This window comes from Haliotis rubra, unplaced genomic scaffold, assembly GCF_003918875.1.
Source record: "Haliotis rubra isolate DU_JTF1 unplaced genomic scaffold, ASM391887v1 Scf479, whole genome shotgun sequence".
NCBI lineage: Eukaryota > Metazoa > Mollusca > Gastropoda > Lepetellida > Haliotidae > Haliotis > Haliotis rubra.
Window position 1 is genome coordinate 506,204 of NW_025767167.1, and position 144,179 is coordinate 650,382.

Consider the following 144,179-nt stretch of genomic DNA (forward strand, 5'->3'; position numbering starts at 1 on the left):
GTCGCCTTTTGTGGCAAGCATGGGTTGCTGAAGATCTACCCCGGATCTTCACGGGTCACTATACACTATGTAAGAGATGGAGACCTTGCCAGTGGATAGATGGATCAGACCGATATATTTGTCTCATCCTAATCACAAAGATCCTGTGCCAAAGTAAATATGTGTATCTAGATTTATGTCGATGTTCGTCTGAAGGAAATCCTGGTGCCATAATATTATGAATACCATCAATATGTTATCTTGCCCCACCTTAATCTCAATTAACCTTGCCAAGTCATATATGTGTCTCTAGACTTTGATACTTCCTCGTTCTAGTCTCGCCATATCAACTTGAAATAGACTGTTTATTTTAAGGAATCGTTCATGTAGTTTGGCTCACTCTTGAACACAGGACACACTGATCCGGCTTAGCGTGGAACTGCAGATAACAAAAAATAAACGGTGATTCTGATTGTTTAACTGTACATTTTTCACTGTTCAGTAAAGTGTAATATTGAAGACGTGGGTGACATTTCAAATTTTAACCCATCAGTGGCAGAAATAATTAAAATTCCAAATGAACAGTTAGGGGACTATATATATATATATATATATATATATATGTGTGTGTGTGTGTGTGTGTGTGTGTGTGTGTGTGTTTATATCATAGATTTCAAATAGTACCTTGGTATAGGTAGTAATTAGTTGAATACTTACACACCGTCTTCGCAGCTTTGATATTGTTTAGTGTGGCAGGGCGGTGGGGTAGCCTAGTGGTTAAAGCGTTGGCTCGTCACGCCGAAGACCCGGGTTCGATTCCCCACATGGGCACAATGTGTTAAGCCCATTTCTGGTGTCCCCCGCCGTGATATTGCTGGAATATTGCTAAAAGCGGTGTAAAACTAAACTCAGTCAGTCAGTCAGTTTAGTGTGGCGTTAATAAAAGAAACCACATTATCATTATGTTTTACATCATGTGTAGATTTCTGAGGATACAGAACAGTTTTCCACTTCTTATTTGAAACCCAAATCCCTACAAATAGTAAGTAAATGCGTTTGAAGGCTGATAAAAATTGTATTTGTTCTTGAATTAGGAGAAAACCGTTAACAACTTTTTCTGACATTTCTGGAAATATTAGATCTGATTGGAAGTGTAAGTAAATGTGCTTATATAAATTAACACACAGCACAAGCTATTTTGAGAATGTTTCTGTAATTTATGTCTTAATGAAATCAATAAGAAATGTAAAACTGTATAACTTGATGAAAAAGGTGTTGCATTAAATGTGGATCACAGTCTTGTGTCAGATTATGTTTCATGCATGTAGGAATGTCATCAAATAAGCCGAAGTTAATGGAAGCAAGACATTCAGACATACAGGCTCTGACATTTAACACAGTGAAGAAGACGATCACATTTTCTTGTACAATTCTGTCGTGCATCTTTGTACGCTACATGATTTTCGACCTGACAGTGAGTAGGTCGTTTCCTTCAAGTCCAGCAATGGTACTGGCACCGAGTGACAAGGTAGTATCTCTCAAAATTATCGCTTTTTCGACTACTTCACTTTTGTAACATGTTGACTTTCTTCCCTTTAGGGTAATTTAGACTACTTCACCTTGTTCCACAACAATCTCTATTATGACATTTATAACCTCAATTGGTTATCATTTCGACCGTGGCTGCCATCACATTAATTAGTCCAAGGCAATGTTATTGGTTCATTATCTATTTGTTGTCTCTTCGTCCTGCCCACTGTTGTCTATAACTATATCTATAATTATTCAACATATAATTCCTAGTTCCCCTGTCGACATATATGCGTTGATAGTTCTATAGAAACGGGCTTCACACAACTCGGGAATCGAACCCGCATGCTTTTAACCTTCAACAAGATTGCATGCGCTTCGGTCACCTACAACTTTGAAGATAAGGTAATGAGGCGATACTTTCCTATGACAAAGTGCTTTATTGACCACAATATTTGAAATGCATTCATCGTCCATGTCTCCAACGTGTTTGAATACACTGGTTAAACGTGACACGTCTTGTATACCTGGTGTCTTTACACGTAAAATATCATTGGATATTAGTTGTTATGCAAAGGAGTCCAGCATATATATACTCTTCAAAAAAAGAAACTTGACATGATGTTTTGGAATTTATGTACTGAGTGCATAAAACTTATTCAAACATGACATCATTGCTCAATTACAGTAAAATCATCACTTTACACATTTCCAAAAAAAGATTATCCAGAAAGTGTTTGGTAAAAACACAGAGGGTCATTAAAGCCACTTGGTAAGAGTAAAATGTCAGTATCTGGTGTGACCACCATGAGCATCGATAACAGCTTGGCAGCGGCGGCCCATGGAAAAAGAGATGCCGAATGCTCTCTTGAGGAATGTTTTGATACACTTGTTGAAGTGCTGCATGCGGTTCTTGTAGTCTCTGAGGTGGCGGATTACGCTGGCGCAAGTGTCGATCAAGAGTACCCCATAGACGTTCAGTGGGGTGCAAATCGGGTGATCGGGAAGGCCATGGTAACACCTGAATGTTGTTTTGCTGGAGGAAGTCCTGGTGAACACGTGCAACGTGAGGTCGAGCATTGTTATGCTGGAAAGAGTGAGTGAGTGAGTTTAGTTTTACGCCGCACTCAGCGATATCCCAGCTATATCCCAGCTATATGGCGGCGGTCTGTAAATAATCGAGTCTGGACCAGGCAATCCAGTGATCAACAGCATGAGCAATTGGGAACCGATGACATGTGTTATGCTGGTGCTGGAATGACCCACCGTTGACGTTGATGAAGGGAACGCCGTGACGTTGCAAAACCTCGTCTCTATATCGAACCCCATTCAATGCACCTGCCACGTGCACAAGAGCTGTTCGGCCATTATGATGTATAATTAACTGCCCACACTATGACACTTCCACCACCAAATCTATCGACCTGCTGTACACAGTTATCGGCGTAACGTTCGTTCCGACGTCTGTATACACGGGAACGTCCATCAGCACTTCTGAGAAGAAACCAAGACTCAACTGAGAACAAAATTGTCCTCCATCTTGCCCGCGACCATCTCATTCGTTGTCTGCACCATTTTAGACATGCAACCCGGTGGCGTTGTGTCAAGACGTTACGTCGAACTGGTCTTCGGGCAAAAAGTCCGGCTTCCCGTCGCCGATTGCATGCTGTCTGGCCGGAGATTCGGCGCATGCCAGGGATTTGTTGTGGATGTTGCGGTCGGTGTGCGTGAACGAAGATGTCTCAACCGGATGTGGCGATCCTGGGGGGCGGTGGTAACTCTAGGTCGACCTGACCTGGGCCTGTCATTAACACTCCCAGTATTGTTGTATCGGGTCCATACGTTTCATGCTGGTCTCATGCTGCGATGCCTCTCCTGATACTGATAGTCTATTACGACCACACACAGAATTAGCTAATAATCAGTTTTCATAAAAACCTTCATTACATTTTGCGTCAGATATGGATGTGGTCACTTGAATATGCTGGTATATTCGTATACTGTCTGAGAGTTGAATTATACACTTTGTCATCAACAAGTACCTTCACATGTAACCACCAACCCCTTCTGTCTCCATTGTCATCATGCAATAATTCATCTTCAGGTACTGAGGAAGTGAATGTTTATTAACGCCGCTGTTAGAGCTACTTCAGTTACAGTCTCAGGGGTGGAAATAACTTTAAAATTGCTAGTGTACTCCGCTACAGTGGTACATGTAAAATCACTTGCCCTGATAATTTTTTCACTATACCGGCCATTAACATTGGAATATCAACTGGACACCAGTACAGTGTGATATACAAATTTGCTTGCCCGACAGAAAAAAAACACTGGACTCGGGCGTCGGGCAATGCTTTATTTCCACCCCTGTTACAGGCTGGCGAGATTAAAAAACCTTTGATGAAGGCAAACCAGTGGTTAAGAGGGTCATCATCTCGAAGCATGATGACAATCATCAAAGCCAGTTTTTGTACAGTGTCATTTGTCACTCTCTGGCATCTAAGGGGACAGTGGGTAGCCTAGTGATTAAAACGTTCGCTCGTCACGCCGAAGACCCGGGTTGAATTCCCCACATGGATACAATGTGTGAAGTCCATTTCCGGTGTCCATCGCCGTGATATTGCTGGAATATTGCTAAAAGCGGCGTAAAACTAAACTCACAACTCTAAGAAGCTCATAAACCTGGAGGGGCGGTGGGGTAGTCTAGTGGTTAAAGCGTTGGCTCGTCACGCCGAAGACCCGGGTTCGAATCCCCACATGGGTACAATGAGTGAAGCCAATTTCTGGTGTCCCCCGCCGTGATATTGCTGGAATATTGCTAAAAGCGGCGTAAAACTAAACTCACAACTCTAAGAAGCTCATAAACCTGGAGGGGCGGTGGGGTAGTCTAGTGGTTAAAGCGTTGGCTCGTCACGCCGAAGACCCGGGTTCGAATCCCCACATGGGTACAATGAGTGAAGTCAATTTCTGGTGTCCCCCGCCGTGATATTGCTGGAATATTGCTAAAAGCGGCATAAAACCAAACTCAGTCAGTCAGTCACAAACCCGGACTGGGGGTTGCATGCACACTCTTCCTCTTCCACTATGACTGCATCTGGCGAAAGCGACGGCCAGAGAGTGGGAAGTCTGTGGTTGGATGCCCGCGTGACAAGATTGCACTTGTCACGAACTCACCGAGTCGAAAACATAAAAGAAGTGCATTTCTCTGCTCAAAAATATGCAAAATATCAAGCAAACCCACTTTCATTTTCTTTCAACATAAAAAAGTGTTTAAATACTATCATTTAAACCTAATGAAAAATTATCTTAAACGTCATAGCTTCTTATCGGGTTAAGAAATTAGTTTAGCAGTTAACACCATTGAGGCAATCGAAACTGACGCACTTGTACTTTACTTGATTCTAATGGCAATATAAATCGACTTGTCTCACAAGCATAGCAAACTTTGGTTCTTGAATGATATAAGTACATCTATCCCTGGTAATTACATCTATCCCTGGTAATTACATCTATCCCTGGTGAGTACATCTATCCCTGTTAAGTACATCTATCCCTGGTAAGTGCATCTATCCCTGGTAATTACATCTATCCCTGGTAAGTACATATATCCCTGTTAAGTACATCTATCCCTGGTGAGTACATCTATCCCTGGTAAGTACATCTATCCCTGTTAAGTACATCTATCCCTGGTAAGTACATCTATCCCTGGTAAGTACATCTATCCCTGGTGAGTACATCTATCCCTGGTGAGTACATCTATCCCTGGTGAGTACATCTATCCCTGGTGAGTACATCTATCCCTGGTAAGAACATCTATCCCTGGTAAGTACATATATCCCTGTTAAGTACATCTATCCCTGGTGAGTACATCTATCCCTGGTAAGAACATCTATTCCTGGTAAGTACATATATCCCTGGTAATTACATCTATCCCTGGTGAGTACATCTATCCCTGGTGAGTACATCTATCCCTGGTAAGTACATCTATCCCTGGTGAGTACATTTATCCCTGGTGAGTACATCTATCCCTGGTGAGTACATCTATCCCTGGTAAGTACATCTATCCCTGGTGAGTACATCTATCCCTGGTAAGTACATCTATCCCTGGTGAGTACATCTATCCCTGGTAAGTACATATATCCCTGGTGAGTACATCTATCCCTGGTGAGTACATCTATCCCTGGTAAGTACATCTATCCCTGTTAAGTACATCTATCCCTGGTAAGTACATATATCCCTGTTAAGTACATCTATCCCTGGTGAGTACATCTATCCCTGGTAAGTACATCTATCCCTGGTGAGTACATCTATCCCTGGTGAGTACAACTATCCCTGGTGAGTACATCTATCCCTGGTGAGTACATCTATCCCTGGTAAGTACATCTATCCCTGGTAAGTACATCTATCCCTGGTAAGTACATCTATCCCTGGTGAGTACATCTATCCCTGGTAAGTACATCTATCCCTGGTAAGTACATCTATCCCTGTTAAGTACATCTATCCCTGGTAAGTACATCTATCCCTGGTAAGTACATCTATCCTGGTGAGTACATCCCTGGTGAGTACATCTATCCCTGGTAAGTACATCTATCCCTGGTAAGTACATCTATCCCCTGTAAGTACATCTATCCCTGGTGAGTACATCTATCCCTGGTGAGTACATCTATCCCTGGTAAGTACATCTATCCCTGGTAAGTACATCTATCCCTGGTTGCCTGTCTGTCCCACGTCGTCTGTCTCTGTCTAAGGTCGCCTCCAATGTTTACTTTAGTATGCTGCAGAATCTGACGCGACTGAAATACTTTATATTTCCATTTCAGAAGAACTGCAAAATGAAAATGCCACTGCTATATTTAGTTATGAGACAGTAAATGTCCACCAATACAAATCAGATTACATTTGATCTGACTTATAGCAGAGTAATTCCAGGCGAATGCTTTTAGTTACTCGTATATCTTAAAGCTTGAAAATGCAATGCTTATGGAGGTGTAAGGACCCACCTTACACATGTTAACAATATGCACATGTCGCTATTTCGTGGTATTTTTTCAAGATGAAGAAATGGATGGACTTCGGGGATTAAAACGAAACCTAAATGAGGGAGTGGTGTCTTGCTGAATCCCATGCTTATGTCGTGAGTTAGAATATTTATTAAATGTCAAACTCCATCCAGGAAGCGCTCAATATTAAATACCAGTTTATCTCCCTTCGTACAACAATTGTCAACTTATCTTTATTTTAACCTTCTCAAAAATGCTGCGGGGAATCCTAAGACTCAAGAAGCAACAAAGCTTGGATTGAGGAAAGGTCAGAAGAAAGCCATGGAGAACCTGCAACAGACAATATGCCAATCGATTTCTTCAGAAGGCTTAAAGAAGTAAAAACGTTCCAGTTTCAGTTTCAGAAGATTACAGCTGTTAGGCTGTTTTTAATGTTGAACGTCGATGTTTCATTCTGTCAACGTACCTCAAACTCTAATGATTAGGAGTATTTTACAAATGTACCCACAAGGAGCAAGTAAAACAGGTAAACAAGCCCTCTTCACCAAACCTATTGTAACAAACCCTTCGCTGTCTTGATCGCCAATTGTTCAGAAACATCTTCACTTTGAGGAAGAGAGTTTTTATGGATGTCAACGTCTTTATTATGAGGACCACAAAGTTTCGGAGTATATCCTTACTCCTTCATCAGGAAATACGCTGAAACGTTGTGTTCCTCATAAGAAAGATTCAACTTTGGTTTTAGGAACTAATTAACCGATGTATCTATGGGCCGTTGTCGTGACTCACAAGTTCAAGATTTACATGCATTTTGGCAGAAAAACAAAACACGTTGGATACTATCAGTTGTGTTCGTTTGCTGTTTTTATGTTATGTAATTGTCAGCTATAAATGGAAACATGTAAACTTTAACATTAACAAAAACATAAAACAGACCATGCTTATGTATTATGGATGGGTGTGTGGTACAACGTGATCAATCATATTTTCTTTTAAGAAGTCGATTTCCGAAGACTTTAATAAAATAACTGTCTTGCGTTAGCTAATGCTTTCGGCAGGCGATTTATCTTGGCAACAAAATCTTTATCGAATATGTCCACATGTGGACGCTAAGTCTTTTTTCTCTAAGGTTACCTTGCCTTTGAATAATTGCACAGAAATGTAGAAGTTATAAAAACGAAACAATCCGACACATGTTTTTCTACTCAGCAGAATGAGTGAGTGAGTTTAGTTTTACTCGTGATGATAGTTTTACGCCGCTTTTAGCTATATTTCAGCAATATCACGGTTGAGGACACCAGAAATGGGCTTCACACATTGTACCCATGTGCAACAGAATGAACATATTTGGCAAGAACTATGATGATTATATGACTATGTTGGATTGGGGTCTTGCTGGACTTAAGGTCCCAACTACAACGATGACGCGCGTGTCAAATAACATTCGAAGAACTTGGTCTGGACCAGATAAACCAGTGATCAACAATATGATCAACCCACGCTTGTCGTAGGAGGCGACTAACGGGATCGGGTGGTAAGGCTCGCTGACCTAGTTGACACATGTCATCGTATCCCAGTTGCGTAGATCGATGCACATGCTGTTGATCATTGGATTGCCTGGTGCAGACTCGATTATTTACAGACCGCCGCCATGTAGCTGGAATATTGCTGAGTGCGGCGTAAAACTGAACACTCATCCATTGCGTAGAACCATGCTCATGCTATTGATCACTATTTTTCACACAATATCTCAAAAACTGCGGATCGTATGTTCACGAGCTAAGCACATTGTGGAATACAATGTCATAATTATAGCATATGCTTTACAGTTTTAAATATTAACAATATTAAAATCAACTTTTACATGGCAATATATAAACTTTCAGAAAATACACGATGGCATGTTATTGGCCTGAATGATGTCGACCAAGATACAACATCGGATACAACTTTAACATTAGCCTCTTGGTCATAAGTGAAAGAGTGAGTTTAGTTTTACGCCGCATTCAGCAATGTTTCAGCCATATGGCGGCGGTCTGGTAATAAGTCGACTTGTGAGGAAGCACGTAGTCATCGCTGAAGTAAAGGATCGTCCAAGACCAAGAAGACTGGGGAAGACATGTGTCGGCGGTGAAGGTGAGGTGAAATTGGGTTTAACGTCGTGCTTGAGAATATTTCGCTCATATGACGACGTGCATGCGTGTGTATGTGTATGTGCGGATGCTTGTACTAGCCCAGACTTAAGCTGGTTTTATAGTGCTAGCCCACTGAGATACCATGCCGCAGTGAAGCATGAATACCCCACTCAGACACATTATACTGACTCCGAGCCAACCAGTCCTTGTTGTACCCATTATTGCCGAGCCCCAGGCAGGGTCCAACAAGTACCATATTTTAACGTCTTTTGGTATGACGCGGTCGGGGATCGAACCCGCGACCTTCCGCTCTCCGGGCGGACGCTCTAACCACTACACCACGGAGGCGGTCGGTTGGCGGTGGAGAGTAGAGTCCGATTGCTGGCTGCTTGTCTGAAGGCTTCTCCGATCAGGCAGGAATGTCTTGCGTGGCGCAGGCCCCGGGTACGTTGGTTCGATGAGTGTTGCTATCTTCTACACGTTACCGCCGGCCATAGTCGCACATTGAGACGTTGTAGGTGATGCGCAACGCAGCTGAACCCTTTGGAGGTGGCTCAGTGATCATGTGGTGTTGCTTATCATATGGCTGCAAGTCGGATCTCATTGCAGTACCTGGAACACTCAGTGGTCAACGTTGTCAAGGGGCGGTGGGGTAGCCTAGTGGTTAGAGCGTTGACTCGTCACGCCGAAGGCCCGGGTTCGATTCCTCACATGGGTACAATATGTAAAAGCTCATATCTGGTGTCCCCCGCCGTCATATTGCTGGAATATTGCTAAAAGCGGCGTAAAACCCAACTCACTCACTCATTCACTCAACGTTGTCAACAGTCGTTCATTGATACCATCATGTCACATTTTGTTTACCATTCCCACACCAGTCGTCCGGTATTCGTGACAGTGCTCGACCTCACAGTTCTCGAGCCATCATCGTCCATTGGCAGAGCCAAGCCATCAGAAAATTAACCTTGGAGCTGCGATAGGAGTTTACGAAAATATTATTTGCAAAGACATCTCTAGACATAGTAAATTTATCAAAATATATCATACATCTATCATGTCTTGTCAGAAAAAAATGTTAATACATGTATGTTGTTTTCTTTTATTTGTCTGCCATCTTGAATTTGAATTTGTATTTGTATATATGTTTACGATGTATGTTCTTGTACACGAAGGTGGTTTATGAAAATATAGAATTGAATTGAATTGATAAGAACTATCTTTGGGACTATCTTGACGCTAAGAATTCGATGCTTGATTGCCAGTATGAGACCAGCAGATGTTATCCGTGCTATGGGTTAAGTTTCATTGCTTTTATGTGTTTATACTACTAGTATAATAGGGGCAGCGGGGTTCACTCGTCACGCCTAAGGCCCGGGTTCGATTCCCCATATGGGTACAATGTATGAAACTGGTGCCCCCCGCCGTGATATTGCTGGAATATTGCTAAAAGCGGCGTAAAAACACACTCACCCACCAGCATAATGAACTACCATGTGTATCATTGATGCCCTAATCAGACAAAGTATACTAACTCTCAGCTGTCCAATCTTTAATTCCGCCCCAGCCAAGCGTCAGGCAGAGTAAAACAAGCATAATATTTTAACGTCTTTTGGTACAGAGACGGGCATCAAACATCACACCTTCCGCTCTAAGGGCGGGAACTGTATCCACAGGACCACGGAGGCGGTTCATTATCTTTGGGGAGGGGTCTGTTAACTTCGTTTGAGTGAGTGAGTGAGGTTTTACGCCGCTTTTGGCAATGTTCCAGCAATATCGCGTCTGGGGACACCAGAAATGGGCTTCACACAGTGTACCCATGTGGGGAATCGAAGCCGGGTCTTCGGCGTGATGAGCGAACGCTTTAACCACTAGGCTACCCCACTGCCCCCTAATTTCGTTTCAAACAGAATATTTTTCAGTCATAGATAAATGGATAGCGCTTACACACATTTTGGAAATCAGAGGTTTATATAAATGCTTTGCTTTGCAAATTGAGCCAATTAGACTTTGTGATCACAACTTGTTTTTATATTTTTTATGTTCATATTTTTGTGAAATAATATTCAGTACTCACAAATACTGAAAAAACGATGTCCAGTATGCTGAAATGAGACCAACAAACAAAGTGTTAAAAGATTTGTCGCCTCCAGACGGATCCGGATGAAAAAGTGTGCTTCCACAAAAGATTAAATAGATATGCTGTCGTAAGCAAATATCATTGAAATATTATTTTGAAAGACCTTACCGACATCCAATTTCTTTCATATCCGTAATACCAGCATTGCGGATGTTTTGTTTTCGTTTCGCTAACTTCCGGGACTTCAAGGACACAGAACAAAGAAGGAGGTCAGCAGTTATGCGGACCTATGAAGAGTATCTTGCGAGCAAACATGTTTTTGTGTGAGTTATTCTGTTTCAAACATATACTTCGCTTACAGGTACATGACTTAAGACTAATAAAAAGATTGCAAGATTTCATCTTAAGTACATATCTTCATTGATTCAGGAGCTCTCTGTTAGTTCTTTGAAATTCTCCACAAATAGTAATATCAATCTTAGTTAAGGTTGAAGTTTTTAGGTCATTGTGAAAAATATTTAGGCAGTCAGTTCCCCGAGAATATATGTTATTTTTCATATTTTCAGATTACAGTATTATTAGAAAGAGAAGTTTAATGTTAAAAAGAAGAAAACCGGTCGGATGTCAACAAATTACTGCTTTGAACAAGTGGCTTTTGTGTTAACAATGCAGGAGTCATTATAGGTTCTCTTATGTATGCATAGTTTGAAACATTGCATGATGTGATGGTTGATTGGTGGTTGTTCAACGCCGCACTCAGCAAAATTCCATCTTTATGGCGGCGGTCTGTAAATAATCGAGTCATAATCGATATGATATTGAACAGCATGATCATCGATCTACGCAATTGGGATACGATGACATGTGTCAACCAAATCAGTGATCACCCGTCGCCTCTTACGACAGCATGGGTTACTGAAGACCAATTCGAACATCTGCTAGACGGATGTTCTTATACAATTTCGCATGGACCTCCAGTACTGGGCAACGTTTAACAAAGCGGTCGTATTTGTAAGGCTATAGTTAGTCCAGGCTGTGGGATTGAAGTAGGGACAGACGTGAAACTACGGGTGACGGGTGACGGGTGACGTCCCAGACTAGCTAAGAATGTATGTCTAAAGCAATTGGGGTTTTGTTATAGTGAGGTATAACTTCCTCTCAAAACGAACGGGACGGTGGGGTAGCCTAGAGGCTAAAACGATCGTTCGTCACGCCGAAGACCCGAGTTCGATTCCCCACGTGGGTACAATGTGTTAAGCCCATTTCTGGTGTCCCGCCGGGATATTGCTGGAATATTGCTCAAAGCGCTGTAAAACCCAACTCACTCCCTACTTTCGCTATCAACATCAATAAGTGTTCAAAATACTATAATTTGAACGTAAAACATTTTATCTTAAACGCTATAGCACGCGCTTCCTATCGGGTTAAAGAGTGAACACATTTGCGGTTTATCAAAACTGACGATCTTGCACATTATTTGATTCTAATGTCAAAAGAAACCAGGGGCGTAGCTACCATTATACAAAAAGCCGTGATTGTTGCTAAAAAGGTTGGGCAAGTCCTCAATACTATCTAAATATCTAATTGGCTTGCTGCGCGCCTGGAAACCTACTTATCTCACTACCATTTCTGGTGTCCCTCCGTGATATTGCTGGAATATTGCTAAAAGCAGCGCAAAACCAAACTTACTCACTCGCTGAAAACACCCCATATCTGTCTGAAAAGTTTGGAAAGTTTAAATGTTTTAATACCTTGTCTGCAGACTTGTACAGATATAGGAATGTGTGGTTGAGGTGAAACAGGTAGTTAGGTAACATTTTCGCTCTGTCCATTGTTCTGTTTGCAATGTTACAGCTCTATGACTTAGGTCTGTAAAGACAAGTAATTGAATATGGACAATCTAACAATCCAGTCAATAACATCATGATCAAGTAAATATTCACGTCGTCGGGGTACACTGGCATGCAATCAGCTAAGACTTTAGTTGGACCACCCGATCCGTCTCTTACAAGCAAAGATTGACACAGACCAGTTGTAACTCAGAATACTCAATTAACGTATGCTTGCTTGATTGAGAAGAAGGAACATCATCCGCCTCTTTTACAATTGTATACGTCTGAGAGGTATGAGTATGGTGCGAACGTTTTGACGACGTAAACTAGACTAACTGAAACTGGTCCATCCTGCGTAATCGAATGAAAGAATGTTGATATGAACGAGTGGACTTACTACCACCTGTGGTGGGATCTACTCTGGCAGCTCATTAGGAGTGAGAAGGATTATACCTGACAAGATGAATCAAATATTCCAGGTAACCTTAATCATAAAAACGTCAAAAAAGAGGAAACACCAGGAAAACAGGAATAAAATAATATAACGTCAATGAAAACGTTTGAAGTGTAGTTTGCAATTGCTGAGAATTCTTCGCTAGACATGCTGATGCGGCGATAGAGTATATTGCATTGTCAGCAAGTTTTAAATGTAGACACCGATGTTTGGAGCTGCGCGAATAATGCTTGAGATGAAAGAAAGTTGAAGTAACGCCTCTTTTTCATTTCGCCATGTAGTGTGTATGCTTCTCTCTCTTTATCTGTGTGCATATATCTAAATATGTTACTTAACATTCATCTTAAAATGAACATGTTTTGACAGGTTTGAACTGTTTTCTGAGATTGCAAAAGGTCAACCACATTGATGAGGCTTTGAAAATCCACATGGGAGTAGTTCTAGGTGTCTCAGGTATTTCCTGTAAAATATGAAGAGACCGTGGAACATATCTTCATGCGCACAACACATATCCTGCTGCGATAGTTAACAGTTTATCATTTTTGTCCCTATACCTACAATAAAAAAAGGAGTATACGAGACTCAGTTGTCACAAAGAGTTATTTCAGAATAATATAAGCTTGGCTGATTACCTCAGATCAAGAGAGATACCAGATATTAATCTAATAACAATGTCCGCGTTACTGCTGATTTTAGGAGATACTTTCTCATTACATTGTCCACGAAGGACGTAAACACTTCCTTATTGATGTAAATCCTGGAAACCTTGCCAGTGGCTTTATCGACTAGACGTTTTGTACTTTTAATACCGCTACGTTTGCCCCACCTTAATCTCAATGAACCTATACTAAAATATATATGTCTCTCTAGACGCAATGAAATGGTGGTGCCATTTGAACACAAAGATTCTTGGGCAACGCGTTTCCGTTCTTTCTAAAAGAGACTTAACTTACTTGAATTCCCTTTAATTACGACAGCGGAAATGTTTATTTCCTGAAGTACAATGACTTTAACGTTCTCGATCTATTATCACAATAAAAGTTTGAAATGAACTGACTAATTTAAGAAATCCTCGGCTCCCTCTCGAACACTAGACATGCCGGCCTGGTTTGTCTTGGAACTGTCGATAACATTCAAATAAAGGTGAATGTCATTTCAAAATTTGACACATCACTGACACAAATGATACATTTTCCCTATTGACTTCCCTTTGTTTTTAATTGACTACTTGAATTGACTATGCATGCGTTGGTGACGGGTGGCAGACAATCCAGTGATTGACAATATGAGCATCGATCCACGCAATTTGGATACTATGAAACTGAAAGTGACAAGACCCTTTACATAATCATGAGTGAGTTAGTGAGTTTAGTTTTACGCCGCACTCAGCAACATTCCAGCTATATGGCAGTCTGTTACTAATCGAGTCTGGACCAGACAATCCAGTGATCTTACGACAAGAATCGGTTGCTGAAGATCAATTCTAACCCGGATCTTCACGGGTTGCATAATCATGAGAAATCTCCGATATAAGCTCCTTTTATAAAGGGAATAAAATAAACTGAGGTGAGGTGAGGTGAAATTGGGTTTAACGTCGTGCTTGAGAATATTTCGCTCATATGACGACGTGCATGCGTGTGTATGTGTATGTGCGGCTGCTTGTACTAGCCCAAACTGAAGCTGGTTTTATAGTGCTAGCCCACTGAGATACCATGCCGCAGTGAAGCATGAATACCCCACTCAGACACATTATACTGACTCCGAGCCGACCAGTCCTTGTTGTACCCATTAATGCCGAGCGCCAGGCAGGGACCTAAAATATATGAATGAAAGAAGCAGACGTCTTATTGAACTCAGCATACATTGGTGCACGGGTGTCTGAAAGGCAGTAGCAAGCTATGCGAAGTACCATCCCTTACGCCCTGAAGTTCGGGTTTGAATCCCAGTTCACTCAGATTATGTTTCTAGGATTATCAGCACCATTTCATCATGGAGAGCACAGGCTAAAGACATCAGATAAACGTCATCATTTTCCACAGCAAGGGTAATTTATCGAAAACGGGAACGGCGCTAGCCATCGTATTTGACACTGACCTGTCAACAATGGACATGATCACAGACGCTTTTATATGTTTTTGGTGTTGTTTATCAAACTTTCTCCCAATAACTTTACTTGGACAGGTGTGGGCGACTGACATGGAACGCTGAAGTCATACATCTTGTTATTATCTTGTCCGTAGAACGCAACGGCAATTTCAATTTGGGAATTTTGCAATTTCATGGCATGCAGGAGGGGGTCACTTACTTTGTACATGAATGTAAGGGGGGGAGGGACATTCACAATCTACATCTTTCTCCTTTCTCTCTCCCCCCTCCTCCCACCCTCAAGCCATGAACTAATTTTTCTGTTCAATAGCTCGATACTGCTATGCGACCTGATACGATACATTATACTCCTGAAGCGCTTACCGCAATCATGTTCACATACTCTTTTAAATAGATGACATCGTATGTGGTGAAGCCAGTAAAAGCAGCATTAAAACGTATTGATTCTGTCCACCATCAAGGTCAAAGGCTTAGTCTTGGATCATTCGGGCAGTCGTAGAAAAGTATCCTTGCAATAAAAACTATATCAAAATGAGTCCAACCCTGCATACAAGCTTGTGTTTAATCCTCTTTATGAGATCTGTACAATGAAAGGTCTTCGTTTAATCCGCCTCTGGGATTACGAATTAAACCATTGATTCTATCGCTAATATTGAATCCGAAAATATATCTCCTTCCGGTCTGTTTTCTTCTCCTCATTGGTAACTGGTAAAACCACAGGAGGTTCTTACCATGTCTAACTTGAAGGACTCAGAAACAAACATCACGTTATGAACAAAAATATTATCAGTTTAGAAGCAAATATTAATTATATTTACAAATTTACAGATGAATCCATTCAAAACAGGGATGGTGACGTTGTGGCCAGCCAGCTGTCACTGGACCCGAAACTTTATCCATCAGATTACCATACAACTCTTCCATTGTCAAAAGCCATCTTAACAGCTCTAGGCATCCTTTCACAAAGCACTACGGTGATCGTAAGTCACTAAGGTAACCTTATTGCAGTGTGAAAGAAGGTTTAAGGTTACCCTCAGTTAAGGTTGCTTCGTGAAAGGAGCCCCTGGAATATAAACAGTCTAGACATAATGAATTCACTGGGTTTTTTAATACTCACTATCTTGTCTTCAGGTAATCAAACCTTATAAACATAAGCTTTTACTTGAAATTATTGAATTAGATGTTCTGGCTTGTGGCCAATACGTTTTTTGTTGGTTATCCAGCCAGGTGTGAACCATCGATTACACAGTGACTGCTGCTGCTTCTGCAAAGGCAGCCCTCAACACATCACTGACACACTTCTTCTGCCACAGGCTGACTATAAACCAGTGATTCGATCTTATATCCGTGATTTACCGCAAAAGATGGTGGACACGCTAGTAGACCAAATTTTATTACTTAAACTAACTATCGGTTACACCAACTTGTCAGTCCAAATTTGACTAGACCACGATGTCGGATTGGTCACGATATACACATGAATACTTTAGTTAATCATTAAAGTATTTTCTATTTTCGTCGAAATTACCCACGATTTAGCTTCAGGTGAGCTTCAATGTGTGTGTGTGCGTGCGTGCGTGTGTGCGCGCGCTCTACAAACTTTGTTGACATGTTTTAGCTTCTTGAATACTCTTCTCACATACAAGAAAAAACACGTTTGGTCATCATCACAAGCACAACCTGTTTTCTTCTGTAACATGCATCCTGGTTCCACCATTATGTTCAATTTCACCATCGGGAACCTGAGTGTCCAAGTCTGGCGTAAGTAGACCCAATCTTCTTTTAAGGCATCTTGTTTCCCAGGCAAACACCGGCTGGCATTATCTTTCTCGAGGAAGCAGACAACTCTAATCTCGTTTAGTAATTGCAGTGGCCTTGGTTGCAACATTGGTCAGTCAACAGTCGGCACAAGAACGTGAATGAAAACAATTATAGTTCAGCACAGACAGAGTTTATAAAGGAAACCTCTTGATGTAACATTTGTACACTGAATGAATAATTAGTGCTTTGCGGAGCATCAGAAACTGTTTACAAGTACACATAACTTACATCGTATCCGTTGGTAACGTATCTGTTTGTCAAAATCGGTTCAGGGTACTTTTTGGACAGGTGTGAACTGAAGACAGCAATTGTCAGGGTGTGTGAACTTAGAGGTTGAGTGTGTTGCATGTGTGTATGTTATAAGTTCCGTTTCGATACATTCGAGATTCTCTGGTAGCCTATATGTTCATAATCTCGCATACCTTTAATACCCACGTGAAAACACGAGAATTGTTTTGTGTGGGTAAAGCAAAACTTGATGTTATGCTTCTCTGCATACTGTCAGCGTTTTCTTTAACAATATGCAATTACACCTGAACATTTGTAATTAGACAGTATCGTTTGCTGTCATTGGCAGAAGTTCTTTGGAAGAAAGATCCAGGTTAGAATTGGTCTTCAGCAACCCATGCTTGTCGTAAGAGGAGACTAACGGGATCGGGTGGTCAGGCTCGCTGACTTGGTTGACATCCTATCCCAATTGCGTAGATCGATGCTCATGATGTTGATCACTGGATTGTCGGGTCCAGACTCGATTAGTAACAGACCTCCATATAGCTGAAATATTGCTGAGTGTGGCGTAAAATTAAACTCACTCACTCACTAAAAACCTTGATATAAATTCCAGGCGAATGTAAAATCGTTGTCACCGAATAAAGCTCCCACGGGAAATGTAAAAGTACTAAAATTTGTAAAATATAAACGACAAATTGAATATAAACTCACTCACTAAGTCTCTGAGTGGCGGACGTTGCCACTGGAGGATAGTATTAACCCCTGTTCGCTGACACAGATTCACAGTGATCACTCAGACAACGTTCTTAACTTTCTTTCTTCTACGCCAAATGGAATCTGTTTATGTACATAATCAGTCGTGACTGTCCTATGCGAGGACAGATTATTATATTTGAATGTTCCCCTTTCCCCGAGTGAATGACCTTACTTATCTAATATACTACCCTATTTTTTTAATTCAGGAGACCTGTAGGCGGCTGTACATGTAAATAATCTTGTCATTCCAGCATATGCCCGATTTAATGTATTTGTAGTAATAATACCTTTCAAATTCGATAAAACTTTAATGTCACTTGTGAGAAGGACGCGTCTTGCATCAGTTTTTTTTTATGTACGGTTTGCATGGCCAAATTCGATTGTATTGTCAAAGACCCACAAAGCCCAGGTGTCTGTTAAAACTTTCATTTCCGATGTATATGGGCTATTGATAAATTAGTGGGTTCACTCCCTTTCGAACAGTTTTTTGTTATATCACAGTGGGTAAACTGCACGTTGCGATGAAAGTCAGAAATGATGCAGACCTAAGAAGTTTAGATCATAATACTAATAAACCTGTTTGTGCTACGTCCTAGAACCAGCAAACTGAACCATGAAGTTTGAGTGAGTGAGTTTAGTATGGGGCGGGTTTGAATCACAGCCCAATTAATAAAATGATTTTTGGTTTTGTTTGGTATATTTTGTTGTTTAACGCCGCAGTCAGCAATTTTCCAGCTATATGGCGGCGGTCTGTAAATAAGCCAGTCGAGACCAGACACTCCAGTGATAAACGCACGAGCATCGAACCACGCAATTGGGATACGATGACGTTTGTCAAGCGAACCTGATCACCTGACCCCGGTAGTCGCCTCTTAAGACACGCATGGGTCGTAAAGAGATAAATTGATGACCGACAAAGCGTCCGACGAATCTTGGATTCGCCCCCAGCTGTGTATTGCAGCTCGGAGAGGAAACTTCTTGAAGTGCAGCGCTTATGTTACCCTTAACCACAGAACCTGGAAGTACGTTCACATAAAAAATAATGAACCTGCCAATAACAAATATACAGTTTTATTTTACTTATCTTTACTTTCATGCGTACCGTAGCATCCTGTTTTCCTCATCTCGTCACACACTTGTCCGTCTCCCAACAGGCACTGTGCCGAAGAAAACCAGCCATACTTCCGGACTGAGATTTGATGTTTCACGATCTTGACAATGTTTGTTACATCAATGATATTCACTTAAATGGCAGTGTTCATGAAGGCTTGCTACAACCTTAACAGACTGATTACAAGTTCCTGTATATTTATTCCCTCATCCTAATTTCTCTTTATGATCATCGTTTTGTGGAGTCGATGAAACTTAGTAATAAGCGTCGTTAAAAGATAATGTCAAAAGGTTCTGTAGATCACCTCCATTCGTAACTACTCGTGTCATTCCGGCAAGCCGGATGGCGTCTCGTACCCCTCTCGTGGCCATGTTTACGACTTGGCCTTGTCTAAGCGCAAACGGGCATGGAGATGAAAATAGTCTTGTACATTTACCAAGGAAAGATACCTCTGAATTTCCAAACATGGCTTCGAGAATATCCTATATCCCGTGGGCAAAACAGCAATACAGTCATTCCCTTCGTAAATATGTTTGAGTGTTTAAAGTTGCTGATCCTTTAGCTCAAAGTTTATGTTTAAATTGTGCTTTACATAGTTTAGCGAAGTTTCAAAGTTCAATGGTGCCGCCATTTTCATGCTTAGAAATGCGTTTTACTAAGCGCGATTTGATTGGTTTGCCACGATTCTTGGCAATAATGGCGTACGATAGGGGTACGAGTCTTCTTGTAGGTCACGGAAAGAGGCGAGTAGTTACGAATGGCTCACCTCATCATTTCAGGCAACAAGTTTAATGAAGAGGAGTCAACAGATATAACACCTCAACAGTCTCTACACAAAAGTCAATCTTAACCGTATAATGTTTTACTGTTAACTCGTCAAACCTGTATGACTGGGGTCTGGAAATAATCGAGTCTGGACCAGACAGTCCAGTGAATGATATCATGTGCATAGATCTAATTGGGATACCATGACATGAACCAAAGAGGTCAGCGAGGTCCCGTTTGCTGTACAAACCGAAACGTGAATCTCATTAACCAATTCAGACAATGACCTACTTTTCAGCCGATCCGAATTTTCTCGTGTGAAAGTGAAAAGAGACACTACAAACTACTATAGTTACACTAAATTCCAATTCCTTGTTACATAAGAAAATGGTATTTACACATCAATTTTAATTTCCAAGCGTAAAAAAATCGTATTTCTATATTTTATGTCGAGGTGTAGGCAGCATGTCGTTAACAAGACGTCACAGACTGCCCCTGTTTGAAGAGGTCGTACAATGATTCACCATTCATCTGACTCACTGGTTACGTGTTCTTTTGCGCTTATTAAGAGTATTTTTTGTAACGTACGATGTGATTGATATAATATCAAGTTCGTACCAGATCGCCAAACGTTTCTCGCGACCAAGCCTCGTTTTGAGATTTCCACGATTTCCAGGTTTCTGTTTGTCAGAGCACGCTGTACGACAGAGCATGCTGCACGACGTGTTTGCAAAGAAGGAGAGTAGTGTTGCGATATACAAGTGATTAGATTATCAAATAATACTGATTAATATTTATATATCCAGCTGAATAAGTTGGTCTCAAAATTCTGGACTGGTTGTTGTACTAAGTTGCGCAATAGGACGGAACCCAGTCAGCAGGAAACGAGACTGCTGTGTAATCAATGTTTTGACTTGTACCAATTCTATCCAGGATCGTCAAGGGTCTTTATGCATAGATCTAGTTTCGAGGTAATAGTTCGTGTCAGTTTGCTATTGTTGCCTGTATCGTTCACCTTATACATGGAATTGAACAACCACAACGCCTATTACATGTAATGATGTTCAATGGCCGGATCAGAAATTGGTTTTGATATTTGGCCTCTGGATTTTATTCATATGAAAAGCCATTTAGATATTTGAATAAACTGAATCGTCATTGAAACAATGTAATTCAGGATATGGTAATATTGTTTAACAACATATCACACGTACGTACGTACGATTGTAGACACAGGGTATACAAGGAATACACTCAACACGACATCGACAGGGTAAGATTTCCCAGCGTCTGAGTGAGTGGAAATATGGTCATGACATTACCATGAATATGCTACCGTCCAGTCTGTGAGATGGCATTAGATGATACGGTTCAACCACACCACGTGTTAATGTTTTAAATGAAACTTAACTGAAACAGTTTCAACCACACAAGCCAGTTAAAGTTGTTTTTAATGCAGCTTGACACATACATATAAGAAAACTGTTTCGTCGAGACAGCAGCGACCTAAAGACTGATAAATGCCAATAGTTCTACTTTGTTACCTCGGCATAACGTGGTTTTGTTTTCAGTATCAAAGTTTGGCCGTGTTAAGCTGTGAACTGTGAAGTTAACATCAACTGTCTCCAGTCACTGGGTGTATTAGTGGCCCAGTAGTCTAAGGCGCCTTTGCTCGTGGGTTTGAAGTTAAGGATAACACCCTCACCCTCGGGCGTTCCAGCAAAGCGAGGCCTTTGACCTTGGGAACACCCGAGGATGCGTTAGCTGATGATGCCTTCGTTGATGATTTTTGTTTTAAAATTGTCTTTCGCTCGACCCTGTTCAGTCTCGTCTGAAATCCACACCCCTCCTTTGAAATGAACATGACAGGTTGCATGTGCACGTGCAGTCCGTGCATGCATTGCTGACGAGTACGTGCGGTCCGTGAAGGCGGTGAATCCAAACATATCAAGTACAGCAGGGTAAAACGCACACTCCGGCGCAGTAATGACTTAACATAACATCACTGCCACAGGATAATTTGCATATCACGTGACTGGACTACTCACATTGGCGCATTTGTTGATGGAGGTCATTCATGTGTAATTTGCATATCACGTTACCAAAGACGGACTACTTTCCTTGAATGTAAACAAAACAACGCGCAGACACATACAAGGAAATGGATAGCTTTCAATCCGTTATAGATAACATGTTGCAATTGTATGGTGATTCTGCTATATTGAAACCATATCAGAGGGAAGCTCTTCGGTATGTTTACACGGAAGAAAGTGATTGTATAGTTTGTCTTCCGACCGGTTACGGCAAGTCTTTAATATTGCACCAGCTTGGTCCGCTTCTTCGCCAAAAGAAAGGTTATGATTCAGGATCTATCCTGGTAATATCTCCCCTGAATATTATACAGAGGGATCAGGTGATAAGCATAACTAAGCGTGGCCTTAAGGCATGAAGGCTCAGTGTGAGCGGTAAAGGGACCACCATTCGAGATGATTATGACTTCACTGAATATTGTATGGTAAGTATTTACAATGATTATTATCAGCCAAAATTAAACGTAAGAGCAAGTAAAAGTTTACAATACTTCAAAAACTTTGTTTATGTGTATTAAGGAAACAGATAGCAGTATCGCAATATTAATTTGCCCATATCCTTGTCAAAATGTCTATAAAGAGTTCCGGTAAAAACCCATTCACCCAAGAATAATTTAAATTGGTTTTCCATATCTATGTATAACTCAAGTTACGCCTTCCGAAAAAAGAATCATTCATGTTTACTTGATGTATATTACTTATAAATTTGACCCTAGGCATGACAAATCCATGAAACCGCCACCGCTTCATCCATAAGTTTTTATTTTGACTGTTGTTGCCTTGTCAACCTACAAATACAATTTTTGTTATAATGTCTTGTAATGTGTCAAAAGTTCAAATATGTTTTATAATGTCTGAAGGATTTGATTTGTTCAAGAAAAGTAATATAGCGTGAAGGTATTTTCAAATATATAAATATGATTAAGAATATGAAATATGGTTAAAGTAATTAGGTAAATGATGAATTGTGTCATCTGTTTATTCTAGGAATGTGAGACTGATGAATCTGGACTCTATGATGTGATCTTATGACATCCAGAGGCTTTGTTTTCAACATCACAAGGAGATGCTCTAGTATGGTGACGGCAAAATACAGGATTGGCATCTAGGAACATCCTTCCAACAGTTGCCTTTGGTGGTGGTTTGATAATGATCTAGGGTTGCTTGTCAAACTTGATTTGGTGACAATTTGTGGTAACTTAAAGGCTGGGGTGCAAACCTCCAAAACCCCTCAGCAGTGAAGATGTTATCAGCCCGTGAGTGACAAGGCTGTAATGGCTATGGGTGCCTGGCAAGAGCCTGGCGATGTCAAAGGTTAACCTTGGAATTTACTACTAGAATAAAAATGTGCCTTATAGTAAATGCCCAACAACACTTTCAATTCATATTCAATTCTGAAAAAATACTGGGGATGCTTAATTCTTTTCCTTATGTATATGTCATATATTAATTCCTTAAGTACATGATTATGACATACAGAACTTCACATGTTTGGTGAGGCATATAGGTTAAACTACATGAATTTGTTTCCAAAATTCAGAGACATGAATGTATTACTTGTAAGAAATATGCAGATTAAGATATTTAAATGTGTAAGTGAGTTTAGATTTACGTACAGCAATGAAAACACCTTCAGGCCAATGAGGATCATGAAGGCATGGCATACAATTTGAATGTCATTACATACAGTGTCAAATAGATGGCAAACCATCATTCTCTTCATATTCATCATCAGGATCCACTTCTACCATTTGTCCTCTACACAATCTGGTGATGACACGTTCCATGTCTGTTCTCATTGCCTGAAGATTGATGCCATGAAAATTTGAGCTGTGCTGATAATTTTCCTCCGCCAAACCTCCTACCAGCCATGAATTTAAATGGACGCAGTTCACGGAAAACATCTTGAACTTTTTTCCTGTCAACTTCTGAATCCCGTTTTGTGTGACGAGATGATTTTGACCTGGTGCCAATGCTTTGGTTGATCGATGATGTAAGCTTAGCCACTGTGTCAGCTGCCAAAGATGCTCGTTGTATGGCCTTTTCTGTTTTATTGGCCCCAAGTTGACGAATGAGATCTTTTTTGTTTCTTACTGAATGCTCCATGACAAGGTCAGTCTCAACATTGTTGCCTAAACCGCCCGTGGGTTGACAAAGCTTCCTTCCAAAAGTCGTAGCTGCATTTGTGGCGATGTTAGGAATTGAGTCTTCAGCAAAATATCAATGTTCTCAACAAAATATTTTGAAAGTTTACTGTGTGAGTAAAAAAATGGTATGTTGGCTTTACAGCCAAGCACCATTCTGTCAATATCTCCTTCCTTGGCAGTGTCATTCATATGCATAAGCTGCATTGCCCATTGGGCAAGATTGTTGCAATAGCTGAGGACTTCGTCCTCCTGTACCGGAACATCCTGTTGGCTGAAAATTATTTCACCATCAGGAGTGAGGCCATTTACTACATGCACAGTCTGTATCTTGTTGTGTATAGGTGGATTAATAGAACTCTCCTGATGTTGTGCCAAGCTAAAATTCCCATAGTCATAGGTATTCAGTATCCCAATGAGGACTTTGTCCGCCAGATCAGCTCTTGTGTGTCGTGGTAATCTCATGATGTTGTCCGGAATAATGATCTGAAGATATCAAAATAAGATCCATTTAAATGTTTCAACAGCATTCCACTTAGTAACTGCAGTCAAATTATTACAAAATATTGAGATGGGGTGGGGTACAAAATATCTCATGCCGATCTTAAGAATACCCATTAATAAATTGATTGTATCAATAAAAATATAAATTCTAAAACCAAGCCATTTTCAGGAACATGACCAATCAATGGGATTGTCCATGTAAGTAGTATGACGAGGGAGGTTTTGGCTCACCCCATCTCGTCATCCTACTTTTTTGGCTATTTAATCTCCCAGCGCCTACTAAAAATGGTGGTGGATGAGCAAGGGACATATTTTGACGTCATACGATTGTTAGTGATACAGCTTCTTGGCTGAGAGTTTGCCGGTTACTGTGGCAGCGGTTCATATTTTACCAGTTGTCATCCTCCTTGGAGGGGTGACACGGAGACTTGTTAAAGCGTCATTCTACCATGGCTACGTGAAATGCTCGAATTTGATTGGTCAATCACTAAAATCAGACGGTATCAATTTTGGATTGACAATGCGTCTGATTTCACGGCGCTTCACTGCGCACGTATACATCACTACTTCAGCATGGCCACTAACATGACTAATATCAACACAACAGACATGATGGAAATGCTGATAAAACATTTATTAAAACTCGAAAAATACAATTTTACAATTTTTCCTCTACAATTATTAGGGAACCTCACTATCATAATTATGACCTTCTATTCTAAAAATATTCAAACTCAATTACAATACACAGTCCCAAACATAAACAAACAATATCTAACATATAATTTACAAATCAGAAAACCTTGTAAAAATACATCCCTATCTATCCCTATTTGTGCAGCAAAACGTTCGTAAACCTTTACCTACCTGGTAAATGGTATATTTGTTTCCGTTTAGAATGGGAAATTCGCAAGATAACGGCCAGGCGAAACACAAAATATATGCCACTCATACTCCATATCCCTTTGCATCGTTCAAAATGTCAAAAATTGAACCACGAGAATTCCGCCCTCTGCCACCTTCCCCGCAAGGCTGTCACTGCTATGACGTACACTTTCCCGAAAAAGGCTTGGTCACAGTCCAGTCCCAAATGATGAGAACAATATAATGTTCCAAGGAATCCCAAGTTAGTCGCATGTACACAAAGCAGCACTGTCACTCTTTCGTCGCATGCCGGGGTGGAGGCACGTACGTGAAATCATGATCGACACCCGCCGGTCATAAAAATCAACAGTCTTTGATGAGTAACAGGTCGTGGGTCGATCAGAAAAGGATCCATTCTTCGATTCTGCAGGGTTCAGATTCGACAGGCAGTCAAGTATTTTCCACTGTCACTTCGAATTTCAACCTCTCGCAAAGGTAAACATCTTCCGTCCGCAATTTCAAACTGTTGCGTAACTGTCTACTTCCAAGAAAAATAAGTAGGTCAGACGATTCCATTATAGGTCAGGGGGGTACAGTAACACGGCACACAAAACAATAGGCTGGTTTCGGTCGTGTGGAGTTATGATTATAAAAACCAAGCTCTTAGGTGTTACATTATTGCATTGAATAAACAGAAGTTTGTTTTCTTTGGACAGAATAATTTTTATGTTGCAATGTTAAAAAAAGCATTGACCATTTAAATTAAAGTATTTTGCATGAAGGTAAGATAATGTCTGTTGTCATATTAATTTACCTTTGTTGGTTGAGAGTCATATGTTTCCATACCCAGGTATTCCAGAGCCTGTTCCACCATTAACATGTCGCCAATAAGGAGAAACAGTTCTTCATGGCCAGTATAGTTGTTTTTCACCTGGCCGTCTACGCTTGTTCGGCGCAGAAACACCTTGAAGTGAAACAGACTTCCTCTATCTCGCCCGGAATTCTTGTTATAGAAGCGTCTGTAGGCTTTCTGAAATTAAAAGAAGAAATCTTGTTTTCGTAACAAATGATCACAGATGATTTCATTAACAAATCTTTATGACATACAAGTATTCTTCTTATAATTTCACATACATCATATGATCAGGCACAGTTTTATCAAATGAATTATCTGTCCTCCATCCATCCATCCATAAATATAGATAGATTCAGAGTGGATGTTCATGATTACATGAATTTAATTACACAGGCTTTATTACATTAACTTACAATTAAATGACCATGTTGAAATAATATTGACATACATGCAAGAAATCCTGCTTGTTGTGCCACATTGTACACATGAAAGGGCCAACATCTTCAAATCTCTTGATGGGATTTGGTGCATGTGCCCGTAAAGGCTTGGCATACTGTAAGCGTATCCGTGTTAGTTGATCACCCCAGAATGGCACTTTTAGTTTCTCAAGCTCAGCTGATGAACCTGCATTGAAACATATACACAACACTATTTGTGAACAATGATCATCAAGTTACCAAGACTATTTAGGACCACATTGAAGTTAATGTTTTGCATTGGTGGATTCAGGAGGGAGGTGGGGTGTCAAGGTTGAAACCCAACCCCCACCCCACCCACATTTAAAAAAATTCCTGGATCCACCTAAGTGTATCTTCCATTACCTATAATTGCTGCACCTATGCATATACATAATGTTATGCCAAGAGATAACACATTATGGTATGGTGTCCGTGCTGGTAAGTTGCACCCAAAATACTGTTTACAAGAACTTATTTGTATTTTTCTTCTTGTGATTACAATTATTTTATGTAATAATCTCTTAACTCTTAACTTACCTAATGCTTCAGAAAAAGATTCCCTCAAAATGTCCTCTGTATTGTCCAGGATCTGTACGCAGTCTTCATACTTTGCCTCGTTCAGTATCATCAGTCTTGATGGCACTATGATGGACTTCTTTGCCATTGTGTCAGAGAATCTGTTTTGTTCAAAAGTAAAGACAACATAGTTTCAAATGTGCACACATTAAATAATGTCATATCTGCAATGGCATTATAATGGTCCCCTTCTCATAGTGAGTGTTATAAAAGTAGGCTTACAATTGAGTTATGTAAGATGTAACCATTACTGATTTCAGAAATATAAAACTGAACAGATTTTAAATAACAACTTTGACTGAAGTACCTGTGAGGAATATGATCTGGCAAAACAGATGCCATCCACTCCAGGGCAGGGATGTATTTGGCTAACCGTCGTCCCATTAATACTTTGTAAGACTGCAGCAGTAGCATCCTCTCTCTGGCAGAAGAAATTTTTCTGGTGTTAGATCTGTGGGACTGGTGAAGGGTTTCCTCAATGACTGGTTCAAGGCTGTTTCTGCAAGCCTTGAAAAAAAGAGCAGGATGGCAAAGTAATGGCAGTCTTGGACTTGGTGATCTGATGCCTGATGTCTAGTACGGATCCCTATATCACAGTTGTCACCAACCAGGTTGCATAAGGGACATGTCTGGAGTGCTTTGATGATGGTCTGCATGTTCTGTATGGCACATTCATCAAGTAGAGTGATCTTGGAGGTTGGAGACAGTGTAACTCCAAGCTTGTTCAGTGATATCAGGCACTAGAAATATAGAACATATGTATGTCATTTCCTATCAATCAATCAATCAATCGAGTCAGCCAACCTGTATGTATGTTTGTTTGTCTGTCTGTATCTATCTATCTATCCATCATTTGTGAATATATATATATATATATATAAAGCCCATGATTGTTTTTTTTTTTTGTGTTTCTGTATGCTTCACTGTTATCATTCGGGGGTCCTAATTTAATGAAATAATGAACATGCCTGATTCTTAGTATCTTTTTTTCTAATTCACAATTTATTCGATGCATTTTTATGTTAGAGATATTTTTATTATACTGTGAAATGTTACAAAATACATCAAATACAGATACAATTAATTTTTCACATTATTGATTGAATCAATCATAAAATCATATTTTCTCCTGACATTAATTAAGGGGAAATCACTCTATCCTGCAATTAGAGACAATGGATGACAGACATAGCACATCTGTGAATGTAAGATCATATCCCAGAGTTCTATGAACAAAGTAAATTGCTTACAGAAGCAAAGAATCAGCTACATGTCACTGGATCTAGCATAGACACAGGGGCAAGAACAGAAGGTAAGAATCAGCTACAGATATGTAAATGTTTATACAGGCTACATGTTTGGTATATTACATGGCATAACTTATATAAAGCACAAATCACATGACAGCATGTTGATCATTTATACTTGAAAAGATGATAAAATTAATGTATTGAAATACTTTGTTTCCCAAGTTGCCTTCATTTCTGTTAAATCTTCCATCAGTTTTATGGGTTTTTTCCAAATTGAGTGCCTCCAAACTGATCCACAGGATATAATTTTTTACAGCTGATCTCACCAGCAAATGACAGAAAGCAGTTGGTGCTTTTTTGTTGATAGGGAGCTTTTCAGAAATTTATGAAAGAACAGTTTTTATAGCATACAAACGAAACAACTCATTCAGGAACTTGAGAAGGAAACCATAGATCTAACCTGTACAGGTAATAACATGTACATAGTACATTCATCTTCACAATAATTCTTTGATTACACAATGCATTTATCTCCTCTAATTTACTTCCTCAGTCTGAATTCATATGGAATAGAGTTTTCTGGAACTGTTTAGTGAAATATGAAAAATGTCTTATTTGCATAAATGACATTTGAAATGCTGATAGCTGCTCATTCCTCATGTACATGAGGATGCTGTACACCAGTGATATGGCTCCATGGTGTCGACTAGAGGCATGCTCGAATGTGGGTGTAGCCACAGTAACCAACATGTCAAGAAGGAAGGGGGATCTGAAATGATACAAATTTGAATCTGAAATGGGAGCCCTGAAATGATAACAAATATTGTCCCTTTAGCAAGATCCTTTAAGAAAAAAAAAGGTTTTCAGCACAGTGAACTTGAATGGCCAAAATTACATTGTTATATAAATATTTTCATAACTACACTTTATTTCACAATGGTTAGTTACCTTGACCAGCTATCAAGTGCTTGGTTTCATTCAAGAGCGACAACTCCGTTAATCCTTTTTCATTAGATTGTGAAGAGTTTTCCCCCTTCTTTACTTGCTAGCAGACGACATTTTCAGTGATCCTCAGTATGGATGATTTAGAGAAGAGGAAGTTGATTTTAGAGTATTGTAACAAGGACATCAGATCAGCTAAAGTGATTTCAAGTAGAACAGGCATCCCTTTGTCCACTGTTTATCATGTTTTGAAAAATATTGCAAAGGGATATGGCATTTAGCACCAGGGAGGCGCAGGTAGGCCCAGAAAGTTGACTGTCGGTGACGGGAGGCGGCTTGGTATTCTTGTTTCTAAAAACAAACGTAGGCGTTTAGAAAGATTAAGGCTGGATAAGATTGATAGAGGAACTGTGGCTGTCTGTAAGGAGACAATTAGAACTGAGCTGCATGCAATGGGTTGGCAGAAAAGTCGAGGAATTCCATCACCGATCATGAAACCTGAACAAAAAGGAGCGAAGGTTGAAGTGGTGCTTACAGCATAGAAATTTTAACTGGGACAATGTGATTTTCTCAGATGAAAGTTCAGTGTGGCTGTTTCCTAATACACTGAAATTCTGGACCAAACAAACTGAAAAACCTTTGTATCAGCGCCCAAAGTACAGTCCGAAATTTAACGTGTGGGGTGGCATATCTGTGTTAGGGGCAACGCCCCTCTGTGTATTTGAAGGGAATATGAACAGTGAGCGGTACAGAGATATTCTCGAGGGACATTTACTTCCATCTGCTCACGTGTTCTATGGAAATGTTTGGATTTTCCAGCAGGACAACGACCCAAAACATCGTTCAAAGCATTCACAGGCCTGGTTTCGGACCCAAAATATGACATTATTAGATTGGCCAAGCTATAGCCCTGACCTAAATCCAATAGAAAATGTTTGGGGACTTAAAAAGGAAAGTGTCAATAAAAACAATCTGACAATTATTGCTGAAATGAAAGAAGAGGTGGTCCGATATTGGGACAGCATGGACCACGACTTTCTAACTTCTTTGATCAGTAGTATGCCCCGCCGCATTGAAGCCTGCATTGCTGCCCATGGTGACCGGGCAAAATACTAACTGTTCACCTGTCTTTGAATCTGGAGTTATGTTCTGCTAATATTCACATTAATACGTGAGTAATGAGTGAAAAAAGTAAAAAAACATAACAATCTTTAAATTCTCAATAATTTCTTGTTGTACTGTACATGTAATTCAAATGTTATTCAAATAAATCCACATATATTACTAAATAACTTCAACTGAAATTCAAATAATGACCTAATTGATTTACAGATCAATTTTTTGATATTAACAAATTTAATTACTTGCATTCTTACCTCTGGCACATTTCATCTAAACACGTGTCGGGTAAATCTCAATCTAACAAGTCCTTCACTGGTCGGTTTGTTCTGAGGACTGATTGGTTCTTTGTTGAGTTAAGTGTTTGCAAGAATTATCAACCTCTTCTTAAATCTTCCTTTTCATGCAAAATTCAATTTGGAGAATGCTGCACAATGTTATCACAATATTTTCAACGTTACAACTGTCTGCAGCATCTTTTATATTGCAAACTTGACCTTCACTGATTTCCTTAATATCATGGTAGAGTGAATTCCAGATAACTCCCTTGTCTCGGAGAGGACTAGAACATTCAGATTCAGAATATGAAGTACTTTTTCCAGGTATATCTGAATTGCCACTGGCGTAAGTTTGGAACTGAACCTATTGGTACTCACATGATTTCAAAATAACATTGTCAGGCACACCTTCAGATGGACAAGGCACATGACTATCAGAGACAGACTGAAATAACTTTCGACAAGGGTGACTCCTTGATGTTTTACGTTTTTTAGTGGCCCTCTTTTCTTCCGGTGTCTTCCCTTCCCTCTTGCCATGTCCAGAAGTAATCCTGGATACATTGTCCTTAATGGCTTTTATAAGGTCCCAACATTTATTTACCGAAAGTTCACAGCTGTGACAAATTCCCACTCCTTCGCAGTGCTCCAACTCGCTGTCGTATATTTTCTTTTTGTAAACCATCCCACTTCCACTTCCCTCCCCCAACAACATACAGTCTCCGCGGATTGGAATCCAACAGCATTTCTCTCTTTTCAAAGGCGTTTCATTCCCCAAACCCATTCCCAGTTGTACATCGTAATCAGCTGTAGTAGATGCCAAAGTAGTAGCGTTAGGTGGGGGGGGGGTGGGGTGTATGTTTCCTGTGAATGTTCATGTTTGATGTGGTAAATGATGTTAACCGTACTTGAGGGAATTTCCTATCTGTATATTTATTTGTTTGAATGGACTGTGTAAAATGTGACGAATCGTCACGTTATATTTTTCTGGCCTGTGGCAGAGGTCCTATGCTGGCTTGCCGCATGGAACTCTGGGTAGAAGAGTGGGTAAAACGAGCTATTTAAATTCGTCGGTTCCAGTAGCACAGAAGTACAGTGTAGAATTTGCAATAAGAATACAGGAATTTAGTGGTTCGACCCCAGCATTCGACATAAAAAACTTTTCAGTTGATAATTAAGTAATACAGATATTTTTCAGTCGGGCTTCTAAACTTACAACTTTGAAATGTATCGAGTTAGTGGAAAAGTTAATTAAACAGCTGAAACCAGGCAGGGCCTTCCAACACCCTGCTGGGATAGTATTAAAAAGTATGTAAGGCCCTGCTAGGAGCTGAGGGTGTTATCTAGGTGTATAAGGCCCTGCTATCTCTCGCCAGGATGTTCCTTCGGGAAAACAACTCGATTGAAAGAGCGATATTTGGGCATTGAGGTATATAATACCGGTTCTCACTGCTTGTGTTCATATTCTTTGTTTGTCATCAGTACACGATTTTCACACCCGCGGTAAACTTCTGCATCCTCTGTATAACATGCAACGTCTACATCATCTGCATCAGCTCCCTCACTTAAGTGAAATGTCAACCGGCGTTTAAACCAGCACAGATTACAGAACTTTCCGGCATGACGTTTTTCTGTAATTTTCTGGCTTTTTCTTGATTCTACTTTCAGTCAGAAGTCATTTCTTGATGTCAACAACAGGACACATGCCAGCCTTAATTTCCAAGGCTATCAGATAGCAGTATATCCATGATGTTTCCGCGTTTATTGAGACGACCATGTTGGTCGTAAATGACGTAGTGGTTTGGGTGGTCAGGTCTTGCTGACTTTGTTGACTACGTGTCCTTCGTGACCAAAAGACGTTACCATGTATTTTCCATCTCGCAACGACACAACCACAAATATTGGCACCTTGTAACGTTTTATATTAGGGAACATCTTTTTAAAATATAGTTGTGAACAGACACAAAACGAACAGGCTTGAATATACAGTTATGGAGACTCGTTTGTGACAGTGGGCTTGAGTGTCCAGTATTCGAGCATAAAAGGACATGACAAATCAGACCACTGAATCATTCATTTTAACAGAAGTGCCTTAATCTCGGGCGTAACCATCTCGAGCGTCGATACACGCCATGGCATGACGTCGAACGGAAGAGTACATGTGAGTCTTCTGACGCCATTCCTCCTGCATTGTCAGTGCCAACCTCATTCCTGACCAAAGGAGGCAGTTCACGTTGTCACACTCGATATCACAGATGATCACAGATGATCTGTCGGTGAGATGTCAGGAGATCTAAATTATGACTTGCCGGCCACGGTAGGACGTTCACACTGTTACTTTGATACAATGTGCGTGGAGGTTGTCAGAGGAATGACAGTACCACAGGTCGCAAAAACTTATCACTATAAGCGACAAGGAGTGCGATTTCCATCTGTAACAACCAGATCGCTCTTCATGTCCAAATAAATACTCCCCCAAACCATCACGCACCTCCGTCGATAGGCTCTGAGACCATGATGATAGAATCGTCTGGACAATGTCCTTTTGCTGATTGCATGACTAAATCTGTTTGTGGCGGATGACGTCATAGAGAACAATCTGTTCATCACGTGAAGCACTCGGAAATGACGATCTTGCCGCCGGGTTGCGTCTTTTGGTCCTTAGCCTTGCTGCTGTTCGGCCAGTTTATCGATGGCGTCTGACCAGTTTGGCAATTGTGAACTTCGCATATTCCATAATTCGTGCAATATGGTCATGTGTTGCACAAGTCTGCAACGTCAGATTCGTTATTTCTCTCTACTCTGTGGTGAGTCGAGGCATGTCTGTTGTATCCCACAGATGGCAGTAAAGAAAAAGTACAGTTCCGCAAATATTTTATACTTCATTCACACACAGGTAGTTTTCTGCACACCTGTAAGTTTTATTAGATATAAACGTGTGACATATGGTTTTCTTCTCTGCCGTTGTGCATATGGCGTTCGTCAGATGTGTTGCAAGCTCATATAGGGTTTATGACCACATGGTGGTGAATGAATACGTTCATACTTTTGATGGTGTTTCTTTTGCTGGATTATTGCGGAGTTTCGCCATAAAGAACAAAGTGTGACCATGCCTTAAGAATTGAAATAATTATTTTGTCGCAGGGTCAAAAACTTTTCAGCGTGAATTTCGAATGTATGACTCCGCTCGAGGAAAGCTAAGTTAGTGGGCTCCAAAAGCTGAGAACATTAATTAGTCGGTGGTAATTCTGTGTCAGTATTGCCAACCAGCAATCTATGCCTGTAAAAGTAGATGAACAATGCATAAACACTGGTTAGGGTTGAATTGCCGTATTTAGTCCAACATCATATTAGTCTGTCACATCCCCTAAGTCAGTTACATCCGCTCAATTGGATGAATCTCCCATATTAGATTTATCCTCACTGTCAATATTTTATCCTCATGTTACGTGTCTACAATCAGCTACTCAATCAGTTGCCTGCCTCCAGTCCGTTACATTCTACAAACTGTTACATCCCCTAACACAGGTGTATATATATCGAAGTCGACCAAGATAGAGTTAACTACGGTTATAACGAACTCCCGAGTTCGGGTTATGGGTTATTACGGGTTATGGGAGCCAGTAATCTAATAACCGTAGTCCGTTATACGCATTTGGCCTGAAAAACACAGCATGTGGCCGAGACACAAAAAATAGTTTGTTTTATCTGTCAGTTCGTAGTTTACTGTTTTGATAATTGGTTCTCCCACGCCCAGAATTATTTGGCCACATCCACTGGGAGAGAGTGATGGGTCCCGATCAACCTTGTCGCAAGAAGAGGCTAAATGGAACAGTTGTCAAGTTTGGTTGCGCGTCATCCACGACTTTGTGAAGCCCATTTCTGGTGTCCCCCGCCGTGATATTGCTGGAATATTGCTAAAAAAGGCTTAAAACCATACTCACTCACTCACTCACTCACTCATTCACGGCGTAGGACATTGCTCGTGATGTCAATCACCGGTTAAGTTGATCATTTACAGGTCGCCGTCATAGCGCCGCACCATTGTATTATACAGAAAACTTATTTGGATATGCAAGATCATTTATTGTTAAGTTCTATGTAACTGTCTTCGCCACAAGGCTTCACAATGCCAGTCGGACCAGTTACCACCTGTATAGTTCTTGTGATGTGCCTAACACAGAGGAAATGCCACTACCCTTGGTCGACATGATTAAGCTGCCAACAAATAGGTGACACTGTCGTGTTTTGTTCAGGGTGTAGAATAGTGAGTGAGTGAGTGAGTTGGGTTTTACGCCGCTTTAGCGATAGTCCAGCGGGGGACACCGGAAATTAAACCAATGTGGGGAATCGAACCTGGACCTTCGCGTCACGAGCGAATGCTTTAACCACAAGACTACCCCCAGGGTGTAGACCTGCACATACCGCTCAGCACATATATTTAATTAAGATGATGATCTATTACGCTTTGTGACGACTTCATGAAAATATCAATGATATTCAACAATTCCTATATATAACATTAGTTGTAACTGACCACTTTCGAAATGACATTGTAGTTTTCGTGGTTACACCATGGTAGATTAATGATACTGTTTTGTCCAGAATCTCCATCCATTTTAGCTATAATAGGGATAACGCTGTTTTTCAGGGCATTATCATTTGCAGAAGCCCTTTTCAACTGACCTCCTTCGTCGGGCAGTAATTTATGACCTAGGACTTCTGCAAATGATAATAGGCCAGTAGAAACTGCACTGAACCTAGAAATTTGGCCTGATAACATATTTTTTGTGCATGAATTTAGGGGTTGGGTCTGTTGTCTTTTCACCCATATTTCAGCAGGAATGCACTCGTCATGGCTACATAGTTCATAACAAACTTCTGGTTTATTTCATACTGTTTTGTATTTTCATTTATAAAGAAGCCTATTTTTAATCAAAATTTAAAATATTTAAATTATTCACTTATGTCGGCCATCTTGAATTCAAATTCAAGAGGATCAGCTTCTATTGACTCTGCTGTATATAATGAGGTCATGAATCTCAAGGTTTATGGTTTCATTTTTTTTCTATTATACTTCATTAACTTGCTCTTTATATTGCCTCACTTCAATAAGAAACATTCGCTGTCTTTTGCAATGTTTGAATGAGTTTTGGATCAAAACTTTATTTGAAGGAAATGGAACGAGGAGCAAAAACTGTTTTCTTTTCTTGAAATCAGTTTGCCTCTAGTTAAACCTGTCTCAATACAATGGTATGCCTGACTGATGCTATAGGCAGTACCATAATACACTGAATTTATTTAGCCATTATCATTCCACATAATAACTAACTAACCTCTTTTTCATAGCATACAGTAAATCTTTAGTCATCAGAACATGCATACTAGCAATTGAAGATATACAGAGATGAAATAACAAAACAGCAATGCAAAATCTATACAAGTATCCAAGGCAGTCCACATTAATCTCAACACAAGGCAGTGGTGTTGGGTTAATTAGCAGTAACCCTTACACTTGCAATGAACGCTACAGGGAGTCCCCTTCTTACAACAACTGAAGTTGGTACATAGTCTTGAAGTTGAGCAATCACAACTAATGTCCTTGAGAAGATTGTCAGGAGCAGCAGGCTTATCTGTGATAGTAGCAACGATGGTGCCATCCACAGTTTGGAATCCATATTCATGCATGTCCAACACACTTTTGAGGTGAAACCATGTAGACACTTGGTGATGAACATGAAGGGAGTGGAGGTATGCTCTGCCCATTGGTGGCATTCTCTCCGCAGGTACACGTTTTGTGAATACAGCAAACAATACCTCAGTACATCAAGGCTGCGTCCCTCATCAACTGTGTTGTATAGAGCACTGACAAATGTTCACCTGCTAAACGGATGTATGTTGAGGCTGACACATTTCCGAAAATTGATGCTAGATGTTTAAGTGAGTCCTTGATTGGAGCAGCTTCAAGTGCTTCACCTTCACCTTTCCAAGGCTGAACATAGCGGAAGTGGTATCGCACCCTGACATGGCATGAACGAAAGGCAGAAATTTGCACATGTCATTACATAATTACATAGATTTATAGATATAAAATGTATAGATTGGTTGAAGGTTTGCTGTGAAAGATCAGTAACACCAAGACATCTGTGTCATCCACATTAACAACAACTTCATCTGTGCTTTGGGCCAGCTTTGCAGCAACATCATCATCGCCCGCCTCACATGCATGTTCAACGGGTATTCCTTCTGCTGACAGATGTTCTGAGATTAAAGCCTGCTTATTCTGCTTGTTTGACAGGAAACTTGTTTTATCTTGAGGGACTGGAGTTCTTCACTATTATGTCTGGTGAAGGTATCTCTTTCATTTTTCTCCTCATCTGCTCAGACTCAAACACTGCACAACATGGGCGATTCTGCTATGTCCTATGTATGACACTTGTACCAATCTTTGGCCATGGTATATGTTGGGAAGTGCACATCCATCAATGACTATGTCTGATGCTGTTGTATACTTCTCCTTTGTGGTAATGTGTAAGCAGATATTTGGCTAGTGCAGACTTTGGGCTTTTTCTCATGGATCTAACATTATGCAAGAGAGCCGGTGACACTGCTGCAAGTTCAAATGAGAAGACATCATGAGATGGAGGACCACTCTGAAGAGTTATTGATAGTAATCGCTGATACAGCTCCATTGATGACATCCAGGCTGTGCTCCGTCTGATAGGCGGGCACACTTCTTCATGGTGGCAAATGTGACTACTTGTGATGCCTTCTTTCCAAATGTCATCACTGTCATATTTGAATCTTTTTCAATCTGAAATGCTTCATCAACATTCACTCTGTCTGCTGCAACAAATTTACTGGCAATATGTCTAAGCTGATGTTTTGGAGCTGCCTCAAAGGGTTGTGACTCCTCAGAAATGAAAAAAATGTCTGCACATCATCAAAATGTTGTCTTATCCGGCCTGGGTTCATCTCTGTGGTGGTCAGCAATCAGCGAGGAAGTGTTGGTCATCAGTCGCAGAGTTTCTTATAATGTGCCACAATATGGGCACAGAGCAGCCATTGGTTCATGCTAAATCCTTGTGGATAATGTTGATTAAGCTTCCTTGGTTTTGCCTGCTCTCATTAGACTTGATGACCATGTCACTGCAAGTGGCACTAGATAATTGCTTGGGGTTTCATGTTTGAGATCGGAACATAACTGTAAAGAATAAAATATCTATTAAACTTATGATTTAAAATAGGCATATTCAGACATGGCAAGACATATTTTGTGGCCAATTTTTATTTAGAAAAAAAAGATTACATTTTGTTTTAAGTTTAAATATTATATTAGATTTAGTAATTTGTTTATCCTGGTTGTTATGTTTTGCACGACGGCCAGCTTGATATATATATGAGTGAGTGAGGGAGCGAGTATATATTTGTATGGGGCGAGTGAGTACATATGCAAAGGAGTAAAAAAAATCCTAATAAGCATATTTTGACATGGTAAATTACAAGCAACACTCTGTCTGAATTGTCAACAAATAGAAGGTAATTATGTATATTCACTTCAAGAACAGTGGAAATACAATGATATTTAATGTAAACTTCAAATATGAAACTTTACTAGTTAATTTACATGTAAGTTTGTTGTACATGTTTTGTAGTTTAGCCAAATTATCTCAAACTATCTGCTTTGATATACTGGGTTTCGAGGGAGAATACAATTCTAACACTTGAAATATGTTATTGAAATATCACCTAATAATTAAAATATTCCAGAATTATATAGTTCCATTAGTGATAACACTATCAAAAGTATTTTAGCAGTTGATACTCTAAGTAAAACGATATGTTTACATCTGAAGGGTTTTGACATACACATATATATAATATGTTGTCAAGAAAGTATTATCTGCAGTGTTTGACCTTGACCTAGGCATCAATACAGGCTTTTGTTTTTACTTGAAAAATACTTACATTTGGGGGCTAATGTTAATTAATTAGGCAAACATAATTGATGTACAATATTCATAAGTGCTATACACCTTGTAGTGAGGTTATATAGTATGACCAGAAATAATTGAGAATTTTAGGAATATGTTTTAGGATTTCTAGTATAAACAACCTTGACCAGCTATCAAGTGCTTGGTTTCATTCAAGAGAGACAACTCTATACTATATACAACTGCTATACAGCTTGTAGTGAGGTTATATAGTATGACAAGAAATTATTGAGAATTTTAGGAATATGTTTAATTGGATTTCTAGTATAAACAACCTTGACCAGCTATCAGGTGCTGGGTTTCATTCAAGAGAGACAACTCCGTTAATCCTTTTTCATTAGTTTGTGAAGAGTTACTCCCCTTTGTTTACTTGCTAGCAGACATTTACTCAGTGATCCTCAGTATGGATGATTTAGAGAAGAGGAAGAACATCAGATCAGCTAATGTGATTTCAAGTAGAACAGGCATCCCTTTGTCCACTGTTTATCGTGTTTTGCAAAATATTGCAAATGGATATGGCATTGAGCACCAGGGAGGCGCAGGTAGGCCCAGAAAATTGACTGTTTGTGACAGGAGGCGGCTTGGTATTCTTGTTTCTAAAAACAAACGAAGGAGTTTAGAAAACTTAAGGCTGGATATGATTGATAGAGGAACTGTGGCTGTCTGTAAGGAGACAATATGAACTGAGCTAAATGCAATGGGTTGGCAGAAAAGTCGAGGAATTCCATCACCGATCATGAAACCTGAACAAAAGGAGCGAAGGTTGAACTGGTGCTTACAGCATGGAAATTTTAACTGGGACAATGTGATTTTCTCAGATGAAAGTTCCGTGTGCCTGTTTCTTAAAACACTGAAATTCTGGACCAAACAAAGTACAGTCCGAAATTTAACTGACTGAGTTTGGTTTTACGCCACTTTTAGCAATATTCCAGCAACATCACGGCGGGGGACACCAGAAATGGGCTTCACAAATTGTACACATGTGGGGATTCGAACCCGGGTCTTCGGCGTGACGAGCCAACGCTTTAACCACTAGGCTACCCCACCGCCCCCCGAAATTTAACGTGTGCGGTGATATATCTTTGTTAGGGGCAACGCCCCTGTGTGTATTTGAAGGGAATATGAACAGTGAGCGGTACGCAGATATTCTCGAGGGACATTTACTTCCATCTGCTCACGTGTTCTATGGAAAGTTTTTGATTTTCCAGCAGGACAACGACCCAAAGCATCGTTCAAAGCATTCACAGGCCTGGTTTCGGACCCAAAATATGACATTATTAGATTGGCCAATCTATAGCCCTGACCTAAATCCAATAGAAAATGTTTGGGGACTTATGAAGGAAAGTGTCAATAAGAAAAATCTGACAATTATTGCTGAATTAATAGACGAGGTGGTCCGATATTGGGACAGCATGGACCACGACTTTCTAACTTCTTTGATCAGTAGTGTGCCCCGCCGCATTGAAGCCTGCATTGCTGCCCATGGTGACTTGACAAAATACTAACTGTTCACCTGTCTTTGAATCTGGAGTAATGTTCTGCTAATATTCACATTTAATACGTGAGTAATGAGTGAAAAATATATAACAAATTACAATCTTTAAATTCTCAATAATTTCTGGTTGAACTGAAACTTATATTTCTCCAAGAATTGTAAAAACAGAAATATAAACCATGCCATGTCTTTCTTTGGCAAAACCTTACAGCATTATTATGATAGTTCCACACTTAGAGAGCTAGTTTTTGCATCTTTTATTGCATGTTGAAGAGAAACAGCCATTTAATCATGAACAAAGAAAAGTTGTATCCTAAAACTTGTATTTTTTTCATTTACGTTATTTCGATCCCAAACAGGCGCGCGTGTTGTGCACGTGAATATACACTGTCAAACTGTCTAATTGTTGTCCAAGATATTTTTATGGATTAAACTTCTTTTTTAATTTCTCTCACAACGTTTCGAGACCATTCCAGGTCCCTTCATCAGGTGAACTGATATATATTGGCGAGATATAGCTGTCGACACAAGGAACTTCTTAACCGTCAACAGTATTGGCGTCTTTCATTGGCCAGCAAAATCTCCCGACGTGTCTCCTATAGAGCACCCGTGGGACTGTCTCGGACGTCGCATCCGAAAGCGTTTACCGCCTCCGTTGGCCAGGAATGTTTCTTAATCGAACTTGGCACATAGATAGGTCTGGTATTTTTGGCGTGTCCATGGCAACAAGTTTCACTTTGACTGAAATTGGTGGTTGTGCTCTTTTCCGGAGCAGAACTTAAAAACTGTTCACTGTTTCATCACCAAATTTCATACATAGGTAGGTCTAGTGGTGAACTGGTGCCTTTTGGTAGTTTTGGATTTCTGAATAAAATATTTATGGCGTTTCCATTGCAACAAGTTTCACTTTGACTGAAATTGGTGGTAGTGCTCTTTTCCTGAGCAGAACTTAAAAACTGTTCAGTTTCATCGCCAAATTTCATGCATAGGTAGGTCTAATTGGTGAACTGGTGCCTTTTGGTAGTTTTGGATTTCTGCATAAAATTTCCATGGCAACAATTTTGGCTTCAACTGAATTTGGTGGTAGTGCTCCTTTCTGGAGCAGATCTTAAAACCTTTCAGTACTCTCCTTCAACTTAGCTATATACACACCAAAACATTTGATATTTGACAATCATAACTCGTAGACATATTCATGAAGAATATTTTGCCATTGCTGGGGATATTGATGACTTTGTCTTCTTGTTTGTTTATTGATATGAAACCTTAAACATACATATTGTGTTTGTCATTGTTGTTTGAGAGACGATAAAATACATGGGGACGTTTCTTTTGCACGTGAGTGTATAGCTTTACAAAACACTGGGCATCAATTGCTGAAAAGTTAGTTGAACTAGGGATTTTATGAATCTTGATATAAATTCCAGTTGAATGTAAAATCGTTGTTACCGGAAATGTAAAACTATTAAAATTTGTAAAATAAAAATGACGCATGGAATAGAAACAATATATGGTAATGTAATTTTTAGACTATAGTGTAAATACAACATGCGCAACAGCAAGCATCGCAGAAGAAGTGACGAAGAAGTGACAAGATGATTTGCTTCATTACTTCATACAATTTCATCAGTTTATTTAGCTGCTTGATAATGTAAGAATAATGTTCAGCATGATAATTTGAATTGCATAATACTGAAATAGTTCTCTTATGGCATTTTCCTGCAACACAAATGTATGTAGTCCGTTACAGGTAGTTTTTCGTAGTGGAGCATTCAATCCCGAAGGTTGAAAAAGTAATGTTACACAGGTGAAAGAAAGCCCAGTGACACAAGGAAGACACATCCACAGATACTGCTATGTCACTGCTATAATCATGAAACTTAAGTGTTTTGATCAGTTTCATATGACGTTTCAAGGTGACGCCGTGTGTGGACATGAACTCGCAGGGAATGGAAGTATCAGGCTCTTGATGTCAGTGGCATGCGTTCAGAGTGTATCTGGTAGATAGCTGATGTTCCAGGTACCACAGGTCATATAAATATATTACATACTTTCCACCAGTATAAAGGCAATGTTTCCAAGCTGTGAATCTTCACAACCTTGAAATGGGTCGTGGGTACTGAAATAACCAAGGATAGTCTCTATATCACTGAAGTCTTAGTAGATTCGCCCAACATTCATGTCATGATGCTGTGTTGACCATAATCGTTGGTGATTTTCGTCAAGGCTCTCACTGTCATCTATATGTGTGGAATTTTGCAGAATTGGTGCTGCTTTGTCGGCAAAAGTAATCACATTTGCTCTTCTTTATCAACCTCTGCTATAGTCACCTCTGACCCGTGAAGATCCGGGGTAGAATAGGTCTTCAGCAACCCATTCTTGTCATAAAAGGCGACTGCTTGTCGTAAAAGGCGACTAACGGGATCGGGTGGTCAGGCTCGCTGACTTGGTTGACACATGTCATCGCTCCCAATTGCGCAGATCGATGCTCATGCTGTTGATCACTGGATTGTCTGGTCCAGACTCGATTATTTCAAGACCGCCGCCATATAGCTGGAATATTACTGAGTGCGGCGTAAAACTCAACTCACTCACTCACTATAGTCACCTCTGCAGCCAAGTGTTCCAGGACACGTTGCTTCTGATGTTCGATGCTGTAAGGTTTCACATATTCTGCAAATACTCTTTAGTGAATGGACTATTCCTTTGAAATGATAACTATCTGCATAATGATGAGAGAGCAATACTGTTTACCGTGTCCACATGTCTTGTATTGCTGTCGCTTTCACAACGTCCTGAGTGAGTGAGTATAGTTTTACACAGTTAGTATCAATATTCCACTATATCACGGCGGGGGACACCAGAAATGGGCTTCACACATTGTACCCATGTAGGAAATCGAACACAGGTCTTCGGCGTAACGAGCGAAAACTTATCCACTAGGCTACACCACCGCTCCTCCTGAAAGGAACTTCTGCAAAAGCCGTCAAGAACGATAATGGTGTACAGTATCTGGATTTCATCTTTCAAATGTGTTGGGGATTGTGCACATACCATGTAAACACATAGTTATTATGCCAAAAGCACTTTTTTAAAAATGGGCATAGCATTGGCGTGCCTGGCTAACTGCTCGGTCTAGTGATGAGATATGGAACTAGTTGTTATGGTAATAGCATACAATCAATAGCTATCTGCTAAAATGCAAGTTCCGTAAAACATATTTACCAATATTCTAACGTATGTGCAGGGTGATTGAAAGATAAGAAAAACATCCGTGTTTCGTACACTGTTTAAAGTATTTTCTCAAACATATAAAATACCATTACAATGCTATCTTGCAACATTTTCAGAACTGTGAAGGAACAAACTTGAAGAGTACAGCAAATACTTAAATTAAATTGGTACTGCCGGTAAGTGATTTTCAGTCTGCATGTAGAATAGTTTAAAGCTGCTGTATATTTTTGATGACACAGAGGCGATGGGGTAGCCCAGTGGTTAAAGCGTTCGCTCGTCACGCCGAAGACCCTGGTTCGATTCCCCACATGGGTAAAATGTGTGTCCCCCGTCGGGATATTGATGGAAAATTCCTAATTGATAATGGTGATGCAAATACCTAAGATGCAAAGTGTGCCATTCAGCAAATTTGACTCAACAACCTTTCCAGAGTTTGATTTTGGTTGGTGTGTTATTGTCGAGCAAGAGAATACTTTTGGCACAAATCTTTCACGGTGTGTCAACAATGCCAGAGTGCCAAAATATTAGCATTGAGCGGGACTTTGAGGCAAGTAAGTATGTGTCACATTTACAGCAATGATATGGTCAATCAATGTTTGTCACAAAAAGTCATCAATGGCTATGTCGTACTATCTGAAGAGTGTACCTAAGTTTCTTTCACTAATATCAGTTTGTATTTTGTCTCTTGCCCTAAGTATAAAAAGAAACATGAAAGGTGGATTCCAGAACAAAATTTATTATATCTGTTTACATAATTTTTACAGTGGAGGAAACAGGGCCGAAAAAATTCTGTCAGAATCAGAAACATCAGTATATTTCTAACCAAAAGTGATCAGTCGAGGTGGCTAACAGGATCGGGTAGTCAGGCTCTCTGACTTGGAAGACACATGTCATCGTATCCCGTTTGCGTAGATCGATGCACATGATGTTAATCACTGGATTGTCTGGTCCAGATTACTTACAGTCCGCATTCATACAGCTAGAATTGTGCTGAGTGCGATCCGAAATTACGACCACCTAAGGGGGTTCTGTAACTCGAACATGCCTCCAAAACTGAAGATACTGGAAATTAGACACGCATCTTTCTGGGTTCTGTGCAAGCTGTGTCTGCGAAGATTATGGTGCCATTTGGGCTTGTGTTTCGAAAACTGGAAACGTGGACACGTGAAATTGTTTGTGTATCGTCAATATCACAGAGACGAGCAACACTGTTCACCCCGCGCTGTACTAATGTGGGGAATCAGACCGAGCTGCTTCAAACACGAGTGGTAATGTCGAAGCTCACAACCTGATGCTGTGCAAGAAATATGTTGGGATAATAATGATATTACAATTTCAAAGTCTTTTATTATACTTCTGCTGACTTATATGTAATTATCTCCTTTTAATTCTGTTTCTGACACTTACCCTTTCAGCAAACAGCTCGTGATCATATATTCACTACCATAAGACGGATGAGGTGATCTCGAAGATCAAGTAGTTAGATGGATTTGATTGGTTGATTAGACTCATCTCTAGCAAGATTACACAGAACGTAATGCTTCTTTTCAATCATTTTCCATTTCATTGTATGGAACAGAATTGATGATGACAAACCAAGCGCAGGAAAACCCAGGCAATACTCATCGTAGATAAATGTGGTCAGAAAAAGAAATGTAGTTACATAAAACAAGGCATACATGTATAACATATTAGGAAAGCTACCAGAGAGTTGTGTTTGGCGCCTGTTCTTCCTCATGATTCTTGGAACCCGTGATGATCCGGCTTAGAATTATTCTTTAACAACCCATGTCGTAGGAGGCAACTAACCGGATCGGATGGTCAGGCTCACTCATTTGGTTGACACGGCTGTGTAGATTAATGTTCGTGATGTATTGCCTGGTGTCGACCGGATTATTTACAGACCGCCGCCACATAGATGGAATATTGGTGAGTGTGGCGTTAAACAACAAAAAGAACAGAACATGACTCTTGAAACATCTCAGTTTGTAGCTCATCTGGCTGGCGGGTAAGTGATGTCACGATTTTGTGAGTATGTGATGAAGATAGTTTATTGTTTCTTGTTCTTTAACAGCGCACTGAATACATGCAGCAGCATGATACCTTAATAATGGAATCTGGACATTACAAATGCAGGGATGGACATCATGAGTATCGATCAGGACAACTGGCATACCATGGCATTCACAGACCTCGTAAGCTATCATACGATTTCATTAGTTGCCATGGCCACTCAACAGGATTCCTGAAGAATTATAACCCTGATCCTCGTATTTGATGGAGGGACAGCGTCTGTTATTTTATTTGCAAACACCCTAGTTTGAGCACACACTTTTACCTTTTCGCGAACACCTGGTGTCATGACTACCGTTTATTTGAGTGATTTTGGTAAAGATCTCTTATCATAATTGAAACGGTTTGGGCCGCTTTTCAATAAAGTGAGAAATCAGTTTAATTTCTAGTTCATAATGCAAGGCTAGAAACAGTACTTCACAGATTTCAAAGCCATTCATGAACGTCAATTCTATTTAGTAAGACCAACCTGACGAGCGGCCAGCGACAAGTAAAGTGTCTCTCAAGGGGGCTCCTGATTTCAAATATCATCAGAAAAGCAAATTGATCTAAATATCTCCTTACATGTCCAAAGTTCACTGCCCTGTAAACTCAAATCCCAAAGTAAGAAAATTAATACGCTGATCAGATAGATCGTTCAAGGTTCAAGGGGCCGGTCGATCTGTAGCAGGTGCAACTGATTTGACCAACTTAATTATACATGTATATGATTTTCATTTATCCTTATAATTTTGACCGCTATTTCTTCATTTGCACCTGATTGAGATTGGGTATTCTCAGTCGTTGACATGTTATACGGATCACAATTATGGAAATTGTTTTGTCGCATATTCATGAACATCAACGACCTCGGCTGCTACGACTTCATTGCTCAGTTAATAACATGGAAAGAGGCAATGCATGCAACTGTAATCTCTACTATTGTTAAACACGCGATAACTCGTGTTGTTTCACGCCCATCCTGAATGTCTAATTTGTACTAAATATAATACTTGTATGCCGATCGATGTTTGCCTGACAACTACGAATTCATTTATTCACACTACTGTTAATTTAGTTTCACTCAATAACATTTGAAAATATAAAACGTCAACTCTTGAGAATAAACATCTCAATTATCTGCCGTGACAGATACCTTTGGGCGTGAAAGAAAAATATGAATGGATCGCTGAAAACAAGTAATGAGATCAACTTGGGTTAGCATGTCCTGCCCTGGCGGTAGCAACCTTAATTTGCGTAAAGACGTGAGTGAAACCACAGAGATAGCTGATTTGGTGTCGGAATTAGCAACAGAGGTGCGATGTTCTTTGGCTCGGGTGTTGATGGGTCGGGATGGGTCTCTGACCACATCAAAGCCAACCCCAATCATCAAATAGAGTGGTCCGACATCACCATTCTCGCCAACAACCAAACGGACTTCACTAAACGCAAGCTCACAGAAGCCATTCACATCAAACGCCACAAGCCTACCATCAACCGTGACCAAGGATACTTCATTCCATCTGCTTATGATCCACTCCTCCACCAAGCCCAGTCTATTGTATAAACATCGCATCCATTGTATAAACATCTCATTGTAACTACATCTCTGGCTTCCATTCACTATCCTGTATGTACTTACTGGCTTCATCAGCTTACTGCTTAGCCAATCATGGCAATTATGTTGTTTCCTTTGTCTATTATCTTGTTTCATTGTTATATACAGTATATATATGCAGCTCCTACACTTCATGTATCACTCTTGCTTGACAACGGTACAAGAATCTGTATCGAAACGTCGCACTCACGAAAATAAAGAAGTTGTTATCCATAAAACTTGTTATATATTGTACGTCTCAACTTCTAAAATGCCACTCAAACAAGTCACATGGATACAGGTAATAAATATAATGTATTATATTATTATTATATTTATATTGTAACATTGTTTCTGCCTGTTTTGACCTTGTAGTTATCAGCGACAATGTGTTGCTGCTTTCAAAATCTACTAATACGGGCCATATTTTTGACTTCCTATACTGTAACTTCCATTCTAACCGTTGTTGTGTAGTAGATATGTGATACCCGTGAATCTTCACTGTGTTGCAGATCCAACCTCTAACATCATTTCATTATTTAGGATATGAACGTTATTACTACCAGTGTCTATGCCTACACAGTGTCGAACTTCCAGTATCAATTGTCGCACAAGACCGGGAAGATCCAGGTTAGAACTGATCTTCAGTAACCCATGCTTGTCGTAAGCGGCGACTAACGGGATCGGGTGGTCAGGCTCGCTGACTGGGTTGACACATGTCATCGTATTTCAGTTGCGTAGATTGATGCTCATGATGCTGATCACTGACTTGTCTGGTCCAGACTTGATAATTACAGACCGCCGCCATATAGCTGGAATATTGCTGAGTGCGGCGTAAAACTAAACTCACTCAGCCGGAATGATGCGCCGTAAAACAACATCGATGTAAGCCCTTGCCTAGTGGGAACAACGAGCCCAAAGTCCCACTCACTCAACCATACATCTGATGACTGGTTTCCACCCAACATGAAGCTAACTCTAGGGATAATACTCGACCTCGGTGTAGAAAAAGCCAGTAACTAATGGACATGTTGAACTCGCAGTAACATAGGCATGTGTTATGCGAGGAGACCAGTGACATATCTTGAGACCACTTTGTACACTGGACGTGTTTGATGCTTCACGAGGTTGAACACCACTACTAAAGCTACCTCCCCATTCATTGGGGATTAGAGACAAAACGTAGGAGGGGACTAACGGGATCGGGTGGTCAGGCTCGCTGAATGGGCCCCGTTTCACAAAGCTATCGTAGCGCTACGACTGTCGTAAGTCTATGTTACAGTATAAGAGGTACGACAGCCCTTGGTGCCGTTCCACTAACCGATCTTAGTCCTACGCCAATCGTAAACCCGTAAAATCCCAATCTTAGCATGACGTTATGATCGGCATACCGTTCCACTAACAAATCTTACCCATGTCAATCGTAAAGTTAAGATCCAAAGTCTAAGTTGCTCATGATCAGCTTAGAATCGTTAAAATCAATCGTAGAGAAACCAAAATGGTGGCTTTCATATTCTATGTGAGGAAGAAGTGTGAGCATTTACTGCTTAAGATGTCACTTAGTGACAAAACATTATGACATTAGCAGCATTCTGTGTTTTTGTACATTGACATTAAATATTGTGTTCTTTTACTCATTTTTAATAATTCTGTACTACCCAGTGATAGAACCAGACCAGTCGAACCATTATAGAGTTTCAAGTGGGATTACACGTGACGATAAGGTAGTTTGTAATCAAATATGTTTGAGTGTCGGTTGCCGTTGTGTGCAATGTGTGTTTGTTGTTTAACCCCACAGTCAGCATATTCCAGCTATATGGGGGCGATCTGTAAATAATCGAGTCTGGACCAGACAATCCAGTGATCAACAGAATAAGCAACTGGGATACGATGACATGTGTAAATATCAACGTCTTAAATAAACAAGTAAATCACAGTAACAATAACTTGTACAATGAACCCGAAATGTGAATGTTTATATGCAATATGCATGTATCGTAATAAGTTAAACACATCCCGAAGAACTAAATCAGAACTGGAACTATTTTATGGATAACCACTTCCGGCAGATTTTGATCTAGACTCTTCCAGTGTGATCAAGCTGTCGTGAAAACAACCAAACTAAAATTCGTAGTGATATAAATCTGAAATTGGAACGTATTTTCCCAATTAAATTATTGATTTCGTGACATTTCGTGAATATTTGAAATTCATAGCAAACTTAAGTGTAAAAAATAAGTTTGCTGACTAAAATTATTATCAGTTTTCGTTCCGTTTCGGTTTCAACATTTTACTGTTCCAGTCTCATCACGCGACGAGGTATTTTTCAATGTAAGTCAGCTGCTGGAGTCTTAAAGTATACTGTGCGAGCAGAAGTTGCCTAACAGCATACGTAGTGCGCAATAGAGCTATCAGATAGAGAATTAATCACCAGCTTACGGTTTGAATAAGATACAACATCCTATCATTCCAATGGCTAATACGCCATTACAGTATCGGGATATTTGACAGCTAAAGGGGTTAATCAATCAATGTCGAATACTTAGTAAATTCAGCAACTGGATATTTTAACGAAACATTTGAATTTCATAAAATATAATTTAATAACGAAACATGTCTACGTTTCATAAAATAAACATAAAATACCGGGCAAAAGAAAGTTATCACCGAATTCATTTGATAAAAAATCGAAACAAAGACGTATGTGAGATTTATGATGATTATCTCACAAACAGAAATCATTTTCCAATACTTTGACAGAAAATTCATTGTAATGAAAGTCTTGCATTTGCAAGTCAAGGGGTCAAAATTAAAAATTATACAAATCAGAGTTCATTCAAAAAATGCATAAAGAGTTCCATGATGAGACATGACTCAGGCGACACATCATCAATAGCGAGTGTGACCACCCTGAAACAATCTTGAAACAGATTGGGTTTATCAGGCTTACGTCAGTATCAAGCTTGAGGTCATTGCCTTAGTCGAGGACAGACAGTACAGTAAATCAGTCACATACTGGTAATTATACTACGGTCATACATGTTCACTCATATATCAAGAACGAGTTCCCGTGGTCCACGTGATATGTCACTGGACAACTAGACATGAAACCATTCAACCCTTCAGTTCTGTCTGGAGTCGGATACGCCTACTACATATTGTCAGGAAGAACATAAATCATACATTTACATGGCTTAAAAACAACTGATTTATGTCGATATAAAGTACGCCATTACGGGTTTTGTATAAAACGAAGAAGATATTGTTAAAGTTTGAGTAAATGACACATCAATACTTTGAGATACCCAAATGCTTACAATATTCTTATAGGGTTATGAAGATAACAATCTCCCCACATACCGTCGAAACTAGTGTTGGGAATTGGTTGAAATCTCACAATTGATGATTGCTTCATTACCAACGAACAATCATCGACAAAAATTGGTTAGCGTCATTTTTCAGATTTTCCTATCCAGGTTGTTATTGCAGATATGTATAACATGATGCAACTTGCTACTTTAAAGTGATGACTAATATATCATGAACATAAACTTCCCGGAGTGTTCAAGAAATATTCAGTCATGGTTTTTCAGATAGTGAAGTGAGTTTTCTAAGAATTAAACACGTTTTCAGGCCGTGACAACGTCAACGATATGTTCCATTTTGTCAAGTATTTCAAAGACTAAAACAGTAGTTCCAAAATCGTCTATGTTCGATTATGAGAAATGTGATCGATTGCTTGGTCGTTTGGTCACTGCGACCAATCTTCGATTATTTAAATCAATCGGAACACCACTAGTCGAAACTCATTCTTCATAAGCAATTCTCCCTCCGTCTAGAATATATGTATGTCATGAGTTCAAGAGTATATGCAAAAGGTTGCAATGCCAACTTTTCACTTTGGTCTTTGTGCCCATGTAATAATGTCTACGATGTGCGCATAGTTTGCCCTTAACGCCACTGAGCATATTTGAGATGGATATTAAACGCTCTATAAATGTATTATATTATTATTATTATATTTATATCCTTATACCTTTGTTTCTGCCTGTACGTTTTCACCATGTTTTGGCTTTGTATGTACCAGCGACTAATTCCTATCCGTCATTATCGTCCATTATACAAGTCTAACTGTATCATGAACATATGTTTTTTAATCTCCAGACACATTTCCTGATATTTCTAAATTATGATCGATTGTCTCTAGTATAGACAGTAATCCCTCTCCTGTATCCGCCGTGTGAGTGCGAAGAACTCATCTTGGTTGTCAGAATGAGGTGAAGTAGTATGACAGACAAGCTTTTATCGGACATGGAACTGACAGACCTGGACACCATCACGTGTAAGTGAAGGTAAAGGTCATCTTAATCATAATTTAGGTTTTCATCAATCAACAAGTTGTTTTGGCAAATACACCATCTCAAGGTTTGACAAAATTCAGGTTGACTGAATTAATTTGACAAGCTCTGCTACTTCATGGATTAGGGGCGGTGGGGTAGCCCTGTGGTTAATGGGGATGGGTATTGCAGAGAATTTTCATATTGCGAAAGCATGTATTGCGATATGTATTGCAATATATTGCATGAAGTATTTTTAAACAAAAAACTACTTATAATCGAGGTAATGCTTGATTTATAGAGCAAATACACAGCAAAATCACTATGCTTCATTAAGCTTTAATAGCAACTTTTACTTATGATTAAAAATAAACTTGTGAATAATATTTGGCACAAATGAAAAAAGGAAATATCCGAAGATTTCCGAGTGTTACGAAGTTTTCCGAATGCAAGTCAAAATACCGGTTTTCGATCAGCGTATCGCAATACGTATCATTTTCATGTCTGAACCGGTAAATACCGGTAAACCGGTTATATTGCGCAGCCCTAGTGGTTAAAGCGTTCGTTCGTCAAGCTGAAGGCCCGGGTTCGTTCCCCGTATGGGTACATGTGTGAAGCCCATTTATGGTGTCCGCGTCCATATTGCTGAAATATTGCTAAAAGCGGCGTAAAATCCAACTCACTCACTCACTTGTTGGATTACGTGTCATCTTACCCGATCATTGACAGACGCTTCTCATGTAGCATGTTTCATTTGAGATTACACTTTCTCAGTAAGAAACAGGTTCTAGTACCGATCCGATAGTTTTGTTCAACTGGACATGATTTATATGTGCTCATTGTCATATCACATATCACTGGGGTGGCGATATTTCCGATGCAAACACCCCTGCTAAAACGCACATGTCTACGCACGCGTGACACTGTAACTGCCAACTGTTACTACAACACTGTATAGCTGGCAATATAACGTTAAGCACGTGAAAGCACCATGTGACAAACCTGTGAAAGATTGGTCTTCAGTAGCCCATGCTTGTCGTAAGAGACCGCCTCCGTGGTGTAGTGGTTAGAGCGTCCACCCGGAGAGCGGAGGGTCGCGGGTTCGATCCCCGACCGCGTCATACCAAAAGACGTTAAAATATGGTACTTGTTGGTCCCTGCCTGGCGCTAGGCATTAATGGGTACAACAAGGACTGGTCGGCTCGGAGTCAGTATAATGTGTCTGAGTGGGGTATTCATGCTTCACTGCGGCATGGTATCTCAGTGGGCTAGCACTATAAAACCAGCTTCAGTCTGGGCTAGTACAAGCAGCCGCACATACACATACACACGCATGCACGTCGTCATATGAGCGAAATATTCTCAAGCACGACGTTAAACCCAATTTCACCTCACCTTGTCGTAAGAGGTGACTGACAGGATCGGGTGGTCAGGCTCGCTGACTTGCATAGATCAATGTTCGTGATACTGATCATTAGATTGTCTGGTGCAGGTTTATTTTCACAGACAGCCGCAATATAGCTGAAATATTGCTGAGTGCGACGTTAACAACAAACAAACAACCAACCAACCATGTGACAAAACATCTCAGCACATTATTGGTTACAATCGAGCGCTGGTGTGAGTCATGTTTCTGTAAGTGTGTCCATGAGGTTGATTTTACGCCGCTTATACCAATATTCCAGCAATATCAGAAATGGGCTTCACACATTGTACCCATGTGGGGAGTCGATGTTGAAAATAGTTGGATGGAGGAGTCAGCACTAACTAATAACAGTAATGCTCCCACTCACGGCTTTATTCTGTGCATTACTGTGTTTGTTTTTTGACGGGATTGGCATTATTATGTTAATTGTAGCATAAAACGACATGTCGCTATTATACGTGAACAGTTATTACAGTGAAAGAATAAGTTTATTCAGTGTTTTGTATGCAGGTATTCAGTTTTAAAGTGGACATACATTGAACAATTCACAGATATATATTTGATATATGATTTGTTTTATCATTACAAGATTTTTCAACATTCTGCAATACAACAATCTATATTTAATAAATGTGTTGAACTTAAGGTTTAACACAATTTCTTCACCTGACAAACTGCTGTTTTCCTGGCAAATAAGAGGAGTAACAGTGTGACATAAAAATCTCCGTTGAAAAAAACATTGTGTTTTGTCATATTTTTGCTCGGAAATATATACCGTTGCCACCTAGACGTGTGCAAGTAGAGAATAAACACGGATCTTATCTCCTTCAACGTGCACAATGCTCATGTTGACAAATGGTATGAAAAAGAGTTTTGTTTCCAATGCCAGTACACAAAGGACGGTTGAGGATAAACACTGATGTTTGATGTCTACATTTCTGACTTTCCATACCAGGCAATTTCCCTGGTCACCAATCTCTTAAAAGTATTTACTGCTTGATTCGTATTAGATGAGCCTGCGCAGAACACGCGTTTGTGACAAGTAGACGGGGCAGGGAATCTAGACGAATACACTTGGTTGCTACAGGTAGATTGGCGATTAAGCACGCGCAATACATGCTGACCGTGGCGTGAACTCAATACCGCTTCTGTTTAACACGTGTCTCGTAGAGCGATTTAGTTCAGCAAGACACCATCTCGACACGAGTCAATTTTTGAATGTTTGCAGATTTTAATTAATTTAACATGTCCAAGTTAGGGAAGCATGCGCAAATTGTACACATAATTAATATGATATAACAATCAAAACATGATTCGCACGAGGAAATTGAACTTTTCACGTTTTAAACGACAACCTGTTTCCCTCATTTTTCAAATGGAATGTTTTGTAGAGCGTTCCCATATCTGCAAATAGGGGTCATTTGTCAGGTCGTGGCTCATCTAAGAGTAGTACATCAGTACAGCTTGACCGTCTCCTAAATAGGTACATGCTGTAGGCCTCTGGCATTTTTCGACCACATGACCACTCATGTCATTGACGGCCCATAGCCAATAAAGTTCAGTTCAAATTGGTCATATCTACAGATTACCCCAGGGAGAACTAATCCGTGGTCTTTGATTTCCTCCTGGATGAACTATACAGCTACCTTGACCTTCAACATGCCAATTGCTATCTGATCGAGATTACACCGGAGATGTTTCTGATGAATCGTTCATGTTATTGTAATCTATTTCAGGTGTGTCGGAAACGCAAATAAAATTCACTTATAGAATGATTAGTTAAAAACAAACGAGTATGTAGAATGTACACAAACGTCTTTCCAGTACTAAATTAATAACTTTCTTTGAACGATTCCAATTTCAGTGAGTATCTCGGCCTCCTCTTTCAGTCTGAAATTTAAAGAAAATATCCATATCAATTGTCATGAGAAGATGAATGCAGAGGAACTCACAATGATGGCAACCTTTACCAAGCTGTATGACTCCAGGGATCATCTGGAGTTTCCTGTCGTTAATTCCCCCTGCATGCCGATCAATATACCATCTGCTCCAGCTCAGCCGTTCATTGACAAGTACCTAAGAGCATGTACATTGCATTCTAAGAACGATGTGGGATAAGGGCCATTATATCAAAAACATGGGCTGTATTTTCTTAAATTTGCCGCAGTTGGACGGTTTCGAAAAAAGTAACAATTTGAAGAAGTATTGCCAATAATTTGGCGCTGTGAGGTCTTCTTACATAAAAAAATTAATTCTGTCTTAGTTGTCAACGACGTACGGAGGAACATTTTACTGCAAACTATTCTGATTGATTTGTCTCATCATAGTGGAAATTAATATGTTTAAAGGAAAGCACTTCCTCTTCATTCACTAGAATATTCAAAGAATGTGTTGCAAGGGAAGGAGACTGTATTTATTTCAAGTCTTAGGGTTTACACAGATCTTGAACAATGTGGAGAGAATCGAAAAACATGTATACTTGAACTTTGAAAAATCACATAAGGACGACGTTTTGGAAAAAAATAGTATATCTGTATTGTTTTTGCCGCCGTTACATGAGTCAGACTCGTCTATTTAAAGACCATCGCCATATACCTAGACTTTTGCTGAGTGACGCGCAAAACAACAAACAAACAAACCTAAAGTCAAACCTGCAGTCAATCTGAAGACGTAGGATACGAAAGACTACTCTGTGAGAAACGTCTTGGCTGACAGTTTCAAAGAATATATGTCATCTCCAGCTACTCAAACTCTCCACCGAATCTGTTGACCTGTCTTCCATCTTGCCGGTGAAGACGAAATCGTGATTCATCACTGAACCAGACTCTCCTCCAGTTTCCAAGGTTCCAGTTCCGTACTCTACGACACCACCACAAGCGATTGCGCCGATGGAAGTCTCTCAAAGCAGGGGCGACAACTGTCCTTCTTGGTCGAATCTCCACTTCACGCAATCGATTCCTAACAGTTTGGTCGGAATTGTTTTTCAAAATACTGATGCGTTGTGCAGTCTCCACGGCTGTGGCAAGACAGTGACGCAAGTGAGCAACTCGGATGTAGCAGTCCTGGGCTTGAGTAATAACTCTTGGACGGTCGCTTCTCGGGCGATCTTGGGCGGAATTGGTCTGCAGGAAACGACCACAAGGGAGAGATATGGTGCTCTGATGAACATTGAGTTCAGACTGCGACTCCCCAGCTTCAAGACGACCTATGACTATGTTCCGAATGGCGGCACTCAGACATGACATTATCATTTCCTCTTTTGCAGACAAAAACAAGGACAAAAATAAACACGTTTGCCTTTTTATAGTGACGATACCGCATGCTTTTCCGCTTACTTGCAGGTGTATTTTGCTTTCCATGTTTTCTTGGTGAAGTTTTGACAAATATTTCTTCAAACGCTTCTAAAACAAGAGGAAAAGTTAAAATTGCCGCGGGTTTTTTTTTTTTTTTTTTTTAGCTGAAACATGTTTACAATCACACGAAGATGACGTTTTTGAAAGAAATAGTATATCTTGATTGTTTTTTGCCGCTGCTACATGAGTCCAATATTCTCAAAATCACCTATGCCTTTCTTTTTTTAAAGAGTGTGTACGTATGTCCAAGGACAAGGAAGTTAATCGTTAATGTCAGACTTAGAGCTGTGACTGCAAACTATACATTTGTAAAATCGATGACAGCTTGTATGTGTCTCGATTAAAAGAGACAAAGACATTCTGAAAATGAAATGGTGTGAGTGAGGATATTTATTGTAAAATTACATGGAAGGATACGTGTAAGGATGTCTGTTGATGGAAGGATATGAATAAGGATGTCTGTTGATGGAATGATATCCATATGGCTCTCTGTCGCTGAAAGGTTATGGGTTACGTTGTCTGTTTATAGAAGGCTGTGTAAAATGGTTATTTTCTGACGTTGACGTCTTGGCACATACGATGGTGATAATGTTCAATGTTAATGACATGTGATGTTTAAGTTCAGCAAAATCAAAGTTATCCAGTTACTCAAAGACTTGACCATGTCGGAATTGACCAGAATTTTATCATGATTGGATGCCATGATGCCGACGGTTTGTGACATTGTGTTTGGTTCTTTTAATCCCAGATCACTCAAATGCCTGTTTTGTCAAACTGAAGGATAAAAATGTTTTTTTACAAGCCGTACCAAATAGTTTGCACAAGACCGCACGTGAAGGTTGCTGAGGCATTTGCTTCATCCTCTCCCAAATTGTTGGACATAAAAGTTCAAGTCAATAACTCATGGTATACATGTCAAATTCAAGTGTGGAGAAACACAAGGAATGGGATGTTTACGAGGATAGGTATGGTCTTGCAGGGAATAAACCTAGTATGAAACTGGTTAATGAAGACAGCGATATATGGTTTGCCTCTTTAATTGTCTTGTTTAATGGTTATCCGTATCTCATTTAACTGTGGATCAAGGATTTACCACAGAGAGTCACTTAGCTTTTGTTTTCAAATATTCCCTGAGTGAATTGACTTGTGAATTGAATCTGTTGTATGCTATATCTCTATTGCACGCTAACTATAAACTGTATCATGGCTTTGCGTCCTCGTTATTTGTGATCAAATCCAAACTTGACAAGAGCTAAAGTCAATAGAGCCGTCTCCTTTTTGGCATGTACTTATTGTCACGAAATGGCTGAAATATTGCCGATTGCACATTAACTTGGAACTCACTCACTCGTGTTCTTGAATCCACATTCAGTACCTCCTCAAACCGCAATCATAATTGAGCCGCTGCAACGTATTCGGATCACGGTTTTAGAAGATTACCAGTTGTTGTAAGATACGAAATGTATATCAGATTGCATACATTTAAGTAAGTATGATTTAACGCAAATCTAGCAATGTCACCGTGGGGATACTGGAAATGGGCTTAACACAATAAACTAATGTGGGGAATCGAACTCGGATTTTCATTTTGACGAACAAACGCTTTAAACGCATCACCGCACCGCATCGCACCGCACCGCACCACCCACACCGCACCGCACTGCACTACACCACACCACCAACTGAAAAATGTTGTTGGACAGGACGAAAATCAGTATGGCTCTCCTGTGAAAAACAGAACTGTGTGTAATGCTCTCCCATTATTGAAACACAAACCAAATGTGCGTTTTATCGATATTTTAAAAACATGAATATCTTGATTAACAGGGGACAAAGTTCTGTCATAGACCTTTAATGTTTAAAGCAGTAGTTTTACTGGAAACAATATGCAATGTAGCATGCGGATGAACGGCTGTTCCACAGATTGGAATGATGTTAAATGTGGCCTGAAACAGGGTTGGTTTTTGTCTCCTTTGTAACTCAATTTGTTTGTATAAGTTATCTTTTGTGCTCGAAGGTCTCTCTCAGCGGTAAGGATGATGATGATGTTATCGGAGTACTTGCTCATGCAGGTGATATTACACTGTTAGCTGAGACAGAAGCTCATCTAAGTGTTAAAAGAGTAATGTGTTTTAAACAAGCTAATGCCAAATATACCAGTACGTTCTCGAATGGAGAGTTTACTTATATGTGATGCAAGTAATTTTGTGCCTAGCTATAAAACGAAACATTTAAGCTACATCCTTGCGACTGTGACCTCCCCTAATTTTGGCAAAGAAAAAGGAAAAGGAGTCAATTTATCACATGTTGTGACACAGAGTACACATCATACAAATAGCTCAGAATATTACAGTATGGATGTTTACAGGACAGCATCGAAGTATATACGAATGTCGAATGTATATACAATTTCATTTATAAACTTTCCTAGATATGGTTTGCTAAGTTTCAAGTAAGTGGTTCACAACTCAAATTTCAAAACTGAGGTAATCCTATCTGATGAGGGATATACTAAGGTATCACTCACCATTTTGCCTTTGTCTAGCCGGCATTCCGCTCAATGTGTACTTGCATTTTTGTGCGTGTTGACTCCCAGGTTGAAACTAAAAGATTACCAGCAATCAGTCCGTAAACAACTGAGTTCGAAACCAACACACAACACAGAATTGTGACGTATACAATAAACAATTGTATTCTAAAACTGACCAAGTTAACAAATCAATCCATGTCAATACTAAGGTATTCTTATGGCGGCACAACATGGAATAGCAATACAAATTTAGAGGCAGTATGACAGGAAGAGCAGTGATTATTGAAATGATGGCAATATGACAGGAAGAACAGTTGTTATTGGAATGATGGCAATATGACAGGAAGAGTAGTGACTATTGGAATGATGGCAATATGACAGGAAGAGCATTGATTATTGGAATGATGGCAATATGACAGGAAGAGCAGTTATTATTGGAATGATGGCAATATGACAGGAAGAGCAGTGATTATTGGAATGATGGCAATATGACAGGAAGAGCAGTGATTATTGAAATGATGGCAATATGACAGGAAGAGCAGTGATTATTGGAATGATGGCAATATGACAGGAAGAGAGCATTGGTGGAATGATGGCAATATGACAGGAAGAGCAGTGATTTGAAATGATGGCAATATGACAGGAAGAACAGTGATTATTGGAATGATGGATATGACAGTTGTTATTGGAATGATGGCAATATGACAGGAAGAGCAGTGACTATTGGAATGATGGCAATATGACAGGAAGAGCAGTGATTATTGGAATGATGGCAATATGACAGGAAGAGCAGTGATTATTGGAATGATGGCAATATGACAGGAAGAGCAGTGATTATTGGAATGATGGCAATATGACAGGAAGAGCATTGATTATTGAAATGATGGCAATATGACAGGAAGAGCAGTGATTATTGGAATGATGGCAATATGACAGGAGGAGCAGTGTTTATTGGAATGATGGCAATATGACAGGAAGAGCAGTGACTATTGAAATAATGGCAGTATGACAGGAAGAGCAGTGAATATTGGAATGATGGCAATATGACAGGAAGAGCAGTGTTTATTGGAATGATGGCAATATGACAGGAAGAGCTGTGATCATTGGAATGATGTCGATATGACAGGAAGAGCAGTGACTATTGAAATGATGGCAATATGACAGGAAGAGCAGTGATTATTGAAATGATGGCAATATGACAGGAAGAGCAGTGACTATTGAAATGATGGCAATATGACAGGAAGAGCAGTGATTATTGAATGATGGCAATATGACAGGAAGAGCAGTGATTATTGAAATGATGGCAATATGACAGGAAGAGCAGAATGTTTATTGAGCAATGATGGCAATATGACAGGAAGAGCAGTGATTATTGAAATGATGGCAATATGACAGGAAGAGCAGTGACTATTGAAATGATGGCAATATGACAGGAAGAGCAGTGACTATTGGAATGATGGCAATATGACAGGAAGAGCAGTGACTATTGGAATGATGGCAATATGACAGGAAGAGCAGTGATTATTGGAATGATGGCAATATGACAGGAAGAGCAGTGTTTATTGGAATGATGGCAATATGACAGGAAGAGCAGTGACTATTGAAATGATGGCAATATGACAGGAAGAGCAGTGATTATTGAATGATGGCAATATGACAGGAAGAGCAGTGACTATTGGAATGATGGCAATATGACAGGAAGAGCAGTGACTATTGAAATGATGGCAATATGACAGGAAGAGCAGTGACTATTGAAATGATGGCAATATGACAGGAAGAGCAGTGACTATTGGAATGATGGCAATATGACAGGAAGAGTAGTGACTATTGGAATGATGGCAATATGACAGGAAGAGCAGTGAGTGAATGATATTGAATGATGGCAATATGACAGGAAGAGCAGTGACTATTGGAATGATGGCAATATGACAGGAAGAGCAGTGATTATTGGAATGATGGCAATATGACAGGAAGAGAGCAGTGATTATGGGAATGATGGCAATATGACAGGAAGAGAGTGATTATTGGAATGATGGATTATTGAAATGATATATGACAGGAAGAGCAGTGACTATTGAAATGATGGCAATATGACAGGAAGAGACAGGAAGAAGAGCAGCAGTGATTATTGGAATGATGGCAATATGACAGGAAGAGCAGTGATTATTGGAAATGATGGATATGACAGGAAGAGCAGTGATTATTGGAATGATGGCAATATGACAGGAAGAGCAGTGATTATTGGAATGATGGCAATATGACAGGAAGAGCAGTGACTATTGGAATGATGGCAATATGACAGGAAGAGCAGTGACTATTGAAATGACAGGAAGAGGCAGTGACTATTGGAATGATGGCAATATGACAGGAAGAGCAGTGATTATTGGAATGATGGCAATATGACAGGAAGAGCAGGACAGAAAGCAGTGATTATGGGAATGATGGCAATATGAGAATGATTGAAATGATGGCAATATGACAGGAAGAGCAGTGATTATTGGAATGATGGCAATATGACAGGAAGAGATGGCAATATGACAGGAAGAGCAGTGACTATTGAATGATGGCAATATGACAGGAAAAGCAGTGATATTGAACATGGCAATATGAAGAGCAGTGGTTATTGGAATGATGGCAATATGACAGGAAGAGCAGTGATTATTGAATGATGGCAATATGACAGGAAGAGCAGTGACTAGAATGATGGCAATATGACAGGAAGAGCATATTGGAATGATGGCAATATGACAGGAAGAGCACAATATGACAGGAAGAACAGTGACTATTGGAATGATGGCAATATGACAGGAGGAGCAGTGATTATTGGAATGATGGCAATATGACAGGAAGAGCAGTGATTATTGGAATGATGGCAATATGACAGGGAAGAACAGTGGTTATTGAAATGATGGCAATATGACAGGAAGAGCAGTGATTATTGGAATGATGGCAATATGACAGGAAGAGCAGTATTATGGAAATGACAATATGACAGGAAAGAAGCAGTGTTTATTGAAATGATGGCAATATGACAGGAAGAGCAGTGACTATTGGAATGATGGCAATATGAGGAAGAGCATGATTGGAAATGATGGCATTATTGGAATGATGGCAATATGGAAAGAGCAGTGTTTATTGAATGATGGCAATATGACAGGAAGAGCAGTGATTATTGGAATGATGGCAATATGACAGGAAGAGCAGTGACTATTGGAATGATGGCAATATGACAGGAAGAGCAGTGATTATTGGAATGATGGCAATATGACAGGAAGAGCAGTGTTTATTGGAATGATGGCAATATGACAGGAAGAGCAGTGACTATTGAAATGATGGCAATATGACAGGAAGAGCAGTGTTTATTGGAATGATGGCAATATGACAGGAAGAGACAGTGTTTATTGGAATGATGGCAATATAGATGGCAATATGACAGGAAGAGCAGTGTTTATTGGAATTGATGGCAATATGACAGGAAGAGCAGTGATTATTGGAATGATGGCAATATGACAGGAAGAGCAGTGACTATTGGAATGATGGCAATATGACAGGAAGAGCAGTGACTATTGTAATGATGGCAATATGACAGGAAGAGCAGTGACGATTGGAATGATGGCAATAGTCGCCTCTCAGCAACAGTAACCCAACCTGCAGCTAGGGCCAGGCAGGGTATATGATGATCATACACAATACTGGTCTTCCAGTGACTTGAAATGTAATGTGAGATTAGAGGCAATAGCTATCTTCACAAATTGCTAGAACATTCTACGCTTAGGCACGTCTTTCTCCTCTGCATCAGAGTAAGTCTCTGCTACATTTTAGCCCTCTGACTAAATATAGTACAAGTCTTAATATATCACAGTACAGGTGAAACGTTGTTGCACAGCGTAGAACACTGCCTCTTAACAATTGTTTAAACGTTCGATTTTCCTTAAAAATGACGTAAATTTTGTTATGGGTAATTCTGTGAGAAAATGTCAGGAACTGTTACAGAAAGAAAAGTGTACATAGATGACGTAAATGTGTGTATTGGTGCGAGAGCTATCATGTACAAGTTAGCCAAAAGAGTTCTCGATTTGTCTCGGTAAATTGTATAATCAAGACATAGTTTGCTTTTGAAAGGTGTCAAACCAAAGCTACCTATGTCATATATCCATAAATGTGATGTCTTTGTTACCAAGACCTGTTTTAGGTATTGCAACACAAAAACTATTTATCATATGCAAAATTATTTTCATGGTATAGCTAATTTCGTTTGGTCGTCTCCCATATCTGTGTAACATCATAATATTACAACCTAACTATTTATTTATAGTAGTATATACATACTACCAGTGTCTGAACGTTATTGATCTACAACGTTATGTCGTATAACACGTATTATATGTCCCTCTGCGATCACCTTAGCGTGAGGATTACTTTGTGGAAAAGAGAAACAGGATTGAAAATCAGCTTCCTAAACTATCGAGAAACGGTGTCAATGTCTCGTAGCTTTAAGACCGATAACGTTATTGAGCTGCTTAACTTTTACTTCCTTGTAAGACAGCACTTGTCCCACAGCTCCTGTAATTTCAACAGATGATATCAATGCAAGACATTTAAAGGGATTTTAGGTGAACACAGCAGGATGTTAAGCTCTTTGGATTGGATTACCTTAGGGGTGTGTGGTTTTGTTTAGTTGTTGGGTTTTTTTTTTTTTTTTTTTTTTTAGGGGTGTGAGGTGGGGATTGGTGGTGGGGCTGCCCAGGGATTTGCTTGGACTAGGAATGGAATTTCAGACAGTTATTCTCAGGAGTCAATTGTATTTTAAACGATATATTTAGAAAAGAGGTGATGACATATATATTATCTGGTATTGCACATGTTGCCGAATTTCAGATTGTCGGTCGCTAATTAAGAAACAGTCATAAATTTTCATCTCTTATATCGACTATATTCATGCTGTTATGGTTACCAGCTCACGAGAATATAGAGTTCCTGAAAATACTCAGGGTTGTTCCACTGTACTTGTCTAGTGCCGCCGTGATGTTGCTGGAATATTGCTAAAAGCGGCGTAAAACCAAACTCACTCACTCACTCACTCACTTGTCTAGTGAATGACATGGTCTGACATGTTACGATCATCCAGAGTAAGTATAAAGAGCAATTTTGTCATGTGTAGTCCCTGCAATACGCCAATGCTGCTGATGATAACTGATGAAGAGTAGCAGCTGCATCCGCTACGTATATGGCCCAGTAATGCTCCTGTACACTGTAGTCATAGACGGAAGGGAGAGTTGAGCCAATAAAAGGATGGATCGACAGGCAAACCATATAGAGATGTACGTTTCACCCTTGACGTCACCGCAAAGGACGATTCAGTAATTGTCGATGGAATGTTCTGCTTATCAATGGTACAACTCACAGATTGACAACACTTACGAGTTCTGCAATTGCTCATTCATGTCTGTGTCAGCTCCAGATGGGTCAGTTTCAAGCAGGTATTCATGGGTTGGTCATTTCGATGATAACCAAGTATTTTGAAGGTTGCTGCAAAATGGATCGACAAAAATAATTGGGTGAGTGTGGATTTAAGGATTGTTGCTGGACTACCATGGCAGGTGAACAATGAGCTGGTAAGAACTTCCAACGGTGAATCCATGTAAGGAATCGATAACCAGGCTACTAGACGCCACAGGCGAACACTGTGACCAGTGGCCTTCCCATCTGAGATATGGCTCGCTAAATAAAGTAAAGAATCATGTCATCAGGTACCATTGTTCGATTTTATCCCTTGTTATTTTTGTTTTGATTTGTTTTGTTATAATGTGTGCGTGCGTGCGTCTCTGTGTCTGTCTGTGTCTGTCTGTCTTATCTTGGTGTTTGTGCCTGCAGTTGCTTTATGTTTTGGTTTGGGTTTCTATTTCAGGTCAACACTTGACTCGCCTTGGCATGTGTTTGTGTAGGCTGCCACCGTAATGGCATGACTATTTGAACTCTTTTCTCTAACACCTATTTGATAGTGTTTAATACATACATGCGCACGATATCAGAAACGTACACTCGACTCATTTTAATGAGGGAATTTCGTTTAGATATAAAAAACGTTTTTCCATGTTATTTACAGGTCTTCCGTCGAATGGTTGAGGAAATGTCCGACAGCGTCACAGCAATGTTTCAGTTTTACCAATAATTTTATTGTCTTGTGAAGTCACTGAGACATGATGCAGGTAGTAAACTGGTCACTTTAAGCCGTGTGGGGCGGTGGGGTAGCCTAGTAGTTACTTACTCACTCACTCACTCACTCACTCAGCCATCATATATACAATATTTAGTCAGTCGGTTGAAAGAATCGACATATATGCCAGTTTGTAAAATGACTGACACTTTTTGTCAATTGCCTCAGCGAATACCATTTTGAACAATGACTATGACGTGAATTGGTCGTCGATACAAACCTCCAAATTGTATACTCTTAAAAATGTCCACAAATTACATCGTATGTCTATTTTCCGTAATAGCAGAGGTTTGTTATATCCTGGTATTACCAGGGGACAAATGCAAAAAGGTGGCACACACAGTGAAAGACTGATATTTGCTACTTCTCTAAGTGGATCTTATTCCCTTAACTTACAATTACTGTCGCCAATGTCACAAGCTGTACAACATTTACTCCAACAAATGAACTCGTTAGCGTTATTTATTTGTCTGATGTTTTCTATCTATTTATTTTTTTTGTGCATGGCGAAATTGATATCAGCTCATTAAAGACATGTCTGGAGACCTTTGTTGTCACTATTAAAGTCACTATACTGACTATAGACAATTATCAGCATGGGTCATATACACAACCGACTGGAGGTGTATTGTCCTCACACGTGTAGGAACCGCGTGACTCCTCAGTGAATGCAGCTCGCTGGGGACTTGTGTTGAACAGACCCATGACGATCCGGGTTAGAATTGGTCTTCGTTACATCGCGATCGTTTCAAATCAACTTCTTCATGGGAAAAAAATGACCTTAATGAAAAGGTTTAACCTTTTCTAATTTTCGGAGATTTTTTTAGGATTTGAGACATTTCTATGTAAGGGTAAAACATGTACATCAGGGTGTCATGTTATTGTCATCATGTCAGATATAACAGACTATCTGGGAGAGACAGAACAAGCGGAAACATCGTGTGACGGGAAGTCGTATCGCCAAGACAATCACCACTCGTTGTCACCTACACGAAACGATTTGAAGTCTGGTTTCAAATTAGGTTCAGATATCCTAACCAAGAACGTATACATCATTGTGGATAATGTGTCCAAGAGATTAGAATTCAGCAACTCCGTATCGTGTGAAACGTCATGGTGTGACGGGAAGTGTAATCGCCAAGACGATCATTACTCATTTTCACCTACGCTAAACTATTTGAAGTCTGGGTTTCAAATTAGGTTCATAAATTCTGACCAGGCATGCATACATCATTGTGGATAGTGTGTACATGAGTGTAGAACTTAGCAGCGCCTTATTTTTAGATTTAAATTTTTAAGTTCGCCTCAATAACAGAATGTTTGATTTAATCTTCAGACACTATGTCGCAGACTCTGTGTTTTATTGTTCTCTACATTTTATGTCTCAATACAAAGGCCAGGTCCTATTTGTTAGACGGGGTTTACACCTCTTTGACAATCATCGCAGTGGTCTGATTGCGCGTCATCGTACGGCATTGAACGTTGCCTGTGAACGCGGCCCGTTTTAATCTTAATGTTGCTGAGTGCGAACTGAAGAGATACCAGTATACTGGTAGAGATTTTGGTCATGCGTGTGGTATTATTAGCCTCGAGCACAGTGATCGCGATTGATCAAATAGGTCGTATCTACATGGATTGATTCAGAATTCGAACGATGCATGGCAGGAAATAGCTTCCAGTTTATGTAAGAACATGTGATGCAACATTCGATTTCCTACAAATCATCGTTTTCTATAAAACGGCCACAAAAAGGAAGCAATGATGTGACTGATTCTTGTATTGTTGTCAAGTAGGTCCCTTTGCGTGGCATGTTTGTGCCTGCTTGACTACGATACAAGACTCTGCATCGAAACGTCACACCACCTAAATATAAGTTGTTTATCCATAAAGTTTGTTCTTATCTGACTCTCCAACTTCTAAAAATGCCACTCAAAGAAGAGATCGTGAGTGTTATTTGGTTTTCAGCTAATGTTTTAACTGTGCCAGGAAATTGTCATAGCATATCATTTTTCTTTTTTCACTTTTGTATGCCCTAAGATGCCTTTTATGAATTTTCATGTCGTGAGGCTTTCATGGCGACATTCACAAATATGATGCATCAGTGACGAAACTGATGTTCGATGCAATTCACTATTTCAGCTTGTCTCATATGTTCCCTTGGCTTTTAAAAAACGTGAATAGATTACTTGCCTGCAAATGCGTTTGTGACGGGTGACACGAATGTGTCAGTGTACACCCACCTTTTCACGAACATCGGGTATCATCCTTATATGATAGGTATTCAGAAAGATTTTCTAATGATATTGTGATAATCGTACCGTGGACTCATATGATACATGGTTCTTGATACTTTTATTTGCATAACATTTCACAATATATTTTTGTCAATAAATGTTTTAATTTAAATAGTTATATATAAAAAAAACTACGAGGGGGTAATGCAGCATAAGTAATTAAGTACATTATCAAGTACATTATCAATATGTCCATTATGTGAGGATAAATACCATGGACCTTTTATCCACAACTACGTCTTTTGCAACCGCATTGGAATCACATGTCGCATCGGTTTAATCCTTTGCTTGCAAAATGGTCCAGTGTATCTGCCATATTACGGTGGAAATATAAATTAAGTACACGGGCTAATTGGGAAGTATAGCTAAACATTAAATTCAAATATTATGAATAATGGTGTGAGCTTCATCCGTCAGGATGCTCCTTCTGATATTAGATGGTTGTCCACACACTCATCCCAAGCCAAGTCATCTTGATCTTTCTTCATCTACATTTATAACATAATAATTTTCTGTAGTGAAAAAGAGGTTAATATATTTTAATTATCTAAATGTTTCGTCCGCCCGCTCTCTAGCTATTGATGGACACAGGAAACAGAAGATGGATGGCCTTACTAGTACTGTTAGTATGAGCCCAGCCCAAAGGCAACTTCACGATTATTCGTTGTTCAGTTTGCAAAACAACACTAACAAATAATAAGCAGTGACGTGAAATAACACAAAGAAAATATATAAATAACTTCGAAGGCCATGCAAGGATCTTGATAGTCCAACTCAACTAAACTTGATTGTCATCTGCAGCCGAGATTCTTTATTCATAACCGGAAACAGTACGAAACGAGTTTCCTCAGCTTAGCTCTTGACATTTGATAGGTCTTTTCTTATGTAAGTTGTCATCAAGCATATGATCATCTTGACGTTTACAGAGATAATAATGTTTTCAAACAGAAATCCCTCTGTGCCTGAGTTCGGTCTGGAACAACATTCACAAGGTAGGACAAGAGGATATTACACCAACTCCAGCACACGAACACTTAAATGAGCACTTCTAAGGTGTTTCCTCACAAGGCTCAATGGTCATTGGCGTTCGTGGCCACCTCCCTTTGATGTTTCAGTTTGAATGTGTGTGTTACAGAAGTCTACTTGGATGAATTTGCCGCCTGTGTAGTTTTACAGTGAGGGTTGTCAAGATCTACTATTTCAACAATTCAAAGATAATAGTAAAAACATCACTGGTTGCAAGTTGTTTTGTTTTATAAACGACGATCTCTGGACAATTTTATAAACACAGATGAGCCATAAATCTTGTTAGAGGGTGTTGTTTGTTGTTTAAGGTCTAATCAGCAATAATTCAGTTTTATGCCTGTAAATGATTGTGTCTGGACAGATAATCCAGTAATTCATGCGCAACAACAAGAAGTCAATGTGCACCTACGCGCAATGAATCATAGTACCGAGCCTTAACTCCCGACAGATTAAACTTAGGTTGCTGGGTTCCATGTGTGCGTCTTTGATTTATTGCATCAAGTGCATTAGAAGTATGAGTGGACCCTTTTTTGCAACAAACCAAGTCCATCAGTACTCTACAGCAGTGCTCTGAAGTAAATGAACCTCTCTGTGGAGCTACATTCTAGATAAAGGACCAAGCAAAATACAAATACCAGCGCTTTGAGCATGCACTAGTGCGTGGATATGTGAGCTATATAAATATCCAATAATAATAGTAATAATAATTTAATAATATACAAAAATACATGGGCCTGATGATGTACGCCTCTCCGTAGATAGGGGAATTTTATTCCCTGAACCAAACGTGCATCACCCAGTTAGGGCTGACCCCCCGACGCTCGTTTTTCACTGGGTTATAGACAGCCAACAGGAAAGTTTTAATTCACTTCCGCAGCCCAGTCAGCCTTCCTCCGGTAATGAGACAAACCATACTGGAGATGGGACTTGAATTGCCCCAGGGGGAAGGCACAGCACCCGATCAAGATTATCTTGGTCAAACCATATGAAAACCACACTACTTGAGTGTGGGAATGCGACAGGATGGGCTGCAAATCCACGCACCAATGGGAAGTCGCTTAAGCTGCATTGGGACAATGCCATGCCCATGTATGCTTTCCTGACGGAGCAAAATCTCCGAAATCAATTCCGGCGGCTTAAAAATCTCTTGCCCCGTGAGCCAGTTCAACCCACAACTGGTGCCCGTCAGGAACCTTTGCATGAGTAGAATGCTCAAACGGCAGAAGACCCCAAACTTCTGATGGACGTCCGTGTTAACCTCTCTCCTCTTCCTGGTGGAAACTCTTCCGGCACATAGCCAATTGGGCCCGAAATTTCGAATCCTCACTCTTCCTCTTCCTCTTCCTCAGTTGGAGATTTTTCCGAAAATCCTGTGTATATTTTGTTTCAGTCTATTTATGATGAAATATCTGATTTACCTTTAGAAAAACGGAGGCCAATTAAACAAACAACTGAATCTTTTCCCAAAAATGAAATTGATTTATTAAATGATATTATTTCTATGAAACTTTCCCCGGACTTAATTGTTGCATCTATGCTGCCGCTCGAACCTTGGAGGAACTTCACACAGTTTCCAAAGAAAACACATCCAATACTAAGAACAATACACCAAAGAAAAACCGGTTTCAACTGAAACTAACTGAAACTAGAAAATACATTTCCTGGATAGAGCTGTGTCTGAAGTTAAGATCATCAGGGAGTCCAATGTCAAAACGACAAAAGGCAATTTGGAGAAAATGAAAACTAAAATACAAAACAACGAAAGAAAATATATTTCTCCAAATTCTCGATTCCCTTAAGGCAAAAGTAAAGGTCTGGACCGAAAGAAGGCAAAAATGGGAAAAGAAAAAGAAATTCATCAAACATAATAAACTTTTTAGAAATAATGAAAAACAATTCTACAGGCAACTTAAAACAAACGGTGATGGTGAGAATGATAAGGGGCCTCCCATGGATGCCAATGAATGGTTCTGGAAACAGTTGTGGTCTGTACCCGGCGACTGTAACCTGGAGGCACCATGGGTCTGTGATTATGACCATGCAATGCATGAGAAAGTAACTAGGTCGTTTGTCTGCTACATCTCACCAGACTGCCTGAAAAAAGTTATCAAATAGTCCAAATCTAATACAGCTCCAGGGCCTGATGGCATCCGAAACCGGTACTGGAAACTATTCCCCTGTGTCCAAACACCATTACTTCATTGTTTTAATTCTCCTGTGGACACAGGGGATGTTCCTCCATGGTTCTGCAAAGGTCGCACAATACTCCTTCCGAAGAAAGGAGTGAGTGAGTTAATACTTAACGTCACATCGGCAATATTTCAGCCATATCGTGACGAGAACATTTGATATTGAAATGAAACACATGTACATTATAAAAACCTGTCGACGAAGGACAGTAAAACAACTAGATTATCACAATTAGAATTAAAACTAGCGTGGAAAGTTTAAAACTAATAGCACTATTGGGACAATACAATATAAAATCAGGCTATAGATCGCCGACAACAGAAGGTAGATCACCATACTAGGGTCCATGGGGACTTACAGTACCTTTGCTACCTGCATGGACCCTAGTTGGATTTACACCATCCCTTCAGCTGCTGGCGATTGTAAGAAATGTTAGCCAAAATTAAAATGACAAAAATGCTACGTTTAAAAATCCTGGCAAGTTTAAATGGACTTTAAACATTTTGGGACTTACGTACCCTCTCAGGAGGACAATAATTTTACACTACTTCAACCCCCTTTGAGGGTACAGCCACTAACAATCTCAGTTACTAATCTAAACTAATCTTGCTATTTACAAATCAGTTAGCAAGTCTGATTTTTTAAAAATATTTAAACGAGAACTTATATTACTAAAAAGATCCTTCATAGTTTTTACTTACTGAAATAAATATCCCTTGTGATGGAATATTCAACACAGTCAAGCAGGACATGCTTGACCGTGATTCTTTCATCACAAGGGATAGAAATCTGGACTGACAACCCAAGTAAGTGTAACCGATATAGGGTTTTATTTCATGTAATTTATTGATACCTACTTGGGTGTCCACTTCTTCTGCATCAGATCACGGATGTAAGTTCTAATGCAATCTTTGTAATCAGAGTAAGGAATAAGAAGTGGTGTCACAGATTTGTTGAGTGCTGCCTTGGCAGCAAGATCGGCCATTTTATTCCCAGAAATGCTACCGTGGCTGGGTAACCAACAGAAGACGATGTCGCATTGGCCAGTAGCAAGATCATTATATAATTCGATTATTTCAATTAAAAGTGGATGTTTGCAAGATAGATTTTTAATAGCCTGAAGGCAAGAAAGAGAGTCAGAAAATATTATATATTGTTTATGTTTGGGATGTCTTTGAATATATTTAAGAGCTGTTAAGATGGCGTTTGCTTCTCCTGTAAATATAGAGCTGTTATCAGGTATTCTAGAAGATATTGTTCTGGATCCAATGACAGTGGCACATGCCACTGCGCCACCGTCCTTGGACCTATCTGTAAATAAGGATTTGTATGTATTATATTTGATTTTTAATTGATTATATTCTTGTTTATACTGTAATTTATTAGTTTCAGATTTCTTAAACTTTGTCAGAGTTAGGTCAACTTCAGGCCTCACCAGTTGCCAAGGAGGAGAAGAAAGAAGACGGGAAGGAGATATATTTTCCAGCTCAATGCCGGCAGCAGAAAGAAATGGTTTAATTCTGTGCCCAAGAGGCGGAACAAGAGAAGGCTTTTTGTTGTACAACTCCTCATAAGAAGGATTAAAACACAGTTAAATGCAGGATTAGACTCGTTAGAATAGAGTTTTGTTATATACTGTAAAGATAGTTTGATACGACGTTGGGTAAGGGATGGCTCATCAGCCTCAACATAGAGACTATCAATAGGAGAGGTTTTAAAAGACCCAAGACAAATTCTCAGACCTTGGTGGTGGACAGAATCTAAAAGTTTTAAGTTGCTTTTGCAGGGTCCACCGTATACGATGGAGCCATAATCAAGTTTCGAGCGGACCAATGAACGGTATATGTGGAGGAGGGTAGTTTGGTCCCCTCCCCACTTTGAATTAGAAACCACTTTCAATAAATCGAGTGCCTTCAGGCATTTAGTTTTTAGGGATTTAATATGCGGAAGAAAGGTTAAATGGGAGTCGAAAATTAGAATTTCGCTTCCTTTACAACTTTGATGGGGGTTCCATTTAGAAATAATTCTGGGTCTTTATGTGGTTTATATTTACGGCAGAAATGTATGCAATTAGTCGTTTTCAAGACACCATTTATATATTTTGTTTAAACACAGCTGCAATTGCCGTTCAATAGTATGCATATTTTTACGACAAGAAATATTAAAATCATCCACAAAAAGTGATCCATCAATGGAGTCGTTTAAAACTTTAGCTCAACTGTTAATCGTTATGCTAAATAAAGTGACAGACAAAATACTGCCTTGTGGGACACCCTGACCCTGATTGTAATGATCAGACAGGGTTGAACCCACGCGGACTTGAAATTGCCTGTCAGATAAAAACTCGGCTATAAACTGAGGCAAACGGCCCCGTAAACCAAAATCATGTAAATCTTTTAAGATGCCGTACTTCCATGTCGTGTCATAAGCTTTTTCTAGGTCGAAAAAGATTGACACTGCATGTTGCTTGTTAATAATGGCATTCTTAACAAATGATTCCAGTCGAACTAAATGGTCAATGGTACTGCGATTTTTACGAAAACCACATTGAATATTTGTGATTAAATTATTAGATTCTAGGTACCAAGTTAATCTGTTATTGATCATGCGTTCCATGGTCTTGCAAACGCAGCTAGTCAAAGAAATGGGCCTATAATTAGATGGATCGGTATGATCACGTCCAGGTTTGGGTATGGGTACAACGATTGCATCACGCCAGGATGAAGGAAAGTTACCAGTTGTCCAAATTTCGTCAAAAATATTCAAAAGTGTCTCTAGACATGATTCAGGTAGATGTTTTAGGAGTTGATAATGTATACCATCAGCTCCTGTAGCAGTATTATGAGCTTGTTCAAGAGCATTATGAAGCTCATGAATAGAAAAGATTTCGTTGTAATCTTCCCCGTTATCTGAATGAAAATTTATATTTTTCTTCTCCTGCTGTTGTTGGTATTTTTGAAAGTTAGGAACATAGTAGGACGAGGATGAATGTTTCACAAGTGTTTCACCCAGTTTATTTGCAATATCAGATTTATTAGTTACCAATTGATCTCCAGATTTAAGATGGTGTATGCTGGATTTGGTACCCTTACCTTTAATTTTCTGGATCATGTTCCAAACCTTTGACATCGGCGTTCGTGAATTAATCTTTGAAACATAATTTCGCCAAGATTGGCGTTTATTTTGTTTAAAAGTACTCCGGGCTTTAGCATTTACTATTTTAGACTTATTTAAAATATAGACCATTGGATGGCGACGGAAATACTGTTCAGCTTTCTTCCGTGCCTTCCTAGCTTGTTTGCAATCAGCTGTAAACCATGGTTTATGTATGTGAGGATTTGCAGAGGACTTCGGAATACACTCATCCGCTATCTCATGAAGGTAGTCGGAGAAACGTTTAATAGGGTCGGGGACATCAATAAACATATCAGGATTTAGTTGATTACTGCGATGAGTTTCATAGAGAACCCAGTCAGCTTTAGCAAAATTCCATCTTGCTGACGGCGGAACATCAGATGGTGTCACAGATGTTAATATGGTAGGAAAATGGTCACTACCGCATAGGTCATCATGAACTGACCATTCGAATTCACTCAGCAGATTAGAGTCAACCACCGACAAATCTAGGCAAGAGTAAGATCCTGTCGCAGGATGTAGATATGTATGAGAACCATCATTTAAAAGGCATAAATCATTATTAAGGAACATTTCCTCAAGCAATTTTCCTCTGGTATTGATGGCAGTACTACCCCAGAGACGGTTATGGCCATTTAAATCTCCCGTGATAACACAGGGCTTAGGGAGCTGGTCATAAAGTGCCTGAAGATCAGACTGTTGAAGAGAATAAGATGGTGGTATATATAAAGAACATAATGTGAAAACAATATTTAATGTTATGCGTATAGCAACAGCCTGGAGAGGAGTATTCAGAGGAACAGGACTGTGAATGACACCCTGCCTCACCATAACAGAAGATCCTCCAGAGGACTTGGCCCCCGGAGGAGAAAAACAATGATAGGAATCAGATTGTCGTAGGTCAAATTTATCATTGTGTTTAAGGAAGGTTTCCTGTAAACAAAATACTGATGGTTTAAAATCCTGAATTAATAGTTGGAGATCAGTAATGTTTTTCCGAAGTCCTCTACAATTCCATTGTATTATATTAGCAGAGTAGCTCATGGAGGTTCAACTGGAGGTCGTGAGCCGTGTGAATGTCCTTTACGCTGCACTGTTAGCGATTGGGAGACGTCCATAGCAAGAGGTTCAAAGGTGTTGTGAACCTCCGGAGGAACTGACAATGGGGAAGGCACCTCAATATGTTTAAGGGCCCTGGATTCTTTTTTTCTTTGTTTTTTCTCTTTTCTCGTAGGTGAAACGTTGGTTTTCAATCCACTTACAGGTTCAAGTCGTGATTCCAATACGGGCAAAGTGACTGAAAGAGCTGTATTTTGCAGCTGAGTTTCAGTTTGCGAAGCTGATGAAACGAATTTAGATGGTGTGTTGTTATCTTCAGTGTAAACTGGATACAGGTATGTCTGTCCATTTGACAGCCAGCTATCAGGTGTTTGACATCCTGCATCAACTTTTGTAATAGATGAGACAGCGGCAGAGTACGTCAGTGTAGAAGTGGATGGAGACGACTCGCTTGCAACCAATCTCTTTGCTTCAGTGAATGATATATCATTACTATATTTCAGTTTGAGAATTTTAGTCTGCGTAAGAAAAGCAGGACATGACTTTGAAGAGGACATGTGTTCACCACTGCAGTTAGCACATTTGATGGTATCAATGCAGTCAGTGCTGACATGCTTCTTACTGCAGCGGGCGCAAACTGGTGAGTTACGACAGGATTTATCCCCATGGCCAAACTGCTGACAGTGAAAACAACGTAGTGGATGAGGTATATAAACATCTACCCCTAACTTGAAGTATCCAGCTTTGATCGAAGATGGAATCTTTGAAAGCCCAAAAGTGAAAAGATACGTGTTGGTCTGAATAATATTGTCACCATCTTTCCTACTAAACCGTTTCACAGATGTGACACATTGTGACTTCAGTTCAGATAGGATCTCATCTTCAGACATATCGGAGAGGCATTTCGCACGATCACGTACGATGCCTCTACACGAATTGAGCGTTTTGTGGATCGAGACAGAAATCTCGGTATTAGCAAAGTGATGAGCTTTAAGAAGATTCAGAGACTGCTGTCTCTTTGCACATTCCACAAGCAGGGAACCAGAGCGGAGACGAGTTACATTTTTTACTGTTCCACATATGCCTTCGATGGATTTTGAAATAACGAATGGATTAAGTTTGAGGGGCGCACCCTCCATTCCATTCACGACCAGAAATCGTGGCCAAGAGTCAACAGTGTACAAAGATTCTTCATCAGAAGACGTTCCAGCGTCAGTGTCAATGTGCCGTCTTTTAGTTTTGGATCGTGAACCAGTGAGTAATTGGGTAGCCATGATAAAAAAGGAAATTAAACACCCCTGCTCCCCACCCTCCATGGAGTGTCAACAAGGACGGAGTTGCAGTGGAAAGCGACTGCAACACCAGGGCTACAAGGATGTTATACTCCAGCAAAAAGGACACAGGTAGCTATAATAGTCAAACAGTGTAAAAGGTCAGGCTGGTCCGGCCCTAGACAATTACCTGATGACAAATAGAACCCGGAGGTCATTAAAGCCAGATTGGCCCATGAGCCACCGCCTTCTGGCATAGGACTCTAGGCAAAGATGTAATAAATAGTCAAAATTTCTTGATGTCAATATTATCCACATGAGTGAGTGAATATATACATAGATTATCATTAACCATGCTCAGGGGCACGGCGTGACCAGCCGATTGATAGAACCGGGCCAGTTCTACCACCCGTCCAGGTGAATCCCAAGAAAGGAGACTTGACTGATCCCAAAAACGTCCTTAAGACTCAGTATAATATAATGACTAAAACCTCAGTTGGAATTATAACACTGATTTTATCTATAAGAAAGTCGTTTCAAACATGTTAAATTACTGAAAAAAAGAAACCTTGAATAATGTTCAGAACTATTATAAGAGATACCATTAACTTCAAAGCTTTACTGAGGCCTTGAGTGTCGTAACATTGATCGAGCAACTTCTGAGCAAGCGCCGTATGACGCTCTGTGAAATCTTGGTAAAAGGAACAAGAGGCGGTCTCACTTCTCTCCTTAATTTCTCAGGTGGGTAAATAACTGGAATCGAATTGGCTATATGATGGTTATTGCACGATATCAGATCATAGGTATAACTGAAGCTTAAGTTAGACACAATTGCTGCCCATGGGGATGCCTACTTCTGGTCTCAATGTTTTACCCCCATTTTTACACAGATTTTAACAAATCCAGTAAACTTCGAATGAAATTTGCTTTCATTTTTGACAAACTGTCCTGAAGATAGATATCTAGTTATATCTTTGTTCGCCACGTTTATTTACAAATGTCCCATGGATCAAGAAAGGTTTTCCTTAAATTTGTCCTGTGGGATAGTGGTGTACGACGTTGAAAAATCAAATGTTTTGACAGATGTGAACTCGTGAGATCGTAAAAATTCAAGCAAACCATTTGAGCTCTAAGAATCCTTGGTATTAATTCCGCTTGTCTAAAATACTTTCGACCCGAGATGGTCCGGGTTAGAATTGATCTTCAGCAACCCATGCTTGTCGTAAGAAGCCACTAACGGGATCGGGTGGTCAGGCTCACACATGTTTTCCTATGCCAGTTGAGTAGATCGATGCTCACGCTGTTCATGACTGGATTGTCTGGTCCAGACTCGTTTATTTACGTACCGACGTCATATAGCTGGACTATTGCTGAATGCGGCGTAAAACTAAACGCGCTCACTCACTTACTTTCTGTGAATAAAGAAAATGGCCTTGCATGATAGTATTAAGTATTGTGGTTAATCTTTGAGACAGGCATTTTGTGGTACATTTAAATTAAAGCTATTTAAGAAATATGAATCGAATATTTTTGACGACCTTGGAATAGCGATTAAAGTGACCCATTTCCACTTGTATCATGGGTTCCCTTTTTCTCTTTGTGTGAACCATATGTTCTCGATTTCTGTCCGTTGTTTGGTATGGTAGTATGGGGCAGACTTTGGTCGTGTTTTCGCAAACACCTATTACCATGGCTATTTCACAGCAATTCATATGTAAGCAGATTTGTATAGTTGCCAATAACATTTGCTGAGATTACATATAGTCATTGAAGACATTTTTATCGCACTGCTTAACGCAACGTAAATCATGTGTTGTATCACAGATACATTGCAAAAGGCATACGTGGAATTATAACATATTTTATGTTTGCTCTGTATACATTCAACACATCTATTTCTAAGAAGTGACAGAGTGATTATTGTGTAACGGTGCATCAGCAGTCGTGCATCTGCTAGCGGATGTTGTTCCCCAGAAATAGTGGTTCCCAGTTTTGATGAATAAAATAAAGACGGGTGTCACGTTATTTTGCAAATGGTCCTCTTTACTGGTGAAATTTTACACACCTAAATCCTAATCTCTTCATTTAATCATGGTTAAAATTATATTATGTTTGCACTGTAATCTGATCAACGTGTATTTATGATATTTAATAACTGTTTGAGTTTATGGAGTGTGGAAAGGCTACGGTAATGCTTTGCTATAACATGTATGTGAGCGTACGTCTACACATTACTTGGAGCAACTTTTAGCAAGTATTTTACTGAGGTTTATTTTTAGTGAGAGTCTGCTGTATTGTATAATACACGGGTGCACGTCATTGTGCTTATTGTAACGTTGTCGTGGGTTAAAAAAAACAGTAAACCGTAAAAAGAGGCACAATATACTGCATAACCTTAAATCTGTCAAGCCCAAATGTAAATGGCAACATTGAGGCAAACTCTTAACGGCTCAAAATCTGTATCTAGCCCCTTGCTCTCACTCATATTTGTCTAATAAAGAACTGAGAACGTTTGAAGGAACGTAATTAAGCTGGTGACCCAATGGAAACGTGTCGGCGTTCACAACACTGTTTTGCTTTGCCAGATCCTGATTGGTAGAGGCATAATGAGGTCATATGAACCTTCATGTCAAATGCTGCAGCATCTGTAAAAATAAAATAATGTCAACCCAGTATTTCGCACAATGGGACATTCTGTGATCATCTTATGTTAGTACCGTTAATATGAACGCACACATTTTTTTCAAATACCATGCTATCTGGAATGATACAAAGGTTCCTATGGCATGACAACATTTGAAAATTTAATTTTTTACCAATGTTTCTCCCACCTTAGGAAATACTCATACTTCCAACTCTAGTAAACTTAGAAAAATATTCGGAAATTTTTGCACCTATTACTGTATTACAATTAAAAGGAATGTAGTGGAAGTACTTGATGATCATGCATTTCCTGAGGTATTAAAGGTTCAGTTCATGTGGAAATGTCTGCAAATCCGGCCATAGCATTTATGAAAAAGATTAGGGTGCATACGGCAATATACGATCATCATATGTTTCAAAGGTGCAGCTTCATATGAAATAAGCGCCCTTAAGTTAGGAACTAATGGGAAACGTAGGCAAAACAACTCCTTGCAATATTTCCTACTGTTTTTACGATTATTTCATTGGCGTACTATCTGGTTTTTGGTCCCGTGTATGGACATTGCACAGCACCTGTTCAGTCTTGACACTCTACACTAAGGCATTCAGCACATCAGTGATCTAGTGTACACTTACAACCCTATCGTTGATTAAATAATTACTCCAGAGAATGGAAAACTACAAATGAATGCTAATTGCAATATACTCCAGATGCCATTGTCAGAACATGCACATTAGCAGGGGCAGAGGGGTGGTACCACTAATTGCACCATAAAGCAACATACTGTTGATGAGGGAATGAGGACAACCACAGGTGGTGTGGAAAACTGCATAAAGATGTTAAATAATGAATTGATGCATAAATAGGATCGTTGAATAAAAAGGGCCCAGTGCACACGAACTTAACAAGGAGTATTTATTTGCTTTATTAGACACACCAACATTTACTTTGAAACGTTTTTGGGGTGATGTTTTAAGTTGGTATGTCCTTTTAGTTTATTTTTAATTATTTATTTTAATAACCAAGTGCCTACTATATCTACGTGACAGATTAATGACTTACCTCAACCTTCTAACATCCACATCCACACCCACACCAACACCCGTCGTTCTAACTAGTCTCTGAAATGAACATATTTTATTGAAAAATGTTCATAATAAAGAAAAATATAATATAATGAAAAGGAGCCCTGAGACTTTCTTCATTTTCAGAGACTAAACAAATCTGCAGAGGGATAATTTCTTGGAATTTCACAACATGTACAAAGGTTCTTATCACCCATTACTGCTTTAATTGTGTGTGACAGGAATATTTACTGCCCCCACAGCCTCCAGGTCCTACTGCCAGTGGTGTGGGCCGATTTGGGGTAATGAGTATCAAGTGTCGCCAAATCTATTTTGAGAGCAAGCAGGGATACCAGCTAAGGGTAGCATCTCTTGATATTCCCATGGCTGGACAACTGGATCTCATCCCAAAAAAATTCCAAATTTATTGATATTCTCCAAAATCCAAAGGTTGTGTCTGCACTATATGTGGAAGTTTAATTGATGTCGCATATATATAATGTAACAAGGAGAAAAAGTCATCAATATCCCCCGCAATGGCAAAATACTCTTCATGTGTATGTCAGTTAGTTACGACTATGTCAAATGTTTTGGTGTGTATATGGCAGTGAGTGAGTGAGTTTAGTTTTATGTCACTCTCAGCAATATTCCAGCTGTCTGTAAATAATAGAATCTGGACTAGATAATCCAGTGATCAACAGTATGAGCATCAATCTTCACAAATGGGATGCAATGATATGTGTCAACCAAGTCTGTGACTATATTACAAAGTGGAAGGAGAGTATTGAAAGGTTTTTTAAGTTCTGCTCCGGAAAAGAGCACTACCACCAATTTCAGTCAAAGTCAAACTTGTTGCCATGGAAACGCAAAATATGTTTTATTCAGAAATCCAAAACTGCCAAAAGGCACCAGTATATCGCCAGACCTATCTATGTGCCAAGTTTGGTGAAGAAATATTCAACGGTTTTAAAGTTCTGTTCTGGACAATATGACATCCTCAAAATAAAAATCATATCTGGGTCTAACCCCCAAAAGGCACATCTAGGGATCATGGTTGACATGTGTACCAAGTTTGGTTAAGCTATCACGAATAGTTTAGGAGATATGCTTTGGACAAAGCGTGACGGATGCACGGACGGACGGAACACGATTCTATATTCCCCGCAACTTCGTTGTTGCGGGGGATAACAATATGCCATCAGATCCCCATGACAATGTCTTTTCAAAGTTTATGGATAAAGTCACAAATGCCTACATCGTTGAGGTACACTGCTTTGAGCCTAATGATTTATATTTCTCTGTTTGTCTCTTCATCATGCAAATCAAGGATGACACAACAATAACAGTAGCATGGCTTGTATTTTCTACTGACTTGTCTGAATAGGGAGAATTTCGAATGTCAGTGATTTTCCACTCCTGGATGGAGAACAATGCAAGACATCTTCACCACTTAAGTACTTTTCAATCACTGTATTCTGATTTGGACAAATGCTATGTATATTTGCTTTCATCCTCATCAAAGTTCCAATTCATTTTTTACCCTGAGATGGAAAACTTTTCGAAATGATCCCCTCTCCTCGCCAGTGTAAAATGAAACAGTTAAGAAAAATACTCAGATTTTATAAGTCATCAGGTCTTTAGTGTAATCACACATGTTGTTTGTCTGGAGTGAGAGGACAGGCAGAAGCAGGAGGTCTTGGCTCAGTGTGGGGTCTTGGGGAGTGGTGAGGGAGGCTCCCCATGAGTTAATATTAAACACTAGTGACAGCTAGAGATCAACTGATAATTACAAGCCATATTCTGGCTTGTGAATTCAGCAGATTGGTACAGACCCTGAAGCTGAGGAAATCTAGACTTGCCACATCTTCTAGACTTGCGTGGGCTTTCTTGGATATATTTGCTTCAGGGTCTGTACGAGAGACTATATGTATCCATGTATGTATGTATGTGTGTGTGTGTGTGTGTGTGTGTGTGTGTGTGTTGTGTGTGCGTGCTTGCGTGCGTGCGTGCGTGTACGTACGTATGTATGTATGTGGAATTGATATTTTAGCGAATTGTGTGTCATAGGGCAACTATGACATGTATTTATCATGTTTCTAACTGTTCACTTGTACAATTGTACAATGTGTCACCCATTAATAGAATATTTCTTCTTCTTCTACTTCTTCTTCTTTAACCGAGTCTGAGATGCAGCGTACAAATACGAGATCCGAAATTTAGGGAAAAATATATGTTGTTGTCTTGTTTTCAGCTGTATATTCAGAGAGTGTACAGGGCTATTTGTTAACTATTAGGTAGGGCATTCCATAAATTAATTGTCAGGTAGGAAGTATTTGGAATAACCAGAAAGCAGCATTATATTACTATATACTGCGTCTTTATACACACACAAACAAAAACACACACACACACACACACACAAAAACAAACCCATATATACACCAACAAAAATCATAAAAACAAACAAAACAAAGTCAAATACCAACCAAACCATCCCGTTGTTTAGCACCCACAATCTGTATAATAATTTACCATATCGTGTAAGTCATTTTTATACAAAGGCATGGAATATATATGACAAATTTTATCTTCAGATATCACGAAATGTTAACTGATATTGCAAAACTGATCCTAAGATATCACGAAATATACGGCAAGGTCTTGTTAATCGCAAACAGCGACCTTTCGATGTAAATTTTTACACAGTTATCAAGCTAAAGGTCTCTACAACCAGGAGATAAGAAGCACGATAAACACTACATGTAACAGAAACGAATAATAGATAACATGTAGCACACACAAATAGCACAAATCGTGAAGCCATCGTGCAATATATACAGACAGGGTTAAACATGTTGACTGAATGCTCATTCATTAGGTAATTGACAAGAGTCTATATAGCTTGATCAACTCTTCGTAGGCCGATGGTATGTAATCCCCTTGATTTCTGTTCGTGGACACGAGGCAGTTATTGTCTAAGCAATAAATAAGACTTATATTGGAAGTAGGTTCATATTGTATCATGTGGTTTACGATAATCACAGATGTAATGGAAATAATAAAGAGAAGACGTTTAATCTGAACGGGGAGTTTTTATCATTTGTTTTGTTGGTAGCCTGTATCTTAACGTAGGGAGGGAGCAGACACATCAACAGAACAACATGTCAGATAACCCTGAACGATAATTGTTAATTTACATCGCCGATAATATTTGGTTTGTGCCTTAGGGTAATCGTCGGTAATATTAAATGTTTCATATTCGAAAGAAATACAGTACGATCTACCAAGTAGTGCAATACAGTTTGGCCCTGTACTTTTATAACATTAAAGCGTGAGGGCCTTGTGCCCGAGTGGTTTATAACAGTTCAGGGCCATATATACTCATGCCAATAATGGTTGTCACCCCCCTCCCCACCCCCACCCCACCTCTCCAATAAAAAAAATTGAAGGGGATGACAACCATTATTAGCATGAGTATAGTTCATGGTACTTTATTACACTATACATGGGGATAGAACAACTGTATTTCTTAAATCTAATGTTTTGTTTATCACTGGATGTTTGATGTAGACCGAGCTAATTGGTTCAGATAATATTCTGTCCAGGAAACGATAGTAAAATAAAGGAACCTAAACATTAAATGATCAGCCTGTGTTATTATCAAATCTGAAAATCAGAAATTGCAATGATTGATAATCTGAAAAACGATCCTCACCGTAGAAAAGCCTAAACATCCAATCCTAGTACTATCAGCATAGATTGTTAAGGACTAGTTCTAATACTACGATGCGCAGCTAAGAACAAGAGAAGTCTTAAGACCATATTAAGACCTTGAGACCATGTTAAGACCATATCCATATAAGCAATATAAGGAGGGAAAGATTTCTATGGATGTGTTTGCCTCTATTATGCGGTCGGCTGATTGTATTGATTGTAATAAACCAGTTGACAACACAAATCAATGCTCAACAAACGGTGTTTGTTGGTGATCCACTTGTACCTATTTGCAAGATATAACTTGCCCTTCTGTTGGTTCGTCACCCGAGTAATAGATTCCACTTAATCTCTGATCAAACATAAGACACTTTGATGTAGAATTGCACAAACATGAGTCACATTGACTTCTCCCTTTATGTAATACTAGATTCCCTTGAAGTATGATACCTCTTCTGGACAACTGCACACCAATGATTGATTTTGTATTCTTTCGCGTGAAAAATCGGACAAAAGGTTAAATAGACAAGATGTAAGTGTTTTGCACTGAAACGCATGCAAAGTGCAAATATGTTTCTTGATCAATATTCCGTAATATCGTAACGTCGTCTCTCGCGTTAGTCTCTCCTCAGCGTCTTTATACTTTAGAGTGAGTGAGTGAGTGAGTTTAGTTTTACGCCGCACTCAGCAATATTCCAGCAATATAGCGGAAGTCTATAAATACCCGAGTCTGAACCAGACAATCCAGTGATCAACAGCATGAGCACCAATCTACGCAATTTGGTTACGATGACATGTTCCAACCAAGTCAACGAGTCTGACAACCAGATCCCGTTAGTCGCCTCTTATGACAAGCATGAGTTACTGAAGATCAATTCTAACCCGGATCTTCATAGGTAGCTCATTAGACTGAGTTTGGTTTTACGCCGCTTTTAGCAATATTCCAGCAACATCACGGCGGGGGACACCAGAAATGGGCTTCACACATTGTACCTATGTGGGGATTCGAACCCGGGTCTTCGGCGTGACGAGCTGACGCTTTAACCATTAGGCTACCCCACCGCCCCGGTAGCCCATTAGAACCATGAAGCATTATGCATGACTGTCATGAACAGAAGAAATATGTGTTCAATGATTGTGCGAAATCTTGTGTTTGACAGTTGAAATATCATTTCACAATTTATCTCATTAATGTTACGCTGCTGTGCATTTCACGTATTTGCTGCAAGTAGACTGGGTGTTTTTGTAGAGAAAGATTTCATTTACTCTTACTTATGTTGGTAAATGATCCTGTTCAGTCATTCTGTTAACAACGCAGTAACCGAATTTTCCAGCTACATATGTAATTTGTGGTGGCACGTAACCTACGTAAAAGATTATCAATTGTTTTCTCAGGAATTGGCAGTTGTTTCCGATTTCTTAGGTCCTACTTTGTCTTGAACCCTTATTTCAAATAATGCACACTTGAATGATGTGAAATATTTTAATTTTTTTTTACAGCCAGCAGTGTTAGTTTGCGAATATATGTTAGACGAGCTAGTTGGCTTTGGCGGCCATTACAATAACTTACACGCGCACGCGAACGCACACGCACACGCACACACACAAACACGCACACTTTTACATATTTATATAATTATGTATAAATCCGTGAAGATTATGACATGTAAAATGACATGTTTCGTTATGTTACTTAGTGTGATGTTCATGTTCCAGTGTTCTGCTCCCTTTATTTCTTCTTTCGCTTACTGCCCCTTTTACATGCTACTCACAGTTTGCTAAGGGCCAACACTTTATAGGGTCGTATCTTAATCGTTTCCATATGTTGCAATTGCTAAAGACAATGTTATCTCAAGACAAAGAACCTAAAAGCAAGATTGTGACACTCTTCGGAAAGAGCATTACCGAGTTCCTGTAGAGTTGCTGGAAGGATAGGGCATCGTGGGAGGGCTCTCTGCACCTCGTTTCATGTGTCTTTGAAAGGGTGTAAGTGAGTGAGTGTATTTCTACGCCGCTTTTAGCAATATTCCAGCAATATCACGGTGGGGCTTCACACTTTGTACCCAGGACTCGAACCGGAGTCTTCGTCGTGACGGGCGAACGCTTTAACCATTGGGCTATTTTTGAAGGAGTTTTTTTTTTTTTTTTTTTTTATTCCACTTTTTTTGTTGTAGAGCAAATCATACATGTCATACATAATATGTCATTTAACACATACTTCATTGAAAACAAACTGTTTATGGCAGCACGAGCATTTTCATCTATCGAGAAGCCGTTTCATCAAAGGACTAATTGGATAAAATGGTTCAAACAACCTGCTTATGGTAACTGGACCAATGCTATACATCGAGAAACAAAGTTTCAGCAAAAAGAGTAATTAAATAGAGTGGTTCAAACATACCACTTATGGCGGCTGAACCAATGTCATACATCGATAACAAAGTTTCGTTGAAAAGGGTAATTGAATAAATTGGTATAACCAATGTCATACATCGATACACAAAGATTCATTGAAAAGGGTAATTAAATGGAGTAGTTAAGGAACATACTACGTATGGCAACTAGACCATACATCGAGAAACCAGGTTTCATCGAAAAGGGTAATTGAATAGAGTGGTTAAGAAACAAACTGCTTTATGGCAACTGGACCGTACATCAATAAACAAGTTTCATTGATAGTAGTAATTGAATAAAGTTGTTCAAAACATACCACTTATAGCAGATGGACTAATGTCATACAACCATAAACAAAGTTTCATCGAAAAGGTAATTGAATAAAGTGGTTCAAACAACCAAGTTATGGCAACTGGATCAATATTGTGCATCGATAGAACGAAGTTTCATCGAAAAGAGTAGTTGAATATATTGGTCAAACAAACAACTTATGGCAACTGGACCAAAATTTAACAAATTTGTTGTAATCACAGTTAGAGTAAGCTATGGCTTTTGTTATGTTATAGTAACTTGTCAACTCCCTCTGGATCGAAGCAAAGGAAAGTGTTCCTCGTTTAACATAAACTTTGAAAATTGTGTTTTTTATTACGAGACAGATTACGTTTAAAGGGTCATTTCTTTTAGAAGGAAAGCCCAACAAAATTGTTTCTTTAGTAAACTGTACATTAATTTCCGCCTTACTGTTTACCCAGTTTTGGACTTCAATCCAGATTGAGTTGACAATTTCACAATTCCATAAAACATGACAGATATCTGCTATGAACTTGTGGGCACCCATGAAAGGCCACCTCCTCGTGGTGGGTGCTGGGTCACGCTAACCCCCCGTTGTGGACCCGGGGGGGATATTTTGGTCCACCAACCTGTTTGCCGTGGGTTGCGCCCCTGTGTCGGTGGAGGACGGGATTCTGGTGGTTGAGGGCACTGGTTCCAGGAACAGTGTTCCTTTGCCCAACACACCACTTCGGCCCTGACTTCACCTAGACGGGTGGTAGAACTGGCCCGGTTCTATCAATCGGCTGGTCATGCCAAGCCCTGTGTATGTATATTTTGATACACACGTTTTAGACACTATGCAAAATATTTCTGAAATGACTTGGCTTCATGTTTCTGTTTTTGAATTTGAACATATTTCACTTTTGTAATTTGCCTAGAGTACTATACCCAGAAGGCGGTGGCTCATGGGCCAATCTGGTGGAAAAATTAATCTTTTAGTTTTTCTGCTTGAGTATATCATCCGAGTATCCTTGGTGCTACAAGTTGGAGACCCACTTGTATTTAGCATTGTTCTTGTGATACTCCGTGGTGGGTGGGGAGCTCGGATGATGAACCCAAAAAAACTAACCATGGCATACGAAACCCCCCTTAAAAAAACAAAACGTCCACTTGACACGGATCCAAATGATAACGAACAACGACTGTCCACATCCATTGATTACTGGCCACGTTTTCTCGTGATTGAGACTCGAGATAGCACAAGATTAAAATTGAACCCTTTTGCAATACAGAAAGGCATACAAGGCATTGCCGGTGACGTAAAAAATATCAAACGTTTACGTTCAGGTGCATTACTCGTTGAGTGCAGCAAAAGATCGCAGGCTAATAACCTGATGTCAACTGAAACATTCGTCGGCATTCCAGTGTCAGTCTCTCCTCATAGAACACTGAACACCAGCAAAGGAATCATCAGAGATAGAGATCGATTGTTTGCTGACATGTCTGAACTTGATATTGTTTCCGAAATGAAAGATCAAGGGGTCACATACGTTAAGCGGTTTACAACACGTAAAAACCAGGAAACCATTCAGACTAATACGTACCTGTTTTCGTTTTCCTCTCCAAATGCTCCCAGATCAGTAAAGGCAGGATATTGTCACATTAATGTCGACACCTACATACCTAATCCTTTAAGGTGTTTTAAATGCCAGAAGTTTGGTCATGGGGTTAGTACTTGCACATTGTCTGTTGTGTGTGCTCACTGTGGTGAGAAGACACATACAACAGAAGATTGTGACAGTGACTTTAAGAAATGTACCAACTGTGCAGGAAATCACTCATCATTCTCAAAAGATTGTCCGATCTGGAAACAGCAGATGGAGATCAATAAGATCAAGTTCACCCAAAACATTAGTTTTACTGATGCCAAAAAGCTTGTCTTACGATCTGAAATTAAGGAATCCTATGCATCCATAGCCAAAACATCGTCTGATTCAACTCCTCCACTAACCAAATCGTCTGTGAGCTGTCAGACGAATTTAACCTGGCTCACAACCGATTCTCCTCAGATTTTGTCACCTGCAATATCTACACAAACTGCAGAACCACTTCCTGGTACGTCCCAAGTCCAATCAGAACCATCTCGTGACCGTGGCGCCTCTTCTCAGTCAACTCAACAGTCTCAATCAACGTCAAACGTTCAACCAATTGTTAAGACCAAAGGCAAACCGAAGCCAGATTCAAAGAAACAAAGTGGCAGAGCCCCCAAGGGGTCAGATGATAAAATCAAGTTATTTAATAAATACGGATCACTTGAGGACATGGACGTGTCAGAAAACGTCCACTCTAGGGCACATAGCTTGTCGCCCTCGAAAACGGTGCGGGGTAGATCCCCAATTAATCCGCCTAAAAGATAGGTCTATCTACCAACATCGTGCAGTGGAACTGTAGAGGACTCCGGACAAATTTTAATGAAATACAGCTATTACTCAGGATTTAACGCCATCAGCGTTCTGTCTGCAAGAGACATATCTGAAACAGACAGATAATTTTAACTTACGTCAGTTTGAAGCCTATAGTTATTTTTCCCCTCCAGGTGATAGAGCCACTGGAGGTTCTACTATCCTTATACGACAGGATGTAATTCACAGCCCTGTTACTCTTAACACTAATCTCCAAGCTGTTGCAGTGCGACTTACTCTGGGTGTAGCATTTACATTGTGCTCTCTGTATATCCCACCTTCATCGACACTTCAGCTAACTGATCTTCAATCACTGTACGATCAACTCCCAAAGCCATGTGTTATCATGGGTGACCTAAACGGTCACAACCCACTCTGGGGCAGTACTACCACTAATACTAAAGGTAAAATAATTGAAGACTTCATTTCCAATAATGACCTGTGCATATTTAATGATGATTCAAGCACCTATCTTCATCCTGCAACTGGCACTTATTCTTCTTTGGATTTATCTCTTGCAGATTCACACCTGAATGAATTTGATTGGTCTGTTCATAATGACCTTTGTGGAAGTGACCACTTCCCAACTATACTTTCAGAAATAACTCCATCTGATTCTCCATCGTATACAAGATGGAACTTTTCGAAGGCGAACTGGTCTTTATATCAAACTTTATGTCAATCTAAATTACGACCTGAATGTTTCAGTGATATAACTGATCCCATTCAAACCTTTTCTGATGTTTTAAATGAAATAGCTGATGAGTGTATACCCAAGTCCTCTACGACTCCACATGTACGAAAACCATGGTTTAATACTGATTGTAGACAAGCCAGAAAAGCGAGGAAAAAGGCCGAGCATTATTTCCGCCATCATCCAACTGTCCATAACTTAAATAAATTTAAAATACTCAATGCAAAGGCGCGTCGTACCTTTAAACAAAACAAACGACAATCTTGGAGAAATTATGTCTCCAAAATTAATTCGCGCACGCCAATGTCTAAGGTTTGGAACATGGTTCAGCGAATAAAAGGCAAAGGTTCAAAATCAGCTGTACACCATCTTAAAGATGGTGATAACTTGATAACTGATAAATCTGACATTGCAAATAAAATTGGCGAAACCCTTGCCAAAAATTCATCATCGGCAAATTATGTCCCTGAGTTTCAGAGATATCAGAAACAACAGGAAAAGACAAAACTTAATTTCGAATCAAATAACGGTGAAGATTATAATGAAGTGTTTTCATTACATGAGCTACATACTGCTCTTGAGCAAGCTCATGACACTGCAGCGGGTGATGACAACATACATTACCAGCTACTGAAACACTTACCGGAACCATGTCTGATGACTCTTTTAGATATATTTGACCAAATATGGACGTCTGGAGAATTTCCTCCTTCATGGCGTAATGCCATTGTAGTCCCAATACCAAAACCTGGCAAGGATCATACAGATCCGTCTAATTACAGACCAATCTCTCTAACTAGCTGTGTCTGTAAAACCATGGAACGTATGGTGAATAATAGATTAACTTGGTATCTTGAAACCAATAACCTTATAACCAATATTCAATGTGGTTTCAGGAAAATCGAAGTACCATTGATCATTTGGTACGATTAGAATCCTTTGTTAAAAATGCAATCGTAAATAAACAACATGCCGTATCGATATTCTTTGATCTCGAGAAAGCTTATGATACGACCTGGAAGCATGGCATTTTGAGGGATTTACATGACTTTGGTTTGCGAGGCCGTTTGCCTCTTTTTATATCACGGTTTTTGAAAGACAGACAATTTCAAGTCCGAGTGGGTTCAACCCTGTCTGATCATTACAATCAGGATCAGGGTGTCCCTCAAGGCAGTATTTTGTCTGTCACTTTATTTAGTATCAAGATTAACAGTTTATCCAAGGTTTTAAACGATTCAATTGATGGATCACTTTTTGTGGATGATTTTAACATTTCTTGTCGTGGTAGGAATATGTATACTATTGAACGGCAATTGCAGTTGTGTTTAAATAAAATAAATAAATGGTGTCTTGAAAACGGTTTTAAATTTTCGAAATCCAAAACTAATTGTCTACACTTTTGTAGAAAATATAAACCGCATAAAGATCCAGAACTATCTTTAAATGGCACTCCCATCAAAGTTGTTAAGGAGGCCAAATTCTTGGGTCTAATTTTCGACTCCCATTTAACTTTTTTGCCACATGTTAAATCACTGAAAGCCAAATGCCTGAAGGCACTCGATTTGTTGAAAGTTGTTTCCAACTCAAAGTGGGGAGGGGATCAAGCTACCCTCCTCCACCTGTATCGATCATTGGTCCGCTCGAAACTTGATTATGGCTCCATCGTATATGGTGGGGCCTGTAAAAGCAACCTCAAACTACTTGATTCTATCCATCACCAGGGTCTCAGACTTTGTCTTGGGTCTTTCAGAACCTCTCCAATTGACAGTCTCTACGTTGAGGCCGATGAGCCATCTTTAAAACTTCGCCGTATCAAATTGTCCCTACAATATATCACAAAGTTATATTCTAATGAATCAATCCTGCTCACACTTGCGTTTTAATCCTCTGTATGAGGACTTGTATAATAAAAACCTTCACTTGTTCCACCTCTTGGGATAAGAATCCAACAATATATTTCTGCTGCTGGCATTGAGTTGGAGAATATATCTCCTTCCCGTCTTCTTTCTTCTCCTCCTTGGCAATTGGTTAGGCCACAAGTTGACCTAACACTGACAAAATTTAAAAAATCCGAAACTAACGAATTACAGTATAAACAAGAATATAATCAATTAAAGAATAACTATAATACATACAAATCCTTATTTACAGATGGGTCCAAGGATGGTGGCGCAGTGGCATGTGCCACTGTCATTGGATCCAGAACAATATCTTCTAGAATACCAGATAACAGCTCTATATTTACAGCAGAAGCAAATGCCATCTTAACAGCTCTTAAATATATTGAAAGACATCCCAAACATAAACAATATATAATATTTTCTGACTCTCTTTCTTGCCTTCAGGCGATTAAAAATGTCTCTTGCAAACATCCACTTTTAATTGAAATAATCGAATTATATAATGATCTTGCTACTGGCCAATGCGACATCGTCTTTTGTTGGTTACCCAGCCACGTTGGCATTTCTGGGAACACAATGGCCGATCTTGCTGCCAAGGCAGCACTCAACAAATCTGTGACACCACTTCTTATTCCATATTCTGATTATAAAGCCAGCATTAGAACATACATCCGCGATCTAATGCAGAAGAAGTGGGACACCCAAGTAGGTATTAATAAATTACATGCAATAAAACCCTACATTGGTTACACCTACTTGGGTTGTCAGTCCAGATTTGAAGAGGTCATTATGCGACGATGTCGCATTGGCCACACAAGATATACTCATGAATATTTACTGAAAGGCGAAGATCCTCCGTTTTGCATCCCTTTTGATGAACGAATCACGGTCAAGCATGTCCTGCTTGACTGTGTTGAATATTCCATCACAAGGGATAAGTATTTTAATGTCACAACATTGAAGGATCTCTTTTATAATGTTAGTACTCATTTAATTATTGCATTTTTAAAAGAATTAGATTTGTTAACTGATTTGTAAATAGATAAATATTTTATTATTGGTAATTTAAATTAGTAACTGAGATTGTTAGTGGCTGTACCCTCAAAGGGGGTTGAAGTAGCGTAAAATTATTGTCCTCCTGAGAGGGTGCGTAAGTCCCAAAACATTTCAAGTCAGTTTAAGTGTACCAGGTTTTTAATCGTAGTATATTTGTGTTTTTAATGTATGGCTAGATTTCTCTTCTGTCGCCAATGGCTGAAGGGATGGTGTAAATCCATCTAGGGTCCATGCAGGTAGCAAAAGTAATGTAAGTCCCCATGGTTCCTAGTATGGTGATCTACCTTCATTTGTTGGCGATCTATAGCCTGTTTTTATATTGTATTGTCATTTAAAAGTCCCCTATTTTAGTTTACTTACTAGTTTTACATACATATCTGTGATATTCTAGTTGTTTTACTGTCCTTCGTTGGCAGGTTTTTATAACATACATATATTTCATTTCATTATCGAATGTTATCGTCACAATATGGCTGAAATATTGCCGATGTGACGTTAAATAATAACTCACTCACTCACTCACTATGAACTTGTGACAAGTTGTACAGATAGGAGAGTTTTGGTATCCAATCTTAAACAAATATTTTCCAACTGGAAGAATTCGGTTAATAATTTTATATTGAAACCACCGTAATTGAACACTATCAGTTGATCGAAATGGAATTTCATTGATATTCTTCCATTCCCTATCTGTATATTGTTTTACTAATTCTTTCTCCCATTGTTGATTGGCTGAAGTTTTCTGGAACTTGGATCCTAATAACACATTATAGTAATATTTTGAGCCCTTCTTGGTATTCAGGAGCAAACGAATGTTAAATGGTAGTAATGGTGCTGTTAATGGTGTATTATCGTCATAATCCAGCTCGTTCAAATATTTATTCAAAGACGTTTTTACCCCGTGGAATGTTAAATAATTGGAGGAAATATTGTACTTATTTTTGAAATCTAGGTATGAAAGAGTTTGACCATCCTGATCTATCAAATCATTGATATATTTTACTCCGGCTTCCTCCCATTGTTTAATAAATATGCATTTTTTATCAATCTTAACATTATCATTATACCATATATACTGTGAGTACGCATCCTTTCGTGTTTTCTTATGCTTATTCAGGAATAGAGCCCAGGATGATAAAACATCTCGCCAGAAGGGGTTTCTTATGTTGTTAATGATATTATCTCTTATATAGATTGCATCCATTTCTAGAATATTACTTGGAATAGTATTTGATTCGTAAAGAAATAATTGATGTATTGTGTTCGAGAAGGTAAATCGTCTAAGACATGAAATCTTTTGAGAAGCAATTACATCCCTTACAAATGGAGTATTGAACCCCCCCGTCCGGAATATTGCATATTACCCTGTTCCTTTTAATCTTATCTGGTTTTTCGTTCCAAATAAATCGAAAGCATTTTGCTTGGAAATTTTGTATTACAGTTTCTGATGGTGTAGGAACGGTAGAAAATAAGAGATTAAGTTTTGGTAACATTAAGGATTTTAGCAGTGTGTTACGTCCAAACGGCGTTAACGTTCTACATTTCCACATTTTCATTAAATTTTCAATTTCTTTAAATTTTTCGTTGTAATTAGCATCTACCATATTCTCAAGATCAATATCAAATTTGATACCCAGTAACTTAAATGTTTCAGTCCAGTCCATTTTACAGTTCTTCAATAGTTTCATTCGGCTACGTTTTTTGGAACCGATCCAAATCAACTTTGTTTTATCAATGTTAATTTTTAAACCAGAAAAACGTGCAAAAAAAGGTTAATGTATTCACGACTGCTTGCAAGCACCTTTCAGTACCATCTAACATTAAGGAAGTATCATCTGCGAACTGCGCTAATAATTGTTCAATAGATCCAATCTTTAATCCTCTGCTAGATTTATTTCTTTTAAGTAATCTGGTTAATATTTCAGTGCATACTATGAAAATATATGGAGAGATTGGGTCTCCTTGGCGACAACCTCGACTTAGTTTGAAGAAGGGACTAGCAAAACCATTTACTAATACACAAGATTCAGAATTTTTATAGAGCAGTTTTATCCATTTTCGAATAGAAGGGCCGAAATTAAAAAAAGCGAAAACGTTTTGAATAAATCGCCAGTCTAAAGAATCGAAAGCCTTTTCGAAATCAATAAGCATTAACAAGCCTGGAATCTGATAGGTATCTACATATTCCATAACGTCATACACTTGTCTTGTAACCTCTCCCATATATCTACCCTTTATGAAGCCTTTTTGTTCCTCACTGATAAATGTGGTTAAAGTTGGTTTTATTCTCTCTGCTATAGCTTCCGAGGCAAGTTTGTACACAATATTGAGTAATGAAATGGGTCTCCAGTTCTTTAGAAACTTTTTAGGTTTGCCTTCTTTCGGAATACAAGTGATGATACCCTGAACTTGTGTATCTGATAGAGCTCCGTTTCTGTAAGCATAATTTAGCGATTTTATAAGATACACATTTAAATCCCGCCAAAAGAATTTGAAGAATTCTGCAGTGAAACCATCAGGGCCCGGGCTTTTTTCATTTTTCATACGCTTCAAAGCACTAAGAACTTCACCGTATGTTAATTCGCCTTCTAGTGTTTCTGCCACTTCATCACTAACCTTGTGGCTATTCGGAAATAAATCTTCGAGATCTATTTGAGAAGTTTCCTTTTCACAGTAGAGATTTTGATAAAACGTTTTAGTCTCATTTAAAATGTCTGAAATATTAGAGATTATTTCTCCGGATTTTGTTTCAAGTTCAGCAATAGATTTATTTAAAAAATTCCTCGATTCCAACTTTAAGAAAATTTTTGTTGGCTTTTCACCTTTTTCTATCCATTTAGACTTTGCCCTTATAAAACTACCTTTTGCTTTTATTTCGCTAATTTCTTCTAATTCGGAGTTTATTTTTGAAGGAGTTGGGGATGACGTCCGCACCGGTTGCCCCAGCATACGGACACATTCAGACTGCTTTCCTGGTTGCACACAGATGCACCGCTAAGTGCACGAAAACTGGTTCTTCCAGCTCCACTGATCCCATACCAAGTCATTCCACAGCGATCTTGTTCGGCTACCATGGGATCCTGTAATCTTTCCCACTTGGGCTTGACCATCTCTGGCGCCTTGACAGTATCTTCAAAAGTACTTGAGACTAGTCCTGATCTGTCTTAAACTGACGTGATCTTCAACCCAATCCAACGTGCTTGATTGTGATATCGGGTCACTGAGATGCAAATACATGCCTTCCTGACTCGTCCTGATGTCCGATAATAATGTGCCACGATCCTGTCCCGATAAATCCAAACACTGGTTTTCAAGCAACTTGTGCGCACGGAGCCCATGCCTCTCTGCATTCTGCATCAAACTGAAGTCCTTTAGGGGTTACCCATTGTGTGCCGTTATATCTCAAACTCTATTTTGTTGGACCAATTTTTTGTATTGTCCAATTTGAGTGAAATATACATGATTTGTGTTGCGCATTGAGCATGACGCTTAATGCTGATGTATACTAAAGTAGACCAGGCAATTAGATTTTGGTTTAAAAAAAAATTACAATGACAAAAAGAGAAATTAAGAATGTAGTGAGTGAGTGAGTTAAGCTTACGCCGCACTCAGCAATATTACAGCTATATGGCGGCGGTCTGTAATTAAGAATGTAAGGTCAACGCAGACACATTCCCAAGTGAGATGTTTTGCTGTTTGATGTCAGCCATCTCAGGCGAGGCTGCCTATTCCTAGCGTACACATTGTTTCAGTGTCTCTTATTAATGTGACTCATGTTATGTGAGGGTATTTTCACTACTTAACCCCCGGACGTTTGATGGAGACCTTAAGACAGTATACACTTACATAAAGACTCAGTACTATTGTCCTTCAGATGTTCCATAGCCGTAAAGACGCGGATTAGAATGGTCTCCTCCTGCAACCCATCTTTATCATCAGAGACGACCAACGGGATTCGGTGGTCAGACTCGATGACTTGGTTGGCACATGTCATAGTATCCAAATTACGTAGGTCGATGCTCATGCAGTTGATCACTTGATTGTTTGGTCCAGACTCGATTATTTACAGACCGCGGCCATATGGCTGGAATATTCCGTTAAACAAACATACGCGGTTACATCATCTACTGAGGTAAGAAAAAGCAGTACCACAGGAAACCGTCAGTGTGTGATTTTGCATCAAAATGTAAATTCGAAATGTAGATAATGCAAGGGATTTTAAAAGACGGTACAACACTTTGTCAGTGGATACCTAGCTTTGGCATAAATACAGCATCGTAAGCGACACGATAGCGCAGCTGGGTCGATCTTTGATTACTGTCCCCGCCATGACTGAAGTTTAAAACAGAGGTCCATCGTTGAACCTTATTGGCTCACTTACTAAAACTTAATCGTTCATATGTTATATGCATGCTGATAACATAAATGCATACTAATTCACCTCTGGTTAAGTACAAGCAGTAATAAAATGATGACGTCTTCGGGAGTGTGACACATGCTGTGCTTCAAATGAATCATTATATAATTTATGCAAATTCCTATATACTGCTTATAAAAAGAGACAGACTTTGCTAAACCCCTAATTGTTTTACATCATGTTTCCAATATATTTTGACTGCATATATGTTATATGTATATGGGCCGGTGGCCTTCATGCATAATAAAGATCTTTGACTTTTGACTTTGACCAAATTTCAAGTTAGTCTAGTTTCTAATGGTCAGTTTTAACCCGGGTAAGAAATGGTCTTCAGTCACCCATGCTTGTCGTCCTGTCATTCTGTCATTCACACATACCTGTATGTTGGACAGGTGTGAACATGATGGATGAGTGTTGGTGGGTCGTATCTGTATCTACAGCTGCCAAGGCACTCAACAGTTCTCTAGTTGTATGTTACAAATAATCAACCCGTGAAGATCTGGGTTAGAATTGATCTTCAGCAACCCATGTTTGTGGTAAGAGGCGACTATCGGGATCGGGTGGTAAGGCTCGCTGATTTGGTTAACACATGTCATCGTATTCACATTGTGTAGATCGATGCTCATGCTGTTGATCACTGGATTGTCTGGTCCAGACTCGACTATTTACAAACCACCATATAGCTGGAATATTGCTGGGTGCGGCGTTAAAACATGAACAGATGGTCATTGTCTGACCACCTTTATTCGGAATGTATTCTCTTGTCAGCTGGGAATATGAAATTAAAACCTGTGGGTATACACATCCTGGCCATCTTAACAACACCTAATTGTGACAACAGGAAGCCGTGTTAATCAACAATTATTTGCATAAGTGTGCATTCTAGGAACTGATTCGAAATTTATTTAGTCCTTAACATTTCATCATTTAGCTATTGGCATTTTACCACTTAGTCATGGTTTCATTGGCATTAAGTGGAGTTCCGTGTGAGTGAGTAAGTTAAGATTTTAAAGTTACATCGGCAATACTTCAGCCATATCGTGACTACAATAAGTCATATGTTGATAATAAGCAATGTTATGTGATAAAGTCTGTAGCAGCAACTATATATAAGAACTAGCATATCACAGTTAGAGATTTTACTTTAAAAGAATATCACAATAGAGGACAATACAATACGAAAACGTGCTTACGATCGCCAACAACTGAAGGTAGATCACCATACGAGGGACCATTAGTACACCATCTCTTCAGATGTTAGCGAATGTCAACAAGTCTAGCCATGAATTAAAAGAACACATATTCTACGATGAAAGTCGCGTTTAAATGAATTATACTTTCAAGAGGACAGTAGTTTCACAATACTTTACCCTCTTTGTGGATACAGCCACTAACAATCTCAGTAATGAATTTACTCTACCAATTTTAAAATAACATACACGTACATCTATCTACAAATTATATCCGATTTTTTCAAACAACTATAATTCTAAACAAAACTATAATTAAATAAAAATCAATAGTAGTAAAAACATTAACCTTTTTACATTGACATACTTATCGCTTGTGATGGAAAAGAGGAAATCTGAATGTAAGTATGACATGCCTAGTTATCTACATTGCTCAAAGTGTGCTGCAGTCATCGAATAGAAACCTGTTCCGGATGAATAATGGCAGGGATCAGTTGCCATTGACTTCCATAGCTTTCGTTTCATTTTTCCTCTAAATCACTTTTTGTTGAATGCATCCTTATTAACTCAAGTTGTGCCACCGGAAACCATTTGTAATTTATGTTTCGTTGTAACATAGTAAATATTTGGGGGGAGGGGTAGCTTAGTGGATTTAGCATTCGCTCATGGGTACAATGTGTGAAATGTATTTCTGGTGTCCCCCACCATGCTATTCCTGGAATATTGTTAAAAGCGGCCACAAAATATACTCACTCACAAGTAAATAGTGAATGATGTGGTTCACCTGACCTGTTTGACTGGACCTGCCGTTTTTGCTCAGTAACAATGAGATACACATTTAATCCGAAAACCCATTTTAACAATGGTCATGTGAAATTAACCCTTGGTATTTATTGACGGTTTGGACTGGTGTTCAGCCGTCCGTCATGATGTACGGTTCAAACAAATCTACATCGAAGCGTTATCGTCCAGAAAGCGCTGCGTCAAATGCCTGTTGAGTTAATGATGTGTGTAACAAACAGAATCCTGAGATGTTTCCGATTAAGGAGTATGGACATGTTTGAACCAATTACTGGACGAGATAACATAGCCTCTCATCTGGATCTCTTCAAACGAGATCGAATGGGAAGCAGCAATTACTGTTGTGATGGGCATGCTGGTCCAAATGACTCCATTTATTGAGTGAAATTTACCACACCAGCTAACATCTGGAACCTTCCAACACACGTAGAGATAATGATAATTGAACATGGAGTACACCATAGACTCCCTTGACACCATCAACTGCTTGTTCATTGGCTGTTTAATAGTTGACCATCTGCGGTATTCGTTCCACGAAGACACATAAGCCAGCAGTAAAAATAGTCAGAACCTGCTGTGTGCAGGACGGCCAAACCTGTCTTAAATATAATCACACACACTCACAACAGACTCTTCAGAATATATGTGATCATCAAATTGTTTAACAAATACTCTGCAGTCTTTCTTCGTTGTTAAAGGGCGACTGTTTTCAGTAAATATCAAATGAACGAGACACTGATAATATGATTTAAAGAATGTTGTACCATACACAAAACATAATGTGAAATGACTCTCATGTATAACGATACGTTTTCTGAAATTGGTTTCCCAAAAATGAATATGAATTTATAGTTGGGCGGACATCTGACATGCTTGCATACTCTGTTCATGATCGAGAAATATAAGGTAATCCACGAGAAAGAAAACACATTCCCGCGAAGGTGATTCCCTGTTGGCGCCCTGAAATACCTTCTTTTAGTTTTTAACTTCAAGAAATATTGAAGGGGCAGTTCGGGTTTAAATGGGAACTTGACAGATAGCAGTTTTTTCCCCGCGAAAACCTTTTATTTTCTTCCTTTTCAGAATGCCTAGATTTCAACGCTTCTTATCAGCATGTCATACTGCATTATTACCATGGCCAGTTGTGCTGAAGGACCAAGACATGTGATGTTTCCCGGATCTACGTATACAGGATATACGTTCTCTTCGATTAATATAAAAACATACTTGAAGAACAAATTTACAGTCAGAAACGATTTCAGAAAATCAATTTCACTGAACGTTGAGCGTTAAGGTTTTGTGTATATTACTTAAGTGGAACTATTGTCAAATTTAATACCCCAAACTACGCCAGTTTGACACTTGCATTGGTACATCAGATTGATTGATTTTGTTGAAGTTGTATTACTTGTTGAATGAGTGAGTGAGTTTAGTTTTACGCCGAACTCAGCAATATTCCAGGTATATGGCGGCGATCTGTCAATAACCAGACAATCCAGTTATTAATAGCATCGATCTACGCAATTGGGATACGATGACATGTGTCAACCAAGTCAGCGAGCCTGACCACCCGATCCCGTTAGTCGCCTCTTACGACAAGCAGGAGTTGCTGAGGATCAATTCTGACCCGGATCTTCATGGTTCTGAAACATCTGAAGGACAATAGTACTGAGTCTTTATGTAAGAGCTTATTGCGTTTTATCTATACTGTCTAAAGGTCTCCAGCAAATGTCCGGGTCCTTAGTAGTGTTGGTACCGTCACAAAACTGGTGAAATAAGGTTCTACAGTCACTGTGAAGGTATCGCATCCGACAGCACCATTGGTTAATTCGGAAATCCTGCATGGTTGTCCGTATCGTTTTCTGTATTTCCCATCTTCCATCCGCCGTGCATTTTCATACCGACTTAACAAAACGTTTCTTATCTCCATTTTCCCCGCCACTGTTAAAATATATGCCCTTATGTTATAAAAATAATACCCTTATTTTTGCACACTCGTTAGAAAACATATCAGCTTGATTTTTCTTCATCAGTAATTTATGTTTTGTTTCCGAAACAAATCTACAGGTACTTGATCTACACGATTGATAGACTGTAGTCGTGTGGCTGTAATATTCCAGTAAACAATAAACAAAGGCCCGATTATGAAAATAGTTTGCTTCACTCGTTCTACTCATTAACACAAACTTAAATTTCAGGTGGAACAGATAATTTGCGAATTAGTTCAATATTGTTCTCTGATTTCCATATTTAATGCCCGTTTACCAATCCTATTCCGTGTGTTAAGGACGCCTCCTTGTGCTATGTTCCTGAAAGACTATTATCATTATGATTTACAGATTAAAAAATGCGGAGGTGGTCCTGGAACAGTCAGGTTGGTAAGGCTCATCATCAGCTGATGCCCAATCTACACTTGCCCCATCTACACGCAGCCCAGACAGTGAATAGTACTTCTCGCTGGTCGAACCTACCAAAAACCTTCCGGAGAATAAGGAGAGTAATCAATACTGCAGATTTCTTTTTATTACACAGAGTGTTAGAATGGTTGTGCTTCCGGTGGAGAACCTGGACACTCTCCTGATCTGTACTAAGAGATCAGGAGGTACCAAACCAAGGGTACCGAGAACAATGGGGAGTCTGACTATAGTGTACTTTGATTGTAAGCGAGACATTTCAAAGGCGAGGTCCGCATATTTGCCCTGTTTTTCCTGAATCTTGTCAATCACATTGCTGTCAAAGGGACAGAAAATGAAATGACATATATAATTCATAAGTGTTATCAAATGGAAAAGATCAGGTTTGTTGGCATGAATTTATCTTTGGTTGTATATGAGCCTATTTCATAGAAGTTTAAAAGCATTGTTTCCCATGACGCCCTGTGTTCCGTTGTTCAAAACAACCTTATCTCTTAAGGTCAACCTTATCTAGAAGATTACAACCTTAGACCTTTACTAAGGTTAGCCTCCCGTTGCACGAAACAACCTTACGTAAGGTTAACCTTAAGTTAATGTTGATAACTAAGGTTGGTCCGACCCAACCTGCTTTTATTTTATACAACGAGATTACGAGCAGAGAGTCTACAGAGACAGGACGAGTCAACTCGAATGATTTCGAACTTATTTCTCGCTACCGTTTGTCACGTAAAGCTATTATAGCTCTTGTAGAAAAAGTTGAGCCAATAATCGGAAGGGGTAAACAGCGTTCATACGCCATTTCTGTAGAGTCACAGGTGCTCTTGACTTTACGCTATCTCTGCAAAGGTGGCTTCCTGTCCGAGATTGGGGACCTCCACGACCTTGACAAGTCAAACGTTTCCAGGTCCCTGCACAACACAGCCAGTGCTTTTTGTACGGTGCTAAATAACATTCATTTTCCATGGGGACCACAAGAACAGATAGCAGGTAAAGGGGGCTTCTACAAACTATCCGTGTTCCCCAAAGTTCTTGGAGCGGTTGACGGGACTTTGATCCCAATAAAAAGACCCCCTATCTCCGAGGAAGCAGGGTTTGTTTGTCGGAAGGGCTACCACGCCGTGAATGTTCAGGCTATTTGTGACAGCTCTCTTCGGTAAGATCTTTTCTTCACTTTTTTAATAACAAAAACTGAAAAAGCATAATCATTTCAGTATTGTCCTATTTTAGTAAGCCCGAAAGGTAAAAATATCCCGATGCGTCATGGGTTTATTTACATTAGCAACGACCGTGACCTGACATATTGATGCTAGTTCCCTGTCCAGTTAAAATAGTCTATCAATTTCATTGATTTAAAATACACGTTATCATGTTTATTCTCTCATATTTCCGGTATGCTATTTTATGTTAAAAAGCATGTTGATTTATTAAAAAACTTACATTGTTTTATCTCAGATTAGAACTACAAACGTAATGGCAAATATTTATTGAATATTACACACCTAAATAGCGAAGTGTCACTAGCACCTGCCTCGACCCCTATACATGTAAATAAACATACGAGATCAAGATGAAAGTAAAACCAGCATTTTTAGTTCTGCTACAGGAAGACTATACTATTTTGAATACATTTAAATGCTTATTTATAATCCCTTCTTTTCATCCCATTCCGTATTTTGGCCGTGTTGGTGACTGTTGACGAAAACGGGCAGAAAAATATACTCTGTCGCGCCTTCACCTCCTCAGCTATCAAATTTATCTCGGAAGGAGAAAAGTTTGATTGCCGGTTACGCTTCCGTATGACTGACAGCTCGGACATTGACAATGTCATTGTTGTCGTCTGCAGGTGCGAGCAGGGGAGGTAATTTACGTGGTAACTAGGGACGATTCCGCAACTTCAGTGCTGAAGTGAAGAGTTCAGCCTTAGTTAAGGTTACGGCTACGGTTCGAGTCCGAGTTAAGGTTGCCCTAAGGTTGTTTTGTGTCACGGGCGTAACTTTTTTTTGAGATGATCGTAACTCTAACCTTAGTGTCTAAGGTTGTTTTGAACAACGAAACGCTGGTTGAGGGTCGTACCCCAGATGGATCTCGGGGTCAGAGCCAGAGGCATGGTAAAGATGGTAATAGAAGCAACGGGCCATCTAATCCCATCATGTCATTTGAGATATGCTGTCGTGGTGTGAAGGAAGGACATCCTCTTCCATGCCGTTGAACAGCACATTAATTACGTAATCGACATTTCATATTAACATTTTCTCAAAGAATCACATTTTGGTGATTGCGACTGGGAATTGACTGGTTCTGGGCAGCAAAAGGAAAACCCTTTATTTCCCTTTTAAGACCAGCCGACTTCACCCAAGGAGTTGGATTGCTCTGTTGTTCCACACACGGCATATACACACGATGCAGAGGTTTCTCAGAAAGCTTCTCCTTAAATGACCTAGTCTGCGCAGATTTGTCGAATGTCGCCATCTGTTCTTCTCCCATTACTGTACCGTCCATCTGCACATCGCCATCAACAAAATCAACCTCAAATCCGACATTGTCTCCAACAACGTCGGCTCGCTTAAAATAGCTGTGGAATTCCTTGCTTCATCGTGAGTCTTGAGAATGAATGAATAATTATTGCTTTACGCCGCTTCTGCAATAATAACAGCTATTTGCGGCAAACGTGAGTCATGAGGATCACAAGATGAAATATTATATATATATAATAAAAGTACACAATATAATTCCACCATGTAGAACCCTACCTCTTGAACTGATTATCATATCAAGGGTGGTGGGCTCTGACACATGATCCTTCTAATCAGGCGGTCAAGATTCTGACTGTCTTGTTTTGTCCAATCAACAACTCCAAAGGAATAGAAAACGGCTGACACACCAAAGGTACTTGTGGCATTGACCTTGATTAAAGCATTAAGCTCTGAGCTACAAATTATAATAATTATTATACATTTATATACAGCATCATATCCAGATACGAACATCTGCTCAAGTATTTCCCCCCCCAACCAGTAGATCCGAACACTTCCCAAATTATCTGAGGTTTGTTTTCACAAAATCTACCCCAAGCGGAAAATTAAAAATGTGTGACTACTTGTTAGTTTGTTTCGCTTACTTTGTTTTAGCAGAAAACGAATGTGTCTCTTAAAAATGATACGTTGAATTATTATTGATTTTGAAGTCATAAAGACCAACATGTGTCTTGCAATCACGCGTCAGCCTTGCACAATGTCAACGTGAAGGTAGGTTTTATCTCATGACTTTAATAAACGACCAACATGTCAAATACAGCTTTCATCGTCAATACAAATTCCAAAATCTTCCGATGGATGCCTGTGTCACAAAAACTTAAAATCATGTCCGTAACAACTCTGGAATTCGGGAAAAGGTCCTTTGTGTGCTTTACAACATACTTAGTACAGGCAAGTAAATGTATAGATCACAAATACCTCGTCACATCAGACACACTACCGATGTTGACATTCTAACTCATCTGTCATTCATGTCAGCTCGAGAGAAAAAGTAAAAATCATCTGTCGTACATCGCGTGTCGTTTGATGGTGTTTACAAATGGAATTCTAAAAAATTCCAAGGATTTGCTTGAATGTTTACAATTTCAATAAAGTTCAATTTTGTCAACACATTTGATATTTTACACATGACAAAGTTGAGAGAAAACATCCTCCCTTGATCAATGTGACATTTATCAATACATAGATATAGTGACATCTCTGTTGTTCTCTGTTCAAAGGTTCTGGACGATTTGTTCAAAAATGAAATCCATGTTAAGTGCAGGGAGAAACTGCGGTTGAAATGGTACTAGACATCTACACCAGTGACGCTGAGAACATATCCCATCATCTCCATGAGCGGACAGTGTGCTCCCTTTCTTGCTCAAATCTGATTCTTTGTGCATATGACACGCATTTTATGCTCGGAATGGCAAACATTAACTACAGGGTTTTCTGCTCATCTAATATCCTTCAGTAACGGTCAAATGGTTAATTTCCATCCTTCTGATTTACCCATGTGAACTAGAAATAGAAACGACAGGGTTACCGCCTCATCTGTTTCATATCTTGAAACATATATTGTACATGTACATAAAGATTCAGAGTCTACAAGACTGTAGAACAAGGCGGACTTTCCAACACCCACTCTCCCTTTATGTGGAGTAATATTCTGCAGGCCCAGCTCTTAGTACCAACACTTCATAACTTTGGGGGTACATGACCTGTCTTCGAAAGATTACAACTGTTAATGCCTCAGAAGAACTTTCCCAGCAGGCACATCAGCGTTGTTTCAACGTTGAGAATAGGTTGATCCTCAACGTTGAAAATAGATTGAAAATAGGTTGTATATGAAAGTTTTTTTGACGTAGATATCCGACGTGGAATCAACGTTGAAGTTTGACCGATTATCAACGTTGAGAATAGGTTGATCCTCAACGTTGAAAATAGATTGAAAATAGGTTGTATATGAAAGTTTTTTTGACGTAGATATCCGACGTGGAATCAATGTTGAAGTCTGACATATTATTAACGTTGAAAATGGGTTGTTCCGTGGTTGTGTCTGGGAGGTATTACGCTTTCCTGTAAATAGACTCGCATTTCATCTTTAAACTACAATAAAGTAGCACCAAACTCCTGCATCCAGCTAAAATACCCAAAAGCTACCTGCAATAAACAGTGTTCAAACAGAAAATTGCAGTAAAAATATTTACCTGATAAAATACTTGGTTAAAATTCCACATTCAATATAATGTTCATTTAAGTTTTATGTCAGTTGGACGTATAATTCCAGTAAGAAGAAAAGAGTATTCCAAATTAAGAAAAACTATTTACTGTTGTATTGTTACCTTGAAAAGGTGAAAATTGTCCCGAGAAGACATTTTGTCTGAATTTCAGCTCTTAGACAGACCCTGAATAAACACAATGCAATTACTTTCACCATGAAAGGGATCCAAGATGACCAGGAACTATACCTGAAGACAGCACATAAAACAAGTCACTTTTCATGAAATCTTTATGAACACACACGCACACAGAAAACGTGGTTTAATGCATAATGTAAAACATCACACATGACATAGTCTGTAGGTGATCTCTGTTGTGCTAATAACACAATATCATCTGCATATAGCATCAAAGTGACATTTACGCCACCAATTTCAATACCACAGTTCAGATTTTTCAACACAATTACAACTCCAAAAACACAATTATCAGCTCCTCTTCTTTCTGCCACTCCCTGCCTGGCGGTCAGGTGGATACTTCAGAAACGTTCCTAACTCTTTCTTTGAACTTTGCTTCGGATGCATTCCCATCTCATTCCCTTGAGATAGGACACATTCTGAAATTTTATATTTAAATACATGAATAAGTTATATGGAAGATATATTGTCTTAAATGATTCAAATATTTGTTTAATCAATCACTTGAAAGGTTCATTTCACTGCTGTAACTTGGCATGTGAACATATGAACAGCATCAATACAAAATATGACGAAAAGTGTAAACAATTTATATTTTCAACCGAAGGAATGGAAGTTTTCTTAAACATTTTCAAAGAAAATCCTCAATTGCAAGTTGATTATTTAATTAGACTATGAATTACCGGTAGGATGAATTAGACAATGCTTTACTGTCATATATTATTTGCTATGGTCATGATGAAAATGCTGCACTTGGTAATTAACTTACCAGAGATGATTGAATAGAACCTTGTATTCTTAAAAGAAAACTTGCCGTTTTGCCCATCAACATTCATTCTTGACATCAAATTGTTTGACATTGTCCTGCAAAATAATGGAAGATTGTTGTTATTCTGTCAGATTTAGTTTTCTTTAGAGATTCTCGGAAATGATTATTTCAAATTAATAGGAGTTGATCTGATGTAGCAATTTTGCTACCAGGAGTCATAAATTGTAACAAAAGCCATTTTACATTAAATGATAAGAAAACAAAATGGGTGGTGGTTCACAGGTCAAAGAACAAGTCTATTGTGGGAGGTCTCCCAACACCATTTGTTCCCAAACACAAGGAAGTATGGATCATGGAGTTCTGAAAACAATAATGAGCTCTCATAAGTATACAATATATTCTCTATTATCTACTCTCTCTCTCTCTTTGTCATTTGTACACTCATAAAACTCAGATAAATAACTTTTTTATAATTCATAAATGTTTACACTTAATCTCTTATAGGAACGCTTAGAAAATCTCTCATATAATGAATTATGTGTGCGTATTATCTGCGACGTCATAACTATGCTTCTCTGAATCATGAACAATAAAATAATGAGATTAAACTCAAGACATTGAATAACATCTCTTACAACCCAATCTACACTCAAAAAGACTTAAATGTACTCGTAAACAAACATCGCTGGCTAACGCAAATTCTTGGAAACAGTGCATCGCTGACTCTCAATTCCAAGAAATGGAAGTCCTACTCTATTTGACCAAAGGGGTGACAGGTGGCCAAAACATATTGAAATGTAGGTCATACACTGAAAATAACTCTGATTTAAAACACTACAAATATACACCTTTCTCTAATATACTCGATAGATGATCTTAACAAGGGAACACGTACATAAAATGCTGATATCTAACAACACCTGTACTTTTAAATAATGGACTCTTCCAAATCTCAGTATGTTTCACTGCACACATATTAGATTGCAAATAATGAAAACCTACCCTCTGACAATAATAAAAAAACATCATATTCAAATTCTACTGCTGACCAAATACCTGAAGAGTGTGTTTCCCAGCAATAAACATCTCTAATATCTATAAATGTATGACTTCTGTCCTCTCGTGTGCTATCTTGCATCCAGCTGTTTACGGCGAAAAACAATATGGCCAAGCAAGGGAGTGCTCATTAAACTAAACATCTCCGGGAGAAATCATTGTCAATGTTTTCACTTAAATGATCAACCTTAATATATAAATGAAAATAAAGACCAACTATTATCACCAAAAAGACCAAACATACCGGTAACCTTGTGAGATAAAACATGAGCCCTAATTCGGAGTTTCTTGCTACAGCTAGATTTAAACGGCATTCCTACGTTTTCATTATACATGAAGGACATACTTACCAAATAAACACCAGCATGCCGTGAAGATGGTGAAAATAGAACGATATTGAATTGAACTTCGCCAAAGTGAACTGACAACGATCAGCTGCTTTTGCGCGCGCGATAATTGTGCGCATGTCCGGATATGGCCAAACGAGGCGATCGAAAGGTCAACATCTGGCTTGTGTTTGAAAGCAAATTGTCGGGAATTATACAATTTTTCACAGTTTTGTGGGAAAATATCAAATGTAATGCAATTTGGATAACTGATGACTTTATACCTAAAACTGCGATTTACGTAATATTTCCGTCCGTTGATCGATGCACAATCAAATAATATATAAGATTGTATCTGTCACTAGCTCGATCTTGATCTTTTATGAAAATAATGTTCCGAAATGATAGTTGCTAAGTTGGATACCTATTACCAATATGAATTATGTATAAAAATTTGCCAAGGAAACAATTAGTTGACATTTTGTTGGTTCCTTACGTTGAAACAACGTTGACAACTAAACGAATCTCGACTAACTTTCTTTGGTCGCATGATAAACGTTGAATCAACGTTTCTGAAAGGTTGATCAACCAAACAACCAAAATTCAACGTTGATTCAACGTTGATTCAACGTTGTGTGCCCGCCGGGTTGTAGATGTTTTACCCTTGTTTTCCAGGTGAACACCTGACTTGCCTTTCCATTTGATTGTTACAGGCGTCATGCTTTTCATATAATTGGATTCGAACAAAGGAAACTGATTTCAGGAAAACTCTTCGTGATAATAGAAACGGTTATGTTGTTTTTATGTGGAAGTGTATAGCTTAAAAAGAGTATTACCCGTCGCCTTCCATATACTTTTATCATTTCGTAGGCAGTTGGTTGTCTGAGAATGTTAACGGCGATGTACCAGTCTTTAAGGGTATATAATGTATTTTATAGATATCTACAGCATTAGCGTTATTTTCGTCCATCTCGAAAATATCACTCAAGTGTCTTTTATTTCAGGTACATATACACGAGTATACTAAAGTTTGAAACACTGAATGTTGATATATTTGATTCAAAAGAAAGGAAATTAGATGGTATATTGTCATCTATTATCATTCATTCTACCAAGGCTACGTGAAATGCTCGAATTTGATTGGTCAATAAAGAAAATCAGACGGTATCAATTTTGGATTGAAAATGCGTCTGATTTCACGGCGCTTCACTGCGTACGTATACATTACTGCCGCACTACTTCAGCTTGGCCTCAACTTGACTAATATCAACACAACAGACGTGATGGAAATGCTGATGAAACATTTATTAAAATTCGCAAAATACAATTATACGATTTCTCCTCCACAATTATTAGGGAACCTCACTATCATAATTATTACCTTTTATTATAGAAATATTCAAACTTAATTACAATACACAGCCCCAAACATAAACAAACAATATCTAACATATAAATCAGAAAACCTTGTAAAAATACATCCCTATCTATCCCTATTTGTGCAGCAAAACATTTACCTACCTGGTAAATGGTATATTTGTTTCCGTTTAGAATGGGAAATTCGCAAGATAACAGTCAGGCGAAACACAAAAATTATGCCACTCATACTCCATCATGTCCGCTTGCATCGTTCAAAATCTCAAAAATTTAACCACGAGAATTCCGCCCTCTGCCACCTTCCCCGCAAGGCTGTCACTGCCATGTTCGTACACTTTGACAAAAAGCTTGGCCACAATCCAGTCCAAATGATGAGAGCAATGTTCCAAGGAATCCCAAGTTAGTCGCATGTACACAAAGCAGCACTATCAGTCTTTCGTCGCATGCCGGTGTGGAGGCACGTGCGTGAAATCAAATGCAATTTAAAGACTATCAATTCGGTCTAACGTTCATCTAATTTCCAAACACGTTTATCTCCTAATTCAACTGTTGCCGTTTTAAAACAGCAGTAAGCAATGTCCTTTGTCAGAAAAGTACTGCTCACCCACTGCAGTAGCATAAAGTTTTCTTTTACCTGTAGGCTATAAGTGTTCATATCTAAAGCAACTTATCTGATAAAATTTTGACGAGAAAAACGAATCAGGTAAATATATATATGTACTCGTACAAGTCCCAGTATATAGGTTGTCAAAGTCAACAAGTATTTACAAAGTGCAAGCAATAAAATATCAAAGACCCCACCAAATTATTATAATCCGTGTACCGTGTATTGATGCACGAGCAACAACGGCAGTGAGTGTTAAGATTTAAAGTCACATCGGCAATATTTCAGCCATATCGTGACTAAATCAAGTTAAAATATATTAACAATTAAATATAAATTATAAAATTCTGTCAACGAAGGACAGTAAAAAAACTAGATTATCACAGATATAAATATATAACTAGTAATTAAATCTGAATTTTTTTAGTTTATACATGACAATATAATATAGAAACAGGCTACAGATTGCCAACAACTGAAGGTAGATCACCATACTAGTGAGTGAGTGAGTTAAAATTTAAAGTCACTTTGGCAATATTTCAGCCATATCGTGACTAAAACAAAATATAGATTAACAATAATTAAAGATAGAGTATACAATCCTGTCAACGAAGGACAGTAAAACAACTAGAATATGACAGATATAAATGTAAAACTAGTAATTAAATCTAAAACATTTTAACTATAGAGGACAACACAATATAAAAATAGGCTATAGATCACCAACAACTGAAGGTAGATCACCATACTAAAGACCATGGGGATTTACAGTACATTTGCTTCCTGCATGGACGCAACAACGGCAGAGAATGGATGTATTCCACAGTACAGTTTTAATACAGTATACAAAGCGTTGTGGTTCATTTATCAAAGGTTTTCGACAAGGAAATGTTTTGTCAAAGTGTAAAATTACAGATCTATTTTAAGCAGTGTAACGTTCCATTCCATAAAATAATGTGTGTTAAGGAATAGAGTTATTCATGCCCCTTTTCTTTATCCAAAGTGGGGCGGTGGAGTAGCCTAGTGGTTAAAGCGTCCGCTCGTGACACTGAAGACCCGGGTTCGAATCCCCACATGGGTACCATGTGTGAAGTCCATTTCAGGTGTCCCCCGCCGTGATGTTGCTGGAATATTGCTAAAAGCGGCGTAAAAACTAAACTCAGTCAGTCAGTTTATCCAAAGTGCATTATTGAAGGATGTGTGTCTCGCCCAGTCTACCATTTTGGCAAACGGAATACATAATGTCCATATAAAGCTCTGTTCCGAAAATACTAACCATATCTGCTCATTCCATGCGGATGGCTATAAAATTGCTCATGCCGCAGTAGGCAGTATTCATTCACTTATCTGCTCACCACGAGGGAATTGGGGGAAGACTAGAGGCGCCGTAGTTTGTTAGCGGGAGACGACTAGGTCATGCTCAGTGACCAGATTGATGGTCCGTCATGTCACCCAGAAGGCGCAGATCGTACCTCATTATATCTATAAACGGATTGTCTGGTCAAAACTCGATTATTTACACACCTCCGCCATGTAGCCAGAAAGATCCGAGTTAAAGGACAAGGTATGATAAAGGCCCTTATTGGCCCACAAAATTTCATGATATTCAAAGTTCTATTAACATGATAATTTTAGCATAAAAATGCTAAATGAATTGTTGAAATTACCTCCATATGTTTTTTATATGTTTTAGTGCTGTTTTTCCCTCTTTGAAGACCTCAAAGTTAACCTATTTTACAATATCTTCGAAAACCTGCATTTTCATATTTTCAGAGTGATAAAAAGTGTGAGCAAAAGCTTGACCCATCCCAATTTTTCACCACACATGAAGAGAGTAAATTAGAATGCACTCCTAAAAGAATGTGGTGGGTCACGCTTTTGCTCATATCAAAATATTTAAAAGTACATTTTTCTGTTGTATGAAATTGCCCCATACAACATCTCAAAAAATAAACATTGGCGTAAAGTAATATCTCTGAAAACTATCTGTCACATTTACACAACTATACCATGATTCATTACTATTTTGAATGTTTTAGAGCACTAAAATGAACTTATCAAACATGTTTATTAAAAAAATTCAATATCGTAAGGGACTCTCAAGGCTGATTACTTTGAGGTAAACAAGGGTAGTTTTTGGAGACTCTGTTGATCACTGCTGGAAAAAATAAGAAGACATCAGAAGATTTTTCAAAATATGATCAGGCAGCATTCTAAAGGTGAGAATCTTTGTAATTATGCTAGAATTTTATCATATTTGTTCTATCATCTGTTCAGCAAACCCTCTGTGTCACCTGTCACTGTCAAATAACACTGGCATTCCACTGGATGTAACAGTGTATAAACATACACATTTTAACAAAAATAATGTACCTTGATGTTTTCTAGGATATATCAGGCTACATTTAATATTGTTGGAATAAGAACATTGTATCAAGGTCTAGCAGATTATGAAAAGCAAGCAGACGTCAAGTGACACATTGTTGCAAAGTGTATATATAAGCTTAAAGTGACAAATAATAACAGTAGAATCTGTAGCCTAGTGGTTACAGTGATGGCTTCTCAATTTTTTCTGTTATCAGACATTCAGGTTCAAATCCTAATTGTTTTTTCTTTTCTTCTTTTTTTTCTTCAAAAGTTAAGTTAAACATTGTAAATTGGCTGACAAAACTTGTGCACATGAAATACAAATTTTGTAAAAAAATATTTCTTAAGTTTGGCGGATGTAAGTTACACTGTTCAAAACAAACTTGAATTAACATTATGTAAATCTTGTTTAAGCCTGAAGACACTGACTTTTCCACTTTGTTCCCACACAATAAAGAACCTGTAGAAGGTAAGCATTGTTTCAAAATGTTAGTATGGTAATTTCTGTAAGTAAATATTTACAAACTGTCCAGAGCTGTTAATTAGTGGTGCACTGATTAAACAAATAATTAGTTTATGGATATTTTGTGGGCTGCCAGTCAATTACCGATAACCAAATCACATAATCAATTAAAAGCGTTCACTATTTCTTCTTAAAAATATGTTTACAGAATCAATGACTATTGGTTTCAATTGTCATATTAAAACTGAAGACTGATTACCTTTGTTTTCAAGTGCTCTAACAGTTGTTTTTATCTTATATCTATAATTGATCAAAAAGTGGCCTCAACAATTGATTATGCTTTGGAGGTCAATTCCCTTCCCTATATAACTATCCCATTGACATGTTTAGCATTAGAAAATTACAAAGCACCAATTTCTTGAACATAATGATAATTCTTTTATGATTTCAAATATTTGTTTTCAGATAAGAGATGGAAATTTGCTTGGACTGATTTCAGGAGTGTCATTTCATGAAGATGACAACTTAAAACTTGAGGTGGAAGGTAAGAATAATGTGAGTGCTAAAAATAACCAATATTTTTCTTCAATTTTCTTATTTAATGTGACAGAATTTCAGAAATACTGATGTCTCAGTGGTGATTAAATCTGCATAAGCCTTCAAGGCCAGACTACTGACATTTGAAAATAAATAAGTAATGTTACCATTGTAGAGATTTATAATATCAAAGTTTTATAAACAAGAATTTCTTTGATATAAAGTCATCTGTTTTTCAGTTGAGAGAAGATCTGGCTATGGCAGACACCAAGACAATATGCCTGTTTCCAGCAACTCTAGTGATACACGGTTGAATGCTGCAGTTCTTGACAGTGATTCAGAAACTGATTCAGAGATTGATGACCATGTGGATGAAAAGTGAAAGTGGATGTTTTATATATATTTGCAGTGAATGAGTTGTGAATAATTACTTTTGAAGATTTTGAAATACTGATTTTTAACACTTACTTGGTGTCAAAATCAAGCTGTGCCAAGAATGTAATTTCACCTTGAAATAGGGCCCCTTTGAGGTCAAGACCTGTGCTTTTAGTGCAACATGATTGGTTATTATAACAACATGTTGAGAATGAGATGTTTACTGTATATATTTGCAAGAATGTTGTAAATACTGACTTTTAGCACTTACATGGTGTTAAATCAAGCTGTGCCAAGAATGTAATTTCACCTGAAATAGGCCCCTTTGAGGTCAAGACCTGTGATTTTAGTGCAACATGATTGGTTATTGTAATAACATGTTGTGAATGAGATGTTTACTGTATATTTGCTAAAACCGGTTGTGAATACTGACTTTTAACACTTACTTGTTAAAATCAAGCTGTGCCCAAAATGTAATTAGACCTAAAATGGGCCCCCTGTGATTTTTCGTGGGACATGATTGGTTATCATAAGTACATGTTGTAAAATGACCTATAGTTTATGTTTGCAAAGAAAGTTGTCAATAATGTGCTTTTGTAATCAATTGGCAAGTAATTGAATTATTGTCCACAATGTATTGCAACCCTAATTGGGCCCCCTTGAACTTAAAACCTTGTGATTGATGTTGACATGTTTCTTCATCATGAATACCTGTTGCAAAACTGATACTGTTTGTATGTAAATAAACTGATAGTTGTATATAAGTCATTATGGCACACTGATATTTCAGATTTCTTGTTATTTTTTCATGGGAACTGATAAAACCCATTTTTGGCCCCTCTGCATTGAAATTATGGCCTCAGATCATTTAAAAAATAGCTTTTTATGCAAAGCCATCTTGTCTCTAAACAAATAACATGTGTTCAATCAATTCTGTTTGTGGGCCAAAACCACCCCTTATCATACCTTGTCCTTTGGTCTTCAGGATGCTTGTCGTAAGAGCGATTCACGGGATCGGGTGGTCAGAGTCGCTGACTTGGTTGACACATGTCATCGTATCCCAATTGCGTAGGTCGATGTTCATGATGTCAGTCACTGGATTTAATTGTCCCCACTTGATTTTTACAGACCGCCGTCATATAGCTGGACTATTGTTAAATGGTAAACACAAATAAACAAACAAAATGCACACGTGGGATTTTTTGTTGTTTTGTTTTTGTTTTCTGTTGGGTTTTCTTGTTTGTTCGTTTTGGGGTTTTTTGGCAGCTAGATATTTGCTTATTCCAGCAGTGAAACACTAATAAAGTGATTTGACCTGATCTTCCTACACGGGTACTAGGATGCTATTCAGTACTCTAGGTAAGAACGTGTTCAGTAGCACAAACGCCCACTACGCCGGGGTCAATATCATCAGCTTATAATTATCTTTGACTCTCCTGTTTAGCAATACCCCATTGATGCTTAAAGCCGCATATGAATTCTGATGCATTTACCTTAACATTGTCGGTTTCGTAAAACATTTTGAAACCTCATTAATGTAGAACTACCACATGAAGGAACAATGCCTATGTTCCCTATGTAATGTGACCAGTGAATACAGGCAATTCTTAGCTAAAGCAAGGCTATTTAAGAAGCAAGGAAGCGATATAAATACACTTTAAAGCTCCAAGCAATTAGATTGCTACGTTCCTGATAAAAACTGTTCCTTGTCACAAGTATCAACAGTGAGGATTACACGCGCCTTTGTTTGACGATCCTTGTAGTGAGGTTTCATCAAACAAATATCTCCGATAAGGGTTACCCGTAGTCTTGCTGTGAGACATGTACCAAGACAGCATAACAACTGAGTCCTAAAGTCAAGACACGCAAAGATTGTGTCATCGTTTGACAATCTTCGTTCTGTGGGTAGATAGGGAAATGTTATATATGATATATAATGTCACACACACACACACACACACACACACACACACACACACACCTATATGTCCTCTTCAAACAAACGTTAATCAACGACAACGTCTTGTCGCCTTGAAGTGTGTCTAGGTGTGTTGGTGATAGTGGTGGTGTGTTTTCCCAGCAGTATCAACCGATTATTATCTGGATGGCCCAAAGGTTTCACCCGGAATCCGGTTGTGGCTGATTGTCCACTGCTGGTCGTGTAAACATTGATCGAGATATTTAATGATGGATTGGACTGGTGTATATGATATTGTTCCAGCACATCAATATCTATTAAGGATATACACAGAAACGTTTTGTTCCTCATGATAAAGAAGTTTGCATCCACAAAAACTCTCTTCCTAATTTTTGTTAATATACTACAAACAAAAAATATGGGAACACCCTAAAATGTGATAGTCGTATATAAACTGAAACGTAGTGAGGTCATTTATACTCTAAGGTAAATGCAACTTTTTGTGTGCTAAATAGGCACTTTAAAGGACATGTTGGAACATGCAGTGAGGCAACTGATTCAATATTCGTTGAGTTTGAGTGACATGAAACATTGTTAAAAACAACGGAAAACAAGGATGCTGAAACACACAGCACCATGTTTGATTCAAACGCCCAAACACAACAGCCTAGTGCATGTGGAAAACAGACTTCCTATGCAGCTTGTGGCAACTGGGCACAGGCAGTTGTGAATCGGTTCCGAGGGGCTTGGACCATAACACATCGGTCATCTGCCCTTGATGCTTTTCTGGGTATTCCAGAGCGAGGTCTGTCCTTTACTCTACCAGTGGCCTGGAACCTGTCCCTCAGTCTTTGAATGACAGAGGGAGACACCTAAAGACGGAGAGCAACACTTCTTATGGATCCTGTAACCATGCAATGGTCCTGCTTCTGGTGCGGGCGCTTAACGGTTTGCGCGAAAATTGAATCAGTTGCTTCACTGCATGTTCCAACATGTGGTTTAAAGTGCCCATTAAGCACACAAAAAGTTGCATTTACCTTGGAGTAAATGACTTCACCACGTTTGAGTTTATATATGACTATCGAATTTTAGGGTGTTCCCATACTTTTCGTTTGTAGTGTATCTAGAAAGTTTTACTGTAAACGAACTGTGGGGCGTTTCGGCACAACATTCAGAATTAATATAAGTATTTCACCGCTCAGCGCTCAGGACATATCCAAACGAATTAATTAGGCTCTCATCTGGATCTAATTAAACCGACCATAAGTGAATAGTTACTGTTTACGAAGACATGCCGGTCTAAGTCAATCCCATTTATTGATTGGCACCTATCCTATCAATTCACATCTTGAATCCTTCAGTATATGGTACAAGTGAGAAATCGTACATGACAGACCTGAAAGAGTGTCAATTGAAGCTGTCAACTCTACAGTCCGTTTGTCTCAAAAGCGGGCCGATGAATTGCAATCTAACTCGAAAACTAATAAACATAACATACTCAATGAAACACTGATCATAATCAAAACATCATACCCACTCTGTGAGGTTTTTGCAAAATCTTTGTCCTAAAAATAAAAAAGTTGTTTAACAATCTATCATTAAAATATTGACACAGTTCACTATTTGTTACGAGGGAGGAGTGCAGAGAAAGGGACAGCCAGGTGTTCGAGAACGGATGGAGACGGCACAGCACAGGTTAATGAATAAATAACTTTGTCTGTGAACGTGCTTCTCGAACACCCTGCTGGCAGATCTACCATCGACCAAACTAAAGAAACCGGAATTACATAAGTTTCAGAGCAAACAGGAATGTAATCAGTTACGAAGTATATGTACTATTAGAAGTAGGAGATATTTCATTTTATTGTGAAGCTGTTTGGGAGCCAAGTTGTATGCTTGTATGAGAATGCAGAATATTATTATTCCATTCACAACGTCTTATTAATTTCGTGCAATCACGCCAATTCCGTGCAACCGTTTTTCATTATGAGCACGTGAACATGGACGGGGTAAACTTCGTGAGAACTTACAGTGAGACGAGTTTTCAGTGCAATATTGCAATATGACACAGAAATTTAACATTGTGCCCATGTGGGGAATCAGTGATGAAAACCAGACTGCAATTTGTTCTGATATTGCACGTTGTTTGGCATGCGGCATCTGTCATGTCAGGAACCGCTTCGTGCAATTGGCATGTTGGAAGTTGGAACAAGACAGAGCATTGTGGCACGAGCTCTTTAACATTTCACAGTCAGTAAATGGCAGATTACAATATCGACTGACAAATAACGTTGATGACAAACGTCGACAGATGGCGCAAGATCAGAAAAACTGTTTTCTGAAAGTGTGGTCAAAGTGCCCCTCAACTTGGAAGTGAGGTGAGGTGAAATGGGGTTTAACGTCGTACTTGAGAATATACCGTTCATATGACGACGTGCATGCGTGTGTATGTGTGGCTGCTTGTACTAGCACAGACTAAGGCTGGTTTGTATAGTACTGGCTCATTGATACCATGCCGCAGTTAAACATGAATACCGCACTCAGACACATTATACTCCGAGCTGACCAGTCCTTGTTGTACCCATTAACGCCGAGCTCCAGGCAGGGACCAATACGTACCATATTTGAACGTCTTTTGGTATGACGCTGCCGGGGATCGAACCCGCAACGTTCCGCTATCCGGGCGGACGCTCTAACCACTACACCATGGTGGCGGTCCCTCAACTTGGACATGAGTTTCACATGGCTACAGGTGTTAGACGATTCACAGGACCAAAAGCCGGATAGTAAACCATTGAAATAATCGTAAATACAGTAGAAAATACATGCCATGACCGGATTTACGTATGTTTTCAGATATTTCCTAACTTCGGGCATATATTTCATATGAATCTATACCTTTGAAACATATGCTCATCGTACATTTTCGTATGCACAAGCACCTCGTTCATGTATGCCCTGACCGGATTGTCAGGGATTTCCAAACATGAATTGCAAAACAGATACCCCGGTAAATACATGATCGTACAGTATTTCCAATAATTTCCTTTGAATTTCAATGGGTGCTGAAATTTCCGATTTCGTTCTAAGTTTACTCGGGTTGGAAACATGTGAATTTACTTAGGTAGGGAAACACATGTAAATTTGCAAATTTGCAAATATTTACACACCTTAGATATTTATGTATCATACCGGATATCAGGGGTATATGTATATGAACGGTTCATACACCTTCGTGTTACCTGTACTCAAGCAATATGATCATATACATCCATCATGTGAATTACTTGGTTCATGTTATTTCATTTTCACACGTTTTAATACGTTTGAAATCAACGTTCACATGACCTCAATATTCTTATCACCAAAAGAACCTGACAAAGAAAGCAGTATTACGCAAGCTAACATGCCTTATCAAGCAGCACTCGCTCTTGCTACCAGTATCAGTTACGCCTTGTCTGTGGTGTTGGCAAATCTTGTGAGGTGCATGATTCGAGGGATTAAAAGGTTCAGTGGTGAACAAAGGGCGATGCGTTGCCCCTTTGTCCTCGCAAGTGTCCCTAGCTGTCCCAATAGAATAGCACTTTGTCTCTCTTGGAGCACAGCCAAATATGCTACACGAATCAACTCGTAATTTCTTGAGTCTGTTCAGCTCGCGCATCACTACTGTAAAATATTTTGTGGCAGTACATAATTGGCATATTATTGCACTGCATGTGACCTTCCTTAATAGTCTCACAGTGCCTGAACAATGTTATTTCTCCATTCGCTCAGCCTTTGCTGTAATAACGCCATACATAAACTTTAAAGTTGTCCACATTTGTTTCACTAACGCAAAAGTATACGATAACAAACAATGCTATATCAAATTATATATTATGTGAGACATGAAATGAAAAATTGTTTTTATTGTGTAGCGATTAAGACCGGATAGCACAGGCGGGTGCGTTCTCTGAGTATATCATAGGCATGTTGGATCTCTATGCCTTTTGTGAAATTCGTCTATATTGTCCTGTTTAAATTGACGATCCATAACTCAGATTGCGAGTAAATATCACGTAAGAAATTGTGATGTCGCATTGCTGTAAATTTCCCTGTCGGAGAAGTCATTCTCACAAGATATATATTCCCTTGTTTGGAGAAGATCTATGGCTATAACGCCCCCAGTGTTGCTAAACATCTTGTAGGCCTTTAGTCTGACACAGACGCAGACCTCGCATGTTCAAGTTCAGATCTGACAGGGGCTGAAAATATCATTCCGACATGAATACAATATCTCAGTGTTTTCCTAAGTAAGTGGAGAGCTTTCTACAACATTGGAAATAACTGTATCGTTGTCCTTCTGATATTCCCCCGAACGAAAGCTCTACCCATTTAGGGTACAATGTGTAAGTTACGGAATTGTAGGGAATAGTCTTAAGATTTTTCTACTTTGACCAGGATCCTTCGAACTTGTAACAGTCGTTTGAGAAGATAAAAAGAGAAAGGGGTAGTGCACAATGTATCTGACGGACGTATTTGGAGAACGTTCGAAGAACTTTATAAATACAATGATAGAAATACCGGTTATGTTTAAAACGTACCCTCAATCTGATAGCCAGAGAGATTATTGTGAAAGATCGCAGTATGTATCATCATAAACGGGCCAAGATACAAGTACATGTCATTCATCCCCACATTATATCCCTTTTATAGACACGGGACATCGTTATTACAGGTAGGGCAAACACTTTCTTCTAAGGTGTCTGCCGGTTTCACGCTACATACTTGTGTTCAGATTATTGAGAAAACTAGCGACGCAAGTTCTCCTCCATCACACCAGAGACCACATAATCTACCATATGGCCTTTGATCAAACATATAATTGTTTATTACCCACGTGGTCAACGTATGGGTAGTTGCATACTAATCTCGTACGTCACACGAGTGTCGTATACGCGTTGACCTGTGTCGTAACGACTTGACCTGAGATTCTAACGATTTGATTGGATAACCGATGACCTCTCAATTAGGTCACATTCTGACGTAATTATTTTTTCATTCATAACAAACACGTGAATTCATTCATTCTACAACTTAAATGCATTGTGGGAATGTAAACATCGCGAACGTTGCCGTGTCGCTGTTTAATTGTGAGTCGAACTGGGACATTATATCCGTCGAAAAACGTAAACGCAATGTTTCCACCAGTGATGTTAGCCGAATGTAGCAACTGCAAACCAAGAAACGGGGTGCTACGGAGTAGTTTACTGTAGGAGGCTGTACGAGGCGATGACAACTGACATTAAACGTTACGTCATTACAGTGTGACGTCATGCAAATATTGTACTACAGTACAAAACTCTTCCGCAACCTCTTTATGAAACCGGTTTCGGTTTGAAATCAAAATATTAACAAAAATACACTATTTTGTCAATTTAATGCATGTAAGACGTGGGTAATAAATAAAATACCACACTCAGTCGTATGTAATGAGACCTCGTGTAGTATTCTCTATATAGATACCCAGTGTTTATTGATAGCGATGAAGCAACTTATCAAATTTTACGGCCGACAGTATCATCGGCATTACTCTCTTACACAAGGTGAAATATCACAGGGTTGTTATGGTAACGATAATTTGGCATACTATTTATTGTGTTATTCTTTAATTTGCGATTAGAATTTAAATAAGTTTTGACGTGAGCATGTTATGAAAAGAGAAGCTGTAAAACGAAATGTATTGTGATCGAACATATAGGCCTTTGTAAAAGTGAGGATCAAGCTACCTACTTTAAAACCCGTTTTCGTGATAAATATCTGCTAATCCTTGGCACGATTCCGACCATATCATGGGCATGTGTTTGTGAATCATAATCAAATAGTGATGTTACAAGGCGTCCATGCCGCGTCAACAACACATGCAAACAGGGGCGTAGCTACCATTATAAAAAACAGCTCGAGCTTACACATGATCTTTGCTAAAAAATAATTTTTCTTCTAATTCTTGCCAGAAATACCTACCATTTAACACGTTCCATTTAAAAAGTGGAAATCCCTCTATGAATCATACTGACTACAATAGTCTTTGATTAAAGCATTACCATGTACAGTAAACAGGTTATTCTTCATATCATAACTTTCAGTGATGATCGTTTTTCCATCGACATGTATGAGGATGTTTTGTTACAGTTATGATTATATGTGAAATCATCACTGAAATGCAGTAAGTTGTTTATTTTTCATTTCAATTATTTTAGAAAAAACACCAAATACTCGATGTATGGTATTGTATCGGTAACACTTCCGTCCGTATCCCCTTAATTTTAACGATGAGGAAACTTTCTTTGAGTGGCATTTTTAGAAGTAGAATATAGTCTTTCAGTATGTTCAGATACAATGGACAAATCATGTTAAAACTCATCCTTATCAGATGAGGAATATATACAGTATGTATGCAGGTGATATGATTTGACTAGAATGAAATTTAAGGTGGGGATACAGGCGGAAGTCTTTCCACAATATTTTGAAGCTATTGAAATCATCAAACGTCAAACGATAACTCTTCAGGTCTCATAAAAAATGAAAGTTGGGCAAGCCCTCAATACCACCTAAATATAAGGCTTTGCAGCCCATAGGGCTTACACGAAAAAAATGGCTTGCTACGCGCCTGGAAAACGCACGAGAATTGCAATACGGGCCTCTAACCACTGATTCTCCGTGACCTGGAGACACATGTGACTAAGCGTATGTTGGGACGTCGTCTGTCATACAGACCCTGAAGCAAATATATCCAAGCCCACGCAAGTCTACAAAATGTGGCAAGTCTAGATTTCCACAGCTTCAGGAGAAAGTCTCAGGGCTCCTTTTCATTATATTATATTTTTTTTGACTATGAACTTTTTTTCTGTAAAATATGTTCATATCAGGGACTAGTTGTTAATCTAGTTCTGACGGGTAGAAGACAAAAGACAAAATGGATACTAGTGCTGTTACATTTTGTTATACATATACATTCGTCCTTGTCTCGGTATAAATGTATATTTTCCACCAAATGTACCTATCGGAGGATATCGAAATCTAGGTTAAGCTATTTGGATCATATTTACAATTAAAAGACCCAAACAATGGTTTGTTGTCCAAATTTTTGGTTTTCCATAGTCACAGAACGATAGTTTTTCCCCTTCCGTCTCTAGGAAAACTCACTGCATGGTTGGGTTATGGAGTGCCATACCAAACACCCCCAGCTGGCGGGACCAACATCTCCAGTAACATTTACATCTGCCAACGCTTAATTCGCAAGTGGTGAGGCAATAAGCTAATGAGGCTAAGGGTCCTGTACCATGTTTGTGAAATATCTATGATGCCTTATATGAAGTCTATCATCTAAGCAAGTCTAGCTATGTATGGCGTTAAGTCACTGCTTGAAGAAAGGCTCCTTTAGAATTTTATTTGGTAAATACATGTATTAGTATTTTCATCATATTGGAAAATACATAGACTAACGCTCAGTGTCTGAATATATATAATTTTGATAGCAACAAACAAACCCATTTAAATTGAAAAGGAGCCCCAGGCAGACATGAGATTCACTCCGGCTAGCCATGACAGTTAGCTATAGATATGTTTACTTTGTAACCCGACCCCCAAAGCGAGTTAGGTTTCTTGCAGATGTTAACAGACCCTGGACCTGAGGAGATCTAGACTTGCTTCATTTAAGGCTTTAACATTGTTGAGAGGGCTTGGCAGTAGGGGAAATAATGTGGTTCAGGGACTGTGAGACAGACTAAGCAGTAAGGAAAATAATGTGGTTCAGGGACTGTGAGACAAACTAAGCAGTAAGGAAAATAATGTGGTTCAGGGACTGTGAGACAGACAGTGGCAACCTACACTTCATTGTGACTATGATTAAGGCATCATTTCAAAACACAAGGGTTATTTCCTTTGCGTTAACTGACAGGCTTTCGGTGTCAAATTATTTGGATCTCCAGCCCAAGGTGGTGTTATGCTGTCTGGAAATATGGCCTTTTTGTAATGCTTTGGTTGCACAAAGGATAAGTGATTGTTGTACATATGATGTTTTTGAAGGATAATCTCAGCTGACTAATACTTTGCACGTGTTTCCCCCCACACTTTCCATACCCGTAAAAGTTAATTTTCCATATATATGTCTGTAAGAAAATACTGTAAAGTAATGGGATGGCTGAATTTGGCCACCTGAGGTAGTGACCACAGCACTCTGGTTATACTGCATTCAGAGAGGACAGAGCTTGGCAAGATACCAATAAATATGCTTGTCATTTAAACCTTTATCTGATGTTTGTGGAATGTGATTTTATAATTGAAGATGCTTCCTGCACCTGTAGCCCCGATATAGACGTTGTTAGTCTGTGAATCTTCCAAATTACTTCGCCTCTTTTTTTCAATTGAAATTAAGATCTTTGCCTTTTATCGAAATAATATATTTTCAGTCTTAATGTGCCTATGTCGGAAATCAACCACCGGTTTTTGACCTGACAGGCGAACGCTTTAACCACGAGCGTACCCCATCATTCCTTGATACTGTTAAAGAATATACATTGGTACATTTATTATACATTCAAGATTGAACCCAGTTTTGTCACCATATATCCTTCAGTTTTTATGTTAGTGACATGATCTGCACACTGATAATTTAAAAAGTGGAATATAAATAATGATTGTTTGCGATCTTTATCCAATTTAGTTTTCCATTGATCTAGTAATTTTCAGTTTCTATTTCCTCGAACCCTACGAAGGTACTTTTAACAGTTTCACCCAATAACAGTAAAGCATACAGATAATACGTTTCGGTACTTTGATAGATTAATAAGTACACATTATATTCCATGATATTGAGATACCAAAATGATTAACATAATTATATAATGTATAACAAATTAGACAGCAATAAGCAAAAGCAAGAAAGAAAAAGCATGAGCAACATAATGCTGTCAGGTAGTAAGCTTTCAATAATTATCGAAACTGCTTAGTTATGAGCTAATTGCAATCACTACAATTTTCTATAGTCTACCCAAGAGATGGAAACGAAATAGGTCTATTATGAAAATTATGAGCTAATTGCAATCACTACAATTTTCTTTAGTCTACCCAAGAGGTGGAAACAAAATATGTCTACAGTATATTCCGTCGGGTAACTTAAATTTGAGAAAACGTCCGTATGGAATAATACCTGTATTCCGAATCAAAAAGAGGTCATACCAAGTATGTGCATGTTCACACATTTACAACAGTAATTTACACCGGGAATCATTAATACATTGTAATCATCATTTATGAAAGTATAGATAATGAAATTTGTTCACTTATGATCAGTCGGATAACTCATACAAGTGAGCACTAAAATTAGGGACCTACCGGTTCATGTCTGTGTGAACACATCTGTCTGTGTTTTATTGTAATTAGCAGTGTCTCCTTGTATAGCATATATAAGAAGTGTACCTAAGGTCAGTTATTTAAACTGTTATGTAATTTCCATTACAAAAAGTATAAACGATATTACCTACTGGTCAGAAAGACTTATCAGTACCCCAACACCGACCCACCGCCACCACCCCACCCTAGGCCTACCCCATGCCACACCCTCTCCCTCGCACACACACACACTCCCTAACATACATATCGCTCTGGCCCATAGACCCGATATTTGAACCTGTTAAACAGACACCATGTGTATGTCAAGAAAGACACACACGTTATTAGTGGTGCTCAGTCATGGGTATCACTTCACCATGTGTTTCTAATTATCTCAGTACATTATGGCGTGGTCGGACGCGCTAACGAACCCTATGTGACAGTTACATTACAGAACCATTGAAATACATGTTAAAGTAGTGCTAATCTTGTAACACTATATTTACCCATTTCCAACCATTTACGCATGTACTAAATATATGACAAACCTAACCCTGGTCATACGAGATTTAAAAGGTATTGAAATGCATGTCCTACAATCACAGCTTTTACATATGTTACACATGTTAGGAAACACATGGAAACAATGGCCAGATTTACACACCTGTGAAATACATGTAAATGCAGAGTTGAATGTTCGTTTATTTTAACCCCCCTTTAAAGGTGTGTAAATCTGACGGCCAGATGATACGTAGATTTCAAACGTTGTTCATATGGTCGCCGGATGAAACGAGTATTTCCTGACGTTAGTAAATTTGGCTAATACAGTCATTTTGTGTGGTGATTCGTGTTATACCATTATCACATTGCTGCATTTCATATGTGGAATCCCAGAAGGCATTTTTGTCGCGCTGTCACCGTGAGCACAAAAACAAGCAATAAATGGCAAAATTAACCGAAGTTTCGACAACGCGACATTTTGGTCATTTGTCGCTTTGGATTATATGTTTTAATTTTTTCCCTTCTAGGATTCCATCGCATTACGTTGTTCTTGGTGTCAAGAGGGGCAGCGCTGGACCAATCGTCGATGGGGAAACATCCTTTTTTTTGGAGGAATCAAGGTTCACTTCAGTTTGGACTTTCTTGACAGGCGCAATGTGGCTTGGACAGAATGACGTGTTGGAGGTGGCTCAGTAGGGTTGTGGGATGGGATCACTGTGACTGGCACCTTTATGTTATTGACGGACGTGTCACTTTGGCAGTACTACCGTGACATCATCCTGGACGTACATGTAGTTCCTTTTTCGCGCCGACATGGACGTCGTTTTGTGTTTCAGGATCACAACGTAAGAGTTCACAGGGCTCCTATTGTTACTGAGTACCTCAAGCAGGAGGACATGGCTAGCACTCAGCATGGGTAGCACTCAGTACAGACTTATTACCCACTGAACCTGTCTGGGATATCCTTGGACGGCGCGTACGTCACCGTCAACAACCGCCGACCACTCTCAACGAACTTTCGACTGCCCTGCAGGAAGAATGGTCTGAAATGAACTACGTTGACATTGGACGTTCCATTAGGAATATGACTCGTCGAAAACCGGGAATAGAGACGGGTTCACGCGATCATTATAAGTTTTTCATGATAAATGACGTGATAGACAGTAGGCGCTAACACGCTCTGTGGGCATCTGATGTTTAACGACTAATACATGCTGTAACAAACGAATAGGTATCCTGAAATATATTCGACATTTTAGCATGAAACCATACATGTATATTACACTATTCTATACTGCATGTATATTAAACTATCAAGAGAAGTATATGATTTTAATTAGTCCTCAAAAGCAACATACAACCAACCAAGCTTTTTAAAGTTCTTGTATACGAGCAGGTTTTAGAGCTGGATATACAACAACGATTAAGTAGTTTACACTAACTATATTTGTATACGAGCAAATTTTAGGCCTGGAAATGCAACAACGGATAATTAATTTACACTTATTATTTCTTTATATAAGCAAGTTTTACGCCTGGACATGGAACAATGGATAACTAGTTAATAATAACTACATGTATATCTGTATACAAGCCGTTAGTATATATACCAGTTGTCCGTTGTTGCTTGTCCCCGGGGTTGAATCCTGCCTGTTCTTAACTATTTTGATATTTTCAGCCTATACTTTTAATCTACAGTTAGTTGTTGCAAATATGTTATACACAAACATACACCCCTGGGCCTAGATTTTCGAAGCTCTCTTAGCGCTAAGATAGTCGTAAGTGCCAACATGAACTTACGACTATCCTAGCGCTAAGAGAGCTTCGAAAATCAAGGTCCTGTAGTTATGAGCATCTTTTCACGGCTGAGATTACATAAATGCATGATTATTTGAAGAGTTCAACAACACCATGATTTTACCAAACGTATACCATCAAGTATGGCTGAGTCCGTAACTGTGGACTCTCGCTTATTATGAAGTATTATTTGATAAATATTGTCATAAACATTTTGTAAAGGTATAAAAACATTTTCCTTCAAGCTGAAACTTACCTTCAAAACAGCAATATCTCTAAGATATGTACCTGCTCTTTCGTAAATGAAGTACGCAATATATCTTGTGCATGACGTCTGTTGCAAGGTTGCTCAAAAATTGTCAAAGACGGGTTGTTTCTGCCTGTAAGTTGCCTTTACGTTTTGTCATGGTATTTTCTATCATTCAGTTTTGATGTGGAGCATCTCTCAGGAGACCTAGCACTTCACTTAAGTATTGAAACAGCTTATTTCAAATTACTTGAAAATACTTCCACACATGTAGCAACACTCCTGTTTCCTACGTCTGTAACAGAGATCATGTCGTCTTTCTAAATGTCACAATGCCATTCATACCCTACTGAGGTACTCAGATTACTAGTTCGAGCATTTAAGTTTGCTACTAATTTGATACCATGATTGTTCCTTCAATTTGGCCAAAATACTTAATAGGATATTATCTCTAACATATTTATCATTGTTTGTAAAATGTCGAAGAACGTGAAATTATATCAACGTTGGTTCATATCCGCATTCATTTACGATTTATCAAGCATTAAAAATGTGTCTAAAGTACATGTTTACACTTGGATGATTGGATGACTATTTTCTTCTAATACAGACACACCACCTGAACCACACCCAACTTAAGTAAATCTTTAATTTTTATACATGATAAACGCCGAGGTGGGCAATAGATGGACAGAGGCTAGTTCCTCAGAACATGTTTCCACAAGTCCAACTAAATTAGATTTACTGAATTAGAAATGTAACCTGCAATGTCTCAAGCATCGAATGGAGCTCTTCTATGTTCGCAAACAGAAAAGAAATCTCTGTCCCGAGGCACATGCTTAACCGTTATCCATGTCACGACGTGTTACCAGAAACCACCTTTCTGCCTGTGCGCTCCGTGCCCCCAGTACTGTCAGAACGGATGTGGTCATTCAAACTGTCAGCGGGCTGACCTCTGGCCTGTAGGTGATGACCGGCGTTTTTCGCGAGGGAATCTGATACAAAGCGTTTTCCGTTTTTGAAATAGCCATGCTTGATAATCATCTTGAACTTCCTAGAGCAGTTCCTTTCTCTTGGATGAGATCGGCTGACACACTTATAACAACCTTATAATAGTCCTTGCGGTGGTTCAAAATGTTTACGCTACCCACCTTGCACTGGAAGTGATGTTATTCGATTTCCATGTGACCCTTGGGCAGACCTTAATGACCTCTCATTACCACGACTATGCTACTCCTAAGCTCTCTGAATATCCCTATGTCCATAATCACATTCCTTAGTTCCATAATAGTCTCTTCGTCATTTTCAGGAACGCCTGAATAACGTACTGCTTTATTTTTGAGAATAATGTATGTACTATTTCAGTTTAACAAGAAGACAAAGTCATCAATATCCCCTGCAATGGCAAAATACTCTTCATGATTATGTCTACGAGTTATGATTACGTCAAATATTTAGGCGTGTATATAGAAAAGTGGAAGGAGAGTATTGAAAGGTTTTTAAAGTTCTGCTCCAGAAAGGAGCACTGTCACCAATTTAAAAAAATGTCAAAAATATTTTATTCAGAAATCCAAAACTACCAATAGGCACCGGTACACCACCAGATCTAAATATGTGCCAAGTTTGGTGAAGAAACATTGAACGGTCTTAGAGTTCTGCTCCGGAAAAGTGCACTACCACTAATTTCTGTTTTAGTCAAACTTGTTGCCATGGAAATGCCAAAAATATTTTATTCAGAATTCCAAAACTACCAAAAAGGAACCAGTGCACCACCAGACCAATCTATGTGTCAAGTTTGGTGAAGAAATAGTGAACGGTTTTAGAGTTCTGCTCCGGAAAAGAGCACTACCACCAATTTCAGGCTAAGTCAAACTTGTTGCCACGGAAAAGCCAAAAATATTTAATTCAGAATTCCAAAACTACCAAAAGGCACCAGCACACCACCAGATCTATCTATGTGCCAAGTTTGGTGAAGAAATAGTGAACGGTTTTAGAGTTCAGCTCCGGAAAAGTGCACTACCATCAATTTCAGGCTAAGTTAAACTTGTTGCCACGGAAACGCCAAAAATATTTTATTCAGAATTCCAAAACTACCAAAAGGCACCAGTACACCACCAGATCTATCTATGTGCCAAGTTTGGTGAAGAAATGGTGAACGGTTTTAGAGTTCTGCTGCGGAAAAGACAAATGTGCACGGACGGACGGACGCACGCACGCACGCACGGGCGGAGTCCATTTTAATACCCCCCGCAAAACTCGTTGCGGGGGATAAAGATGAACGTTGCTGTGATCATTTACACTCTTCGAGTGCTCGCAGAAATTCTGCAGTATAAAGTAATCATCCACGGAGGAAGCAGTCAGGGAGCAAGTATACCGGGGAATCTTTTTGAGACATCATGTTTTCTGTCTGGTTTGTTTTGTTCTGTTCTCAGACACAAGCACAGATAAAGCCTGGAAAACCCTGAAGACTTTAGCCCATCTTGATAATTGTCACAAAGTCTTCCTAGCAATGAAATTGTACCATTTAAATTGTCCATCCAGTATTATACAGACTTAACGTTTTAAAAACACATATTACATTTGTGTTTCAAAACATCATTTATAGACAATCAAAGAATATCCCATACACTTGTCTTTGTGTTCTATAGAATTTACAAAAACATCAGCACGACTTACTCTTAAGGATCTGTTACGATATTTGAACATTTTAAACGACTCTAGGTCTGGAAGGTGATTGATCAGTCTTCTGCTTCATTATGAAGTATGTACGATCTGATGGCGCTCATTTCTCACATTAGGGACCGTTCATAATTTATGGCTGGTGTGTGTGTGTGTGTGTGTGTGTGTGTGTGTGTGTGTGTGTGTGTGTGTGTGTGTGTGTGTGTGTGTGTGTGTGTGTGTGTGTGTGTGTGTGTGTTTTGTGTGTGTGTGGAGTGATAATGATTTTAAAGGGGTCACCCATTTTGTTCTGGGGAGGTAGGGGGCCATCCATTTTGTTCACATCTACTAGAGGAGGTCAGCAATTTTGTACATAAATGTTATTAAAAAAATATGCTAAAAAGGTATGGGAAAGGGGGATCATTGATTTTGCAGGGGGTCACTTACCTTGTACATAAAGTTTAGGGGGGGTCATTCACTTTGTACATACTTCTCCATAAAAATCATCATCACCCCCCTAGCCATAAATTATGTACGGTCCCTTATTAATTGTTATGACATCATATTAGTATAATGATTGTATTAGGGTTGATTTTCTTCATGTTCACTGTACAAATTGCTTTTCCTTTTTCACAGCCAGTATTATCTTTCTCCATGCCCCATGTTTCTAGAGGGGAGCATCGGCGTATCATTGGGAAAGACTCGACAGACAATAATGTTCATGAAGAGGGATTTGAGACAGTTTGGTTGTTTTCTGGCTTAGTTTGTGTCACGATAAATTATTGATCGTTGGGTTGTTTTAACTTTTGACGTCAGAACGACTCCATCTGCCAAAGCCATGGTTTGCATTATCGCATGGCTATAATACAAGATCCACATGCGGAATGATTTCAACGTTAATCGAAACTTCAATCAAAATCTCATTATCTTCAGATGTCTGCATGATAGAAACATAAAGGCATGTGTGTAATAACTGCTCTAGAATTCTAAGGAACACTTTGATGCGTGTAATAACATACGTTGTACAATGAAGCAGCTCACTTCTTTACACCAGACCCATTACCAAGGATGGCAATGTGGTTCAATTCTCCATGAGTGAGTTCAATGTTAAGAGTACACGTTCAAGTGTTTGTGTGGTGCTCCATGTCTCTGCGCACAGTTCAAGATGTCTTAAAGAGAGAGAGAGAGATAATGTTTATTTAAGTCTCACTTTTTGTACATTGTCAAATAATAGAAACATTTTGGTGAAGTTTAAAAATACATTAAAGATGTGAATGATGATGAACCAGATGAAAATACCCTCCCATGACAATGTGGGGAAACAGTAGCAGATCGATCTTGGCGTAATATACACAAGGGACAAAGTGACTTAAAGCTCACTAAGCTTTGTCCGTTCGTTGTTTAAACACCGCACTGTCAGGCACACGCAGTTGGCTCGTTTTTGCTAATGAGCCGACTTAATACTATGTCAAACATATACATGTATGACTTATTGACAATGATCTAGTGTCAAGGACATTAACTATGACCCCCAACTGCGAAGTGGAAATGGTCATCTCGGACGTATACCTGGTGCTGCCCCATGGTCTTATGTGAAATCCAATGCAATCCTGGTGCTGCTGCAGCTGAAACGAACCCGTATGAACCTGTCCTGCACCGCACTTATGACACGATCGACAGGATCACGTGTTCTGTACGAAGTGGGCATACTCAATATCAAACCGGCGATTTTTTAAATAACAGTGATTTCAGTCTGTTACACTCGTGTTTGGACAATAACAATGCGACTAATCACATTATGACACACATACGGTCAGTTTATGTCACCAAGTCATTGCATATAAACATGTTCGCGCTATTAAGTCGTATGGTAACCGATCGTTCAGCTAAAGGAATAATCTTGCTGACAATATTAGCATAGTGCCTACTGACTCATGATTTCGAAACGCAAATGAAGATTTGTCTTGTTAGATAACTTACGTTGAATCAGTTATAGCATGTGGTGCTTGGTGTCATATAATGTATATTTATTATGTTTACAGATAAAACATAAATGCAGCAATGAGGGTTTGGGAGATCCTGCACAATCCGGCTTTTTAGTTTCATCATCTGGTCCGGGCCCACACAGCAATGGTAAAAATATAATCGTTCGACGCCATCATGTCATTTACGATACTGTCTTTATGCCAAAGTCTGACATCCATTGAAAATGTGTTGAACAGTTACATTAATTTCTTTGCATAATCAACCTCATAAGTCACTAAAAATTTAATGACACAGAATAGCATGTCATGTTCTATGGGGAGCACCCGCCATTTACACAATTACATATGAAAGGTTTGTGTTTGATGCCTGCACCGCACACCAATACTCCTGCCAAGTTGCATGCAAGCAAATCAGACAATCAATGGATGGACCATGAATCCTATCACACGATACAGTGTCCTGTAATATTAGAATGATTTGACCTTCAATACCAATATTTATGAATATGTTGCATTTTGTCAAGTAAGTTTTTTTTTCATTTAAAACTGCATGATTTCCAATTAAAACTTCTGAAATGTGATCACTAAAATGCGAATTTTTATAATTGTATAAAATTAGATCAGATTCTGTTCATCCCGAAGGATGTAGCCAGTGTATGTTCTGTCACCAAAGTTAAAATAACGCTCACTCATGACAATGCAGAAGTCTGCTGGAGATCAGAGCACAAAGCACGAAGTGACCAATGTTTGTTCACTGCACGTTTAATACTGGTACGAACATCGAGCCACAGCTTAAGATATATGACAAAAAGGGTCGGAGTGGCCTTTAGTGGAACCAAAGACATATACACTAGTGGTACAAGTGTAACACCCAAAATGTGCATGCTTCTTTAACCCTGTGATAATCTGTTAATCAGTTACGTCAGTTACATTCTTCTAACTTAGACACACAGCATGTAGGCGGGAAAATGGTATACAAACCGTATTTTGAAAGTCGCACGAATTTCAGTGACAGAGACAACTTCGTGGAGCAAACTCTATAATGTTTCTATGAATAATCTTTGAAACTTATTACATGTGTTTCAACATTTCGTCCTCGAGAGTTTTACATAAATGGACAATTATTTCAGCAAGAATTGCTAAATGCTCGTAAATAATGTTGGTCGTGAGCTATATATATGTTGATTGTATTTTCGGAATTCTTGCCAAACCGATTTCAAATCATGCTATCTGCTCATCGACCTTCTCTGAAAAAATGAAAAACGTACTGCCATTTGTATTTTTCTTCTAAAACATTCAGAGCTCCGTGATTGATGACAGAAAGCAGTAGTGTACATCGTGAGTTTATCTCTGCTGGAGTTCAAGAAGACATCGATGAATGCGTTTTCCACACTCCCTTCAAGCCCATGACTGAACCCATGAAGATCCGTGAAGATGGTCCTCAGAAACCCATGTTTGTCGCAAGAGGTGACTAACGGGATCGGATTGTCAGGCTCGCTGACTTGGTTGACACGTCATCGTATTCCGATTGCTTAGATCGATGTCCATGATGTCAATCACTAGATTGTCTGGTCCAGATAGAATTAATACAGACCGCCGTCATATAGCTGAAATATTGCTGAGTGCGGCGTAAAACAAACAAACTGACAGACTATTGCAACCCGAAATGTAAGCAGTCAGTGCAAGGGACCCGCTCCAGAAGATCAACAACTCTAAGTGATAATGAACTAATGGAACAGAAGCCGGTTTTCATACATACATACATGCATACATATTACATACATACATACATATTACATACATACATACATACATACATACATACATACATATATACATACATACATACATACATACATACATACATACATATTACATATATACATACAAACATATTACATGCATACATACATACATACATACATACATACATACATACATACATACATACATACATACATACATACATACATACATACATACATACATACATTTGTATAGCGCCGATATCCAGTACAAATGCTCAAAGGCGCTTTGTTTTCCCTCGATCATTGGATATCCATCAGAACAGCACATCGTATTTCAACTCCCTGGGAATCATACAACTCTTGCTGCCTACTAGGCGCACCGAGTTAATGTGGCTTTTCCATCCTTTCGAGGTACCCATTCACAGCTGGCTGGACTGGAACACATAGTCACAGTACTTTGTCCAAGTTCACTGCACGTTGCTGCACCCACAACTAAGTCTTTGCACGTATTCATGTGGCCACCATCTGGTCATCTACCAACGGATCTACCATCTACCATACCGTTATCAGAGCAAAACATTTTCATTTTCAAACACATCCATAACACTCATTCGTATTGTCAACTTCATGTATTAAAGGTTCACTATATGTACACTCTACAATCACACGGAAGAATGTTCGATTCTGATTGTTCAAGATAAGCCTAAAATCAGTTTTCTAAGTCTACTCATTCTTCCAAATAATCTACTTTGAAAATTTCTATAAGAAAACATCAATCTATCCATTACTCACTGATGCAGATAACAAAGGCTGCCAACATTATTCACAATATTTCGGAACCAACGCAATTAAGCAACATATACAAACTAACCACTGTATTATGTAATCATAGGTCACAACAATGAGCAGTGGCCCGAAATATCGCGTGTCGTCCATTGCCAACCGTCATATACGGTGGCAGTAAATTATGGAATCTGGGCCAGACATGAAACAGTGGTTGATATGAAGAGTGTCTGCGTAAGATAAGATGGCTAGTGGCCGTCCATGACATGAATTAAATGACCATACTGCGGCGAAAGGTCGTTGATGACTAGGAGCACCGCTTAATTACCTATGGACGCGTTGTTACTGGCATCGTGAAGTGAGAGACCATGAACGGTCATTACAGTTTGTTCAATCCTTATTGCAACACGAGCTTTAGCTAAGGAAAAATGAAAATGTTCATAAGTGAAATTCTTTAATTCTAAATGGCAGTCGTATCAATACATCGTACGTGACAAAACCAAGCAGCTCCTTTCAACCTAAACATTTGGCCATGTACGGAAGTAAAGGAGTCCCAATGAAAGACAAGTTTAGATATACTGAATGTACCTTATATACTGATGACCATACAATTGGCATATGATCCATGATGAAGGACATCTAACGGTTTGGATTGTATCGACAAAAGTCAGGTTTCCAGAATTGTTTGTCAGAAAATTATCTTAAGCTCCAAACTGTTGATTAAAAAGGAAATTGTCTTCCACAAAAACATTACTCAAGAGGCGATTTTGCAAATACCATTTAGGCTCATTATTAATCAATATCAGGATTAGATAAAATCGTCTCTAAGAAACATGAAATGGTCGTCCCTAAAGATCTCATTTGCCCTTGATACCAGACTTTTTCTATCTCACATTAGGGACCGTTCATAATTTATGGCTAGGGGGGTGGGGGGTGGGGTGATGATGATTTTTACGGAGAAGCATGTACAATGTGAATGGCCCCCCCCTAAAATATATGTACAAAATAAGTGACCCCTCCCCTTCCCATAATAATTGCTGACCCACCTAGTACATGTGTACACAATTGATGAATCCCCCTGTAACATTTTGATAAATTTGACTAGTTATGTAAAGCTATAAGCAGGGACTATTTTCTGTAGCCGTATAACATGCATGAATATGTTGTTCTCGCTTGACCATGTCCGCCTGAATGTAGTGGTGAAAATTAAAGTGTTAACTGATACCTTGAAGATGTTGTCTATCTCCCGACTCAACAACTACACATAAAACATGACAACCCCTAGCTGCCCAGAACAAAATTGTGACCCCTCCCCCCTTAAAATCATCACACACACACACCGCACCCACCACCCACCACCCACCCCTAGCCATAAATTATGAACGGTCCCTTAGAGTGTATTCCCACATCATCTGCTGTCAATACCAGATGAATCAAATTGTTGCTTCTGCTTCATGACTTCGCTATTGTTGTCGCCACAGATATGTCAGTCTCACAGGGTTGCCTGTCTGATCGCCCATCGAACACAGGCTAAGTCAGTCTAAATAAGCCAACCATAGTTGATGCCGAAATGATTTCTTAGGGCAAGAAAAACATATCTGTAAGCCCGTAATTACATGGCAAGCTGACAGTATGCATTCAATTGTGTTTATCTAGGGCCAGACATGGAATATCGGATGTTCAAAATCTTCATTATATCTAAGGGTCACAACATGTAAGGTAATTAGAATAAAATGATCAGGATGCTATTGTCGACTTATATCAGTTGGAATCACAAGGTCAATACTATTGTGGATGCTTTCGAAGCATCCGCAAACGAGACCAAGATTAACTGAGTGGGTTAAATGGGTGATGTTTATTGTCACATTCAGTAAATTACACAAAAAGTTTACTTTTTTGTACCAAATGATATAAAAGTAGACATAAATCTAAACGACAAAATAACACTATTGAAAACGCATTGCCCACCTCATTCGTACGCGCATATCAGTCTAGTAAGAAAAACGGTAACAGACGAAATTAGGAGATAAACATCATGTGTTACGTCGTCAGCTGTGATGACGTCATTCAAATCATATTGTGACGTACAGTCTGAATGACGTCACAAATGAGCAGTTCCAGATACTACTATGGGAGACAGCCGAAACGGCCGGCTTATGACACTTCACAGCTGTACCCATACTAGATGTCAATGAGTGCAGACACAAAAACGTGCACGGACCTTTTGGTTTACATTTGTGTTTACAATGTTGATAAACGTCATGTGTTGGCCATTTTCAGGGTGTTATTGAGTATTTGAAGCACGGGAATTCATATGGAGCCGACGGCGTCAGCCGGAGGTTTCATATCAAATATTCACAATGGTGTGAGCGATGTTTGTACGCATTAAGACGCAGCGAATTTCCGGGAATCGAATACCATTCGATCATGTTTTTGAACCAATCACATTAAAGAACACAATGACTTTTGGTTTACAATCCAGGATAATCTTCAAGAACTTACTATATATATATAACGTATATAACGACCACTCGATATAACGAACTGAGGTAATAGACTATCTAATTTGGTTCCCGTCCACTTGTTATTTCTTTCAATCAAAATGCGTATAATCAAATAAACTTTCATTATATTAAGAGTTCATTATAAAGTATGTCCTTTGAAATATATGTTAACATTCAGAGTTAACGAGGGTACGATTGAACGCTGCTGACGGTGAGTGAGTGACCTTAGTTTAACGCGGCACTCAGCAATATTCCAGATATGGCGACGGTCTTTAAATATTCGATCTGCCCAGTGATCAACAGCATGAGCATCGATCTATGCAATTGAGATACGATGACATGTGTCAAGCAAGTCAGCGAGCCTGACCACCCTATCCCGTTAGTCGCCTGTTACGACAAGCATGGGTTACTGAAGATGAATTCGAACCTGAATCTTCACGGGTCTGCTTACAGCATTCAGTAGATACAAAAATATACAGGCTACACACACTAGAAGTAATTGAATGTTTGCTGCAGTCCAGTGATTATTCTGGTTCGATTTTTCCTTTCAGAGTTTCATGGGCCTGTAGTTTTCAAAGTGTTTGATATCACTTTGGTCACTGACGCTACAAATTTTGAATTGTCTTCTTCATGGAGATTTTAAAACGATCTGAAGGCTTTCATAATATATGCACGACTCGTGAAGACCCGGGTTGGAATTGGTCTTCCAGCAACCCTTGTCGTAACGGGATTGAGTGGTCAGCCTCGTTGATTTGGTTGATGTATGTCATCGTATCCCATCGATGCTCATGATATCTATTACTATATTATCTGTTCCTGGCACGATTAATTACAGAGCTGGAAACACATTACAGTACTGGAACACATTACAGTGCTGGAACACATTACAGAGCTGAAACACATTACAGTGTTGAAACACATTAGAGTGCTGAAACACATTACAGAGCTGGAAACACATTACAGAGCTGGAAACATATTACAGTGCTGGAACACATTACAGTGCTGGAACACATTACAGTGTTGAAACACATTAGAGTGCTGAAACACATTACAGAGCTGAAAACACATTACGGTGCTGGAACACATTACAGAGCTGGAACACATTACAGAGCTGAAACACATTACAGTGTTGAAACACATTAGAGTGCTGAAACACATTACAGAGCTGGAAACACATTACAGAGCTGGAAACATATTACAGTGCTAGAACACATTACAGTGCTGGAACACATTACAGTGTTGAAACACATTAGAGTGCTGAAACACATTACAGAGCTGAAAACACATTACGGTGCTGGAACACATTACAGAGCTGGAAACACATTACAGAGCTGGAACACATTACAGTGCTGAAACACATTACATTACAGTGCTGGAACACATTACAGAACACATTACACAGTGCTGGGACACATTACAGTGCTGAAACACATTACAGTGCTGGAACACATTACAGAGCTGGAACACATTACAGTGCTGAAACACATTACAGTGCTGGGACACATTACAGTGCTGAAACACATTACAGTGCTGGAACACATAACAGTCCCGGAACACATTACAATGCCTAAATACATTAGAGTGCTGATACACATTACAGTGCTGAAACTGATTACAGAGCTGGAACACATTACAGAGCTGGAAACACATTACAGAGCTGGAACACACTACAGTGCTGGAACACATTACAGTGCTGAAACACATTACAGTGCTGAAACACATATCAGTGCTGAAACACATTACAGTGCTGGAACACATTACAGTGCTGGAACACATTACAGTGCTGGAACACATTACAGTGCTGGAACACATTACAGTGCTGAAACACATTACAGTGCTGAAACACATTACAGTGCTGAAACACATTACAGTGCTGGAACACATTACAGTGCTGAAACACATTACAGTGCTGAAACACATTACAGTGCTGAAACACATTACAGTGCTGAAACACATTACAGTGCTGGAACACATTACAGTGTTGAAACACATTACGATGCTGAAACACATTACAGAGCTGAAACACACTACAGTGCTGGAACACATTACAGTGCTGAAACACATTACAGTGCTGAAACACACTACAGTGCTGAAACACAATACAGTGCTGAAACACACTACAGTGCTGAAACACATTACAGTGCTGAAACACATGTGTGCATGACAAGAGAATGTTCGATTGCTATCTACAAACTATCGAAACCAATTTCGCCCACATATCCAACTTTCCAGATATCAGCTGATCCAGGGGAAATGCCTGTGGCCTGAGACTAATTTTATAGTCAATGACAGTTTCAACCAGAATAGAATACCATCGACATGCAATCCGAATTTCTCAACCCGTTGTGCCAGTTTAGATTGATTTGACTTTCCTGTCACCTGTTGTTGAAGCTATTGCAGTGAAGCCTCGTATTTTTGGAACCAAACACAGGCGGTGTTTAGCGAGCAAGTAATCAACCAGACTGCAGTCAAAGAGCTGTTAAAAACCTTTTAGATGAGATGAACCTGGATATGCAGAATGATCCCCTTGGATTTAGGGAGGTGGGTGTTTTCTCGCAAGGCATTTCGATGATACCCTCCTCATTAACATCTAAATATAACTGATGTATTTCAAGATGATGCTTTAGGGAGTGATAATTTCAAATGACTATGTTCCATGAAACACACAATGCTGGCGATTAGGTGCCTGACTCTGACGGTGTGGGTTCGAATCCCGGATGGGACTCAACCCATAAAAAGTACTAGAATCTGTACTTTACTGAGAAAGTGTAATCCCAAATATAACATATGTTAGACTATGATCCAGAAGGGAAAATAGGGAAATCCAAACTGGCAATAATTTCCTCCTTTCTGTTTAGAAGATATAACTTCTGAATTGATGAACGAAGATGTTTGTGTTTCAAATGTTAACATTATTCGACCAGTTTATTGGAATATCCCCAGTTAGTATTGTTTGTAATACGAAGGAAGCACATCTTCGATAGGCAATTATATACTCATGCATAATGGTTGTCACCCCCTTCAATTTGTTTAATTGGAGAGGGTTGTGGGATGGGGGTGTGTGGGGGTGGGGAGGGGGTTGATAACCATTATTGGCATGAGTATATTAGAAGTTAGAAGAACATGGATACTTGACCATCTTATGGATAACAACGTTTTATATTTTCTTTCTGGGACGTTTAGAACTATATAATTCTTGGTCTTGCAACATGTGAATGCTGAGTACGTGCATACAGTGTATAAATAAATATATGTTGTGTCACAGGGTGGGAACTATGTACAAAGATAACGGTATAAAGGCGAATTAAATGAGACTTGATTAATGGAACAACAATATCAAATTTGATGATGAAGCCAATGAGATTATCAGGAGGGGTTAAATTAAGTATGATGAACTTCCTCTCCGTTGTGTGAAGCTTTTGTGGGGTAACAATAACTGTCAAGTATTTCGGCTTGACTCTGTTGATTTTTCCATCACAAGCGATAATTATTTCACATACATCCGTAAACGATCTTACGAATGTCTTCATTGAATTCTTGCTTGTTTGAAAAGAATTGACCATATTATGTATTCCAATTAGTACGTGTCTGTTAGTTTGGTAGAAGGGATAAAAACTGAGTTAGTAGGTGTACCTTCAAAACGGGTTGGAGTAAAGTGAAATAATTATTCGGTGCGTAAGTCCCATTTGATGCAAAGTACTTTTCATCCTCCAAAGTTTATATCGAAATATTCTTGTTAGTCTAAACCGTCTGGCTGAACTGTACAATAATCACAAGTGGCCAAAGGGATGGTGGATACCTAGTTGAGGTACCATGCAGGTAACAGAAGTACCGTAAATCCCAGTGGTCCCTTGTGTGGTGAACTACTATATATTTACTAGTTACTACTAGCATATTTGGCGTCAGTCTACAGTTGTTAAGGCTTACTATCTAGTTTCAATGTCTGTGATAATCTAGTTATTTTACTGTCCTTTCTACTGTTTTATTGTCTAAAATGTGTATTATTAATGTATTACTTGCTTGAGTCACGGTGTGACTGAAAAACTGCCGATGTCAGTGATAGAAGTTGTTCGCAAATGTAGCTCTTTCGTATCGACTCCTCAGATGAACCAACCGAACATGGTTGTCTTGCTGACGTGACGACACACGCGAACGACAAGACGTGGCACGGCACGAGTGTTGCCCTACTGCAGATAACGTCTCCTATGAAATGATGTACTGTTTTGTTGACCATCACAAGTACATGCAACGTTTCGGGCCATTCCTGCATCATACCCAAAGTCGTTTTCAGCAAGCATCGTTTTGAGCTCCTGATATCTAAACAATCATTGTAGATGCTAAGATTTAGAAAAAACTCTTGTCTGAGTACCATGTCCAATACAAAAAGCGTTATTTGTGAATCACGAAATAAAGTCTTTAACTCATTTCTTGGAAATATTATTAACCGCTGACAGTTTCGTTTATCAATATGAATTCAATCCATGCAGAGATTTGATTGAACTGAGTGCAAAATGAGTGCAATCGTAAAAAAATTGAATTATTTCGAATTCAAAATTAATAGTCTGAAATGGAAGCAATCGACATGACAATGGTATTTGTTGTTGATCTAATGTAGGTAATCGCCTCTGAGTATACCATGGCCTTGATGGTTTATGTTTTACTAATGAGATCTGTGAGTAATAAATCAGGATACTCAAACATGACACCGTTTCATATTTTTTTTACAAAAGTTTTTCATGTAACGCAGATTGTTCGTCTTTGATATTCAAATGACACATTCAGAAAATATTACGGAAGGACATTAAGGAAATGCTCACAATTCTTCACAATCTGCGTTTCCAATGCCTATATTGAACGAAGATTACAACAAAATAGAGCTGTTTGTTGTTTAACGCCTCACTCAACAATAATCCCGCTGCGGTCAGTGACGGCATACTACGGTGCGTGGACTTTGGTTTTCAGCAAGTCGACGTCTATTATTTTAGCTGGGGTAAACTTCTATGTCATTGACTCATTGCCTAAGAATCGTTTTTTCTAGGATGCGTAAGGGCGCGTGATATGTAACGAGCTTAGAAATGGTTCGCCTTGCACATCAAACTCTGTCTTTATCCATTGTGATACAAGGTCTTTTACAAGAAAGAAAAAACATATTCTACATAAGGTTTATTCATGTCAGTATCAGATACTTTGTTTCAGATTTGAAGATCCTTAGTCCAGAGTGCACGCTGTAAACATATACGTTTACTTATGTGTGCATTTAGATGACTATGTTGGTTACACCTACTGCATATCATCTAACGTGTATAATGTTTTTTGGGGTTCGATTCCCCACATGGGTACAATGTGTGAAGCCGTGATATTGCTGGAATATTGCTAAAAGCGGCGGTAAACCATACTCACTCACTCACTAATGCCTTTTGGTTGTCCCACAAAGAAACTCAAAAGAAACAAACTAATTGTTTGTGATTAAGGTGAAATGGCTTATTTTCCCTTGAATTTAAACTAAGATTTAGTTTTTAATTAAAGGAAGCGTCATCGCAAAATAGCAGTCAAAATTGTATTGAGTGTGAAAATCCGACTGAAAAGAATGTTAAATCGAGTCTTTATACGGCACCTGTAGAGGCTCCATAGGATCTGCAAGGTGAACGGTCACACAGAGATACATGTAGTGGGCAGTATTGCTGTGCAGCATTTGGCCACAAAGATACGTGATCTGAATGTCTGGTCCTAACGGTAGGGGAGGACATGCGTACCCGCGAACACCCGGTGTCATTGATGTTTCAGTGCGCCATATGTTACATATTTTATTAACTTTTCTGTTGACAATCAATAACCAGGACCTTTCACTGATCGAACACAAACACTCACTCACACTCAACAACACAAGTAAGAACGTCTGTATGAGTGCAGTAGCCCTGAAGCATCGCTGCTTCTGAAATTCATTTCATATCAATTGTTTGAAAATGTTTTATTATACTGTAAATTGAATAGAATTGATTGCCCAACGGAACCTTTGATGCTGTGTGTGGATGATTACATATGTCATTGTTAGGAGATGTTTCTTGTCATACGAGCTGTTGCTTGTCATACGAGCTGATTGCCAAAACATGATGCCTGAAAGGACAATCAGTTCTGCGTTTACGTCGCGGTAATATATTTCCGGGTTCTTTTTCATTTAATCTTGATTGCGCAGTCCATGTAATAGAACCATCACATAGAAAGTACCTATATCAATATCGCAATAAATATGCAACGGCATAAAAACTAGAAACAAAAGTAATACATTTGTAAAAGGGCTGATCATTGCCTTTTGTTTTCAATGAAATAATTTTCTGGCAAACATACAGATGAATGTGAGATGTCTGCACTTGTTTATAAATGGTTTACAAGTACAGGAAACAACCTTTATAACGAACACGCTCATAACCGACTGACGGATATAACGAACTCCTCCTTCTGGTCACGACCACCTACAGTATATTTTAGTCGCAATGTATATAAAGAACAACAGTTATAACGCTGGAGAAACAAGATTGTGTGGGAGGTAAGGATGATCGAAGACCATCCAAAATACTCGAAGGTCTAGTTTAGCCGTAAGGAAAGGCTCATGGAAATACCATGATGTCCACGTACTATGACTATGATCATTAAAGACCTAAAGCCTATCGACGACGACGTTTTGGAGGGTTTTACGTCGGCTTCTGGTTAGTCCAATTTCGCCGACGGGGTAGGTTGGGTTTCAAATAA

The 144,179-nt window shown here is 39.0% G+C and overlaps 1 protein-coding gene across 1 annotated transcript; it reads right to left on the bottom strand.

The window, feature by feature from the left end:
* Window positions 1–23,578: 23,578 nt before the first annotated feature.
* LOC124290951 lies at window positions 23,579–65,815 on the bottom strand. Its single transcript, XM_046727797.1, has 8 exons — window positions 65,729–65,815; window positions 27,898–28,029; window positions 27,597–27,796; window positions 27,251–27,390; window positions 26,704–26,879; window positions 26,214–26,429; window positions 24,185–24,517; window positions 23,579–23,689 (listed from the first exon to the last, which is right to left on the bottom strand). The coding sequence occupies exons 1-8, from the start codon at window positions 65,813–65,815 to the stop codon at window positions 23,579–23,581; spliced, it is 1,395 nt and encodes a 464-aa protein (XP_046583753.1).
* Between the last annotated feature and the right edge of the window lie 78,364 nt (window positions 65,816–144,179).

Coding starts and splice junctions, on each gene's coding strand:
- LOC124290951 (XM_046727797.1), bottom strand. CDS start 65,815: ATGGGTCTGTTCAACACAAGTCCCCAGCGAGCTGCATTCACTGAGGAG. Junction 27,391..27,596: donor CCAGATCATATTCCTCACAG/GTACTTCAGTCA, acceptor TGAACAAAACAG/ATTCTCTGACACAATGGCAA. Junction 24,518..26,213: donor ATGACTCTCAACCAACAAAG/GTAAATTAATAT, acceptor TGATATCTTCAG/ATCATTATTCCGGACAACAT.